At 46.4% G+C, this 144,179-nt stretch overlaps 1 protein-coding gene across 1 annotated transcript; it reads left to right on the top strand.

Moving 5' to 3' along the window:
• Positions 1-5,058: 5,058 nt before the first annotated feature.
• LOC134997179 (ornithine decarboxylase-like) lies at positions 5,059-113,201 on the top strand. The gene is made up of 8 exons (XM_063951255.1): positions 5,059-5,205; positions 5,500-5,673; positions 22,616-22,788; positions 25,274-25,408; positions 102,166-102,331; positions 103,428-103,575; positions 105,032-105,150; positions 111,742-113,201. The coding sequence occupies exons 1-8, from the start codon at positions 5,107-5,109 to the stop codon at positions 112,003-112,005; spliced, it is 1,278 nt and encodes a 425-aa protein (XP_063807325.1). The 5' UTR covers positions 5,059-5,106; the 3' UTR covers positions 112,006-113,201.
• The last annotated feature ends 30,978 nt before the right edge of the window (positions 113,202-144,179 follow it).

Genomic DNA, 144,179 nt, shown 5'->3' on the forward strand with positions numbered 1-144,179 from the left:
AGGGACAGAGCGCGCCTTAGGCGCGCCCAAAAAATATAGGGGTGTGGCTTCATGGGGAAGGGGTGTGGCTACAAAATAATTCCAATTCATATAACGGTGCACAGTAGTATCCATTATTCAAATTACGCCGCACAGTAGCGCCACTACACCAGGTAAAGCCCCTTTTACACATTACGGCAGACAGCGTCCCCCTTTTACACATTACGGCGGACAGCGTCCCCTTTTTACACATTACGACAGCCAGTCCCCCTTTTTACACATTATGGCAGACAGCGTCCCCTTTTTACACATTACGGTAGACCGCGTCCCCTTTTTACACAGTACGGCAGCCAGCGTCCCCCTTTTTACACAGTACGGCAGACAGTGTCCCCTTTTTACACATTACAGCAGACAGTGTCCTCTTTTTACACATTACGGCAGCCAGCGTCTCCCTTTTTACACATTACGGCAGACAGCGTCCCCTTTTTACACATTACGGCAGACAGCGTCCCCTTTTTACACATTACGGCAGTGTCCCCTTTTTACAGATTACAGCAGACAGTGTCCCCTTTTTACACATTACGGCAGACAGCGTCCCCTTTTTACACAGTACGGCACACAGCGTCCCCCTTTTTACACAGTACGGCAGACAGAATAGATAGCTAGATACACGGGTAAAGTAAGACGGGGAGCATAGGGGTCGGTGTGTGCTGACTGTGTCGGCAATGGAGACACCGTGAGACATACGGGGAAAGAGAAGACGGGAGAGCACAGTGGTCTGCGTACGCTGACAGAGCAGGGGCCAATGCAGGATTTGTAAGAGGGGGTTTCCAGATATATGCTATGTAGTTTTAGAACGTATATATATTCTATAGACAGAGACATATATATGAATAATACAGCCAGGGGCGGATTGGGATGGAAAACCAGCTCGGGAAATTTCAGGGAGCAGCCCTAATGGGGGTGGGGTTTGTGGAGGGGGTGGGGTTAGCAGAGGGGGGCTAAATACACACATACTACTGTTTATGTGACACCTCCGGATCTTTGTCTGCGCCTCTGGGGAGTGGGGGGGGGGGGGAGAGACAGTGCAGCCGCCGGGTGGAAGAGCGGGGGACAGAGTAAGACACAGCTTCCTGGTGGGAGAGTGGAGTGGGGGCACAAGGCAAGACACAGCTGCTAGGTGGGAGAGCGGTGGGGCTCTCGGAGGAAGATAGTGCAAGCCACAGCCGCCGGATAGAAAGGGGATGGGTGCTGCAGGACGCCTGATCACTGCGAGCCAGTGTTCAATTCGGTGGAAGAAAAAAAAATATCAGTGCTTGAAGTGCTAGTGTGACATACCTTTGCATACTTCGATATAGATATATATATATATATATATATACACACAGATGAGGTCCCTGCACTTGCCCTTTGAAATCCACGTGATAATGCTCAGGTGCCATCCGAGGAATGAATCCGATATAACAGACGAAATGGCGGCACTCCGAGACTGCTTAGTGTGAAGAAATGCTGCTTTATTAATAAAGTAGCATTTCTTTACACTCAGCAGTCTCGGAGTGCCGCCATTTCGTTTGTTATATAGCTCTGGTAAAATACACATTGAGAATATACATATGAGCAATTGCTTTGTATCATAACATGGGTTTCATAGAGTTAACTCACCAAGCCCTGAACACAGGAGAACTCCCGTGCTTTAGCCTGTATAGGGGGAGGGAGAAACTTCAGTACAGGGAGAGCGTTTTACTTTCCGTTTCTGCTATCCCTGATAGCAGAAGTCGGTGCATGCAGGGAGAGGAACTTTTCTGCCTGTTGGTATGAGAGCACAGGCGTTTCCAGGACTCCCCTGCATGCTGTGGCTGACAGAGACCCACTATGTGAGTATATGGCAAGGACATCACTGCTGTGGGGGACACAGTCACTACAAAGCAAACTGCCGCCCGGCTCCCTCTCCCTTCTACCTGCTCACTGCTCAGTTCTGACAAGCAGCAGCATGACAGCTCGCCAGGAGGGAGGAGAGAGAGAGATCTCGATCTCTACCTACCAGACGCTGGCTGCTGCAGACGCTGCCGCTCCTTCTTCCCCCGTCCAGCACTGACATTGACAGCCGGATGCAGTCACTGTCAGTGCTCTATCTCATGCCCAATCACAGGGACAGGGGCGCTGCGGCACTTACACAGGTGCCGCTTCCATGACATTTTTCAATGGTCTTTTCGGCCACTTTCCTTGGCCCGCCCCCTGCCCGGCCCCTGCTACCGCCGGATTACAATGCACAGTGGGAGGCACCGTTCTCGGTGCCGCACAAGTGCATTTAAACACCCATTTAACATCTAAAAACATTAACATAATATAAACAATATACTTATGACACAGATTATGTGTCATAAGTATCTTCTTTGTATTATTTTAATCAGGAATGACAGGGCAGGCACTGCCTCCCCTGACTGCACGTCCCTGTGTACTGTAGTATACTGGTCACCACAATGCAGCACAAGACAATGAGCAGTGATACTGAGCACTGATGAGGATACTAGAACTGACACTGGGCAGCGAGATGCAGCACTGGACTATTGTACTGTAGTATACTGGTCACCACAATGCAGCACAAGACAATGAGTAGTGATACTGAGCACTGGTGATGAGGATACTAGAACTGACACTGAGCAGCGAGATGCAGCACTGGACTATTGTACTGTAGTATACTGGTCACCACAATGCAGCACAAGACAATGAGTAGTGATACTGAGCACTGATGAGGATACTAGAACTGACACTGGGCAGCGAGAACAGCACTGGGCTATTGTACTGTAGTATACTGGTCACCACAATGCAGCACAAGACAATGAGTAGTGATACTGAGCACTGATGAGGATACTAGAACTGACACTGGGCAGCGAGATGCAGCACTGGACTATTGTACTGTAGTATACTGGTCACCACAATGCAGCACAAGACAATGAGCAGTGATACTGAGCACTGATGAGGATACTAGAACTGACACTGGGCAGCGAGAACAGCACTGGACTATTGTACTGTAGTATACTGGTCACCACAATGCAGCACAAGACAATGAGTAGTGATACTGAGCACTGATGATGAGGATACTAGAACTGACACTGAGCAGCGAGATGCAGCACTGGACTATTGTACTGTAGTATACTGGTCACCACAATGCAGCACAAGACAATGAGTAGTGATACTGAGCACTGATGAGGATACTAGAACTGACACTGGGCAGCGAGAACAGCACTGGACTATTGTACTGTAGTATACTGGTCACCACAATGCAGCACAAGACAATGAGTAGTGATACTGAGCACTGATGATGAGGATACTAGAACTGACACTGAGCAGCGAGATGCAGCACTGGACTATTGTACTGTAGTATACTGGTCACCACAATGCAGCACAAGACAATGAGTAGTGATACTGAGCACTGATGAGGATACTAGAACTGACACTGGGCAGCGAGAACAACACTGGACTATTGTACTGTAGTATACTGGTCACCACAATGCAGCACAAGACAATGAGTAGTGATGCTGAGCACTGATGATGAGGATACTAGAACTGACACTGGGCAGCGAGAACAGCACTGGACTATTGTACTGTAGTATACTGGTCACCACAATGCAGCACAAGACAATGAGTAGTGATACTGAGCACTGATGAGGATACTAGAACTGACACTGGGCAGCGAGAACAACACTGGACTATTGTACTGTAGTATACTGGTCACCATAATGCAGCACAAGACAATGAGTAGTGATCTGAGCACTGATGAGGATACTAGAACTGACACTGGGCAGCGAGAACAGCACTGGGCTATTGTACTGTAGTATACTGGTCACCACAATGCAGCAGCAAGACAATGAGTAGTGATACTGAGCACTGATGAGGATACTAGAACTGACACTGGGCAGCGAGAACAGCACTGGACTATTGTACTGTAGTATACTGGTCACCACAATGCAGCACAAGACAATGAGAAGTGATACTGAACACTGATGAGGACACTAGAACTGACACTGGGCAGCGAGAACAGCACTGGACTATTGTACTGTAGTATACTGGTCACCACAGTGCAGCACAAGACAATGAGTAGTGATCCTGAGCACTGATGAGGATACTAGAACTGACACTGGGCAGCGAGAACAGCACTGGACTATTGTACTGTAGTATACTGGTCACCACAATGCAGCACAAGACAATGAGCAGTGATACTGAGCACTGATGAGGATACTAGAACTGACACTGAGCAGCGAGAACAGCACTGGACTATTGTACTGTAGTATACTGGTCACCACAATGCAGCACAAGACAATGAGCAGTGATACTGAGCACTGATGAGGATACTAGAACTGACACAGAGCAGGAGAGACACACTACTAGTATTACTGAGCAGCAATAAGTAAGCACTGATATGGAGATTTCCACTGAGAGAACATAGCCACATCCTCTCCGCTCTCTCTACAATGCACGAATGAAAATGGCGGCGACGCGCGGCTCATTATATGGAATCCAAATCTCGCGAGAATCCGACAGCGGGATGATGACGTTTTGCCTCGTTCGGGCTTTCCGAGTCAGGCGGGAAGAACCGAGTCTGCCTCGGACCCGTGAAAACCACGTGGAGTTCAGGGGGGTTCGGTCCTCGGAGAACCGAACCCGCTCATCTCTAATAATTAGCTACCTACTGCAATGTGTATAATGGGCTACCTACTGCAATGTGTATAATTGGCTACCCACTGCAATGTGTATAATGGGCTACCTACTGCAATGTGTATAAGGGGTTACCCACTGCAATGTTTATAACGGGCTCGACCTGGCGCAATGTGTATAACGGACCCGACTTGGCTCAATGTGGATAGGGGGAGGGGGGATTGGATGTTCAGCGGCCGATATAATCGTGTTTGGGGGCGGCCAATATCATTGTGCCTAGGGGCGCCCCTAAATCCGACCCTGTGCACATCTCACTGACGCCACCCACAAACATAAGGTGCATTTGTTTAATAACAGCATACTGTATGTGCTACACTTAGTAAATGTGCTTTTCGGTGTTTGTGTTTTGTGGTTGCAGTGGCAGGCACGGAAACTCCCTCAGTGTTCAGAAATGGAGATCTTGAGCACAGCATGTGGGAGAGAATGAAGGACGGCAGCCTGACCCTAGTGGAAGAGGGGGTGACTGCTCTACAGTTCATGAAGCAGAGAATCAGAAGTCTCTCTCTAAATGTAGGTGTCACATAGTTTTCTGATTTTCCTGTGACCAGTATTAATATTTATGGTGCCCAGTGAGGGGGTTATATCACCATGTACAGTATGCATTACTGGTTATAAGCCCCGCCCCAAAACTGCTGCTTACATTATTTTGTTAAATCCTACCACAAATACTACCAATATTGGTCATTGGTTTGAACATCCCAATGACAATGTTTATGGGACGTAAATGCCTCATTGTTCAAAAGTTGTTATAATTTCTGTTCCTCTTTTCCCATGATGATTAAAATGTGCTTCTTTCTCTGTTAGGGAGATGATGACGCTTTCTATGTTGCTGACCTAAATGACGTGATACAGAAACATTGTCGATTTCTCCAGCAGCTGCCCCGGGTGAGGCCGTTCTATGCTGTGAAGTGTAACAGTAGTATTGAGGTTCTCCAAGTGCTTGCAGCGCTGGGTACAGGATTTGACTGCGCCAGCAAGGTAATCGCAGCCTCCTATACATAATACATTTGCACTTCACAAACACTGCGCAGGTGCAGAATAAAATTCATATGTGGCATTGCGCGGCATCACATGACATCAGGTTAATGTCATCGTCCAACCCCTGCTGTATATGCACTACTGTATGTAGGACCACTTCCGGGCAGTCTGTGTTACTCTGCAGTAGAGATGTGCGCCTAACCATTTTTCGGGTTTTTTTTTTTTTGCGTTTTGGTTTTGGATTGGTTTTGCCAAAACCAGCCTTGTGTGTTTTGGTTCTAAATTATTATTTTTTTAATCATAAAAACAGCTAAAATCACAGAATTTGGTGGTGTTTTGTTCCTACAGTTGTATTAACCTCAATAACATTCATTTCCACTCATTTTCACCACCTCACAGCTCACAATATTGGCCCTCATTCCGAGTTGTTCGCTCGCTAGCTGCTTTTAGCAGCATTGCACACGCTAAGCCGCCGCCCTCTGGGAGTGAATCTTAGCTTAGCAGAATTGCGAACGAAAGATTCGCAAAATAGCGAAGAGAAAATTCTTAGCAGTTTCTGAGTAGCTCGAGACTTACTCCTACACTGCGATCAGTTCAGTCCTTTTCGTTCCTGGTTTGACGTCACAAACACACCCCAGCGTTCGCCCAGCCACTCCCCCGTTTCTCCAGCCACTCCCGCGTTTTTCCCGAAAACGCCAGCGTTTTTTCACACACTCCCATAAAGCGTCCAGTTTCCGCCCAGAAACACCCACTTCCTGTCAATCACACTACAATCAGCAGAACGATGAAAAAACCTCGTAATGCCGTGAGTAAAATACCAAACTTCATAGCAAATTTACTTGGCGCAGCCGCAGTGCGAACATTGCGCATGCGCAGTTTGCGATAAATTGCACCGAAGCGAAGAAAAATAACGAGCGAACAACTCGGAATGAGGGCCATTGTTTGCATCCAGTTTAGGCCAAAAGGTTGCACCAAGGTAGCTGGATGACAGGATGGCAGTTTTAGAAACTATGCCCAAAAAATGCTCCAAAGAGCACATAATGCAAAGAAATAAGGTGCAAGATGGAATTGTCCTCCCACCCACCCTTATGTTGTATATATTAAACAGGACATGCACAGTTTAACAAACCAACCATTTCAGCAACAGGCACCATCACTTGTGGCTGAAATGACTGGTTTGTTTGGGCCCCCATAAAACTATTTTATTAGAAGGATTTCCTCTGTTAAGTACAGTGCATCCGGAAAGTATTCAAGCGCTTCACTTTTCCCACATTTTGTTATGTTACAGCCTTATTCCAAAATGGAATACATTCATTTGTCCCTCAAAATTCTACACACAATACCCCATAATGACAACGTGAAAAAAGTTTTTTTGAGATTTCTGCAAATTTATTAAAAATAAAAAACTAAGAAATTACATGTACATAAGTATTCACAGCCTTTGCTCAATACTTTGTTGATGCACCTTTGGCAGCAATTACAGCCTCAAGTCTTTTTGAATATGATGCCACAAGCTTGGCACACCTATCTTTGGTCAGTTTCTCCCATTCCTCTTTGCAGCACCTCTCAAGCTCCATCAGGCTGGATGGGAAGCGTCGGTGCACAGTCATTTTCAGATCTCTCCAGAGATGTTCAATCAGATTCAAGTCTGGGCTCTGGCTGGGCCATTCAAGGACATTTACAGAGTTGTCCTGAAGCGACTTCTTTGATATCTTGGCTGTGTGCTTAGGGTCCTTGTCCTGCTGAAAGATGAACCGTCCCCCCAGTCTGAGGTCAAGAGCGCTCTGGAGCAGGTTTTCATCCAGGATATCTCTGTACATTGCTGCATTCCTCTTTCCCTCTATCCTGACTAGTCTCCCAGTTCCTGCTGATGAAAACATCCCCACAGCATGATGCTGCCACCACCATGCTTCACTGTAGGGATGGTATTAGCCTGGTGATAAGCGGTGCCTGGTTTCCTCCAAACATTACGCCTGTCACTCACGCCAAAGAGTTCAATCTTTGTCTCATCAGACCAGAGAATTTTGTTTCTCATGGTCTGAGAGTTCTTCAGGTGCATTTTGGCAAACTCCAGGTGGGCTGCCATGTGCTTTTTTATTAAGGAGTGGCGTCCATCTGGCCACTCTACCATACAGGCCTGATTTGTGGATTGCTGCAGAGATGGTTGTCCTTGCTGAAGGTAGTTTTTTCAAAGCCACAAAGTGAGCCATTTTACTAAAACGGTCTACTGTAACCCAGATAGTGGTGTTCTGGGAAGAAGACCAAGGTTTCCGTGGAATGGGTAAAGGGAGCAGTCGACCCATGGGCCGTCTGCGAGGAGTCTTATTTCGTGCACAAGTCTCGCAAGACAGCACAAATTTCTAAACGTCATGAGCCATGGACGGCCACCAGACAGCACATGTTAATTGCTCTACTGTCCTAGTCCATCCAAGATGTCCAAAGGTCTTAGTGATATTGAATTGTAGTAAAACAGCTCTTCTATGGACCTTTGGGATGAATGAGCGACCAGATGGAGTTTCCACAGGAGCTTGATCTTGCATAGATAACACACGAGTAGCTAAATCTTGAGTTAAAGCTGCCAGAATTGCTGAAGAATGCACGATAAAAGAATCAGAACCTTTGGAATTTTGAACTACCAAAAAAACTGCGGAATAAAGCATCCGCCTTGACATCCAGGTCTAAAAGTGATCACAAACCGAAACCTGGTAAAGAACAAAGCCCAAAGTGCCTGCTATGGATTTAGTCTTTTAGAAGCTTCAATATAAGCCAGATTTTTGTGATCAGTAAATACAGTAACTTCATGAAGTGCTCCCTCCAACCAATGATGCCAGTATTCAAAGGCCCACTTGATTGCCAATAGTTCACGATTTCCAACGTCATAATTCTTCTCAGCTGAGGAGTACTTCTGAGAAAGAAAGGCACACGGATTAACTTTCTGGTCCTGAGGATCTTTTTGGGAAAGCACAGCACCGGCTCCAACATCTCAAGCGTCCACCTCCACCAAAAAGGGTAACATCAGATTGGGATGATGAAGGACTGGTGCAGATGTAAATGCCTTCCTAAGCCTTTCAAAGGCCAAAACTGCTTGTGGCGACCAATGCTGAACATCCGCTCCCTTCTTGGTGAGCTCCACAATGGGTGCAACAGTAGTAGAGAATGATCGAATAAAGCGCCTATAGTAATTAAAAAATCCTAGAAAACGCTTGATAGCTTTGAGGTTGGAAGGATGAGAACACTCAAGTATTGCTCGAACTTTCTTAGGGTCAATGGAGAACCCTTTGGATGAAGTTATGTAACCTAAGAAGGATACCTCTCTGACCTTAAAATCTCACTTCTCCAATTATATGTATAACTTGTACTACCGGAGTTTTTAAAGAACCATCCTTACAGAGAAGGCATACAACCTTGCTAAAGAGGTATAAATCTGCACAAGATATGATATGTACTATATTGTATTTTATTAAATCATTGGAAAACCAACATCCAGCTTATAGTCATATAAGTTCAGCAATAAATTGATGGTGCTCCCAGAAGATAGTTTGTTAAACTACAAAGAAGAGATGAGATATTTTGTGAAGGCAAAAGACAAAAGCAACTATGCATATTTTCCAGGGCACACTTATGTAATTGATACTGAAATTAGTTAAAATGTAACTTTTAATGTAATACACTTAAATAAAGGGGAGCAGACGCTAGTATATAATCTCATAGCCGCAAAAATGCTAGGATTATAGGCGAAAAATTAAATACAGGCGAAAATATTAACTAGTGAGTCCCTGTATCGGGAAATAATTCAGGGAAAAGTTGCTCACTTAGGCTCAGTAAATATGGTATTCCAATTCAAACAGTAGTCTATGCTGTGTCCTGGTGTCACAAAATTCAGTTCTGTGTGAAAGAGTAAAATACCTACGGTACTACAGGGGAAGAAATGGGTGCAGATGCACTATGCAATCATTACTGTAAATTAAAATATATAATATATAATAAGAGGTTGTTAGCATATAATTGGCCAATGATATGGACTTACCCACCGGGTCGAGGTCACCTCTATCGAGCAAGTCCCTAACACTTTGGGGTTCACATTGGAGATCTTCCTTCGGAGTTCAGTGTTTCTTATAGGTCTTCAGGCAGTGATCCTTGTACACCTGGGGTTGAGACTCATAGAACGCACACAGCATGTCTTCTTGCCTATAAGAGACGCTTTTCCCATAAGACTCTATGCATCTACCTGTACTGGGATGCCCACCAGGACTTACGCCACTGGCAGTAGTATAAGCTCAACTCCTAGGTGACCTGAATCAAAGATGGCAGGAACTGAAACCCTAAGATAACTATGTGGGCAGCAAGGATGAACAGGGAGAAGAGAAGGCAAACTATGGCAGAGTTACTACAACTAAAGTACTGAGGGGACAAAGGACTTCCGAGCCATGGAGAGGTTAATACCGAGGAGAGTTAACACAAATGATACCCATAGCTGGGGATAACCTCCAGGCTGTGAGGAATAGACTAGCTAGCAGCTAGTACTTAACTAATACTAAAGAAAAGTCTAAAGATTCATAACACTGCCAAGTAATTCTATGGAAGGCTGGTACGGAGCAGAGGCAGGACACCAGAGCTGACACTGTAGATACGTGCAGAGAGGCAGGTGGGAATTCAGCAGATGGAGACTGGGACAGTAAGACGAGGGCTCCCGCAGCAACCAGGAACTTTGACCAGCACCAGGGTAGAGGCAGACCAGGAAGATAAGGTTAACATGAGCCAATCAGCACCTTAGTGAGAACAAGCCCCCCCTTGATTATAACCTAGTGCAGCTGCCCTGCTGCACATCTGCAAGCCTGTTCCCAGCGCCTGTTCCCTAGCAATCCCTACCACCACATTGGCTCGGTGTCAGGTTGCCATGGAGTCGGCAGCTGGGGAGATGCGTAAGTTCGGGGAAGTATCTGGTCGCCCAGCAACGACCAGACACCGGAAGCCGCATGTAACACACTGTGACCTCTGCCTCTGCTTGGACACAGATGTGTCCTGATACATCTTGCCTCAATATGCCATGCAGCAGGAGATTCCTGGCCTGAGTCAGCTGGCAGCTCCCGGCCATCTCTAACATCTTATTCGCATTGCTATGTGACTAGGACACACAAGCAGCTTCTGCTGATTAAAATTATATGCGGCATGCCTATATTCTGTGTGCGACTGTGGCTGTATCTGCATACAGAATGCTACATTACGGTCATTTACAGGAATATACTATAATGTAGCATTTCATATGCAGATACAGCCGCTGTCACACACAGAATATAAGCATGCTGCATATCATTTTAATCAGCAGAAGTTGCTTGTGCCCATTGGAATTTGCCATTCTTGCCTATGCCTAGGACCGGCTCTGGACACCGTGTTGCATATAATGTGTTTGGGTGACATTGTGTGGCATATAATGTGTTTAGGGGACACTGTGTGGCATATAATGTGTTTGAGGACACTGTGTGGCATATAATGTGTTTGGAGGACACCATGTGGCAAATAATGTGTTTGGGGGGCACTGTGTGGCAGATAACGTGTTTGGATGCACTGTGTGGCATATAATGTATTATGGGGACACTGTGTGGCATATAATGTGTTTGGAGGACACTGTGTGGCATATAATGTGTTTGAGGACACTGTGTGGCATATAATGTGTTTGAGGACACTGTGTGGCATATAATGTGTTTGGAGGACACTGTGTGGCATATAATGTGTTTGAGGACACTGTGTGGCATATAATGTGTTTGGGAAACACTGTGTAACATGTAATGTGTTTGGGAGCACTGTGTGGCATATAATGTGTTTGGAGGACACTGTGTGACATATAATGTGTTTGGGAGCACCGTGTGGCATATATTGTGTTAGGGGACACTGTGGCATATAATATGTTAAGGGGACACTGTGTGGCATATAATGTGTTAGGGGGACACTGTGTGGCATATAATGTGTTTGGAGGACACTGTGTGGCATGTAATGTGTTTGGGGGACACCGTGCAGCATATGTGTTTGGGGGGACCCGTGTTGCATATAATGTTTAGATGCACTGTGTGGCATATAATGTGTTAGGGGGACCCTGTGTGGCATATAATCTGTTTGGAGCACACTGTGTTGCATATAATGTGTTTGGAGGACACTGTGTGGCATATAATGTGTTTGGGAAACACAGTGTAACATATAATGTGTTTGGGAGCACTGTGTGGCATATAATGTGTTTGGCAAACACTGTGTAACATATAATGTATTTGGGATCACTATGTTGCATATAATGTGTTAGGGGACACTGTGTGGCATATAATATGTTAAGGGGACACTGTGTGGCATATAATGTGTTTGGGGGACACTGTGTGGCATATAATGTGTTTGGGAAGCACCGTGTGGCATATAATGTGCTTGGGGGCACTGTGTGGCATATAATGTGTTTATGGGGACACTGTGTGGCATATGTGTTTGGAGGACACTGTGTGGCATATAATGTGTTTGAGGACACTGTGTGGCATATAATGTGTTTGGAGGACACTGTGTGGCATATAATGTGTTTGGGAAACACTGTGTAACATATAATGTGTTTGGGAGCACTGTGTGGCATATAATGTATTTGGAGGACACTGTGTGACATATAATGTGTTTGGGAGCACCGTGTGGCATATAATGTGTTAGGGGACACTGTGGCATATAATATGTTAAGGGGACACTCTGTGGCATATAATGTGTTAGGGGACACTGTGTTGCATATAATGTGTTTGGGGGACATTGTGTGGCATATAATGTGTTTAGGGGACACTGTGTGGCATATATTGTATTTGGAGGACACCATGTGGCAAATAATGTGTTTGGAGGGCACTGTGTGGCAGATAACGTGTTTGGATGCACTGTGTGGCATATAATGTTTTATGGGGACACTGTGTGGCATATAATGTGTTTGGAGGACACTGTGTGGCATATAATATGTTTGAGGACACTGTGTGGCATATAATGTGTTTGGAGGACACTGTGTAACATATAATGTGTTTGGGAACACTGTGTGGCATATAATGTGTTTGGAGGACACTGTGTGACATATAATGTGTTTGGGAGCACTGTGTGGCATATAATGTGTTAGGGGGACCCTGTGTGGCATATAATGTGTTAGGGGACACTGTGGCATATAATGTGTTTGGAGGACACTGTGTGGCATATAATGTGTTTGAGGACACTGTGTGGCATATAATGTGTTTGGAGGACACTGTGTGGCATATAATGTGTTTGAGGATACTGTATGGCATATAATGTGTTAGGGAAACACCGTGTAACATGTAATGTGTTTGGGAGCACTGTGTGGCATATAATGTGTTTGGCAAACACTGTGTAACATATAATGTGTTTGGGAGCACTGTGTGGCATATAATGTGTTTGGCAAACACTGTGTAACATATAATGTATTTGGGAGCACTGTGTGGCATATAATGTGTTAGGGGACACTGTGTGGCATATAATATGTTAAGGGGACACTGTGTGGCATATAATTTGTTTGGGGGACACTGTGTGGCATATAATGTGTTCGGGAAGCACCGTGTCGCATATAATGTGCTTGGGGGCACTGTGTGGCATATAATGTGTTTATGGGGACACTGTGGCATATGTGTTTGAAGGACACTGTGTGGCATATAATGTGTTTGGGAAACACTGTATAACATATAATGTGTTTGGTAGCACTGTGTGGCATATAATGTGTTTGGGGACACTGTGTGGCATATAATGTGTTTGGCAAACACCGTGTAACATATAATGTGTTTGGGAGCACTGTGTGGCATATAATGTGTTAGGGGACGCTGTGTGGCATTTAATGTGTTAAGGGGACACTGTGTGGCATATAATGTGTTTGGGGGACACTGTGTGGCATATAATGTGTTTGGGAAACACTGTGTGGCATATAATGTGTTTATAAGGACACTGTGTGGCATATAATGTGTTTGGAGGACACTGTGTGGCATATAATGTGTTTGGGGGTTATAGTGTGGCACCGTGTTTGGGGAGGCACCATGTTGCATATAATGTTTAGATGCACTGTGTGGCATATAATGTGTTTGGAGGACACTGTGTGGCATATAATGTGTTTGGGGGTTATAGTGTGGCACCGTGTTTGGGGAGGCACCATGTTGCATATAATGTTTAGATGCACTGTGTGGCATATAATGTGTTAGGGGGACACTGTGTGGCATATAATGTGTTTGGGGGTTATAGTGTGGCACCGTGTTTGGGGAGGCACCATGTTGCATATAATGTTTAGATGCACTGTGTGGCATATAATGTGTTAGGGGGACACTGTGTGGCATATAATGTGTTATGGGGACACTGTGTGGCATATAATGTGTTTTGGAAGACACTGTATGGCATATAATGTGTTTAGAGGATACTGTGTGGCATATAATATGTTTGGGGACACTGTGTGGCATATAATATGTTTGGGGACACTGTGTGGCATATAATGTGTTTGGGAAACACTGTGTAACATATACAGGTTGAGTATCCCATATCCAAATATTCCGAAATACGGAATATTCCGAAATACGGACTTTTTTGAGTGATAGTGAGATAGTGAAACCTTTGTTTTCTGATGGCTCAATGTACACAAACTTTGTTTAATACAAAAATAATTAAAAATATTGTATTAAATGACCTTCGGGCTGTGTGTATAAGGGGTATATGAAACATAAATGAATTGTGTGAATGTACAGACATTTTGTTTAATGCACAAAGTTATAAAAAATATTGGCTTAAATGACCTTCAGGCTGTGTGTATAAGGTGTATATGTAACATAAATACATTCTGTGCATAGACTTAGGTCCCATCACCATGATATCTCATTATGGTATGCAATTATTCCAAAATACGGAAAAATCCCATATCCAAAATACCTCTGGTCCCAAGCATTTTGGATAAGGGATACTCAACCTGTAATGTGTTTGGGAGCAATGTGTGGCATATAATGTGTTTGGGGACACTGTGTGGCATATAATGTGTTTGGCAAACACCGTGTAACATATAATGTGTTTGGGAGCACTGTGTGGCATATAATGTGTTAGGGGACGCTGTGTGGCATTTAATGTGTTAAGGGGACACTGTGTGGCATATAATGTGTTTGGGGGACACTGTGTGGCATATAATGTGTTTGGGAAACACTGTGTGGCATATAATGTGTTTATGAGGACACTGTGTTGCATAAAATGTGTTTGGAGGACACTGTGTGGCATATAATGTGTTTGGGGGTTATAGTGTGGTATATAATGTGTTTGGGGAGGCACCATGTTGCATATAATGTTTAGATGCACTGTGTGGCATATAATGTGTTATGGGGACACTGTGTGGCATATATGTGTTTTGGAGGACACTGTATGGCATATAATAAGAATTTACTCACCGGTAATTCTGTTTCTCATAGTCCGTAGTGGATGCTGGGTACTCCGTAAGGACCATGGGGAATACACGGGCTCCGCAGGAGACTGGGCACTCTTAAAAGAAAGATTAGGTACTATATCTGGTGTGCACTGGCTCCTCCGTCTATGCCCCTCCTCCAGACCTCAGTTAGGGAAACTGTGCCCGGAAGAGCTGACATTACTAGGAAAGGATTTGGAATCCAGGGTAAGACTCATACCAGCCACACCAATCACACCGTACAACTTGTGATAACTATACCCAGTTAACAGTATGAATAACAACTGAGCCTCATTCAACAGATGGCTCAGAACAATAACCCTTAGTTAAGCAATAACTATATACAAGTATTGCAGAAAATCCGCACTTGGGACGGGCTCCCAGCATCCACTACGGACTACGAGAAATAGAATTACCGGTGAGTAAATTCTTATTTTCTCTGACGTCCTAGTGGATGCTGAGCACTCCGTAAGGACCATGGGGATTATACCAAAGCTCCCAAACGGGCGCGAGAGTGCGGATGACTCTGCAGCACCGAATGAGCAAACTCAAGGTCCTCCTCAGCCAGGGTATCAAACTTGTAGAATTTTGCAAAAAAGTGTTTGATCCCGACCAAGTAGCAGCTCGGCAAAGTTGTAAAGCCGAGACCCCTCGGGCAGCCGCCCAAGAAGAGCCCACCTTCCTCGTGGAATGGGCTTTTACTGATTTAGGATGCGGCAGTCCAACCGCAGAATGTGCAAGTTGAATCGTGCTACAGATCCAGCGAGCAATAGTCTGCTTTGAAGCAGGAGCACCCAGCTTGTTGGGTGCATGCAGGATAAACAGTCAGTTTTTCTGACTCTAGCCGTCCTGGAAACATAGATTTTCAGGGCCCGGACTACGTCCAGCAACTTGGAATCCTCCAAGTCCAGAGTAGCCGCAGGCACCACAATAGGTTGGTTCAAATGAAACGCTGATACCACCTTTGGGAGAAATTGGGGACGAGTCCTCAATTCTGCCCTGTCCATATGGAAAATCAGATATGGGCTTTTACAGGACAAAGCCGCCAATTCTGACAACGCCTAGCTAAGGCCAACAGCATGACAACCTTCCACGTGAGATACTTCAACTCCACGGTCTGAAGTGGCTTAAACCAATGTGATTTTAGGAAATCCAACACAACGTTTAGATCCTAAGGTGCCACTGGAGGCACAAAAGGGGGCTGAATATGCAGCACTCCCTTAACAAACGTCTGAACTTCAGGCAGTGAAGCCAGTTCTTTTTGAAAGAAAATAGACAGGGCCGAAATCTGGACTTTAATGGATCCTAAGTTTAGGCCCATAGTCACTCCTGACTGTAGGAAGTGCAGAAATCGACCCAGCTGAAATTCCTCTGTTGGGGCCTTCCTGGCCTCACACCAAGCAACATATTTTCGCCATATGCGGTGATAATGTTGTGCTGTCACATCCTTCCTAGCTTTTATCAGCGTAGGAATGACTTCATCCGGAATGCCCTTTTCCATTAGGATCCGGCGTTCAACCGCCATGCCGTCAAACGCAGCCGCGGTAAGTCTTGGAACAGACAGGGCCCCTGCTGTAGCAGGTCCTGTCGGAGCGGCAGAGGCCAAGGGTCCTCTGAGATCATTTCTTGTAGCTCCGGGTACCAAGTTCTTCTTGGCCAATCCGGAACGATGAGTATAGTTCTTACTCCTCTCTTTCTTATTATCCTCAGTACCTTTGGTATGAGAGGAGGAGGAGGGAACAGATAAACCGACTGGTACACCCACGGTGTCACTAGAGCGTCCACCGCTATCGCCTGAGGGTCCCTCGACCTGGCGCAATATCTTTTTAGCTTTTTGTTGAGGCGGGACGCCATCATGTCCACCTGTGGCCTTTCCCAACGATTTACAATCAGCTTGAAGACTTCTGGATGAAGTCCCCACTCTCCCGGGTGGAGGTCGTGACTGCTGAGGAAGTCTGCTTCCCAGTTGTCCACTCCCGGAATGAACACCGCTGACAGTGCTAGCACGTGATTCTCCGCCCATCGAAGAATCCTTGTGGCTTCTGCCATCGCCATCCTGCTTCTTGTGCCGCCCTGTCGGTTTACATGGGCGACCGCCGTGATGTTGTCTGACTGAATCAGCACCGGTTGGTCTTGAAGCAGGGGTTCTGCTTGACTTAGGGCATTGTAAATGGCCCTTAGTTCCAGAATATTTATATGTAGGGAAGTCTCCTGACTCGACCACTGTCCTTGGAAGTTTCTTCCCTGAGTGACTGCCCCCCAACCTCGGAGGCTTGCATCCGTGGTCACCAGGACCCAGTCCTGAATGCCGAATCTGCGGCCCTCGAGAAGATGAGCACTCTGCAGCCACCACAGAAGAGACACCCTGGCCCTCGGGGACAGGGTGATCAGCCGATGCATCTGAAGATGCGATCCGGACCACTTGTCTAACAGATCCCACTGAAAGATCCCTGCATGGAACCTGCCGAAGGGAATTGCTTCGTAAGAAGCTACCATCTTTCCCAGGACTCGCGTGCAGTGATGCACCGACAGACACCTGTTTTGGTTTCAGGAGGTCTCTGACCAGAGATGACAACTCCTTGGCCTTCTCCTCCGGGAGAAACACCTTCTTCTGTTCTGTGTCCAGAATCATGCCCAAGAACAGCAGACGCGTCGTAGGAACCAGCTGCGACTTTGGGATATTCAGAATCCAGCCGTGCTGTTGTAGCACTTCCCGAGATAGTGCTACTCCGACTAACAACTGCTCCTTGGACCTTGCCTTTATAAGGAGATCGTCCAAGTACGGGATAATTATAACTCCCTTCTTTCGAAGGAGTATCATCATTTCGGCCATTACCTTGGTAAATACCCTCGGTGCCGTGGACAGACCAAACGGCAACGTCTGGAATTGGTAATGGCAGTCCTGTACCACAAACCTGAGGTACTCCTGGTGAGGTGGGTAAATGGGGACATGTAGGTAAGCATCCTTGATGTCCAGTGACACCATAAAATCCCCCTCTTCCAGGCTTGCAATAACCGCCCTGAGCGATTCCATTTTGAACTTGAACTTCCTTATATAAGTGTTCAAGGATTTCAAATTTAGAATGGGTCTCACCGAACCGTCTGGTTTCGGTACCACAAACATTGTGGAATAGTAACCCCGTCCCTGTTGAAGGAGGGGAACTTTGATTATCACCTGCTGAAGGTACAGCTTGTGAATTGCCGCCAGTACTACCTCCCTTTCCTTGGGAGTAGCTGGCAAGGCTGATTTGAGGTAACGGCGAGGGGGAGACGCCTCGAACTCCAGCTTGTATCCCTGAGATACCACTTGTAGAACCCAGAGATCCACCTGTGAGCGAACCCACTGGTCGCTGAAGTTCCGGAGACGGGCCCCCACCGCACCTGGCTCCACCTGTGGAGCCCCAGCATCATGCGGTGGACTTAGTGGAAGCAGGGGAGGATTTTTGTTCCTGGGAACTGGCTGTCTGGTGCAGCTTTTTCCCTCTACCCCTGCCTCTGGGCAGAAAGGACGCGCCTCTGACCCGCTTGCCTTTCTGAGGCCGAAAGGACTGTACTTGATAATACGGTGCTTTCTTAGGCTGTGAGGGAACCTGAGGTAAAAAAGTCGACTTCCCAGCTGTTACTGTGGATACGAGGTCCGAGAGACCGTCCCCAAACAATTCCTCACCTTTATAAGGCAAAACTTCCATGTGCCTTTTAGAATCAGCATCACCTGTCCACTGCCGAGTCCATAATACTCTCCTGGCAGAAATGGACATTGCATTAATTCTAGATGCCAGCCGGCAAATGTCCCTCTGTGCATCCCTCATATATAAGACTACGTCTTTAATATGCTCTGGGGTTAGCAAAATAGTATCCCTGTCAAGGGAATCAATGTTATCTGACAGGGTATCAGACCATGCTGCTGCAGCACTACACATCCATGCTGAAGCAATAGCAGGTCTCAGTATAGTACCTGAGTGTGTATACACAGACTTCAGGATAGCCTCCTGCTTTCTATCTGCAGGCTCCTTTAAGGCGGCCGTATCCTGAGACGGCAGTGCCACCTTTTTTGATAAGCGTGTGAGCGCCTTGTCCACCCTAGGGGATGTTTCCCAACGCAACCTGTCCGTTGGCGGGAAAGGGTACGCCATTAGTAACCTCTTAGAAATCACTAATTTCTTATCTGGGGAACACCACGCTTCTTCACACAATTCATTTAACTCATCAGATGGGGGAAAAGTCACTGGCTGCTTTTTCTCCCCAAACATAATACCCTTTTTAGTGGTAACCGGGTTAATGTCAGAAATGTGCAACACATTTTTCATTGCCGTTATCATGCATCGGATGGCCCTTGTGGATTGTACATTTGTCTCATCCTCGTCTACACTGGAGTCAGACTCCGTGTCGACATCTGTGTCTGCCATCTGAGGTAGCAGGCGTTTTTGAGCCCCTGATGGCCTCTGAGACGCCTGGGCAGGCGCGGGCTGAGATGCCGGCTGTCCCAAAGCTGTTACGTCATAGAACCTTTTATGCAAGGAGTTGACACTGTCGGTTAATACCTTCCACATATCCATCCACTCTGGTGTCGGCCCCGCAGGGGGCGACATCACACTTATCGGCTCCTGCTCCGCCTCCACGTAAGCGTCCTCATCAAACATGTCGACACAGCCGTACCTACACACCGCACACACACACACAGGGAATGCTCTGACTGAGGACAGGACCCCACAAAGTCCTTTGGGGAGACAGAGAGAGAGAGAGTATGCCAGCACACACCAGAGCGCTATATAACAGAGGGATTTACACTAACACAAAGTGAATTTTCCCCCAATAGCTGCTTATATCACCTTTTGCGCCTAAATTTATGTGCCCCCCCTCTCTTTTTTACCCTTCTCGTAGTGTATACTGCAGTGGAGAGCCTGGGGAGCGTCCTTCCAGCGGAGCTGTGAAGAGAAAATGGCGCTGGCTGTGCTGAGGAAGATAGCCCCGCCCCTTCAGCGGCGGGCTTCTCCCGCTTTTTTAATAATATTTATGGCGGGGGATTAGGCACATATACAGTTTATAACTGTATTATGTGCATTTTGCCAAGAAGGTATACATATTGCAGCCCAGGGCGCCCCCCCCTCCCCCCAGCGCCCTGCACCCACCAGTGACCGGAGCGTGTGGTGTGCTGTGGGAGCAATGGCGCACAGCTGCAGTGCTGTGCGCTACCTTATTGAAGACCGGAGTCTTCAGCCGCCGATTTTCTCCTGGTTCTTCCGTCTTCTGGCTCTGCAAGGGGGATGGCGGCGCGGCTCCGGGAACGGACGATCGAGGTCGGGCCCTGTGTTCGATCCCTCTGGAGCTAATGGTGTCCAGTAGCCTTAGAAGCACAAGCTAGCTGCAAGCAGGTAGGTTTGCGTCTCTCCCCTCAGTCCCTCGTAGCAGTGAGTCTGTTGCCAGCAGATCTCACTGAAAATAATAAACCTAACAAATACTTTCTTTTCTAGTGAGCTCAGGAGAGCCCACTAAGTGCATCCAGCTCTGGCCGGGCACAGATTCTAACTGAGGTCTGGAGGAGGGGCATAGAGGGAGGAGCCAGTGCACACCAGATATAGTACCTAATCTTTCTTTTAAGAGTGCTTAGTCTCCTGCGGAGCCCGTCTATTCACTGTGTGGCATATAATGTGTTTGGAGGTTATTATGTGGCATATAATGTGTTGTGCAGGCACTGTGTGGCATATGTTGACCGAAAAAATGGGAGGGTCAGGACTGCTAGTGGGAGGAGCAATGAGTACAGAGGGGAGGGCTCTGTATTAATTCTAAGTTCCCCATGGTCCTTACGGAGTACCCAGCATCCACTAGGACGTCAGAGAAAATGTGTTTAGAGGACACTGTGTGGCATATAATGTGTTTGGGGACACTGTGTGGCATATAATGTGTTTGGGAAACACTGTGTAACATATAATGTATTTGGGAGCACTGTGTGGCATATAATGTGTTTGGGGACACTGTGTGGCATATAATGTGTTTGGCAAACACTGTGTAACATATAATGTGTTTGGGAGCACTGTGTGACATATAATGTGTTAGGGGACACTGTGTAACATATAATGTGTTTGGGAGCACTGTGTGGCATATAATGTGTTAGGGGATGCTGTGTGGCATATAATGTGTTTGGGGACACTGTGTGGCATATAATGTGTTTGGGGACACTGTGTGGCATATAATGTGTTTGGGGGTTATTGTGTGGCATATAATGTGTTGGGGAGGCACCATGTTGCATATAATGTTTAGATGCACTGTGTGGCATATAATGTGTTAGGGGGACACTGTGTGGCATATAATGTGTTATGGGGACACTGTGTGGCATATAATGTGTTTTGGAGGACACTGTGTGGCATATAATGTGTTATGGGGACACTGTGTGGCATATAAGGTGTTTTGGAGGACACTGTGTGGTATATAATGTGTTAGGGGGACACTGTGTGGTATATAATGTGTTTAGTGGGAAACTGTGTGGCATATAATGTGTTTGGAGGACACTGTGTGGCATATAATGTGTTTGGAGGTTATTATGTGGCATATAATGTGTTGTGCAGGCACTGTGTGGCATATGTTGACCGAGAAAATGGGAGGGTCAGGACTGCTAGTGGGAGGAGCAATGAGTACAGAGGGGAGGGCTCTGTATTAATTCTAAGTCTAGATCTGCCACTGTCTGTCTCCCCCTCCATCTGCACTGCTCTGTCTCCCCCTCATCCATGCTGCTCTGCCACCCCCTATCCAAGCCACTCGGTCTTCTCCTATCCGCACAACTCGGTCTTCCCTCCATGCAAGCCAATCTGTCTTCCCCCTTATCTGCGCCCGGGTCTAGAAGTACTCGGATATGCAAAATTTGGATGGGTTTGGTTTTCAGAAAAACCAACCTGCACTTCTTTAATGACAGCAAAAGTGTACAGTTGCCTAGATACAGGGGGTGGGTCAACTTACCTACTGGCTCATCTTACCCCACTTTCCCATTGTTAATTGCATTTTTTTTAAACAAACCCATCTTATTCCTTGATTTCTTGCATGTTATTTCTCTTTTTGGAAAGATATGCTGCCAATCCTTCCCAATTATAAATAATGAGACACGTTTAACTTAACTTTTATAATCTGCTGTAATACTTATTACCAATTAGCCCCGATGCGGCGCACTCCCTCCCGACTCAGACACCCGAAGCATAATCCATGATAAATGGCCTGCCAGAGCCACAATAACACATGGGATCGGGGACTTATGCAAGATCCCATGTGTTTTAGTGCGATCACGGGTCCAATTTCGGCCAATCAAAACGACCTCTAATTGGATACTGCAATAATGACCATCGGTCATTAATCGTGATAATCGGCTGTTTTGATTGGCCGAAACAGCATCGAGGCAATTGTATACCCCCCTTATCTGTACTGTCAGTCAAATGTTTAAGAAGAAAAAAACATAATATGCAGCACTTGTTCCTCCAGTGGTATAAGCACTTTAGGCACATCACAAAACTTTTATTTTGTCCTCAGACTGAGATACAGATGATACTAGGGATGGGAGTACCTGCCACTGATATCATCTACGCAAATCCCTGCAAACAGCCGTCTCACATCCGATATGCAGCCAAGCATGGAGTCAACAGGATGACCTTTGACTGTGAGAGTGAACTGGAGAAAATCCCAGAGAATCACCCAGACGCAGAGTAAGTGACGGGCAACAGTCTAGAACCAGCTTTTCTGATAAATGCCACATCATTGAGCAATATACTGCCAACACCTCTATAAATGATTGCCTTAATAAGTGTAACCTTATTCTATCCCTAAAGCAAGCATATACCCTTCCGTCTTTCCAATCATCTACATATCATTGGATTCCTTTTGGCTTACTCATGTCACTCCTTTAATACTTCTCCACTTGTATTCTATGTCATCAGTAAATATACTGTGAGACTCAGTATTATAAACACTGCATGCAATTCAAGTACAAAAACTTATACATGAATGTTCTTAAATATGTCTGTCATATCTTCAGTCATCTGAGGGTGATCTGTCACCACACATGATGCTCAGTATCAACAGGCAGTCATTGCAGAAATGAGGTACTAAGCACAGGTACATATATATATATATATATATATATATATGGAAAAGACAGCACTCAGGGAAAGATATAACAAACAAAACAAATGGTGGTGCAAGGTCAAAAGAGGGTTAATATTGACACTCACTTTTTCCAGGAAAACAGAAAAACCAGCACTCACTTTTAGAGATAAAAAAAACTATTATTTATTCATTGGGTACTGAATTGGTCTGATTATTACACACAGATTTGCTATTTAAACTTCCTCTGAGCTATGTGTAATCAGCCCCTGAAAAAAAACACTCTGTGCTGGTTGAAACAGCTGTCGGGCTGCAGCTGTCGATCCATATGGAATCTTATGAAGAAAAAAGAATATTTTCTCTCTCTAAACTTGAGTGCTGGCTTTTCTTTTTTCATTACCTAAGAAAAATGAGTGTCAATATATATATATATATATATATATATATATATATACACACACACACACACACACACACACACGCCTATATTCTGTGTGCGTCTGTGGCTGCATCTGCATACGCAATGCTACACTACAGTGATTTCCTAGAAGTCACTGTAAAATACTATTTCGTATGCAGATACAGCTGCAGGCACACACAGAATATAGGCATGCTGCATATCATTTTAATCAGTCTGCTTGTGCGTCCTATTCACACAGTGAGGTGAATAAGACTCATTTTCGACAAAAGCCACCCGATGCTAATGGAGTTGAACGGGACCTGTCAGCTCACTTATTGCTTTCTGAGCTTTTCCCTTTATTCTGGTTCTAACTACTATTTTAACTATAATGCTGAGTGTCCCCACTTTCTGTTACAGACAGCACAATGATTCATTGTCTTAGCTTCATGGTCTGTTTGCATTCTGTTACAAAAACAAAGATCTGCATAGACTCTTCAAATTACAAATGTCACGCTCATCATGGCTACATCTGCGTCAAACGGGCACTCTCGGCATGGCTAGGCATGCCTGTGTCAAATGGGCACTCTTGGCATTGCTAGAGTGCTATTTGAACTTCCAACGGGCACTCTCTGCATGGCACATGGGCAGCCTGCATCTAACTGTGATGAGCTGTATATTTAGCCATTCCCATTCATGTGAATAGGGCACATGCGCCTTAGACATGGACGTGGTCGCGCTAACAAGGCGCGATCGATCCGTGATGTAGCCAAGATGAGCCTGGCTACATCTGTATGTGTAAACCTATATTATAAGTGGGGTGGGGAACACCGCAAATGTTAAACAACAGCTTAAATGTTTGTGCCTTTGACAGTGCTGAAACTATGATTTTTGTCACTGGGAGCAAGGCAGTAATTCGACCCCCTTCCCCCGTTTCGCATTATCTGTGAAGCAGCCTGTGCCCCCCCTCCTCTGACCTCTGACCTGGATCTTCCCCTTGCTCCTACTTAAGGCAGCAGTGGTGGCAGGCCCCTCACGCTCTGTTCTTCAGTGCGTGTGATGTCATGATGACATATGCGCTTCTTAGATAAGGAAAAATCCTAAATTGTCTGATGACCACAATCTGCCATCTAAGGCACAATTAATTAGTTATCTCCATTGTGCTGCTGTTACTCCTTTCTACAATTGAATTTCCCAGTTGGGTCAGCCAATAATGAAGAGGTGTACCTAAAGTGGCCTGAAGATGGCATGACATGGACGTCAGGGCTGAAAGCAGTGAGACCTACAAGGAGTAGAAAGAGATGGAAAATGTAGTGTGATCTGAATTGAATTATTTGGGATAACACATAAGAAAAGTGTCGCGTTGTGATGGGCAGCACATTCTTAGGTAGCCTTTATTTCATTTAACATTCCCTTACGCTGTGTCTTGCTTTTCATCCCAGATGTCTTTTTCCCTACAGATGGAGCCTCACTTATCTAGCCTTCTCTGCTGTGCCTAGGTGCACCAAGGCTTATTAACATAAACCCTTCATCTATTGTTCTCAGCTGCAATACAATACAGAGAGAACAATACAGCAGGGGATTAAGTCATTACAGCAGGGGATTAAGTCCGACTGCCCTGGCTCAATTAATCCTATGAAAGGGATAGATGAGCAGGGCTCCATCTGTATGTTTACGTCTCTCTTGTGCAGGTTGATCCTCCGCATCCACACTGATGATGAGGGATCCATCTGCTGCCTCAGCAAGAAGTTTGGAGCTTCGATACAGACATGTGAGCACCTCCTGAAGAGGGCAAAGAGTCTAAATGTGCTGGTAACTGGAGTCAGGTAATTGGTTTCTTTTGTGTTATTGTTGTGACGTTGTAGGGGGTGGTGACAACTGCTTTCAGTGACACAGCCATGAAACATAGCATGCACATATGACCATATTTCACCATCTATGGACGATGACAGTGGGCGTATCAGTCCTTGCACATTCGAAAACATAAATATTAGAGATGTGTGCTTCAATTTTGTATCTGGATTAATAAATTAAAGTTTTGGTTCTGGTTTTGCAAAGTCACCCTCACGTGTTTTGGTTTTGGATATGCATTTTTTTTTTAAATGCTAAAAACTGTTGAAATCATGTAAATTGGGCCTGTTGTTCCATCAGCATTATTAACCTCAATAACATTTATTTCCAGTCATTTTTGACCACCCCACAGGTCACAATATTGTTTTCACTAATATTGGACAAAGACTGGCTGGCTAAATTTAGCAACAGAGCACGGACACACGGCAGTTTATAACACATCTATGAAACTTTGCCACATGGCAGTGGTAGACAGGAGGATGGCAATTTAATGAACTATACAACCCTATAGAAAGTAACTATTATAGAGATGTGCAGCAGGCATTTTTTGTGTTTTGTGTTTTGGTTTTGGATTCGGGTCCGCGGTTGTGTTTTGGATTCGGACGCGTTTTGGCAAAACCACCCTTTCGGGTGTTTTGGATTCGGGTGATTTTTTCCAAAAAACACAAAAACAGCTAAAATCATAGCATTTGGGGGTAATTTTGATCCTATAGTAATATTAACCTCAATAACAACAATTTCCACTCATTTCCAGTCTATTCTGAACACCTCACACCTCACAATATTATTTTTAGTCCTAAAATTTGCACCGAGGTCGCTGGATGACTAAGCTAAACGACCCAAGTGGCTGACACAAACACCTGGCCCATCTAGGAGTGGCACTGCAGTGTCAGGCAGGATGGCACTTAAAAAAATAGTCCCCAAACAGCACATGATGCAAAGAAAAAAAGAGGTGCACCAAGGTCGCTGGATGGCTAAGCTAAGAGACACAAACACCTGGCCCATCTAGAATTAGATGCCAGTATCATGTGAATTATAAGGCAATATCACTGGAATTATTCATTATAATCAATGGAATTATTGGTCCAAATCACTGGAAGAAAATGACAAAATCACTAGAATTAAAAGCCAGTATCACAGGAATTATTAGTTCTAATCAATGGTATTATTGGTCCAAATCACTGGAAGAAAATGACAAAATCACTGGAATTAAATGGCTGTAATGTCGGGAATTATATCAAATGGCAGTACCACTGGACATATACGGAAGTGTCAGAAGGATGGCACTTTTAAAAAAATAGTCCCCAAACAGCACATAATGCAAAGAAAAGAGAAAAAGAGGTGGACTGACACTGAGCACTGACCAGTGATTCTGAACACTGATGATACTACTGAGCAGTGATACTGAGCACTGATGATACTACTGAGCAGTGATACTGAGAACTGACACTGAGCAGCACAAGACACTGAGCACTGATCAGTGATAATGAGCACTGATGATACTACTGAGCAGTGATACTGAGCACTAATGATACTACTGAGCAGTGATACTGAGAACTGACACTGAGCAGCACGATGCAACACAAGACACTGAGCACTGACCAGTGATACTGAGCACTTATGATACTACTGAGCAGTGATACTGAGCACTGATGATACTACTGAGAACTGACACTGAGCAGCACAAGACACTGAGCACTGAGCAGTGATACTGAGCACTGATACTACTGAGCAGTGATACTGAGCACTGATGATACTATTGAGAACTGACACTGAGCAGCACAAGACACTGAGCACTGACCAGTGATACTGAGCACTGATACTACTGAGCAGTGATACTGAGCACTGATGATACTACTGAGAACTGACACTGAGCAGCATGATGCAGCACAAGACACTGAGCACTGACCAGTGATACTGAGCACTGATACTACTGAGCAGTGATACTGAGCACTGATGATACTACTGAGAACTGACACTGAGCAGCACGATGCAGCACAAGACACTGTACTAGTATTAGTATTAGTGAGCAGCACAAAAGCACTCTGGAATTGTCACCCCCCAGATACCACTGTGACTGGAATGCTGATGACCGATGCACAGGACACTACTACCACAGCAACCTACAGCAGCAAGATGCAGCACAAGACACTGTACTAGTATTACTGAGCAGCACAAGACAATGAGCACTGATACTGAGCACCGATACTGAGAACTGACACTGTGAGAACGTAGCCACGTCCTCTCTGTACTCTCTACAATGCCCAAGTGAAAATGGCGGCGACACGCGGCTCTTTATATGGAATCCTAATCCCGCGAGAATCCGACAGCGGGATGATGACGTTTTGCCTCGTTCGGGTTTTCCGAGTAAGGCGGGAATAACCGAGCCGGGCTCGGAACCGTGTTTGACACGTGGAGTTTGGTAGGGTTCGGTTCTCGGCGAACCGAACCCGCTCATCTCTAGTAACTAAGAATGTTTTCATTAATCAAGAACTAGCTAAGAGACCTGAGGACAGTACAAGGAAATGGAGGTGGAATATGAAGTGGAAGGCATGTAAAAGAATAAATTAATCGAATAGATTATTAAAAAAGAAATGAATTGGGGCATGGACTATATCAACATCTATTTTGCAGCAAATTAGAAGATAAAAGGCAATAAAATAATACATAAATTATCAATTGATTGCTTGATTAATTAAATTAACATATGGAGGCCTAAATCAAGAGCTGTAGCCTGACCTGCAGCAAAGTAGAAGAGAAAAGCCAAGAAAGAATACAAGAATGGTTCATTGATTGATTAAAATGAACATGTATGAGTCCTAGATCAAGAGCTGTAGCCTTTTTTGCAGAGTACAAAAAGGCCATAAACCTCAAGAATGATAAATTGATTAATTAATTCATTAAAATTAACATTTGTAGGCCTAGATCAAGAGCTGTAGGCTGTTCTGCAGCAAAGTAAAAGACTAAAGGTCATAAAAGAATATAAGAATCATTGATTGATTTAGTAATTAAAATGAACATCTATGAGGCCTAGATCGAGAGCTGTTGCCTGTTTTGCAGAGAACAAAAAGGCCATAAAATACAAGAACGATCGATTGATTGATTGATTGATTTATTAATTAAAATTAACATGTGTGAGGCGTAGATCAAGAGCTGTAGACTGTTCTGCAGCAAAGTAGAAGAGAAAAGGCCATAAAATAAAATAAAAATCATTGATTGATTGATTGATTGATTGATTGAGTAATAAAAAAATAACATATTTGAGGCCTAGATCAAGAGCTGTAGCCTGTTCTGCAGAGAAAAGGCCAATAAAATACAAGAATGATCCACTGATTAATTAAAATTAACGTGTCAAACCTATGTCATTTCTATAGCAAATTAGAAGAGAAAAGGCCATAAAATAATACAAGAATGATCAATTGATTGATTAAAATTAACATGTGTGAGGCACCACATAATTAGTAAAGATTTTAGAACAATAAACAAACCAATAAAAATGTTTCTCTCTGCAAAATAGGTGTTCACAAATTCAAACAAACATACATAATTAAAAGAAAATGTTGTGCTGACTTATCTTCATCACCAGTGGGCCTCTTGGGAAAACTATGTTTTTTCCTGGCAACCACAGTTGCCGTAGAAACTGAAGGAGAATACGTCGTCATGTGCCACTTTAACTGACAATTTGCTCACTGGGAGCTCTATCCATCTAACTTAAACCCAGGATCAAGTACGGTTGCCAAAATGAAGTGAGCCAATTTCAAGATGTTGCTAATGCTTGGATCCTGGCAAAACAAATAAAGGACTTGAGCTACAAGGCCGGCATACTTAGCGGCACACTTAGTTTTCTTATTAGGGGAAATCACATGACTTTGGCAGTGTCTGAAGTTGAACTCACTTCACATGTGACTACTTTGAATGGTTTCAACACCTTGCATAAAACGGAAAGAATTCTTCACTGCTCTGGACTAAGGTACGTCCCCCCTTCTCTCCCTGTGTCATGGCTTGTTGTGTAGGATTGGATGGCTTTTTCTTGTTCCTCCATCTGCTGAAGCATATAAAGGTTGGAATGCCACCTTATTCTGCCCTTTATACCTGTTGTTTCAGTTGGTGGCATGGCAAATGAAACTGTTCTTATAGATGCTGCAGTCTTCTACATGCAGCTGCTGAATGCCGAAAATATCCCAACATTTTTCTGTACGCACCGGTCATTTCTATAGAAATTCTATATCCGCCAAGTTGATTGTGTTGCAAAACATGGGATGTGTTCGAATGCACTGAGCCGTAATGCTCTAACAATATATTTTGCATTGTCAAATTACAATTCCTTAGGAGAGTCCAAGCAGGGTAAGCCATTTTGCTGTGACATCCCTTCATTTTCCTAAGAGGTTGGCACCAGTACTCTATGCCTCTTATTTATTTGTATTTATTTATTTACAGTTTATTTTATAGCGCAGCAAATTCCATTGCGCTTTACAATTGGGGACAACAATGATAAAACAAAACCGGGTAATAACAAACAGTCATGGAGGTAGGAAGGGCCCTGCTCTTAGTGAAGCCAGTGACACAGAGAGTAGCCTGCCTGTGTGAATAAGCGGAGTATTGTGCTATATACTGCTGCAATATACCCACCCAGTGGGCTGTCACAACCACATAATCTTTAGTTTGACCAGTTCCGTTTGTCCACATATCTGTTGTTAAGAGAACAGTGGGAACAATGGAATTTTGTAGACCAATAATTAGGTTTTTTTTTATGGTTACAGCAATAATTAGTTTTTTTTATGGTTACAGATCAATAGATATACAGTAAGGAGGTCTACAATCATTAGGTCGACATAATATGGTCGACAGTGACAAAAATACAAATGTAGACAAAAAAAGTCGACATGGGAAATAGTCGACACAACATTTTTGCATTCTTTTAGTGTTGTTTTCACTGTCACATCACAGGGAACCCCAATTAGTGCTCTGTGTCCCCTCATATGGTTCACTTTGCGAACCCTGTTTCGGGAAAGGTGTCTCACTCTGCTCAGCATAGATTACTATTCCCAATCGAAGTCAACGTGGATGGTAAAGTATGAAAATGTTGAAAAAAGTTATTTAAGAAAAAAAAAAAAAACACGTCGACCACATATGCGTCGACCATTGGCATGTCAACCATTAGAACCTGTTGACCGTAAACACTGTTGACCTTTCATATGTCCAGCTAATGACCATGTTGACCTTTTGACCATGTCAACCTAATGCTGGTTGAACATATGGTGTCGACCTGTTGACTGTCTAAGTAGACACTGTAGATCTATTGACCACATACCTTTTTATGTCCTGACACAGGCGATGAATAGCTTTTTCTAGTAAAATGGAATCAAGATGGTATTTGGTAGTGGGGTCCCCGGACCTCCATTCATATCCCTTTCACACCGCAAATGCCGGATCCCACCCGAGAATTGGAAACAGGTCCTTCCCGGGTGGGATCTGGCATTGGACGCTACAGCAGGCTTCCCTAACCCGGCAACATGCCGGGCGGTTTGCCGTAGCGGCGGGGGCGGGGTCGGCAGCGGTGGTGGCGCTGGGAGATAAGCTCATCTCCCTATTGTAGTGAATGGGTCCCGGTTCGCATCGACCCGGGAACCTGTTTACGTTGCCACTGACCCGGTATTCAACCCGGGAATAACACTGCTTTATTCCCAGGTTGAATTACCAGATCAGGTGACCCGGGAATTTCACCGTGACACTTTCACACCGCACGCCAACCCCAGTCAACGGCAATATGCCGGGTCGATACAGTGTTGTTTGTGCGGTGTGAAAGGGTTATAACTGTCTAAAACCTGATGCATTAATGGAGGATATTGAATGCAGATCTAATACTAGCATAACTGTCATGGCATCAGTGATCTGCTGTGCAACTGGGTGACAGCTGTCATGCTTTTGTAAAGGATTAACAGTCAATTTTCTTTTTTTGTAACTAATACTAGTAGTCTTCTCGGACTCCTTCTGGAATACAGCTTCACTCCCAGCAGCAGCAGTCCTAGTGCTTAAGGATTCTTCTGAGGAATCCTGATAGAGGAGGAGTTAGTTAGCCTTAGCAAATTGTATGCAGGACTACCTCCGATCATTAGTGAGAATATTAATCATAAAGGTGTTGGCGGTGGACATTGCAGGTGCGTGAATCTAGCTGAGAAAAGGGAACTAGCTGATGCTGGACTGCTTGATGTTTTTTTTTGTATAAGTTACTGATTTTGAATGATCCCGCTGCAAATGACATATCAGGGAGGAGTTACCTAGATGGTTAAGGTCCTACCTCTACTTACAGATGCTACAGATGGCTTGACAATTGTTGTCAGGATTTGAGTAAAAATAAATCCACACATAAGAGGATTTTGTGGTCTTATGCCCTGGGTAGACAATGTCCTTCTTATCACGGACAAGAACTGCTTCCACTGGTCTCTTACTTACAAAAGCAACTTCCTAATCATCAACATACTCATTATCAACCTCCTCATTAGTGCCAGCGATAACTACAGAAATATCCTCCTCACCCTGTTGCACTTTCACAGAAGCATCCTCAACTTCTATGTTAACATGTTTTCTTTTGCTGCTCATCCCTACACTTGCAGAGGGTGCAGAAATGGTGGAAGGAGGCTTCTCTATGAGTATAGTATCAGAAAGGTCAGGCTTACACATACAGTAGCAATCGTGGACAGACTTAGACTTTTCTCAGGGATTTGTGACATATCTGAACACACAGGGCGTTATTCAGAGGTGGATGCTAGGGCTGCAAAAATGCAAATCGTCCCCTTTTGAGTCCATCTGAGCATGCGCAGCATTCACAGTGCACGTGCATTCACATTGCGATCGCATCCTGGAAGGGATCCTTTTGATCCTTAGCAGTTTTTTCTTAATTAGCAAAAACTGCTAATAACCCCCACAGTTTGTTCTTTTGCCTTAGTGGGTTATCAGCACTGATTATCTGGTTTTCATTTTTTTTACACATTTTCTGCACTCTAGGTGAGACCTATATGAGGTGGAAGAAGGTGCTTGACTGAGGTAGAAGCAGTTGCAGAACAACCACTCAGTAATAAAAGTCAAGGCCTGAACCTTTCCTTGCCACTGGGTGTGGTGTATGGCATGTTGCCAAATTTATGTTTTTCTGCAGTAAACTGTCACTTTACTAGTGGTGATGTTTATTTCTTTAGCAATGTAAAATATTGTTTTGTATTCAGAGGCCCTGACATAAACCCAATATGCCCTTGATCACTGGCATTAGTTGATGTTGAAGGACTAGTATTATATTGACTGATGGTGGCAGCCTCTGCAGCACTATTACTTGGTTGCTGCTCCTTTTTATTAATTTATTGTGATCCATATCAACTCACTGCGCAGTTATTAAGGAGGTGGCCTTGGACCTACTGACCGTTAGTGTTCTTATTAAAAACTGTATTACTGCCTAACTGAAATTCACTGAACACACACCATTTTTTTTAACTGCAACTCACTGTGCATATATTAAGGTGGTGGCCCAGGACCTACTGACTATTACTGTTGTTATTACTGCAGCTGTATGCTGCACTCTGCTCTACAGCAGTGACGTGCAGTGGGGTGAGCTCTACAGTGTCCAAATGCTGTCACTGTGTCCATAAGGTACTGTGCTGCTGCCACTGTGTCCATCTAAGGGGCTGTGCTGCTGCACTGTGTCTATCTAAGGGGCTGTGCTGCATTCACCATACCTCCCAACTGTCCCGATTTTCGCGGGACAGTCCCGTTTTTTGGGGACTGTCCCGCTGTCCCACCAGCGGGCCGCAGTGTCCCGCGGTGGGAGGGGGCAGTTGGGAGGCTCTGTCTGTCGCTGCCCTGCTTAGCAGAGCAGCGGTGAATAGACGCTGTGCGCATGCGCACAGCGTCTATTCATTGGAGACAGAGGGAGAGGGGGCATGCCAGCGGCTCACAGAGCGATGGGCATGCCCCTTCAGTGACGAAAACAGGGGCGTGGCTCGCAATTGCGGGTCCTCCGCGAAGCCACCCCCCCATTTTCGTAGGCCACTCCCCTTTTCGGGAGCGAGCGTGTGTCCCTTTTTACAGTAGGGGAAAGTTGGGAGGTATGCATTCACTGTGCTCATCTAAGTGGCTGTGCTGCCAATGTATCCATCTAAGGGGCTGTGCTGTTGTCACTGTGTCATTGAAGCCGCTCTGCTGTCACTGTGTCCAATTAAGTGGCTGTGCTGAGCTGTGTCCATCCACAAGCTGTGTTCAGTCCCCTTAGTCTGATACCATAACAACAGTACTGCCCTGCAAGCCCCACCCATGGCTTTCACAGTGTGCCTTTACATTTGTCAGCAAAACAAGGAAAAAAAATAAAAAGGAAAAAAAAAAAATATTGTTGTATAATTTGTTTGTTCTATGCACTGCACCCCAGTACGTTGTAGTATTCCAGTGCATGTGCATAAAAGCACTGCAGTCTGACTACACACAGTGTGAACTGAGCTGCCAGTCAAAAATAAAATAAAAAATATATTGTTGTGTGCACTGTTTTGCACACTGCACCCCAGTACGCTGTACCTCAGTGCACATACATAAAAGCTGTCTAACTCCACAAAGTGTGAGCTGAACTGCCAGTTAAAATGGATAATGATCAGTTTAGAGAAGAGCAGGATCAGCCCCCAAATACTGTCGCTGAAGCACCCAAATACCGTCGCTGCAGCTGCTGCAACCAGTCAAGATGACGATACTAGTCATTCAATGTCATCTAAAGCTGATGCTCAAGGGCATAGAGTTTAGGTCAGGGCAACTAAAATAAAAAAAACAATGGGCCTAATTCAGATCTGATCGCAGTAGCAAATTTGTTAGCTAATGGGCAAAACCATGTGCACTGCAGGTGGGGCAGATGTAAAATGTGCAGAGAGAGTTAGATTTGGGTGGGTTATTTTGTTTGTCTGTGCAGGGTAAATACTGGCTGCTTTATTATTACACTGCAATTTTAGATTTCAGATTGAACACACCACACCCAAATCTAACTCTCTCTGCACATGTTATATCTGCCCCACTTGCACTGCACATGGTTTTGCCCAACTGCTAACAAATTTAACAGTGTTCCTCAAATGTGCCCAATAATTACATAGGCATACGTGAGAAGCATCGGGGTGCACACTTTTGAATTGACAATAGATACAGCCTCTTTAACAGAGGACTCTAGTGTTGCATAAACCTTGAAGGTTAAATTCATTTAGCAGCTCCTATCAGACAATCTGGGTGTCAATTATACAAAAAAGAGTACACTGATACTGAATGAACCAATAATAATGAGCGCTTAAACAGTTTAACAAAAAACATTTTAATTACATACATAATTAATATCACAATTCTATTTTATTTTTATTTGTTAACTTACCTATACTTGAGATCTCTTGAATAGAATTGTGATATTAATTATGTATGTAATTAAAATGTTTTTTTAACTGCTTAAGCGCTCCTTATTATTGGTTCATTCAGTATCAGGGTACTCTTTTAGCTAACAAATTTGCTGCTGCGATCAGATCTGAATTAGGCCCAATATACAGTAGCAAAGAAAACAACACCTCTAATAAAGGGAAAGTTTGGTGCAGTAAAAAAAATAAAAATTAAAATTACCAACATGCCATTCAGACTCAGACCTTGGCCTTTATTCATGTGAAATGGTTCTGCAACTGTCAGTGATGCATTTTCTTCTGCATCGCATGATGATGCAAGAAGAGTCTTGAAAAATTGTAAAAAAATTAAAATCACTACGACACACTGTGTCAAACATTTCTCGCACTATTCTCATAGTGAAGCCTCTATTTCACCTCCTTCCACCATTTCTCCACCATTTGCAGAAGTGGATACATGCAGTACAAGTATAGATGAGGACCTAATAGAAATTGAGGATGCTTGTGTGGAAGTGGAACATGATGAGGGGGATATGTGTGTACTACTACTATATGACACTTAGGATAAGGATGTTCATGATGTTTTTTTGTATAAGTCAGCCTCCAGAAAGCCAAAAGAAAGCCATTGTGATGCTTGGGTATAAGACCAAAAAAGCCACCTCTAGGCAGTGTTGGACTGGGGCATGTAGGGCCCACCGGGGTAATACAGTGGTAGGGGCCCATGTTTAGGGGTGTGGCCAGTCTCTAGAGGGGGTGTGCCCAGCCGCCATATTGGTTTGCCTAACCATTTTGCAAGTGTTGGTCCCCTAGATAAATATATACAGTAAATACTGTAGTGCATAAATGATAATGTACTAGATTAGTAACAGTACAGTCCGGAACCTGATCCCTAGAGGAGGGGGTGGGCCCCCAGGCAGTAGGGCCCACCGGTGGTTTCCCTTGTACCCCTGTGGGCCAGTCCAACCCTGCCTCTAGGGTGTGGAATTTTTTTTACCCAAATCCTGTCAACATTTGTGAAAGCATCTGTTCCATTTGTGAGGCCAAAGTTAGTAGAAGTGGGGACGTTAGCCATCTAGACACCTACTCCATGTTATGTCATTTGCAGTGAGTTCATGACATTTATTTTACAAGATTTTAATGTAATTAACAACCGCATCATCAACCTCCCCATTAGTGATCGGAGGTAGCCTATCTGGTCTGCGAGAATTTGTGTTCCAGGCTGTGACCCCAGTGGGCCAGTAGTGGACACTAAGAAGTGGAAGCTTAGAGATTGGCTACTAGCAAGTACTGATGGTTGGTGATGAGGTCACAGACGGGTACTTGAGAACTGACTAATACCCATGACAGAGACTCGGTGTCCAACCCACCGGTGGTCTTCTCCAGGGAACCCCGTAAGGTGATTTGGGTTTTGCTGTGCTGGATGGGCAGGTTGCAGCCCTCTGCTTGGGTTCCCAAGTACAGTTGTCTGTGGACCTCAATAGACTACTAGACTGAAGGTACTTCACCAATGGCACAAATACCAACTCGGAAATTCGGTTGGTTTGGTTTTCTGAAAACCAATCTCTGAGTATACTCCGGAAAGGCATTTGTAGCGGCATTTGCATAAATCACAGACAGATGCCTAGTACAAGACAAAGATATGGCCATGGCTTTGTCCACTTCAGATTACCCCCATTGATCACAAACTCAAAGAACTTGCAGTGAGTCGGAAGCTGCCGCACTCCTTCTCATCCCATCATTCTGACACTATACATTGCACAGTAGCTGACCATGTGCACCCATAACTGTTGGCGTCCTACCCTCCTATATAAGGGTGGTAATGTGTCACTCTCATTTCTTTATCCTTGTGATCATGTGATCAGTGTCATCAGAGTTTCTAATGAGCCAGCCTACATAAGCCTCTCTCTGGGTAGCTACCAGGGGCGGATTGGGGCGAAGTGGTCCTGGAAAAATTTCTAGAAGTGGCCTCACATGGGAAGCACCAAATCAACTGTAGGCGGAGCCAAAACCAAAGTAGGCGGGATTAGTATATTACTCTTCCTGGAGACATCGGTGATAGGCAAAGGGAACCAACATGTAATGACAGACGGAGTTAAACCAACAAAAGGCAGAGCAGTAGCCAGATACTAATACCCAAACAACCCTAATCCCCTAACAATCTAAACACCCGATTCTAAATCAAACCCCTAATCTAATCCCCTAACCTGACCCTAAAAATTTAGCCCATGCATGAAACTTTTATTTTAGTAATGTGGAAGCAGCCCTTAGTGTTGGATCCAGCTCATTAACCAGTTCAGAGTCCGATAAGCCTGCATCCAGACTAAGGCAGTTTCTCATAAAAAAGGTTGACATTCTCCTTAAAAAACCCAAAAAACTACTATATACACAGTATCCAATTTAGAGATGAGCGCCGGAAATTTTTCGGGTTTTGTGTTTTGGTTTTGGGTTCGGTTCCGCGGCCGTGTTTTGGGTTCGACCGCGTTTTGGCAAAACCTCACCGAATTTTTTTTGTCGGATTCGGGTGTGTTTTGGATTCGGGTGTTTTTTTCCAAAAAACCTAAAAAACAGCTTAAATCATAGAATTTGGCGGTCATTTTGATCCCAAAGTATTATTAACCTCAAAAACCATAATTTCCACTCATTTTCAGTCTATTCTGAATACCTCACACCTCACAATATTATTTTTAGTCCTAAAATTTGCACCGAGGTCGCTGTGTGAGTAAGATAAGCGACCCTAGTGGCCGACACAAACACCGGGCCCATCTAGGAGTGGCACTGCAGTGTCACGCAGGATGGCCCTTCCAAAAAACCCTCCCCAAACAGCACATGACGCAAAGAAAAAAAGAGGCGCAATGAGGTAGCTGTGTGAGTAAGATTAGCGACCCTAGTGGCCGACACAAACACCGGGCCCATCTAGGAGTGGCACTGCAGTGTCACGCAGGATGTCCCTTCCAAAAAACCCTCCCCAAACAGCACATGACGCAAAGAAAAAAAGAGGCGCAATGAGGTAGCTGTGTGAGTAAGATAAGCGACCCTAGTGGCCGACACAAACACCGGGCCCATCTAGGAGTGGCACTGCAGTGTCACGCAGGATGTCCCTTCCAAAAAACCCTCCCCAAACAGCACATGACGCAAAGAAAAAAAGGAGGCGCAATGAGGTAGCTGACTGTGTGAGTAAGATAAGCGACCCTAGTGGCCGACACAAACACCGGGCCCATCTAGGAGTGGCACTGCAGTGTCACGCAGGATGTCCCTTCCAAAAAACCCTCCCCAAACAGCACATGACGCAAAGAAAAAAAGAGGCGCAATGAGGTAGCTGACTGTGTGAGTAAGATAAGCAACCCTAGTGGCCGACACAAACACCGGGCCCATCTAGGAGTGGCACTGCAGTGTCACGCAGGATGTCCCTTCCAAAAAACCCTCCCCAAACAGCACATGACGCAAAGAAAAAGAAAAGAAAAAAGAGGTGCAAGATGGAATTGTCCCCCACCCACCCTTATGTTGTATAAACAGGACATGCACACTTTAACCAACCCATCATTTCAGTGACAGGGTCTGCCACACGACTGTGACTGATATGACGGGTTGGTTTGGACCCCCACCAAAAAAGAAGCAATTAATCTCTCCTTGCACAAACTGGCTCTACAGAGGCAAGATGTCCACCTCATCATCATCCTCCGATATATCACCGTGTACATCCCCCTCCTCACAGATTATCAATTCGTCCCCACTGGAATCCACCATCTCAGCTCCCTGTGTACTTTGTGGAGGCAATTGCTGCTGGTCAATGTCTCCACGGAGGAATTGATTATAATTCATTTTAATGAACATCATCTTCTCCACATTTTCTGGATGTAACCTCGTACGCCGATTGCTGACAAGGTGAGCGGCGGCACTAAACACTCTTTCGGAGTACACACTTGTGGGAGGGCAACTTAGGTAGAATAAAGCCAGTTTGTGCAAGGGCCTCCAAATTGCCTCTTTTTCCTGCCAGTATAAGTACGGACTGTGTGACGTGCCTACTTGGATGCGGTCACTCATATAATCCTCCACCATTCTTTCAATGGTGAGAGAATCATATGCAGTGACAGTAGACGACATGTCCGTAATCGTTGTCAGGTCCTTCAGTCCGGACCAGATGTCAGCATCAGCAGTCGCTCCTGACTGCCCTGCATCACCGCCAGCGGGTGGGCTCAGAATTCTGAGCCTTTTCCTCGCACCCCCAGTTGCGGGAGAATGTGAAGGAGGAGATGTTGTTGACAGGTCGCGTTCCGCTTGACTTGACAATTTACTCACCAGCAGGTGTTTGAACCCCAGCAGACTTGTGTCTGCCGGAAAGAGAGATCCAAGGTAGGCTTTAAATCTAGGATCGAGCACGGTGGCCAAAATGTAGTGCTCTGATTTCAACAGATTGACCACCCGTGAATCCTTGTTAAGCGAATTAAGGGCTCCATCCACAAGTCCCACATGCCTAGCGGAATCGCTCCGTGTTAGCTCCTCCTTCAATGTCTCCAGCTTCTTCTGCAAAAGCCTGATGAGGGGAATGACCTGACTCAGGCTGGCAGTGTCTGAACTGACTTCACGTGTGGCAAGTTCAAAGGGCATCAGAACCTTGCACAACGTTGAAATCATTCTCCACTGCGCTTGAGACAGGTGCATCCCACCTCCTATATCGTGCTCAATTGTATAGGCTTGAATGGCCTTTTGCTGCTCCTCCAACCTCTGAAGCATATACAGGGTTAAATTCCACCTCGTTACCACTTCTTGCTTCAGATGATGGCAGGGCAGGTTCAGTAGTTTTTGGTGGTGCTCCAGTTTTCTGTACGTGGTGCCTGTACGCCGAAAGTGTCCCGCAATTCTTCTGGCCACCGACAGCATCTCTTGCACGCCCCTGTCGTTTTTTAAAAAATTCTGCACCACCAAATTCAAGGTATGTGCAAAACATGGGACGTGCTGGAATTTGCCCATATTTAATGCACACACAATATTGCTGGCGTTGTCCGATGCCACAAATCCACAGGAGAGTCCAATTGGGGTAAGCCATTCCGCGATGATCTTCCTCAGTTGCCGTAAGAGGTTTTCAGCTGTGTGCGTATTCTGGAAAGCGGTGATACAAAGCGTAGCCTGCCTAGGAAAGAGTTGGCGTTTGCGAGATGCTGCTACTGGTGCCGCCGCTGCTGTTCTTGCGGCGGGAGTCCATACATCTACCCAGTGGGCTGTCACAGTCATATAGTCCTGACCCTGCCCTGCTCCACTTGTCCACATGTCCGTGGTTAAGTGGACATTGGGTACAGCTGCATTTTTTAGGACACTGGTGACTCTTTTTCTGAGGTCTGTGTACATTTTCGGTATCGCCTGCCTAGAGAAATGGAACCTAGATGGTATTTGGTACCGGGGACACAGTACCTCCAACAAGTCTCTAGTTGGCTCTGCAGTAATGATGGATACCGGAACCACGTTTCTCACCACCAAGGATGTCAAGGCCTCAGTTATCCGCTTTGCAGTAGGATGACTGCTGTGATATTTCATCTTCCTCGCAAAGGACTGTTGGACAGTCAATTGCTTGGTGGAAGTAGTAAAAGTGGTCTTACGACTTCCCCTCTGGGATGACCATCGACTCCCAGCAGCAACAACAGCAGCGCCAGCAGCAGTAGGCGTTACACGCAAGGATGCATCGGAGGAATCCCAGGCAGGAGAGGACTCGTCAGAATTGCCAGTGACATGGCCTGCAGGACTATTGGCATTCCTGGGGAAGGAGGAAATTGACACTGAGGGAGTTGGTGGGGTGGTTTGCGTGAGCTTGGTTACAAGAGGAAGGGATTCACTGGTCAGTGGACTGCTTCCGCTGTCGGCCCAAGTTTTTGAACTTGTCACTGACTTATTATGAATGCGCTGCAGGTGACGTATAAGGGAGGATGTTCCGAGGTGGTTAACGTCCTTACCCCTACTTATTACAGCTTGACAAAGGGAACACACGGCTTGACACCTGTTGTCCGCATTTCTGGTGAAATACTTCCACACCGAAGAGCTGATTTTTTTGGTATTTTCACCAGGCATGTCAACGGCCATATTCCTACCACGGACAACAGGTGTCTCCCCGGGTGCCTGACTTAAACAAACCACCTCACCATCAGAATCCTCCTGGTCAATTTCCTCCCCAGCGCCAGCAACACCCATATCCTCCTCATCCTGGTGTACTTCAACACTGACATCTTCAATCTGACTATCAGGAACTGGACTGCGGGTGCTCCTTCCATCACTTGCAGGGGGCGTGCAAATGGTGGAAGGCGCATGCTCTTCACGTCCAGTGTTGGGAAGGTCAGGCATCGCAACCGACACAATTGGAGTCGGACTCTCCTTGTGGATTTGGGATTTCGAAGAACGCACAGTTCTTTGCGGTGCTACTGCTTTTGCCAGCTTTAGTCTTTTCATTTTTCTAGCGAGAGGCTGAGTGCTTCCATCCTCATGTGAAGCTAAACCACTAGCCATGAACATAGGCCAGGGCCTCAGCCGTTCCTTGCACTCCGTGTGGTAAATGGCATATTTGCAAGTTTACGCTTCTCCTCCGACAATTTTATTTTAGGTTTTGGAGTCCTTTTTTTACTGATATTTGGTGTTTTGGATTTGACATGCTCTGTACTATGACATTGGGCATCGGCCTTGGCAGACGACGTTGCTGGCATTTCATCGTCTCGGCCATGACTAGTGGCAGCAGCTTCAGCACGAGCTGGAAGTGGATCTTGATCTTTCACTAATTTTGGAACCTCAACATTTTTGTTCTCCATATTTTAATAGGCACAACTAAAAGGCACCTCAGGTAAACAATGGAGATGGATGGATTGGATACTAGTATACAATTATGGACGGACTGCCGAGTGCCGACACAGAGGTAGCCACAGCCGTGAACTACCGCACTGTACTGTGTCTGCTGCTAATATAGACTGGTTGATAAAGAGATAGTATACTCGTAACTAGTATGTATGTATAAAGAAAGAAAAAAAACCCACGGTTAGGTGGTATATACAATTATGGACGGGCTGCCGAGTGCCGACACAGAGGTAGCCACAGCCGTGAACTACCGCACTGTACTGTGTCTGCTGCTAATATAGACTGGTTGATAAAGAGATAGTATACTCGTAACTAGTATGTATGTATAAAGAAAGAAAAAAAAACCACGGTTAGGTGGTATATACAATTATGGACGGGCTGCCGAGTGCCGACACAGAGGTAGCCACAGCCGTGAACTACCGCACTGTACTGTGTCTGCTGCTAATATATAGACTGGTTGATAAAGAGATAGTATACTCGTACCTAGTATGTATGTATAAAGAAAGAAAAAAAAACCACGGTTAGGTGGTATATACAATTATGGACGGGCTGCCGAGTGCCGACACAGAGGTAGCCACAGCCGTGAACTACCGCACTGTACTGTGTCTGCTGCTAATATATAGACTGGTTGATAAAGAGATAGTATACTCGTAACTAGTATGTATGTATAAAGAAAGAAAAAAAAAACACGGTTAGGTGGTATATACAATTATGGACGGGCTGCCGAGTGCCGACACAGAGGTAGCCACAGCCGTGAACTACCGCACTGTACTGTGTCTGCTGCTAATATAGACTGGTTGATAAAGAGATAGTATACTCGTAACTAGTATGTATGTATAAAGAAAGAAAAAAAAACCACGGTTAGGTGGTATATACAATTATGGACGGGCTGCCGAGTGCCGACACAGAGGTAGCCACAGCCGTGAACTACCGCACTGTACTGTGTCTGCTGCTAATATAGACTGGTTGATAAAGAGATAGTATACTCGTAACTAGTATGTATGTATAAAGAAAGAAAAAAAAACCACGGTTAGGTGGTATATACAATTATGGACGGGCTGCCGAGTGCCGACACAGAGGTAGCCACAGCCGTGAACTACCGCACTGTACTGTGTCTGCTGCTAATATAGACTGGTTGATAAAGAGATAGTATACTCGTAACTAGTATGTATGTATAAAGAAAGAAAAAAAAAAAAACACGGTTAGGTGGTATATACAATTATGGACGGGCTGCCGAGTGCCGACACAGAGGTAGCCACAGCCGTGAACTACCGCACTGTACTGTGTCTGCTGCTAATATAGACTGGTTGATAAAGAGATAGTATACTCGTAACTAGTATGTATGTATAAAGAAAGAAAAAAAAACCACGGTTAGGTGGTATATACAATTATGGACGGGCTGCCGAGTGCCGACACAGAGGTAGCCACAGCCGTGAACTACCGCACTGTACTGTGTCTGCTGCTAATATAGACTGGTTGATAAAGAGATAGTATACTCGTAACTAGTATGTATGTATAAAGAAAGAAAAAAAAAACACGGTTAGGTGGTATATACAATTATGGACGGGCTGCCGAGTGCCGACACAGAGGTAGCCACAGCCGTGAACTACCGCACTGTACTGTGTCTGCTGCTAATATATAGACTGGTTGATAAAGAGATAGTATACTCGTAACTAGTATGTATGTATAAAGAAAGAAAAAAAAACCACGGTTAGGTGGTATATACAATTATAGACGGGCTGCCGAGTGCCGACACAGAGGTAGCCACAGCCGTGAACTACCGCACTGTACTGTGTCTGCTGCTAATATATAGACTGGTTGATAAAGAGATAGTATACTCGTAACTAGTATGTATGTATAAAGAAAGAAAAAAAAACCACGGTTAGGTGGTATATACAATTATGGACGGGCTGCCGAGTGCCGACACAGAGGTAGCCACAGCCGTGAACTACCGCACTGTACTGTGTCTGCTGCTAATATAGACTGGTTGATAAAGAGATAGTATACTCGTAACTAGTATGTATGTATAAAGAAAGAAAAAAAAACCACGGTTAGGTGGTATATACAATTATGGACGGGCTGCCGAGTGCCGACACAGAGGTAGCCACAGCCGTGAACTACCGCACTGTACTGTGTCTGCTGCTAATATAGACTGGTTGATAAAGAGATAGTATACTCGTAACTAGTATGTATGTATAAAGAAAGAAAAAAAAACCACGGTTAGGTGGTATATACAATTATGGACGGGCTGCCGAGTGCCGACACAGAGGTAGCCACAGCCGTGAACTACCGCACTGTACTGTGTCTGCTGCTAATATAGACTGGTTGATAAAGAGATAGTATACTCGTAACTAGTATGACTATAAAGAAAGAAAAAAAAACCACGGTTAGGTGGTATATACAATTATGGACGGGCTGCCGAGTGCCGACACAGAGGTAGCCACAGCCGTGAACTACCGCACTGTACTGTGTCTGCTGCTAATATAGACTGGTTGATAAAGAGATAGTATACTACTAATATTATATATACTGGTGGTCAGGTCACTGGTCACTAGTCACACTGGCAGTGGCACTCCTGCAGCAAAAGTGTGCACTGTTTAATTTTAATATAATATTATGTACTCCTGGCTCCTGCTATAACCTATAACTGGCACTGCAGTGCTCCCCAGTCTCCCCCACAATTATAAGCTGTGTGAGCTGAGCACAGTCAGATATATATATACATTGATGCAGCACACTGGGCTGAGCAGTGCACACAGATATGGTATGTGACTGAGTCACTGTGTGTATCGTTTTTTTCAGGCTGAGAACGGATATACAGGTTGAGTATCCCATATCCAAATATTCCGAAATACGGAATATTCCGAAATACGGACTTTGTTGAGTGAGAGTGAGATAGTGAAATCTTTGTTTTTTGATGGCTCAATGTACACAAACTTTGTTTAATACACAAAGTTATTAAAAATATTGTATTAAATGACCTTCAGGCTGTGTGTATAAGGTGTATATGAAACATAAATGAATTGTGTGAATGTACGCACACTTTGTTTAATGCACAAAGTTATAAAAAATATTGGCTAAAATGACCTTCAGGCTGTGTGTATAAGGTGTATATGAACCATAAATGCATTATGTGCTTAGATTTAGGTCCCATCACCATGATATCTCATTATGGTATCTAATTATTCCAAAATACGGAAAAATCCCATATCCAAAATACCTCTGGTCCCAAGCATTTTGGATAAGGGAGACTCAACCTGTATTAAATAAAACAAACAACTGCACTGTCTGGTGGTCACTGTGGTCGTCAGTCACTAAACTCTGCACTCTCTTCTACAGTATCACAGCCTCAGGTCAATCTCTCTCTCTCTCTCTCAACCCTAATCTAAATGGAGAGGACGCCAGCCACGTCCTCTCCCTATCAATCTCAATGCACGTGTGAAAATGGCGGCGACGCGCGGCTCCTTATATAGAATCCGAGTCTCGCGAGAATCCGACAGCGTCATGATGACGTTCGGGCGCGCTCGGGTTAACCGAGCAAGGCGGGAGGATCCGAGTCTGCTCGGACCCATGAAAAAAACATGAAGTTCGTGCGGGTTCGGATTCAGAGAAACCGAACCCGCTCATCTCTAGTATCCATAGATATATACAGTAGGCACACACAATAATGCATAGTTGTATACAGGGGGTAATTCAGAGTTGATTGCAGCAGCAAATTTGTTAGCAGTTGGGCAAAACCATGTGCACTGCAGGGGGGGGGGGGCAGATTTAACATGTGCAGAAAGAGTTAGATTTGGGTGGGGTGTGTTCAAACTGAAATATAAACTGCAGTGTAAAAATAAAGCAGCCAGTATTTACCCTGCACAGAAACAATATAACCAACCCAAATCTAACTCTCTCTGCACATGTTATACCTGCCACACCAGCAGTGTACATGGGGGGTAATTCAGAGTTGATCGCAGCAGCAAATTTGTTAGCAGTTGGGCAAAACCATGTGCACTGCAGGTGGGGCAGATATAACATGTGCAGAGAGAGTTAGATGTGGGTGGGTTATTTTGTTTCTGTGCAGGGTAAATACTGGCTGCTTTATTTTAACTGTGCAATATAGATTTCACTTTGAACACACCCCACCCAAATCTAACTCTCTCTGCACATGTTACATCTGCCACACCTGCAGTGCACATGGGTGGTCATTCCGAGTTGATCGCTAGCTGCTTTTGTTCGCTGTGCAGCGATTAGGCAAAAAAACAGCACTTCTGCGCATGCGTATGCGGCGCAATGCGCACGCCCGAAGTAATATAACAACGATTGATGTAGTTTCACACAAGGTCTAGCAACGCTTTTCAGTCGCACTGCTGGCTGCAGAGTGATTGACATGAAGTGGGCGTTTCTGGGTGTCAACTGACCGTTTTCAGGGAGTGTTTGAAAAATCGCAGGCGTGCCAGGAATAAGGCAGGCGTGGCTGGGCGAACGCTGGCCGGGTTTGTGACGTCAAAACAGGAACTGAACAGTCTGAAGTGATCGCAAACTAGGAGTAGGTTTGGAGCTACTCTAAAACTGCACTAAAAAAATTTGTCCCCGCTCTGCGATCCTTTCGTTCGCACTTCTGCTAAGCAAACATACACTCCCAGTGGGAGGCGGCATAGCGTTTGCACAGCTGCTAAAAAATGCTAGCGAGCGATCAACTCGGAATGACCACCATGGTTATGCCCAATTGCTAACAAATTTGCTGCTGCGATCAACTCTGAATTACCCCCACAGTACATAATGCTGTAACAGTGACCTGTGACAAGCGCCTCTAGGATAAACACTAGAGATGTGCACTTGAAATTTTTCGGGTTTTGTGTTTTGGTTTTGGGTTCGGTTCCGCGGCCGTGTTTTGGGTTCGACCGCGTTTTGGCAAAACCTCACCGAATTTTTTTTGTCGGATTCGGGTGTGTTTTGGATTCGGGTGTTTTTTTCAAAAAAACCTAAAAAACAGCTTAAATCATAGAATTTGGGGGTCATTTTGATCCCAAAGTATTATTAACCTCAATAACCATTATTTCCACTCATTTTCAGTCTATTCTGAATACCTCACACCTCACAATATTATTTTTAGTCCTAAAATTTGCACCGAGGTCGCTGGATGACTAAGCTAAGCGACCCTAGTGGCCGACACAAACACCGGGCCCATCTAGGAGAGGCACTGCAGTGTCACGCAGGATGGCCCTTCCAAAAAAAACTCCCCAAACAGCACATGACGCAAAGAAAAAAAGAGGCGCAATGAGGTAGCTGTGTGAGTAAGATAAGCGACCCTAGTGGCCGACACAAACACCGGGCCCATCTAGGAGTGGCACTGCAGTGTCACGCAGGATGGCCCTTCCAAAAAACACTCCCCAAACAGCACATGACGCAAAGAAAAAAAGAGGCGCAATGAGGTAGCTGTGTGAGTAAGATAAGCGACCCTAGTGGCCGACACAAACACCGGGCCCATCTAGGAGTGGCACTGCAGTGTCACGCAGGATGGCCCTTCCAAAAAACACTCCCCAAACAGCACATGACGCAAAGAAAAAAAGAGGCGCAATGAGGTAGCTGTGTGAGTAAGATAAGCGACCCTAGTGGCCGACACAAACACCGGGCCCATCTAGGAGTGGCACTGCAGTGTCACGCAGGATGGCCCTTCCAAAAAACACTCCCCAAACAGCACATGACGCAAAGAAAAAAAGAGGCGCAATGAGGTAGCTGTGTGAGTAAGATAAGCGACCCTAGTGGCCGACACAAACACCGGGCCCATCTAGGAGTGGCACTGCAGTGTCACGCAGGATGGCCCTTCCAAAAAACACTCCCCAAACAGCACATGACGCAAAGAAAAAAGGAGGCGCAATGAGGTAGCTGTGTGAGTAAGATAAGCGACCCTAGTGGCCGACACAAACACCGGGCCCATCTAGGAGTGGCACTGCAGTGTCACGCAGGATGGCCCTTCCAAAAAACACTCCCCAAACAGCACATGACGCAAAGAAAAATTAAAGAAAAAAGAGGTGCAAGATGGAATTGTCCTTGGGCCCTCCCACCCACCCTTATGTTGTATAAATAGGACATGCACACTTTAACCAACCCATCATTTCAGTGACAGGGTCTGCCACACGACTGTGACTGAAATGACGGGTTGGTTTGGACCCCCACCAAAAAAGAAGCAATTAATCTCTCCTTGCACAAACTGGCTCTACAGAGGCAAGATGTCCACCTCATCATCATCCTCCGATATATCACCGTGTACATCCCCCTCCTCACAGATTATCAATTCGTCCCCACTGGAATCCACCATCTCAGCTCCCTGTGTACTTTGTGGAGGCAATTGCTGCTGGTCAATGTCTCCACGGAGGAATTGATTATAATTCATTTTAATGAACATCATCTTCTCCACATTTTCTGGAAGTAACCTCGTACGCCGATTGCTGACAAGGTGAGCGGCGGCACTAAACACTCTTTCGGAGTACACACTTGTGGGAGGGCAACTTAGGTAGAATAAAGCCAGTTTGTGCAAGGGCCTCCAAATTGCCTCTTTTTCCTGCCAGTATAAGTACGGACTGTGTGACGTGCCTACTTGGATGCGGTCACTCATATAATCCTCCACCATTCTTTCAATGGGGAGAGAATCATATGCAGTGACAGTAGACGACATGTCCGTAATCGTTGACAGGTCCTTCAGTCCGGACCAGATGTCAGCATCAGCAGTCGCTCCAGACTGCCCTGCATCACCGCCAGCGGGTGGGCTCGGAATTCTGAGCCTTTTCCTCGCACCCCCAGTTGCGGGAGAATGTGAAGGAGGAGATGTTGACAGGTCGCGTTCCGCTTGACTTGACAATTTTCTCACCAGCAGGTCTTTGAACCCCAGCAGACTTGTGTCTGCCGGAAAGAGAGATCCAAGGTAGGTTTTAAATCTAGGATCGAGCACGGTGGCCAAAATGTAGTGCTCTGATTTCAACAGATTGACCACCCGTGAATCCTTGTTAAGCGAATTAAGGGCTCCATCCACAAGTCCCACATGCCTAGCGGAATCGCTCCGTGTTAGCTCCTCCTTCAATGTCTCCAGCTTCTTCTGCAAAAGCCTGATGAGGGGAATGACCTGACTCAGGCTGGCAGTGTCTGAACTGACTTCACGTGTGGCAAGTTCAAAGGGCAGCAGAACCTTGCACAACGTTGAAATCATTCTCCACTGCGCTTGAGACAGGTGCATTCCACCTCCTATATTGTGCTGAATTGTATAGGCTTGAATGGCCTTTTGCTGCTCCTCCAACCTCTGAAGCATATATAGGGTTGAATTCGACCTCGTTACCACTTCTTGCTTCAGATGATGGCAGGGCAGGTTCAGGCGTTTTTGGTGTTGCTCCAGTCTTCTGTACGTGGTGCCTGTACGCCGAAAGTGTCCCGCAATTCTTCTGGCCACCGACAGCATCTCTTGCACGCCCCTGTCGTTTTTAAAAAAATTCTGCACCACCAAATTCAAGGTATGTGCAAAACATGGGACGTGCTGGAATTTGCCCAGATTTAATGCGCACACAATATTGCTGGCGTTGTCCGATGCCACAAATCCACAGGAGAGTCCAATTGGGGTAAGCCATTCCGCGATGATCTTCCTCAGTTGCCGTAAGAGGTTTTCAGCTGTGTGCGTATTCTGGAAACCGGTGATACAAAGCGTAGCCTGCCTAGGAAAGAGTTGGCGTTTGCGAGATGCTGCTACTGGTGCCGCCGCTGCTGTTCTTGCGGCGGGAGTCCATACATCTACCCAGTGGGCTGTCACAGTCATATAGTCCTGACCCTGCCCTGCTCCACTTGTCCACATGTCCGTGGTTAAGTGGACATTGGGTACAGCTGCATTTTTTAGGACACTGGTGACTCTTTTTCTGAGGTCTGTGTACATTTTCGGTATCGCCTGCCTAGAGAAATGGAACCTAGATGGTATTTGGTACCGGGGACACAGTACCTCCAACAAGTCTCTAGTTGGCTCTGCAGTAATGATGGATACCGGAACCACGTTTCTCACCACCCAGGATGCCAAGGCCTCAGTTATCCGCTTTGCAGCAGGATGACTGCTGTGATATTTCATCTTCCTCGCAAAGGACTGTTGGACAGTCAATTGCTTGGTGGAAGTAGTAAAAGTGGGCTTACGAGTACGACTTCCCCTCTGGGATGACCATCGACTCCCAGCAGCAACAACAGCAGCGCCAGCAGCAGTAGGCGTTACACGCAAGGATGCATCAGAGGAATCCCAGGCAGGAGAGGACTCGTCAGAATTGCCAGTGACATGGCCTGCAGGACTATTGGCATTCCTGGGGAAGGAGGAAATTGACACTGAGGGAGTTGGTGGGGTGGTTTGCGTGAGCTTGGTTACAAGAGGAAGGGATTTACTGGTCAGTGGACTGCTTCCGCTGTCGCCCAAAGTTTTTGAACTTGTCACTGACTTATTATGAATGCGCTGCAGGTGACGTATAAGGGAGGATGTTCCGAGGTGGTTAACGTCCTTACCCCTACTTATTACAGCTTGACAAAGGCAACACACGGCTTGACAAATGTTGTCCGCATTTCTGTTGAAATACTTCCACACCGAAGAGCTGATTTTTTTGGTATTTTCACCAGGCATCGCAACCGACACAATTGGACTCTCCTTGTGGATTTGGGATTTCGAAGAACGCACAGTTCTTTGCGGTGCTTTTGCCAGCTTGAGTCTTTTCATTTTTCTAGCAAGAGGCTGAGTGCTTCCATCCTCATGTGAAGCTGAACCACTAGCCATGAACATAGGCCAGGGCCTCAGCCGTTCCTTGCCACTCCGTGTGGTAAATGGCATATTGGCAAGTTTACGCTTCTCCTCCGACAATTTTATTTTAGATTTTGGAGTCCTTTTTTTACTGATATTTGGTGTTTTGGATTTTACATGCTCTGTACTATGACATTGGGCATCGGCCTTGGCAGACGACGTTGCTGGCATTTCATCGTCTCGGCCATGACTAGTGGCAGCAGCTTCAGCATGAGGTGGAAGTGGATCTTGATCTTTCCCTAATTTTGGAACCTCAACATTTTTGTTCTCCATATTTTAATAGGCACAACTAAAAGGCACCTCAGGTAAACAATGGAGATGGATGTATACTAGTATACTTATGGATGGACGAGCGACTGCCGACACAGAGGTAGCTACAGCCGTGGACTACCGTACTGTGTCTGCTGCTAATATAGACTGGATGATAATGAGATGAAATCAATATATATATAATATCACTAGTACTGCAGCCGGACAGGTATATAATATATATTTATTATGTAATGACTGATGACGGACCTGCTGGACACTGTCAGCTCAGCAGCACCGCAGACTGCTACAGTAAGCTACTATAGTAGTATGTATAAAGAAGAAAGAAAAAAAAAAACCACGGGTAGGTGGTATACAATTATGGATGGACCAGCGACTGCCGACACAGAGGTAGCTACAGCCGTGGACTACCGTACTGTGTCTGCTGCTAATATAGACTGGATGATAATGAGATGAAATCAATATATATATATATATATATAATATCACACTAGTACTGCAGCCGGACAGGTAGATATATTTATTATGTAATGACTGATGACGGACCTGCTGGACACTGTCAGCTCAGCAGCACCGCAGACTGCTACAGTAAGCTACTATAGTAGTATGTATAAAGAAGAAAGAAAAAAAAAAACCCCCACGGGTAGGTGGTATACAATTATGGATGGACCAGCGACTGCCGACACAGAGGTAGCTACAGCCGTGGACTACCGTACTGTGTCTGCTGCTAATATAGACTGGATGATAATGAGATGAAATCAATATATATATATATATATATATAATATCACTAGTACTGCAGCCGGACAGGTATATAATATATATTTATTATGTAATGACTGATGACGGACCTGCTGGACACTGTCAGCTCAGCAGCACCGCAGACTGCTACAGTAAGCTACTATAGTAGTATGTATAAAGAAGAAAGAAAAAAAAAAAACCACGGGTAGGTGGTATACAATTATGGATGGACCAGCGACTGCCGACACAGAGGTAGCTACAGCCGTGGACTACCGTACTGTGTCTGCTGCTAATATAGACTGGATGATAATGAGATGAAATCAATATATATATATAATATCACTAGTACTGCAGCCGGACAGGTATATAATATATATTTATTATGTAATGACTGATGACGGACCTGCTGGACACTGTCAGCTCAGCAGCACCGCAGACTGCTACAGTAAGCAACTATAGTAGTATGTATAAAGAAGAAAGAAAGAAAAAAAACCACGGGTAGGTGGTATACAATTATGGATGGACCAGCGACTGCCGACACAGAGGTAGCTACAGCCGTGGACTACCGTACTGTGTCTGCTGCTAATATAGACTGGATGATAATGAGATGAAATCAATATATATATATATAATATCACACTAGTACTGCAGCCGGACAGGTAGATATATTTATTATGTAATGACTGATGACGGACCTGCTGGACACTGTCAGCTCAGCAGCACCGCAGACTGCTACAGTAAGCTACTATAGTAGTATGTATAAAGAAGAAAGAAAAAAAAAACCACGGGTAGGTGGTATACAATTATGGATGGACCAGCGACTGCCGACACAGAGGTAGCTACAGCCGTGGACTACCGTACTGTGTCTGCTGCTAATATAGACTGGATGATAATGAGATGAAATCAATATATATATATATAATATCACTAGTACTGCAGCCGGACAGGTATATAATATATATTTATTATGTAATGACTGATGACGGACCTGCTGGACACTGTCAGCTCAGCAGCACCGCAGACTGCTACAGTAAGCTACTATAGTAGTATGTATAAAGAAGAAAGAAAAAAAAAACCACGGGTAGGTGGTATACAATTATGGATGGACCAGCGACTGCCGACACAGAGGTAGCTACAGCCGTGGACTACCGTACTGTGTCTGCTGCTAATATAGACTGGATGATAATGAGATGAAATCAATATATATATATATATATAATATCACACTAGTACTGCAGCCGGACAGGTAGATATATTTATTATGTAATGACTGATGACGGACCTGCTGGACACTGTCAGCTCAGCAGCACCACAGACTGCTACAGTAAGCTACTATAGTAGTATGTATAAAGAAGAAAGAAAAAAAAAAAACCCACGGGTAGGTGGTATACAATTATGGATGGACCAGCGACTGCCGACACAGAGGTAGCTACAGCCGTGGACTACCGTACTGTGTCTGCTGCTAATATAGACTGGATGATAATGAGATGAAATCAATATATATATATATATATAATATCACACTAGTACTGCAGCCGGACAGGTAGATATATTTATTATGTAATGACTGATGACGGACCTGCTGGACACTGTCAGCTCAGCAGCACCGCAGACTGCTACAGTAAGCTACTATAGTAGTATGTATAAAGAAGAAAGAAAAAAAAAAACCCCCACGGGTAGGTGGTATACAATTATGGATGGACCAGCGACTGCCGACACAGAGGTAGCTACAGCCGTGGACTACCGTACTGTGTCTGCTGCTAATATAGACTGGATGATAATGAGATGAAATCAATATATATATATATATATATATAATATCACTAGTACTGCAGCCGGACAGGTATATAATATATATTTATTATGTAATGACTGATGACGGACCTGCTGGACACTGTCAGCTCAGCAGCACCGCAGACTGCTACAGTAAGCTACTATAGTAGTATGTATAAAGAAGAAAGAAAAAAAAAAAACCACGGGTAGGTGGTATACAATTATGGATGGACCAGCGACTGCCGACACAGAGGTAGCTACAGCCGTGGACTACCGTACTGTGTCTGCTGCTAATATAGACTGGATGATAATGAGATGAAATCAATATATATATATAATATCACTAGTACTGCAGCCGGACAGGTATATAATATATATTTATTATGTAATGACTGATGACGGACCTGCTGGACACTGTCAGCTCAGCAGCACCGCAGACTGCTACAGTAAGCAACTATAGTAGTATGTATAAAGAAGAAAGAAAGAAAAAAAACCACGGGTAGGTGGTATACAATTATGGATGGACCAGCGACTGCCGACACAGAGGTAGCTACAGCCGTGGACTACCGTACTGTGTCTGCTGCTAATATAGACTGGATGATAATGAGATGAAATCAATATATATATATATAATATCACACTAGTACTGCAGCCGGACAGGTAGATATATTTATTATGTAATGACTGATGACGGACCTGCTGGACACTGTCAGCTCAGCAGCACCGCAGACTGCTACAGTAAGCTACTATAGTAGTATGTATAAAGAAGAAAGAAAAAAAAAACCACGGGTAGGTGGTATACAATTATGGATGGACCAGCGACTGCCGACACAGAGGTAGCTACAGCCGTGGACTACCGTACTGTGTCTGCTGCTAATATAGACTGGATGATAATGAGATGAAATCAATATATATATATATAATATCACTAGTACTGCAGCCGGACAGGTATATAATATATATTTATTATGTAATGACTGATGACGGACCTGCTGGACACTGTCAGCTCAGCAGCACCGCAGACTGCTACAGTAAGCTACTATAGTAGTATGTATAAAGAAGAAAGAAAAAAAAAAACCACGGGTAGGTGGTATACAATTATGGATGGACCAGCGACTGCCGACACAGAGGTAGCTACAGCCGTGGACTACCGTACTGTGTCTGCTGCTAATATAGACTGGATGATAATGAGATGAAATCAATATATATATATATATATAATATCACACTAGTACTGCAGCCGGACAGGTAGATATATTTATTATGTAATGACTGATGACGGACCTGCTGGACACTGTCAGCTCAGCAGCACCACAGACTGCTACAGTAAGCTACTATAGTAGTATGTATAAAGAAGAAAGAAAAAAAAAAACCCCACGGGTAGGTGGTATACAATTATGGATGGACCAGCGACTGCCGACACAGAGGTAGCTACAGCCGTGGACTACCGTACTGTGTCTGCTGCTAATATAGACTGGATGATAATGAGATGAAATCAATATATATATATATATATATATATATATAATATCACTAGTACTGCAGCCGGACAGGTATATAATATATATTTATTATGTAATGACTGATGACGGACCTGCTGGACACTGTCAGCTCAGCAGCACCGCAGACTGCTACAGTAAGCTACTATAGTAGTATGTATAAAGAAGAAAGAAAAAAAAAAAACACGGGTAGGTGGTATACAATTATGGATGGACCAGCGACTGCCGACACAGAGGTAGCTACAGCCGTGGACTACCGTACTGTGTCTGCTGCTAATATAGACTGGATGATAATGAGATGAAATCAATATATATATAATATCACTAGTACTGCAGCCGGACAGGTATATAATATATATTTATTATGTAATGACTGATGACGGACCTGCTGGACACTGTCAGCTCAGCAGCACCGCAGACTGCTACAGTAAGCAACTATAGTAGTATGTATAAAGAAGAAAGAAAGAAAAAAAACCACGGGTAGGTGGTATACAATTATGGATGGACCAGCGACTGCCGACACAGAGGTAGCTACAGCCGTGGACTACCGTACTGTGTCTGCTGCTAATATAGACTGGATGATAATGAGATGAAATCAATATATATATATATAATATCACACTAGTACTGCAGCCGGACAGGTAGATATATTTATTATGTAATGACTGATGACGGACCTGCTGGACACTGTCAGCTCAGCAGCACCGCAGACTGCTACAGTAAGCTACTATAGTAGTATGTATAAAGAAGAAAGAAAAAAAAAAACCACGGGTAGGTGGTATACAATTATGGATGGACCAGCGACTGCCGACACAGAGGTAGCTACAGCCGTGGACTACCGTACTGTGTCTGCTGCTAATATAGACTGGATGATAATGAGATGAAATCAATATATATATATATATAATATCACTAGTACTGCAGCCGGACAGGTATATAATATATATTTATTATGTAATGACTGATGACGGACCTGCTGGACACTGTCAGCTCAGCAGCACCGCAGACTGCTACAGTAAGCTACTATAGTAGTATGTATAAAGAAGAAAGAAAGAAAAAAAAACCACGGGTAGGTGGTATACAATTATGGATGGACCAGCGACTGCCGACACAGAGGTAGCTACAGCCGTGGACTACCGTACTGTGTCTGCTGCTAATATAGACTGGATGATAATGAGATGAAATCAATATATATATATAATATCACTAGTACTGCAGCCGGACAGGTATATAATATATATTTATTATGTAATGACTGATGACGGACCTGCTGGACACTGTCAGCTCAGCAGCACCGCAGACTGCTACAGTAAGCTACTATAGTAGTATGTATAAAGAAGAAAGAAAAAAAAAAACCACGGGTAGGTGGTATACAATTATGGATGGACCAGCGACTGCCGACACAGAGGTAGCTACAGCCGTGGAGTACCGTACTGTGTCTGCTGCTAATATAGACTGGATGATAATGAGATGAAATCAATATATATATATATATAATATCACTAGTACTGCAGCCGGACAGGTATATAATATATATTTATTATGTAATGACTGATGACGGACCTGCTGGACACTGTCAGCTCAGCAGCACCGCAGACTGCTACAGTAAGCTACTATAGTAGTATGTATAAAGAAGAAAGAAAAAAAAAAAAACACGGGTAGGTGGTATACAATTATAGATGGACCAGCGACTGCCGACACAGAGGTAGCTACAGCCGTGGACTACCGTACTGTGTCTGCTGCTAATATAGACTGGATGATAATGAGATGAAATCTATATATATATATATAATATCACTAGTACTGCAGCCGGACAGGTATATAATATATATTTATTATGTAATGACTGATGACGGACCTGCTGGACACTGTCAGCTCAGCAGCACCGCAGACTGCTACAGTAAGCTACTATAGTAGTATGTATAAAGAAGAAGAAAGAAAAAAAAAAAAACGGGTAGGTGGTATACAATATTATATATATATTATATACAATTATATATATATATTATATATATTAAACTGGTGGTGATTATTGAACTGGTGGTCAGGTCACTGGTCACACTATCAGCAACTTGCAAGTAGTACTCCTAAGCAGACAATCACAATATATATTATACTGGTGGTCAGTGTGGTCACAATGGCAGTGTGGCACTCTGGCAGCAAGTCCTGCTCTCAGACTCTAACTGCTCCCCACTGTCAGTGTCTCCTCCACAAGTCAGATATACATTATACAGTCACACTATCTATCTATCACTTCAGCAAGTAGTAGTACTCCTCCTAAAGTACTCCTCCTAATGCTCCCCAAAATTACTACTGTGTCTCTCTCTACTCTAGTCTCACTCTCTTCTCTATAAACGGAGAGGACGCCAGCCACGTCCTCTCCCTATGAATCTCAATGCACGTGTGAAAATGGCGGCGACGCGCGGCTCCTTATATAGAATCCGAGTCTCGCGATAGAATCCGAGCCTCGCGAGAATCCGACAGCGGGATGATGACGTTCGGGCGCGCTCGGGTTAACCGAGCAAGGCGGGAAGATCCAAGTCGCTCGGCACCATGTGTAAAAAAAACTGAAGTTCGGGCGGGTTCAGATTCCGAGGAACCGAACCCGCTCATCTCTAATAAACACCTCTGCCTGAGGCTACATCTGTGCTCAGTGCGGCCGCCATGTTCTACAACCCAGACTTCCCTGGCTTCGGGCACCACCTGACACAGAGCCCCACCATGCGTGTGGCCACTGAGGTCCAGAGGGGCCTCAAGCTCTCCTTCAACATGATTCCATACTCTCAAACAAAAAATAACCTGTGGCACTGGAAGGAGCCTATAGTAATACTACAAAATTGGAATTATATTTGATATAAACTGTAAATCACTAAGCTGCTGTTTATATGATTGCAAGCCAGACATAAAGGCCCATTTATCAAAGAGTTTTAGCTATTTAAAACTCATTGCGTATGATAGATGGTGCTCCAGCCAATCAGCTCCTAACTTTCATTTTTCAAAAACATGACAGTTAGAAGCTGATTGGCTGGAGCACCATTATCATACGTAACAAGTTTTAAAACTCGTGTATGATAAAACTGGTTGATAAATGGGCCCCATAGAATGAAAGTAACAAGAAAAATCAGTGCTACAAACATACAGATAAATATGATAAATATCAAAAAAGATAAAAGCTGCATGTACACTAAAGGAACAAAATGTATTCACCAAATTTACATGTTGTACACACACACACACACACACACACACACACACACACACACACACACACACACAATATAAAAAAATATATATTCTACTCTTGAATATACAAACGCATACAAATAACATAAAATGTGTTATTGCTTGGAATCAAATGTATACAACCCTCTGTATTAACCAGAAATGTGGCAGTCCGCAAGCAAGTTCTACATTATGTATCAAATTGATAAAAAGTCTCAAATTGTAGCCAGGCAATATATGTGAGAGAAACCATGTGCAGTATGTAAACTAAAGCTGGGTACAAACTGTAAGATTTTGGCTAAGTTAAGATATCCTAAACTATTTCCTTGAGCTCCTGAACAAACTAAATAGTGCATACATACGCAGGGCCGGTTCTAGCCCTTCTGGCGCCCGGGCGGAAAATAGGGGCGTGGCTTCGTACAGGGGGTGTGGTCAGTTATGCCTCCTGTAGAGTTGTGCCCCCCTTTTGTGCCCCCCCATTTGTGCTCCGTGTAGGAGTAGCGCCGCTTACACAAAAAAATAATAATTAATACTTACTATCCCCACTCCTGATTCCCGACCACTGCAGACCTCCGCCGGCGCCGCTCCTCTCCTCGGATCTATGGGACAGATAGACACTAGAGGTCAATTATGACCCCTAGCGTCTGTGTCAGTACCACAATGCTGTGAGGTGCGCGATGACGTCATCGCGCACCGCACAGCAAAGGTCCTCTCCACGAAGGGAAATTAGACGGGTAGCGTCTAGTTCCCTTCACAGCGGGGGACACAGCGGACACAGCGGGGGGCACAGTAGCACAGTAGCGGATCTTGCCATGGTGCCGCGCCCTCCGGATGTCGCCAGCGCCCTCTGGAAGGCGGCGCCCCGGGCAAAAGTCCTGCTTGCCCGTGGCCAGATCCGCTACTGTACATACGGTAATATAGCATATGATTTAGCACAAGATATAGTATAGATATGGCTTCTCACTACTGTGATGACACAAATTGGATACAATATCATACGTTAACATACACACGGTACACTATGCACTAGATAGTAGACATGAGAGCGTAATATATAAAGTACCATGAAATCTTGCTGGCTGTGAGTTATATAACAGGACAGCAGCGTTCGGTCTCTGAGTGAATGGGTAAGCACAATTATGTAGCCAGCTTAATACACATGTTCTCATTTCCATTAAATCCACTCATTAATAGGCGACCCCACTGCTAGTCAGTGATCTCTATTTATTACCAACCAAGAGATTGGTCCTAGGGTAGTGACTGTGTAGAAGGTGGCCCAGATGGGGGATGTGGACCCGATGTGGGTCGGGTGTCTGTCACACTTAATGAGGGTGGTCCCTCTGCTCCCCTTTGGACGCTCCTGGTTCACCCCGAGGGTGGCTCCAGCTCGCTAGATGAGAATGGGTTGCAGGGCCTCCGTGGTTCCTGTAAGGGGACACTACATACATATGCACAACAGGGAGGAAAAGAAGGAGAACCCCCCTGGGCGGGCTCAATCATTGGCACTTGTGGCCTCACCCGGTGCGACCCTGGATGGAAACGCCAACAAAGAGGGGGGATGGGGTGACGAACTTACGTAGACACACACAGAACACAGGATTGCTCACCAGACACTATCTTGTCAGCTTGCGTGATGAGCGGTCTCACTTCCGGTACCTAGGGCAGAAATACACGAGAGGCCCCACAGGGTGGCGACACCCGACAACGGGCAGGAGCGAGCGGCTCCTGGCCACTGACTGGACTTTGCGTGGCTAACAGCCTACTTTAATGGGGGCCTGACTGTGACACACCACGCGGTGGGGGGTCTGGGCAGGGTATCTGCGGCGTGGCGCCTAAGCGATGCCTGTGACTTAGTGCCTAAGCGATGCCTGCAGCCTGGCGCCTAAGCAATGCCTGCAGCCTAAACAATCTAAACCCAATAACCATCTATGAAGCAAAATACAGCAGAACAATATGCGCACAGCAAATGCGGTACAGGAAAATACAGCGAAGTACAATACCCACAGTATAGAGAAATACAGGGAAACTCAATACCCACAGTATAGAGAAATACAATGAAACACAATACCCCCTGTATACAGTGAAACTCAATACCCACAGTATAGAGAAATACAGTAAACACAATACCCACAGTATAGAGAAAGAGTCTCACTGAGGGCCTACCTTGTTCGCCGATCCCGTAGTGCTCGCGGTCCGTTCATCGCAGGCTCTTCTTCCCTCTCTATTCTTCTGCAGGGGTCGTAGTAGATGCAGCAGCAGCAGCAAAAGTCTGGACAGCAGGAACAGCAGCAGCAGCAGAAAATCCCTCTCCTCTTTCTGTCCTCTCCACGTGCAGCCTCCTCTCTCTTCTCCCACGCCGTGCCTTTAAAACCCCGCCATGGGGGCTTCTGGGCCGGGTGATATGGTAGCCTCTGATTCGCTGCCCGCGTCGCCCGGTGATGACGCACCGACCACAGCCAGCTTTCGGCCCAGCAGCAGCTGACGGCCCGGGGGAGGGGATGCCCGGCAGCAGCTTCCAGCCTGATTGACTGGGAGAGGGGGTGCCGGCATCGGCTTATCGCCCGTGGCATCCCACAACTGTGAAACACAAAAGAAGTTATGACTGAAGGCAGCCGGGATCCGCAGCAGAGGCAGGGTGTATATGCTGTGAGTGCAGATTATTTTACAGGACAAAAAGCAAAACCTTATTTCACCTAAGTTCAAGCCGCTGCGGCCGCTGTATATAATTCTTAACCTCTGTGCTGTTTACACACCTTGCGTACACAAGATCGTACCGTGTGCGTACTCTGCGTACCTACGCCAACCGGGCGTAGTAAGTACTCAATTTGCGCACACAGGCCTACATGCTGTTAGCACAATGCAGCAGCCCGAGTGGCTGTAAATACACTTTAAACCTTAGCAGGAAAACTAAATACTAATTGTATTTAAAAATATGTTGGGGTCCAACCCACCAACGGTTATTTACTAGCAGGGGGTTACAACAATAATACAATACAATAAGAGAAGAGGCTACAGTCAATGGTACATACGTTTGTTCACCAGCGCTACTCGGTCCGGTCCTCAGTCAATCAAGGTAAATGACCTACAGAGAATGTGTATGACCGGGCATGCAGCTGGCCTTTTATACATTTGTCCAAAACCCAATACAATGGAAACTGTAATCCCTTCACCTATAGGTCACTGGGATGGTCATTTACAGTACAGGAGAGGTCATAGGTCAGTTTGAATAGGTGGGCGATGTCTGGTCCAGGAGCACTTGCAGTTGGTCTCCACTGGGTTCCCGCCGAATATCAGGAGTACAGTAAATACAGTTGATATTAATATTCTGCTCCTGCGCATATCTATTCGCAGGAGCATGCTATCTTCCGCAAACTGATACCGGAATATTGCTCTTAAAACACCTTACAGCTGGATACTGAACACCACCTCCTAACCTCATTCTGTCCCCTCATATCCTGTAAAGGTGAATCCCTTTGTCATTATTCCATTTAAGCAAGTGTAACTCGCTGGTGTGGTGCATGTAGACTATGTGTAAATTGTGCACATTGGCCCTCATTCCGAGTTGTTCGCTCATTAGCTGCTTTAAGCAGCATTGCACACGCTAAGCCGCCGCCCTCTGGGAGTGAATCTTAGCTTAGCAGAATAGCGAACGAAAGATTCGCAGAATAGCTAATAGAAATTTCTTAGCAGTTTCTGAGTAGCTCCAGACCTACTCACAAATAGCGATCAGCTCAGGCCGTTTCATTCCTGGTTTGACGTCTCACACATGCCCAGCGTTCGGCCAACCACTCCCCCGTTTCTCCAGACACTCCCACATTTTTGCCTGACACGCCTGCGTTTTTCCGCACACTCACAGAAAACGGCCAGTTTCCGCCCAGAAACACCCACTTCCTGTCAATCACACTACGATCACTTCAACGATGAAAAATCTTCATTCGGGCGTGAGTAAATATACTAAGTTTTGAGCAAAAGTACTTAGCACATGCGCACTGCGTACCATGCGCATGCGCATTTTTGCCTTAATCGCTCCGTAGCAAAAATCGGCAACAAGCGAACAACTCGGAATGACCCCCTATGTGTATTAAATATGAAATGTGTCTTAGTGGCTTTTCCATGCGATTACAAATGCTACCGTAATTACTCATACCACGTGCTAATACGCACTACCACGTGAGCGGCTATACGCAGCTTGCGAGTATGCGCACGCACGGCAGAACAAGTACGCGCACGGAGGCCATCTGTGTGGAGTTTGTCCATGATGTGTATGGCTGTAATATTTTCGACTTCGACAGTCCACCCTTTGGCAGTCATCAATAACTGCCACACTTGACTACTAAACAGAAAATATTATCTATACAATATATACAAGTTTGGATGATCGGGGGAGAGTTGTAGGTGGGAAATGTATAGCCTAGTGGGATAGTAAAAGTATGTATGAATCAATGTCTGAGGGGCATGTATCATCGTGCCATATACATTCTAAGTAAGCTTCGAGATATTGCGTAGTATACATTATATCCTTCTTATCCCGTATTAAGGGTCTGTACTTGGGCAAACAAACACTACTGATCTCCTTTTGGGTGAGGGCTTTTGACCCTCACTTTTTTGGCTTCTTATACCAACAAATGGGGAGCACATTTAGTTGATGATACATGGAGGGGGAACATATGTGAGTGCTAGTATATGTGGATAACACCTGTCGACTATGTGTGCCATTAACTGAGGGTTGCAGTGATGAAGGAAAGACACATATATAAAAATACATTCACATAAACATTGGGTTGGGCTGACGTCTTTTCCGGTTGGATGTTTCTGGGTAAAAGGGGGAAACAGAGAAAAATGGTGAAAGAAAAAGGCAATGAAATTCATTTGCAATCCTTATCATAACACTGTCTCTATGGATGGATCATAAACCAAATCTGCTGCTGTAACAACGCCCTCGCTCCTTAGACTCATCAAATTTGTGCTGTGCTTGCGCCACGTCAGAATTCGAACACACCTGAATATCAAACCAATAATTATGACGACACCCAGGATACACAGGAGAAACTTTCCTACACTTGCAATTACATTCTGCACCCATTCTCCTAATCCAGAAAACCATTTGAGTGGGTTTAACCATGAGACCCAGAAGGTCAATTCATTACCCACAGCCGTCAAGGTAAGGTGGTGTTTCCTCCGGAACTCCCACTTCAACTGTAAAATCTCATCCATCTTTTGATTGATGATCTCCGTGGGGTCGTCAGTGCTATTCGTAATATACGTACAGCACTTCACGCCATATTGAGTTGCCAAAGTAACACAGTACCCACCCGTCACAGCCGTGACATAATTTAGGACCATCCTGTGCTGGACCAGCTCCGTCTTGTAGGCTTGTAACTCCCTGCCCGTATACCTAAAGGTGTCATCATACATCTCAGTGATATTATCTATCAAGTTCTCAAGCGCATGGATGTACCTAAAATTTATAATTCCTCTGGCAGTACGGGTGATGTCTAATGCGAGAAGAATTTGAATCCCGGTGGATTCATGGATCAAATCAGAGGCTGCGTGCTCTGCCCTATCTATGATGTGTCTCTTGATGATGTGTTCATATGGGTATGAGTATAAGGAGTCTGAGCGTTGCGGTGAATATCTTTAATTTTATCGTGCTCTATGGTCATGACCTCTGGTAGTACCCTTTCAATGTAACACAATCCCTCAGAGCTCGGAGTGAGCCACTTGTACGCTTTCCTCCCACATATGAAATAGGCATCATCTGGGAGAACATAGGGGACAAAATGTAACAACACCATATTGCAAATCTTCCAGGTAAAGAAACCAATCCCCTGTTCTCTCATTTGCTCAGTACAAGTATTGGGCTGGATGATGTGGGCACAATATCCCTGTAATACCGTTCCAACCCACATGGTCTTGCTCCCACGTGTATACCTGTACCGAAAATACCTCCCACTGTTGGCTATCTTGCGTACAAGTTCAGAGTCAATAGGTATCCTATCAACTCTGTGTGAGAAGGTCATTGTCTCGTTATTCCAGGTTACTTCCCAATTTCCGGGTTTTCGGAAATTGGAGACATTAAAACATATTAGTGATCTATCTACATGGTACTGGTGGAGCTTCAAGCTAAGGGGCCTAGATATATTGAATTTCTTGTCCACCGGTCTCCCTCCCCGTAATTCGAGTACCTCATCTAACGTTAAAGGATATGGCACTAATCCTGACTTACTCTGTCCTTGAGGTACTTGGGAGCACACCCAACATTCTGTCTGGTTTAAGACCTTACCCACTAATGAGTGGTAATCACTCAACAGATGTCGGTCCATGTCGATATTAATGTTGGACTGACATCTTTGGATGCACCCATCTTCGACTATGTTCTCGCAATATCTACAAATACAATATTCATCAGACAATAACCCCTCACATTGCGTCCGAGCTCCGTGATTACCAGAGCGCTTACTGATACCAGCCTTTACTAGAGCGATGTGCTGCTCCTGAGATCCTACAAATCCGTACTCGCCATCAGAACCCATTTCAGATTCTTGCTCGACCTCTCTGGGACCTTCACCAAAACAGATTGTCCTGATCAAAAACAAAATTACCAGCAGAACCCGAAACGCAGTCTCTTGTGATAGATCCATTTTGTTAGGGAAAAAGAAGGAGAATAAGGAGGAGAAAAGAAAGGAAAATGCAGTGGTGGGTGAAAAAAGAAAATGGTACGACAACCGTCCTTGATCTTGTTGCTCTCCGCGCTCAGGTGCCGTTAAACAGTCCTGCCTCTCAGCTTTCCCGGAATAGACTCTCTAGTGATTCGAGGTTCTTTTCACCTTGCTCTTTGTCATGAGTTTTCTCCAGGTTAGCGACCTTCTTGCAGTGGGACGAGTGGACCCAAGTCTCTCTTTCGGCGACCTTTAGTGCTGTTGTGCTGGTTAACAAGACTTGATACGGTCCTTCCCACCTGTCTATGAGGCAACCTGAGGGTAGAAAATGTTGAATCATCACATAATCCCCAGGCTCAATGTAATGACAATTACTGTTCGGTAGGTCAGGAATCACCAGCTTTAGATTTCTTTGTTGATTTCTCAGCTGCTGGCTCATCCTAACCAAATATTTCACAGTTATTTCATTATTGCACTTCAAATCATCCTGGGGGTCTATCATTACATGTGGTTGTCGACCAAAAAGAACTTCAAAGGGTGATAAGTTAAGTGGTGACCTGGGAGTGGTTCTGATGCTGTACAACACTAGTGGCAAAGCTTCTGGCCACAACAATCCAGTTTCAGCCATCACTTTGCTCAGCTTGTTCTTAATAGTGCTGTTCATTCTCTCCACCTTCGCACTCGCCTGTGGCCGGTACGGAGTATGCAGCTTGCTATTAATTCCCATCAGTTTGCACATGACCTGAAAGACTTCACCTGTAAAATGGGTACCCCTATCACTTTCAATCATTCTAGGGATACCATATCTGCACACAAATTCCTGCACGATTTTCTTTGCAGTGAACATAGCAGTATTTGTGGCAGCAGGGAACGCTTCTACCCAGTTGGAAAACACATCAGTACATACTAACACAGATTTTAAATTCCTACAGGGTGGTAACTGTATGAAGTCGATTTGTATTACCTGAAAAGGTCCGTCTGTAGGAGGGATATGGGATGGCTCCGTTGGTATTGCCTTACCAATATTCTTCCTCAAGCAAGTAAGACATGTCATTGCTTTCTTACCTGCATGAGAAGAGAATCCTGGCGCACTCCAGTAGGCTCTTACCAGCTTGCACATACCTTCTTTACCCAGATGAGTCAGACCGTGTGCTGCCTCAGCTAGGCTTGGAAGATATGCTCTGGGGGCCACTGGCTTACCGTGTCCATCTGTCCAAAGTTCTGAGGACTCCTGACCATATCACTTCGCCTTCCAGACCGCCTTTTCCTGTAGGGAACACAAATTTTGCATTTCAATTAACTGTTGTGTGTTAACCGTGTTAAATGTCATCAGTGGTGTGATGTTCGTTTGTATGGTGATGCTTGCTGCTGATTTTGCAGCTTCGTCTACCCGGCTGTTACCAAGTGAGATTGGGTCTTGGTTGTAAGTGTGTGCTTTACACTTGATAACAGCCACTCTGTCTGGTTCCTGTATCGCTGTCAGAAGCCTTTTGATGTGGGACGCATGCGCTACAGGTGTGCCAGCTGCCATCATGAAATTTCTGAGGTGCCACAGGGCCCCATAATCATGCACTACTCCAAAGGCGTACCTAGAGTCCGTGTTTATATTAGCTGACTTACCCTTGGCCAACTCATATGCTCTGGTCAGTGCGACCAGCTCAGCGACTTGTGCTGAGTGCGGTGGGCCAAGGGGTTCAGCTTCTATGATACCTTTGTCATCTACAACTGCATATCCGGTGCACAGGTCTCCCGATTCTGTCTGTCTGTGGCAACTACCATCAGTGTAGAAGGTAAAGTCTACTCCTTCCAGTGGGTTGTCACTGATGTCAGGTCTCGCAGTGAAAGTTTGGTTCAGGTATTCCATACAATCATGCGTATCAGTAGCTGCACTAAATCCTCCTTCACCATCGTTCTCATCCTCCACCCTTTGTGCATGACCAGGCACACTTGGCAAGTAAGTTGCAGGATTTAGTGAGCTGCATCTCTTAATGGTGATGTTTATAGGGGCCATCAGTGATAATTCTCACTTTGTAAACCGAGCAGATGAGACATGTCTGGTTCGGCCGGAGTTTAGTAAGGCTGACACTGCATGAGGTGTATGAATGGTCAGGTCATGTCCTAACACTACGTCCTCGCTTTTACTTACCAGCAAAGCTATCGCTGCAACACTTCGCAAGCAAGTGGGGAGAGACCGCGCTACGGTATCCAATTGTGGACTGTAGTAGGCTACCGGTCTGCTGGCTTCACCATGTCTCTATGTTAAGACTCCTGCTGCACACCCAGCACTTTCAGTACCGTACAATTCAAAGGGCTTCTCATAATCTGGCATATCCAACGCAGGTGCTTGTGATAAACATTGTTTTAGTCTCTCAAACGCCAGTTCGGACTCATCTGTGTGAGAGATCTGTTCCGGTTTGTTCGAAGAGACCATTTCTTGCAAAGGTAATGCCAGTATGGAGAATCCTGGAATCCAGTTCCGACAGTACCCACACATTCCGAGGAAGGTGCAGATCTGTTGCTCAGTTTGTGACAGAGTCATGTCGTGAATCGCTTGTATTCTATCAGCGGTGAGTCGCCTAAGTCCTTGCGTCAAGCAGTGTCCCAAGTATTTAACCCTGGTCCGGTATAACTGCAGCTTATCCTTTGAAACCTTGTGTCCTGTCTGGGAGAGGTGAAACAGAAGTTGTTTAGTATCTGCCAGGGACGACTTGAGTGAGTCAGAACACAACAACAAGTCATCAACATATTGTATTAGCACTGACCCACTCTCAGGTTGAAAAGACTGCAAACAGTCATGTAAGGCCTGGGAGAAAATACTTGGGCTGTCAATGAAACCTTGGGGGAGATGAGTCCAGGTGTACTGTACTCCCCTGTACGTGAAGGCAAAAAGGTATTGGCTGTCAGGGTGAAGAGGGACAGAACAGAAAGCAGAACAGAGATCAATGACAGTGAAGAATTTTGCGGTAGGGGGAAGGATGACCGCTGGATTGGGCACTACGGGGAATTGGCTCTCAACTATCTTGTTTATCCTGCACTAACCTGTAACCCCTCCCCCCACTCTTTTTCACAGGGAAGATGGGGCTATTGGCTGTGCTGGACGCCCTGACTAGGATGCCCTGCTGTAGCAGCCGCCCTATGACAGGGTACACTCCTAATTCTACCTCTGGCTTCAGAGGATACTGGGGAATTTTTGGAGCTATCCTGCCATCTTTTACTTGTACTGCTACTGGGGCTACATTTGCCATCAATCCAGTGTCCTGTCCATCTTTGGTCCAAAGGGAACCCGGTATTTGCGAGATCATTTCCTCTACCTTTGATGGACACGTCTCTATAACAGTAGAGTGCAACATTAGCCTTTGAGGGGTGTCTAATATATCTTGCACTTCTTGTGCATGGTTCTCAGGTATATCCAAGAACACACCCTCAGGAGTACAGTATATGACACACCTCATTTTACACAACAAATCCCTGCCAAGTAGATTAGTCGGAGCCGATGCAGCCAACAGGAAAGAATGTTTGGTTTGCAAGGGCCCTATCGTAATCTTCTCAGGTCTACTCAAAGGGTATTGTTGCACCGTTCCTGTTACTCCCATTGCCGAAATCGTTTTTCCACCTGATGTGGAATTCAACACTGACCTGGCCGCCCCTGTATCTACAAGAAAAGGTAATGGTACACCAGCTACATCAACCATGACCTCAGGTTCATTTCCAAGGCTAGCAATCAACTTCACTGGCTGTAGACTAAAGGTGTGGCCTGACCTCTATTGTGTAGTGGGACCTTCCCGCAGCGCATTGGCAGCTACGATATGTGAGGGGGATAACTGAGCGTTTTCGGAGGTCTGCCAGTCCCTCCTAGGTGGGTACCTCCGTGTTTCCCCTCTATGTGGTCCCTGTTCCCAACTATGTGTATTATAGCATGGTTCGTATTCAGGTCTAGGGGGTCTGTATACATTGTGTCCCTTTACTCCTACATTCCCTTGCATAATGCCCTTCCTTCTGGAAATTGTAGCATACTATTGCCCATGACTTACCATCAGGGGTCTGGGGTTTTGGCTGATGGGACTTTCCTGTAAGTGCCTGTATACTTACCATGATCAGCTTATCCCCTTGCGACTCCCTGTGCTGACTGATGTTATGATCATGTTCGATAGCGGACTCTCTCAACGCAGCCACCGAGATACCTCTCCAGTTAGGTAGAGAGAGTTTGCACCCTTGTCCTCAGTGCTTCCTTTAAACCGTCCATTAACACAGAGACAGCTACCTCCCTGTGATGTGCATTATCCTTAATATCCTCGATCCCAGTGTATCTAGCTATTTCCTGCAGTGCTCTATGGGAATATTCGGATGCCGTTTCACCTTCCTTTTGTCTTATGGAGAAAGTTTTATTCCATTTAACAACAGTAGGGAAATACACTCCTAATTGCAGATTGATTTGCTTTACGTTCTCCTGATTGTACTCATCAGTGAGAGGTACCTCTGCATCTAACTTACAATTCGTTATGAATTTCGTGATATCAATATTTGAGGGCAAACACACCCGTAGCACTGTTCGCCAATCTTTGTTGGTGGGTTCATGGGCGTTACCTAATTCTTTAATGAATTTCTGGCATTCGACTAGATCTTTTCTGGGATCGGGGAATTCTGACATAATTGACCTCAACTCTGCTCGGGACCAAGGACAATGCATGGCAATGTTCCTGATGGGAGTTACTCCCTGACTATCAGTTCTCCCATTGGGAACTGCAATCACACTGACAGGATTTAGTTCAACTATATCATTTTGGCTTGACTCTATAATGCGGGGAGTTATTGTCTCTGCATAGTGTATGGTGCCGTACTTACCGGTGGCCACAACCTCACTCACCCCTCCGCTGGGGGGTATCGCTACAACTCTTGGTGGTTGGGCCGTGCCCACCTGAGTATTCTGTATAGTGGCTGCTAGAGAGAGTGCCGATATCGTGCTGGGCTCATCTTCCTGCTCACAGTCCTGGGGAAAATTTAAAATGGGATACAGCTGGCAAGGGTTAGGGTTAACACATTGATCAATCACTTTCCTATCCTTTACCAATGCACCATTGCTTGTAGCCAGTTTCTCCCCATCAACATATGGTGGTGGTGGTGCACTCGCCATTGCTTTCCCGCTAGGTTTGGAACCTGCTGTGCGAGCCAATTCACTCCAGTAGTGACCACCGCGTACCCAGTAAGGACCCTAACTGGCTTCTATTCACTGGAAGTTTTAGGAGTAACTTACCTTTTCCAGTGAATATCTACCGTTGGAGATTTTCCTGAGAGAGACCAGTGAAAACTCCCTTTACACAATACACAAATCATGCTTGCGTATGCTCTACATGGCGCTAATGATACCGTGGTTTTGCGCAAAAAAAGTTTGCACAAGGGTATCAAGTTGCGCCACATATCGCACGTACAAACGCGCGGTCCAATCGCACAGCGCATAGGTACTTGTTACCTATCCGCCCTACGACTAACAAAAAAACCTTTACTTCAGTCCACAATTCTTATATTTCACAATTCACAATTCCCTATTACGCTCCTCTACAAATCTCCTCACGATTTGCGTATTTCACTATCTATATTAACGTAAGTCAGCCGCCTCATGCCACCAAGCCTCCACTTACTTGGTGTCACCTACGGGATCCCGAATTCTTCGGGGTTCAATCCACTCACTCCTACTTTCAGCTCATGCAAATACACAGTGTTTTTCTGTACAGAAATATTTCCACTCCTTCTGATTGGCAACTTTACCCCAGAGGTAGTACAGTTTAGACAAAAGTCTTACACTAATCTGCTTTCGAAATCGGATAGTTATGTGCCATTTGTATTAAAGGTATACTATCCCACCTTAAATTGAGCAACTATCGTGTGATTCTATTGTGCGCACGTAACTCTATGCAAGCTTGCGTAATCACGGAACCGTGCGTACCTCTATGCCACGTGTGCGACCCTGCGCCACGTGCACGTTTTTGTACGCTGTCCTCACGTTCCGTACCACATATACCAACGTGCGCACGCAATAAAAACCACGCAACTTCGATAAATGTGAGCAATAAAAACTACTATCGCTCACTTAACACAACCCACACTGTGTAAACCGTAATGACTAGGCCAGAACTGCGTTTTGTGTTTTACAATTACGCCCTTGATACACTATATCAAATATCTCTGTATAGCAAACAAATGTATCCGATTTCACACAGATCTAAAATGACTTAATCTATACCTGTGGCAACAATATGTGAGAGGGTATGCAAAGTATCGGTATGCCCTGTGTACGCTTTTCACGCCAAAAAAATTACACTGAGATAATAAACGGCTTTTTTCCTGTGTCCGGGTTTCACACCAGCACCTCTTAAGACTGCAGTACAGACGTGATCTAACAACAAAAAATAATAGGGTTTAAGAACACCCAGGCAACCAAAAAAGGTTTCACTTAAGATGCGTCTCCACCCTTTGTTGATAGATCAAAGTCTGTTTTATGGGCTACAATCTGTGAGTATGTAGTGAACCGGAGGAGCCCCCAATTGTGAGTGCAGATTATTTTACAGGACAAAAAGCAATACCTTATTTCACCTAAGTTCAAGCCGCTGCGGCCGCTGTATATAATCCTTAACCTCTGTGCTGTTTACACACCTTGCGTACACAAGATCGTACCGTGTGCGTACTCTGCGTACATACGCCAACCGGGCGTAGTAAGTACTCAATTTGCGCACACAGGCCTACATGCTGTTAGCACAATGCAGCAGCCCGAGTGGCTGTAAATACACTTTAAACCTTAGCAGGAAAAGGGACACGACACCAATTGTATTTAAAAATATGTTGGGGTCCAACCCACCAACGGTTATTTACTAGCAGGGGGTTACAACAATAATACAATACAATAAGAGAAGAGGCTAAAGTCAATGGTACATATGTTTGTTCGCCAGCGCTACCCGGTCCGGTCCTCAGTCAATCAAGGTAGATGACCTTCAGAGAATGTGTATGACCGGGCATGCAGCTGGCCTTTTATACATTTGTCCAAAACCCAATACAATGGAAACTGTAATCCCTTCACCTATAGGTCACTGGGATGGTCATTTACAGTACAGGAGAGATCATAGGTCGGTTTGAATAGGTGGGCGATGTCTGGTCCAGGAGCACTTGCAGTTGGTCTCCACTGGGTTCCCGTCGAATATCAGGAGTACAGTAAATACAGTTGATATTAATATTCTGCTCCTGCGCATATCTATTCGCAGGAGCATGCTATCTTCCGCAAACTGATACCGGAATATTGCTCTTAAAACACCTTACAGCTGGATACCAAACACCACCTCCTAACCTCATTCTGTCCCCTCATATCCTGTAAAGGTGAATCCCTTTGTCATTATACCCTTTAAGAAAGTGTAACTCGCTGGTGTGGTGCATGTAGACTATGTGTAAATTGTGCACTATGTGTATTAAATATGAAATGTGTCTTAGTGGCTTTTCCATGCGATTACATATGCTACCGTTATTACTCATACCACGCGCTAATATGCACTACCGCGTGAGCGGCTATACGCAGCTTGCGAGTATGCGCACGCACGGCAGAACAAGTACGCGCACGGAGGCCATCTGTGTGGAGTTTGTCCGTGATGTGTATGTCTGTAATATTTTCGACTTCGACAATGCCTGTGCAGGTCAACTCAGCAGCAACAGGCGACGGGGGTGTCAGACACAGGCAGAGACCAGTGGCTGTTGGGATACACACCGCGCAACCTCTCACACTCTCTTGTCCTGCTCTGGAGTCTGTACAGAAGTGCCAGTACTGGCTGGATGTGCCATAGCTTAAGTCTAGACAGAGCTTTAATTAAAGACCCCAATGGCTGGCAGACACAACAGCATGTAAAAAAGTTTTTGTTTTTTCAAACTCACTTTCCCCTACAAAAAAACTCACATGAACACATTGGCCCTGACGGGAAAAAAATAAAACACATATAGCAGAGGGCTGGCTGTGACAGGCAGGTGGCAGAGGGAGGGGTGTGACAAGTAGGAGACAGAGGGGCGGGCTGTGACAGGTAGGGGACAAAGGGTGGGCTGTCACAGGTGGGAGGCAGGGGGCAGGCTGTGACAGCTAAGGGGCAGAGAGCAGGCTGCGACAGCTCAGGGACAGAGGGCGGGCTGTGACAGCTCAGGGACAGAGGGTGGGCTGTGACAGCTCAGGGACAGAGGGCGGGCTGTGACAGCTCAGGGACAGAGGGCGGGCTGTGACAGCTCAGGGACAGAGGGCGGGCTGTGACAGTTTAGGGACAGAGGGTGGGTTGTGACAGTTTAGGGACAGAGGGTGGGTTGTGACAACTTAGGGACAGAGGGTGGGTTGTGACAGCTTAGGGATAGAGGGCGGGCTGTGACAGCTAGGGCACAGGGTGGGCTGTGACAGCTAGGGGCCAAGGGTGGGCTGTGATAGGGGACAGAGCATGGGCTGTGATAGATAGGGAGCAGAGGGAAGGCTGTGAAAGGTTGGGGGCAGAGGGCAAGCTGTGATGGCTAAATGACTGAGGGCGGGATGTGACACCTAACGGACTGAGGGCAGGCTGTGACACCTAAAGGACTGAGGGCAGGCTGTGACACCTAACGGACTGAGGGCGGTCTTTGACACCTAAAGGACTGAGGGCAGGCTGTGACATCTAAAGGACTGAGGGCGGTCTGTGACACCTAAAGGACTGAGGGCAGGCTGGGACACCTAAAGGACTGAGGGCAGGCTGTGACATCTTAAGGACTGAGGGCGGGCTGTGACACCTAAAGGACTGAGGGCAGGCTGTGACACCTAAAGGACTGAGGGCAGGCTGTGACACCTAAAGGACTGAGGGTGGTCTGTGACACCTAACGGACTGAGGGCGGTCTGTGACACCTAAAGGATTGAGGGCAGGCTGTGACACTTAAAGGACTGAGGGCAGGCTGTGACACCTAAAGGACTGAGGGCGGGCTGTGACACCTTTGGGTGGCAGAGAGCAGGCTGTAATAGGTAGAATCCAGACTACTCCGAGTCTCCCAGTGCCTGGACGACAGCACATCAGGCTGTATGTCAAGGGGGCACTGGGGTTGTCAAGGTGCCACGCAAGGAGGAGGAAACCATGTGGGGGTACCACAAGGTAGGGGGCATTGGGTACAAGGGGGTGAGAGAGAAGGACAAAGGGCTGGGGACGCAGTGTGCCTGGTTGCAAGGCGGTGTGCTTTGTCGCAGGGTGGGCATAGAACTTAACATGGTGTATGGCGTTACCGGTGAGTGTAGTACCAGTGATCATCCACCAGATGTCGCTTTTGAAAAATCACCATTGCGCATGCGTGAGGTGTCCAGTAAAATACTGTACTGCAAGAATCACCATTGCGCATGCGTGAGGTCTCCATTGAAATACACTATAGTGCAAGAACGACTTTAATGCATCCAGTACAGTACTGTACAGTATGTTAAATAGACATGTTCATTTGTAAGGCATGCCGTGAGATTCCTCACATGAGTTAGCTGTCAGCAGGGCTGATTCTAGGCAATTGGGCTCCCAGTGTGAGATTTAAAAGTGCGCCCCCCCCTCCCCCATTGCCATAAAAAATGTGCAGCCTTGTTAAAATGGGCGTGGTCTCATTAAAATGGGCGTGGTCTCGTCTGGAAAGACTACCTTTCATCCCAGTTTTTGACCCTGCACCAACAGATCACGGCCACCACAGGGGGAAAAAAAATTCTACCATATTAAGCCCCACACAGAAAATGCCCCCCTGTACCATATTATGCCACACACTGCAATGCCCTTGATACTGTACATTAAATCCCCATTTTACACATTACGGCAGGCAAGAGTCCTCGTTTTACACATTACGACAGTCAAGAGTCCCTATTTTACACATTACGGTAGGCAAGAGTCCTCGTTTTACACATTACGGCAGGCAAGAGTCCCTATTTTACACATTACGGCAGGCAAGAGTCCTCGTTTTACACATTACGGCAAGCAAGAGTGCCCAATTTACACATTACGGCAGGCGAGATTCCTCGTTTTACACATTACGGCAGGCAAGAGACCCTATTTTACACATTACGGTAGGCAAGTGTCCCAATTTTACACATTACGGCAGGCAAGAGTCCCCATTTTCCACATTAAGGCAGGCAAGAGTCCCCATTTTACAGATTACGGAAGGCAAGTATCCCCATTTTACACATTAAGGCAGGCAAGTATCCCCATTTTACACATTAAGGCAGGCAAGAGTCCCCATTTTACACATTACGGCAGTCAGAATCCCCTTCTACAAAGAAAGAGAATGAAAGAGTGAAAGAGAGAGAGAAAGAGAGAAAGTTATACTTACGTTTGCAGCGGTCCTCCCGCTTCCCGCTCTTCGGCCTGCGCCAGCCCGCCTCTCCCTCTTCCTAGCTTGCTGGCAGGCTTCCCGGGCGGCTCCTCCCCGTCATCAGTACTCCGCTCGGGGGTGGAGGTTCGTGTATTGACGGGAGGAGTGGAGTAGTAATGACGGGGAGGAGGGGGAGCAGCAAACTGAGCCACCTAGAGCCGCTGCGGGCACCCCGTGCAAATGCATGCCTCGCCCGCCACAAGAAACGGCTCTGGCTGTCAGTTCCCTGGTAGCTCTGCTAATGTCTGGTGTCTTTTTTTTTGCCGTAAATGCGTCTTATATGCACCTATGTGAATAGGATGCACAAGCTGCTTCTGCTGATTAAAGTTGTACGTGACATGCCTATATTGAGTGTGACAATGTGGCTGTATCTGCTTAAAAATCTATATTACAGTATTTTCCTAGCTCGGCCAGTTCGTAATGAAAACTGACCTTTTCCTGTGTTCATAATTCTATTGAATTTAAGGTTCTTAAATGTATGAATGTTAAAAAAAAAAAAAAAAAATTAATAAAGTGAAATGAAAAAAAAACTTGCCAATAATTGGCATTCGCTCTTCCCGGGACTCGAACTCGGGACCATGAGCCCAAACACCTCAGCGCTAGCCCACAATGCCTGGTGATACAGATCCCTTTCAATTAGTTTTGCTTATGCTGTATTGTCTATGGGACTTGGACGCTCACATAACCCTAATGCCAATGGACCATTGCTTTAACACGTAAGTTTGCGTCTGTATACACTATTGTTATTTATTGATTTATTGATTTATTTGTGGGTCCCGACAGAGAATGAGTATTTCCTACAGCGTCCCTGAAACCCAGCGTTCATTAGTAAATCATGGCATCAATGCTTACAGTACGCTGTACTGTACATTGCAAGTTCATGATTGGTTCTCTCGTCTGATCATTGGTTTGTGTGTATAACATTACAGTTGCACTGGCCATTTGCCAGGGCTTGCTAAGAGTACACTATAACAGTATGATTTCTGTACTGTACTGTATATCCATCCACCGCTATTCAGTCTAGAGTACTGGATTAGTGGAGCATTAGCCACCCAGTGGTGAAGATGTGTATTGCATACTTTGTATGTTACATGCAACAAGTCAACAACCTGAGATACTGTATAGCTAAGGCGTGACAAATACTCCATTTAGGCAGAGAAACTGCAACAATGAGGGAGTCTCCATCTGTATACTTGATTTTGCTGTGGCTTACTCCCTTGGCTAACCCTTGATAACAAGTTCACCAATCTTGGCTTGCTGATCGCTGTTTACAGCTTTGCTATATGTATATTTGCTATACAGTATGTACCAGTCTGTAAATTAGTATGTGTCATGGTCCGGGGTCTTACCATCGGCGCTGGGTGCTGGGGGTCTCCCTGTCCTGGTCATGACAGTGCTGCAGTGTACTCCTGTGGGCATCCTGGTTGCTCAGTGCTTTGAGTCCCTGGAAGCCTCCTGCCTTGCTCATCTGCACGTTACTCCGCTTCTCTCCATGCTCTGATCCAGAGTCCGGCACCGCCGCCGCTTCCTGCGGCTGCCAACTCGCCAGGAGGATCTGCGGGTAATCTGGAGCTGTTGGTGGTTCTCTGGCCAGTTGTCAAAAGTCCAGTTGACCCGCAGCAACTAAGTACCTAGTCTTCACAGTTATTGTCTCCAAGTCCCAGTCATCAAGTACTCAGTCTTCGCAGTTATTGTCTACTAGTCCGAGCCATCAAGTAACATGTCTTTACAGTTCCAGTCTCCAAGTCGCAGTTATTCAGTATCCAGTCTTTACAGTTGTTTCCAAGTCATAGTCATCAAGCGTACAGTCTTCACAGTTATAGTCCTCAAGTTACAGGTATCCAACTCTCAGTCTGCACAGATATTATCTCCAAGCCGCAGTATTCAAATACCAGTCTTTGCACTTATTATCTTCTTGCTACAGTACCACGCTCCCTAACTTCACAGCAACAGACCAGTTATTTCTTATCCAGTTGTCATAGTGTGCTTATTCTTCTACCTTGGGAGTCCATGAGAAAGAACTATGGGGGTCATTCAGACTGCATCGCTGAAGTGGCAGTGATCACAGTTTGAATTACTGTGTGGGGTGCGCATGTGCAGCGGCGGCACTGTGTGTGCGCACCCCGGGAGCCCAGTGAGATGCTATCAGCATCTCACCGGCTGTGATCGCCTCTACCTGATTGACAGGCAGAGGCGGTCGCGGGGCGGGAGGGGGTCTGCCAACGGCATTAGAATGCCGTTAAGGGGACGTGATCTGGACAATGGAGGCGTGTCTGGACCGTTGGGGGGCGGGGCCGCAGTGGCTGCGTGATGTCACACGCAGCCGCTGTGACCCGTAACACGGCGGGTAACTCCCTGCCAGCACGCAGGAGCTGCACAGGTAGGGAGCTATTCGCCAGGTACAAAAGCATCGTCGCCATGTGATGCTTTTGAACCTGTGCGAGAGGGAGGGGCAGGGCCTGACATGTGTTGCGGACTAGCTCTGTGCTGGGCGTCCCCCCGCTTGTCTGAGAAAATGATCGTAGATGTGCTAAATTTAGCACATCTATGATCAACTCTGAATTACCCCCTATATCCAGCCTCCATGTCTTTTCCGTCAGTGGCCTCTGCCACCTCCGCTCAAACCCATTCGTCGGATACCACGTTCCAGCCTAACCTGACAGTCTGCTTGTAAATGTCCTGCAGTGACATACATGCATAATAGAAAACATTGCAAATCCAAGGGGGATCTGAGCCCAGCTCAAGTTTTCCCACCTGACTCGGATCCCAAAATGAGGCAAAACGTCATCCTCCCGCTGTCGGAGTCTTGCGGGTTTTGAATTGCATAAAGGTCCCTGGTGATCGATGCGCAACTTCTCTCCGGTGTGGAGCTTCAACATTGCAGTATGTCCAGGGGTGCTGTGTACGTCCAGGGATGCTGTGTCTATCCAGGGGTGCTGTGTGTGTCTATCCAGGGGTGCTGCATTGTCCATCCAGGGGCTGTTTTGTCCATCCAGGAGTGCTGTGTCCGTCCAGGGGTGCTGTGTCCATCCAGGGGTGCTGTGTCCATCCAGTGCCGTTTCTAGCGGCGGGCGAGCCGTGCAATCGCACGGGGCGCCCGCCGCGGCACTTTGTGACTCCTTATCTCCTCTCCCGAGCGCTCCTGCTCGGGGGGCGGAGTTTTCGCGGAATGACGCGTTTGCGTCGTGACGTCACGACGCATACGCGTCATTCCGCGAAACTCCGCCCCCCGAGCAGGAGCGCTCGGGGAGAGGAGATAAGGAGATACGCATGGAAGGAGGAGGCGGCCGGCGCGAGGGACGTGAGGCGGCGGGACCGAGGAGCGGGAAGATGTAAGTATCCTCTCTCTCTTTCTCCCTCTTCCTTCCCCCCCCCACTTGAAACCTGACTGCCGCACTGTGTAAAATGGGGACACCTGCCTATGGGGATACATGCCTGCCGCACTGTATAAAATGGGGACACCTGCATATGGGGTTGCCTGCTGCACTGTATAAAATGGGGACACCTGCCTATGGGGATACATGCCTGCCGCACTGTATAAAATGGGGACACCTGCATATGGGGTTGCCTGCTGCACTGTATAAAATGGGGACACGTGCATATGGGGTTGCCTGCTGCACTGTATAAAATGGGGACACCTGCCTATGGGGTTGCCTGCCGCACTGTGTAAAATGGGGACACCTGCCTGCCGGACTGTGTAAAATGGGGATACCTGCCTGCCGCACTGTGTAAAATGGGGATATCTGCCTGCCGCACTGTGTAAAATGGGGATATCTGCCTGCCGCACTGTGTAAAATGGGGATACCTGCCTACCGTACTGTGTAAAATGGGGATACTTGCCTACCGTACTGTGTAAAATGGGGATACCTGCCTACCGCACTTTGTAAAATGGGGACACCTGCCTGCCGCGCTGTGTAAAATGGGGACACCTGCCTGTCGCGCTATGTAATATGGGGACACTTGCCTGCTGTAATGTGTAAAAAGGGGACTTTTTTTATTTTTATTTTTTTTCCCCTGTGGTGGGTGTGATGATATCAGACGAGGCTGCGTGCACTTTAATGAGACCACACCCATTTTAATCAGGCCACACACCCTCGTCAGGAGCGCGCGCGCCTCCGGCGCGCGCATGCTTTTTCTTTTTACGGCTATATGGGGGGGGGGGGCGCATTTTTAAATCTCGCACTGGGAGCCAAATTGTCTAGAAACGGCCCTGTGTCCATCCAGGGGTGCTGTGTCTGTCCAGGGGCTGCTGTGTTCATCCAGAGGTGCTGTGTCCATCTAGGGACTGCTGTGTCCATCCAGGGGCTTCTGTGTCCATCAAAGGGCTGCTGGTTGTGTCCGTCCAGGAGCTCTGCTATGTACATCCAAAGACTTTGCCATGTCCGTCATGGGGCTCTGCTGTGTCCATCCAGGGGTTCTGCTCCAGGGTAAAAATAAAATTGTGCTTTACCCCAGTGTAATATTCATACACGTATTGTGATGCTGTAGGTCATACCGCAATTTCATACAAATTGTAATGTTGTAGGTACCACAGTGTAATATTCACACAAGTATTGTGATGCTGCAAGTCAGACCACAGTTTAATATTCATACAAATATTATGACGCTGCAGGCTGAACCGCAGTGTAATATTCATACAAGTATTGTGATGCTGTAAGTCAAACTGCAGTTTAATATACATACAAATATTGTGACTCTGCAGGCCGTATCGCAGTCAAATATTTATTAGAGATGAGCGCCGGAAATTTTTCGGGTTTTGTGTTTTGGTTTTGGGTTCGGTTCCGCGGCCGTGTTTTGGGTTCGACCGCGTTTTGGCAAAACCTCACCGAATTTTTTTTGTCGGATTCGGGTGTGTTTTGGATTCGGGTGTTTTTTTCCAAAAAACCTAAAAAACAGCTTAAATCATAGAATTTGGCGGTCATTTTGATCCCAAAGTATTATTAACCTCAAAAACCATAATTTCCACTCATTTTCAGTCTATTCTGAATACCTCACACCTCACAATATTATTTTTAGTCCTAAAATTTGCACCGAGGTCGCTGTGTGAGTAAGATAAGCGACCCTAGTGGCCGACACAAACACCGGGCCCATCTAGGAGTGGCACTGCAGTGTCACGCAGGATGGCCCTTCCAAAAAACCCTCCCCAAACAGCACATGACGCAAAGAAAAAAAGAGGCGCAATGAGGTAGCTGTGTGAGTAAGATTAGCGACCCTAGTGGCCGACACAAACACCGGGCCCATCTAGGAGTGGCACTGCAGTGTCACGCAGGATGTCCCTTCCAAAAAACCCTCCCCAAACAGCACATGACGCAAAGAAAAAAAGAGGCGCAATGAGGTAGCTGTGTGAGTAAGATAAGCGACCCTAGTGGCCGACACAAACACCGGGCCAATCTAGGAGTGTCACTGCAGTGTCACGCAGGATGTCCCTTCCAAAAAACCCTCCCCAAACAGCACATGATGCAAAGAAAAAAAGAGGCGCAATGAGGTAGCTGTGTGAGTAAGATAAGCGACCCTAGTGGCCGACACAAACACCGGGCCCATCTAGGAGTGGCACTGCAGTGTCACGCAGGATGTCCCTTCCAAAAAACCCTCCCCAAACAGCACATGACGCAAAGAAAAAGAAAAGAAAAAAGAGGTGCAAGATGGAATTGTCCTTGGGCCCTCCCACCCACCCTTATGTTGTATAAACAAAACAGGACATGCACACTTTAACCAACCCATCATTTCAGTGACAGGGTCTGCCACACGACTGTGACTGATATGACGGGTTGGTTTGGACCCCCCCCAAAAAAGAAGCAATTAATCTCTCCTTGCACAAACTGGCTCTACAGAGGCAAGATGTCCACCTCATCATCACCCTCCGATATATCACCGTGTACATCCCCCTCCTCACAGATTATCAATTCGTCCCCACTGGAATCCACCATCTCAGCTCCCTGTGTACTTTGTGGAGGCAATTGCTGCTGGTCAATGTCTCCGCGGAGGAATTGATTATAATTCATTTTAATGAACATCATCTTCTCCACATTTTCTGGATGTAACCTCGTACGCCGATTGCTGACAAGGTGAGCGGCGGCACTAAACACTCTTTCGGAGTACACACTTGTGGGAGGGCAACTTAGGTAGAATAAAGCCAGTTTGTGCAAGGGCCTCCAAATTGCCTCTTTTTCCTGCCAGTATAAGTACGGACTGTGTGACGTGCCTACTTGGATGCGGTCACTCATATAATCCTCCACCATTCTATCAATGTTGAGAGAATCATATGCAGTGACAGTAGACGACATGTCCGTAATCGTTGTCAGGTCCTTCAGTCCGGACCAGATGTCAGCATCAGCAGTCGCTCCAGACTGCCCTGCATCACCGCCAGCGGGTGGGCTCGGAATTCTGAGCCTTTTCCTCGCACCCCCAGTTGCGGGAGAATGTGAAGGAGGAGATGTTGACAGGTCGCGTTCCGCTTGACTTGACAATTTTGTCACCAGCAGGTCTTTCAACCCCAGCAGACTTGTGTCTGCCGGAAAGAGAGATCCAAGGTAGGCTTTAAATCTAGGATCGAGCACGGTGGCCAAAATGTAGTGCTCTGATTTCAACAGATTGACCACCCGTGAATCCTTGTTAAGCGAATTAAGGGCTCCATCCACAAGTCCCACATGCCTAGCGGAATCGCTCCGTGTTAGCTCCTCCTTCAATGTCTCCAGCTTCTTCTGCAAAAGCCTGATGAGGGGAATGACCTGACTCAGGCTGGCAGTGTCTGAACTGACTTCACGTGTGGCAAGTTCAAAGGGCATCAGAACCTTGCACAACGTTGAAATCATTCTCCACTGCGCTTGAGACAGGTGCATTCCACCTACTATATCGTGCTCAATTGTATAGGCTTGAATGGCCTTTTGCTGCTCCTCCAACCTCTGAAGCATATAGAGGGTTGAATTCCACCTCGTTACCACTTCTTGCTTCAGATGATGGCAGGGCAGGTTCAGTAGTTTTTGGTGGTGCTCCAGTCTTCTGTACGTGGTGCCTGTACGCCGAAAGTGTCCCGCAATTCTTCTGGCCACCGACAGCATCTCTTGCACGCCCCTGTCGTTTTTTAAAAAATTCTGCACCACCAAATTCAAGGTATGTGCAAAACATGGGACGTGCTGGAATTTGCCCATATTTAATGCACACACAATATTGCTGGCGTTGTCCGATGCCACAAATCCACAGGAGAGTCCAATTGGGGTAAGCCATTCCGCGATGATCTTCCTCAGTTGCCGTAAGAGGTTTTCAGCTGTGTGCGTATTCTGGAAAGCGGTGATACAAAGCGTAGCCTGCCTAGGAAAGAGTTGGCGTTTGCGAGATGCTGCTACTGGTGCCACCGCTGCTGTTCTTGCGGCGGGAGTCCATACATCTACCCAGTGGGCTGTCACAGTCATATAGTCCTGACCCTGCCCTGCTCCACTTGTCCACATGTCCGTGGTTAAGTGGACATTGGGTACAACTGCATTTTTTAGGACACTGGTGAGTCTTTTTCTGACGTCCGTGTACATTCTCGGTATCGCCTGCCTAGAGAAGTGGAACCTAGATGGTATTTGGTAACGGGGGCACACTGCCTCAATAAATTGTCTAGTTCCCTGTGAACTAACGGCGGATACCGGACGCACGTCTAACACCAACATAGTTGTCAAGGCCTCAGTTATCCGCTTTGCAGCAGGATGACTGCTGTGATATTTCATCTTCCTCGCAAAGGACTGTTGAACAGTCAATTACTTACTGGAAGTAGTACAAGTGGGCTTACGACTTCCCCTCTGGGATGACCATCGACTCCCAGCAGCAACAACAGCAGCGCCAGCAGCAGTAGGCGTTACACGCAAGGATGCATCGGAGGAATCCCAGGCAGGAGAGGACTCGTCAGAATTGCCAGTGACATTGCCTGCAGGACTATTGGCATTCCTGGGGAAGGAGGAAATTGACACTGAGGGAGTTGGTGGGGTGGTTTGCGTGAGCTTGGTTACAAGAGGAAGGGATTTACTGGTCAGTGGACTGCTTCCGCTGTCACCCAAAGTTTTTGAACTTGTCACTGACTTATTATGAATGCGCTGCAGGTGACGTATAAGGGAGGATGTTCCGAGGTGGTTAACGTCCTTACCCCTACTTATTACAGCTTGACAAAGGGAACACACGGCTTGACACCTGTTGTCCGCATTTCTGGTGAAATACTTCCACACCGAAGAGCTGATTTTTTTGGTATTTTCACCAGGCATGTCAACGGCCATATTCCTACCACGGACAACAGGTGTCTCCCCGGGTGCCTGACTTAAACAAACCACCTCACCATCAGAATCCTCCTGGTCAATTTCCTCCCCAGCGCCAGCAACACCCATATCCTCCTCATCCTGGTGTACTTCAACACTGACATCTTCAATCTGACTATCAGGAACTGGACTGCGGGTGCTCCTTCCATCACTTGCAGGGGGCGTGCAAATGGTGGAAGGCGCATGCTCTTCACGTCCAGTGTTGGGAAGGTCAGGCATCGCAACCGACACAATTGGAGTCGGACTCTCCTTGTGGATTTGGGATTTCGAAGAACGCACAGTTCTTTGCGGTGCTACTGCTTTTGCCAGCTTTAGTCTTTTCATTTTTCTAGCGAGAGGCTGAGTGCTTCCATCCTCATGTGAAGCTGAACCACTAGCCATGAACATAGGCCAGGGCCTCAGCCGTTCCTTGCCACTCCGTGTGGTATATGGCATATTGGCAAGTTTACGCTTCTCCTCCGACAATTTTATTTTAGGTTTTGGAGTCCTTTTTTTACTGATATTTGGTGTTTTGGATTTGACATGCTCTGTACTATGACATTGGGCATCGGCCTTGGCAGACGACGTTGCTGGCATTTCATCGTCTCGGCCATGACTAGTGGCAGCAGCTTCAGCACGAGGTGGAAGTGGATCTTGATCTTTCCCTAATTTTGGAACCTCAACATTTTTGTTCTCCATATTTTAATAGGCACAACTAAAAGGCACCTCAGGTAAACAATGGAGATGGATGGATTGGATACTAGTATACAATTATGGACGGGCTGCCGAGTGCCGACACAGAGGTAGCCACAGCCGTGAACTACCGCACTGTACTGTGTCTGCTGCTAATATATAGACTGGTTGATAAAGAGATAGTATACTCGTAACTAGTATGTATGTATAAAGAAAGAAAAAAAACCACGGTTAGGTGGTATATACAATTATGGACGGGCTGCCGAGTGCCGACACAGAGGTAGCCACAGCCGTGAACTACCGCACTGTACTGTGTCTGCTGCTAATATATAGACTGGTTGATAAAGAGATAGTATACTCGTAACTAGTATGTATGTATAAAGAAAGAAAAAAAAACCACGGTTAGGTGGTATATACAATTATGGACGGGCTGCCGAGTGCCGACACAGAGGTAGCCACAGCCGTGAACTACCGCACTGTACTGTGTCTGCTGCTAATATATAGACTGGTTGATAAAGAGATAGTATACTCGTAACTAGTATGTATGTATAAAGAAAGAAAAAAAACCACGGTTAGGTGGTATATACAATTATGGACGGGCTGCCGAGTGCCGACACAGAGGTAGCCACAGCCGTGAACTACCGCACTGTACTGTGTCTGCTGCTAATATATAGACTGGTTGATAAAGAGATAGTATACTCGTAACTAGTATGTATGTATAAAGAAAGAAAAAAAAACCACGGTTAGGTGGTATATACAATTATGGACGGGCTGCCGAGTGCCGACACAGAGGTAGCCACAGCCGTGAACTACCGCACTGTACTGTGTCTGCTGCTAATATATAGACTGGTTGATAAAGAGATAGTATACTCGTAACTAGTATGTATGTATAAAGAAAGAAAAAAAAACCACGGTTAGGTGGTATATACAATTATGGACGGGCTGCCGAGTGCCGACACAGAGGTAGCCACAGCCGTGAACTACCGCACTGTACTGTGTCTGCTGCTAATATAGACTGGTTGATAAAGAGATAGTATACTCGTAACTAGTATGTATGTATAAAGAAAGAAAAAAAAACCACGGTTAGGTGGTATATACAATTATGGACGGGCTGCCGAGTGCCGACACAGAGGTAGCCACAGCCGTGAACTACCGCACTGTACTGTGTCTGCTGCTAATATAGACTGGTTGATAAAGAGATAGTATACTCGTAACTAGTATGACTATAAAGAAAGAAAAAAAAACCACGGTTAGGTGGTATATACAATTATGGACGGGCTGCCGAGTGCCGACACAGAGGTAGCCACAGCCGTGAACTACCGCACTGTACTGTGTCTGCTGCTAATATATAGACTGGTTGATAAAGAGATAGTATACTCCAAACTAGTATGTATGTATAAAGAAAGAAAAAAAAACCACGGTTAGGTGGTATATACAATTATGGACGGGCTGCCGAGTGCCGACACAGAGGTAGCCACAGCCGTGAACTACTGCACTGTACTGTGTCTGCTGCTAATATAGACTGGTTGATAAAGAGATAGTATACTCGTAACTAGTATGTATGTATAAAGAAAGAAAAAAAAACCACGGTTAGGTGGTATATACAATTATGGACGGGCTGCCGAGTGCCGACACAGAGGTAGCCACAGCCGTGAACTACCGCACTGTACTGTGTCTGCTGCTAATATAGACTGGTTGATAAAGAGATAGTATACTCGTAACTAGTATGTATGTATAAAGAAAGAAAAAAAAACCACGGTTAGGTGGTATATACAATTATGGACGGGCTGCCGAGTGCCGACATAGAGGTAGCCACAGCCGTGAACTACCGCACTGTACTGTGTCTGCTGCTAATATTGACTGGTTGATAAAGAGATAGTATACTCGTAACTAGTATGACTATAAAGAAAGAAAAAAAAACCACGGTTAGGTGGTATATTCAATTATGGACGGGCTGCCGAGTGCCGACACAGAGGTAGCTAGCCACAGCCGTGAACTACCGCACTGTACTGTGTCTGCTGCTAATATAGACTGGTTGATAAAGAGATAGTATACTACTAATATTATATATACTGGTGGTCAGGTCACTGGTCACTAGTCACACTGGCAGTGGCACTCCTGCAGCAAAAGTGTGCACTGTTTAATTTTAATATAATATTATGTACTCCTGGCTCCTGCTATAACCTATAACTGGCACTGCAGTGCTCCCCAGTCTCCCCCACAATTATAAGCTGTGTGAGCTGAGCACAGTCAGATATATATATACATTGATGCAGCACACTGGGCTGAGCAGTGCACACAGATATGGTATGTGACTGAGTCACTGTGTGTATCGTTTTTTTCAGGCAGAGAACGGATATATTAAATAAAACAAACAACTGCACTGTCTGGTGGTCACTGTGGTCGTCAGTCACTAAACTCTGCACTCTCTTCTACAGTATCACAGCCTCAGGTCAATCTCTCTCTCTCTCTCTCAACCCTAATCTAAATGGAGAGGACGCCAGCCACGTCCTCTCCCTATCAATCTCAATGCACGTGTGAAAATGGCGGCGACGCGCGGCTCCTTATATAGAATCCGAGTCTCGCGAGAATCCGACAGCGTCATGATGACGTTCGGGCGCGCTCGGGTTAACCGAGCAAGGCGGGAGGATCCGAGTCTGCTCGGACCCGTGAAAAAAACATGAAGTTCGTGCGGGTTCGGATTCAGAGAAACCGAACCCGCTCATCTCTAATATTTATACATGTATTTCGACGCTGCAGGTCAAACCGCACTGTAATATTAAGTTGCCCACCCTCCAGTGTGTACTCAGAAAAAGTTTTCAGTGCAGCTGGGAACCTTGTCAGCGATCGGTGTAGAAAGTTACTTGGCCAAAATGTGGAAAAGTTGATGTTCATCAAAATGAATGACAAATTCCACAAGGCCTTTGTGAGGATACGGATTCTCAGATCACTCAGGTAAACAGTTTAGTAAAGTGGCAAATGCCCTTTATTGTAAATATACACACTGTACACAATAACATTAACAATTGCAAGCCAGGATGGTATCTTATTTACTAAGTCCCCACGGTAGTATAGAGTTACAGTCTCCTGATGTCACATGCCAGCAGTAGTTCTGTGTCCATAATGCATCCAGACACAATCCTTACTCAGCACACTGGAAGAGCTATCCTACCAGTAGCTTTCAGAAGCAATCCACCTCATTCCTCTCAGGTCAAAAACTCCACTCTCTCTGTCCCAATAGCCCCTGTTTGTTATCCTCAAACCTTTGTCTGTCCTACCATAAGGCGACACCTTCTGGCTCTGTATTGGGTGGGTTACATTAAAGGGGCTGACTACAGAACAGTTTCAGATCAGACCTACTTTCACATGTCCAGGCATGTCTCCTAGGCCACAATAGATGTTAGCCAAATTAACCTTACTTAATTAATCTGATTGTGTGGCCTGGAACCCATTGCGTGGGGAAGAATAAGGGGGGTGTATGGACTGACATCTGAGACTGGCTGTATCTCCAACAGCAAACACACAGGTTATCTGAGCAGTCACATGGGGGGAACATTATTTTACAAACTATAACACAATAACCAATACTTTCATATATATATATATATATATATATATATATATATATATACACATCGTCTTATGCATTCTGTACAAAACATCAGGCTAGAGATATTATTCCCTGATAAACACAAACACATATAACAGAGGGATAATGTTTCACAGTAATATGTGATGTCCAATTATACAGTTCTATTGGGAATCCAGGCAGCATGCTGTATAGGTTATAACTAGAGATGAGCGGGTTCGGTTTCTCTGAATCCGAACCCGCCAGAACTTCATGTTTTTTTTCACGGGTCCGAGCGACTCGGATCTTCCCGCCTTGCTCGGTTAACCCGAGCGCGCCCGAACGTCATCATGACGCTGTCGGATTCTCGCGAGGCTCGGATTCTATCGCGAGACTCGGATTCTATATAAGGAGCCGCGCGTCGCCGCCATTTTCACACGTGCATTGAGATTGATAGGGAGAGGACGTGGCTGGCGTCCTCTCCGTTTAGAATAGATTAGAGAGACACTTGATTTACTAATTTTGGGGAGCATTAGGAGTACTCAGTAGTGTACAGTGCAGAGTTTTGCTGATAGTGACCAGTGACCACCAGTTTTATTTATAATCCGTTCTCTGCCTGAAAAAAGCGATACACAGCACACAGTGACTCAGTCACATACCATATCTGTGTGCACTGCTCAGGCTCAGGCCAGTGTGCTGCATCATCTATTATCTATATATAATATTATATATATCTGTCTGACTGCTCAGCTCACACAGCTTATAATTGTGGGGGAGACTGGGGAGCACTACTGCAGTGCCAGTTATAGGTTATAGCAGGAGCCAGGAGTACATAATATATTATATAGTGAGTGACCACCAGACACACAGTGCAGTTTATTTAATATATCCGTTCTCTGCAAGAAAAAAGCGATACACACAGTGACTCAGTCAGTCACATACCATATCTGTGTGCACTGCTCAGGCTCAGGCCAGTGTGCTGCATCATCTATATATATTATATATCTGTCTGACTGCTCAGCTCACACAGCTTATAATTGTGGGGGAGACTGGGGAGCACTACTGCAGTGCCAGTTATAGGTTATAGCAGGAGCCAGGAGTACATAATATTATATTAAAATTAAACAGTGCACACTTTTGCTGCAGGAGTGCCACTGCCAGTGTGACTAGTGACCAGTGACCTGACCACCAGTATATATAATATTAGTAGTATACTATCTCTTTATCAACCAGTCTATATTAGCAGCAGACACAGTACAGTGCGGTAGTTCACGGCTGTGGCTACCTCTGTGTCGGCACTCGGCAGCCCGTCCATAATTGTATATACCACCTAACCGTGGTTTTTTTTTCTTTCTTTATACATACATACTAGTTACGAGTATACTATCTCTTTATCAACCAGTCTATATATTAGCAGCAGACACAGTACAGTGCGGTAGTTCACGGCTGTGGCTACCTCTGTGTCGGCACTCGGCAGCCCGTCCATAATTGTATATACCACCTAACCGTGGTTTTTTTTTCTTTCTTTATACATACATACTAGTTACGAGTATACTATCTCTTTATCAACCAGTCTATATATTAGCAGCAGACACAGTACAGTGCGGTAGTTCACGGCTGTGGCTACCTCTGTGTCGGCACTCAGCAGCCCGTCCATAATTGTATATACCACCTAACCGTGGTTTTTTTTTCTTTCTTTATACATACATACTAGTTACGAGTATACTATCTCTTTATCAACCAGTCTATATATTAGCAGCAGACACAGTACAGTGCGGTAGTTCACGGCTGTGGCTACCTCTGTGTCGGCACTCGGCAGCCCGTCCATAATTGTATATACCACCTAACCGTGGTTTTTTTTTCTTTCTTTATACATACATACTAGTTACGAGTATACTATCTCTTTATCAACCAGTCTATATATTAGCAGCAGACACAGTACAGTGCGGTAGTTCACGGCTGTGGCTACCTCTGTGTCGGCACTCGGCAGCCCGTCCATAATTGTATATACCACCTAACCGTGGTTTTTTTTTCTTTCTTTATACATACATACTAGTTACGAGTATACTATCTCTTTATCAACCAGTCTATATATTAGCAGCAGACACAGTACAGTGCGGTAGTTCACGGCTGTGGCTACCTCTGTGTCGGCACTCGGCAGCCCGTCCATAATTGTATACTAGTATCCAATCCATCCATCTCCATTGTTCCTGAGGTGCCTTTTAGTTGTGCCTATTAAAATATGGAGAACAAAAATGTTGAGGTTCCAAAATTAGGGAAAGATCAAGATCCACTTCCACCTCGTGCTGAAGCTGCTGCCACTAGTCATGGCCGAGACGATGAAATGCCAGCAACGTCGTCTGCCAAGGCCGATGCCCAATGGCATAGTACAGAGCATGTCAAAACCAAAACACCAAATATCAGTAAAAAAAGGACTCCAAAACCTAAAATAAAATTGTCGGAGGAGAAGCGTAAACTTGCCAATATGCCATTTACCACACGGAGTGGCAAGGAACGGCTGAGGCCCTGGCCTATGTTCATGGCTAGTGGTTCAGCTTCACATGAGGATGGAAGCACTCAGCCTCTCGCTAGAAAACTGAAAAGACTCAAGCTGGCAAAAGCACCGCAAAGAACTGTGCGTTCTTTGAAATCCCAAATCCACAAGGAGAGTCCAATTGTGTCGGTTGCGATGCCTGACCTTCCCAACACTGGACGTGAAGAGCATGCGCCTTCCACCATTTGCACGCCCCCTGCAAGTGCTGGAAGGAGCACCCGCAGTCCAGTTTCTGATAGTCAGATTGAAGATGTCAGTGTTGAAGTACACCAGGATGAGGAGGATATGGGTGTTGCTGGCGCTGGGGAGGAAATTGACCAGGAGGATTCTGATGGTGAGGTGGTTTGTTTAAGTCAGGCACCCGGGGAGACACCTGTTGTCCGTGGGAGGAATATGGCCGTTGACATGCCAGGTGAAAATACCAAAAAAAATCAGCTCTTCGGTGTGGAGGTATTTCACCAGAAATGCGGACAACAGGTGTCAAGCCGTGTGTTCCCTTTGTCAAGCTGTAATAAGTAGGGGTAAGGACGTTAACCACCTCGGAACATCCTCCCTTATACGTCACCTGCAGCGCATTCATAATAAGTCAGTGACAAGTTCAAAAACTTTGGGTGACAGCGGAAGCAGTCCACTGACCAGTAAATCCCTTCCTCTTGTAACCAAGCTCACGCAAACCACCCCACCAACTCCCTCAGTGTCAATTTCCTCCTTCCCCAGGAATGCCAATAGTCCTGCAGGCCATGTCACTGGCAATTCTGACGAGTCCTCTCCTGCCTGGGATTCCTCCGATGCATCCTTGCGTGTAACGCCTACTGCTGCTGGCGCTGCTGTTGTTGCCGCTGGGAGTCGATGGTCATCCCAGAGGGGAAGTCGTAAGCCCACTTGTACTACTTCCAGTAAGCAATTGACTGTTCAACAGTCCTTTGCGAGGAAGATGAAATATCACAGCAGTCATCCTACTGCAAAGCGGATAACTGAGTCCTTGACAACTATGTTGGTGTTAGACGTGCGTCCGGTATCCGCCGTTAGTTCACAGGGAACTAGACAATTTATTGAGGCAGTGTGCCCCGTTACCAAATACCATCTAGGTTCCACTTCTCTAGGCAGGCGATACCGAGAATGTACACGGACGTCAGAAAAAGACTCACCAGTGTCCTAAAAAATGCAGTTGTACCCAATGTCCACTTAACCACGGACATGTGGACAAGTGGAGCAGGGCAGGGTCAGGACTATATGACTGTGACAGCCCACTGGGTAGATGTATGGACTCCCGCCGCAAGAACAGCAGCAGCGGCACCAGTAGCAGCATCTCGCAAACGCCAACTCTTTCCTAGGCAGGCTACGCTTTGTATCACCGCTTTCCAGAATACGCACACAGCTGAAAACCTCTTACGGCAACTGAGGAAGATCATCGCGGAATGGCTTACCCCAATTGGACTCTCCTGTGGATTTGTGGCATCGGACAACGCCAGCAATATTGTGTGTGCATTAAATATGGGCAAATTCCAGCACGTCCCATGTTTTGCACATACCTTGAATTTGGTGGTGCAGAATTTTTTAAAAAACGACAGGGGCGTGCAAGAGATGCTGTCGGTGGCCAGAAAAATTGCGGGACACTTTCGGCGTACAGGCACCACGTACAGAAGACTGGAGCACCACCAAAAACTACTGAACCTGCCCTGCCATCATCTGAAGCAAGAAGTGGTAACGAGGTGGAATTCAACCCTCTATATGCTTCAGAGGTTGGAGGAGCAGCAAAAGGCCATTCAAGCCTATACAATTGAGCACGATATAGTAGGTGGAATGCACCTGTCTCAAGTGCAGTGGAGAATGATTTCAACGTTGTGCAAGGTTCTGATGCCCTTTGAACTTGCCACACGTGAAGTCAGTTCAGACACTGCCAGCCTGAGTCAGGTCATTCCCCTCATCAGGCTTTTGCAGAAGAAGCTGGAGGCATTGAAGAAGGAGCTAAAAGGGAGCGATTCCGCTAGGCATGTGGGACTTGTGGATGCAGCCCTTAATTCGCTTAACAAGGATTCACGGGTGGTCAATCTGTTGAAATCAGAGCACTACATTTTGGCCACCGTGCTCGATCCTAGATTTAAAGCCTACCTTGGATCTCTCTTTCCGGCAGACACAGGTCTGCTGGGGTTGAAAGACCTGCTGGTGACAAAATTGTCAAGTCAAGCGGAACGCGACCTGTCAACATCTCCTCCTTCACATTCTCCCGCAACTGGAGGTGCGAGGAAAAGGCTCAGAATTCCGAGCCCACCCGCTGGCGGTGATGCAGGGCAGTCTGGAGCGACTGCTGATGCTGACATCTGGTCCGGACTGAAGGACCTGACAACGATTACGGACATGTCGTCTACTGTCACTGCATATGATTCTCTCAACATTGATAGAATGGTGGAGGATTATATGAGTGACCGCATCCAAGTAGGCACGTCACACAGTCCGTACTTATACTGGCAGGAAAAAGAGGCAATTTGGAGGCCCTTGCACAAACTGGCTTTATTCTACCTAAGTTGCCCTCCCACAAGTGTGTACTCCGAAAGAGTGTTTAGTGCCGCCGCTCACCTTGTCAGCAATCGGCGTACGAGGTTACATCCAGAAAATGTGGAGAAGATGATGTTCATTAAAATGAATTATAATCAATTCCTCCGCGGAGACATTGACCAGCAGCAATTGCCTCCACAAAGTACACAGGGAGCTGAGATGGTGGATTCCAGTGGGGACGAATTGATAATCTGTGAGGAGGGGGATGTACACGGTGATATATCGGAGGGTGAAGATGAGGTGGACATCTTGCCTCTGTAGAGCCAGTTTGTGCAAGGAGAGATTAATTGCTTCTTTTTTGGGGGGGGTCCAAACCAACCCGTCATATCAGTCACAGTCGTGTGGCAGACCCTGTCACTGAAATGATGGGTTGGTTAAAGTGTGCATGTCCTGTTTTGTTTACACAACATAAGGGTGGGTGGGAGGGCCCAAGGACAATTCCATCTTGCACCTCTTTTTTCTTTTCTTTTTCTTTGCATCATGTGCTGATTGGGGAGGGTTTTTTGGAAGGGACATCCTGCGTGACACTGCAGTGCCACTCCTAGATGGGCCCGGTGTTTGTGTCGGCCACTAGGGTCGCTAATCTTACTCACACAGTCAGCTACCTCATTGCGCCTCTTTTTTTCTTTGCGTCATGTGCTGTTTGGGGAGGGTTTTTTGGAAGGGACATCCTGCGTGACACTGCAGTGCCACTCCTAGATTGGCCCGGTGTTTGTGTCGGCCACTAGGGTCGCTAATCTTACTCACACAGTCAGCTACCTCATTGCGCCTCTTTTTTTCTTTGCGTCATGTGCTGTTTGGGGAGGGTTTTTTGGAAGGGACATCCTGCGTGACACTGCAGTGCCACTCCTAGATGGGCCCGGTGTTTGTGTCGGCCACTAGGGTCGCTAATCTTACTCACACAGCTACCTCATTGCGCCTCTTTTTTTCTTTGCGTCATGTGCTGTTTGGGGAGGGTTTTTTGGAAGGGACATCCTGCGTGACACTGCAGTGCCACTCCTAGATGGGCCCGGTGTTTGTGTCGGCCACTAGGGTCGCTAATCTTACTCACACAGCTACCTCATTGCGCCTCTTTTTTTCTTTGCGTCATGTGCTGTTTGGGGAGGGTTTTTTGGAAGGGCCATCCTGCGTGACACTGCAGTGCCACTCCTAGATGGGCCCGGTGTTTGTGTCGGCCACTAGGGTCGCTAATCTTACTCACACAGCTACCTCATTGCGCCTCTTTTTTTCTTTGCGTCATGTGCTGTTTGGGGAGGGTTTTTTGGAAGGGCCATCCTGCGTGACACTGCAGTGCCACTCCTAGATGGGCCCGGTGTTTGTGTCGGCCACTAGGGTCGCTAATCTTACTCACACAGCTACCTCATTGCGCCTCTTTTTTTCTTTGCGTCATGTGCTGTTTGGGGAGGGTTTTTTGGAAGGGACATCCTGCGTGACACTGCAGTGCCACTCCTAGATGGGCCCGGTGTTTGTGTCGGCCACTAGGGTCGCTTATCTTACTCACACAGCAACCTCGGTGCAAATTTTAGGACTAAAAATAATATTGTGAGGTGTGAGGTATTCAGAATAGACTGAAAATGAGTGTAAATTATGGTTTTTGAGGTTAATAATACTTTGGGATCAAAATGACCCCCAAATTCTATGATTTAAGCTGTTTTTTAGTGTTTTTTGAAAAAAACACCCGAATCCAAAACACACCCGAATCCGACAAAAAAAATTCGGTGAGGTTTTGCCAAAACGCGGTCGAACCCAAAACACGGCCGCGGAACCGAACCCAAAACCAAAACACAAAACCCGAAAAATTTCAGGCGCTCATCTCTAGTTATAACACAGTTCTGTCCTGTCTTTTTACACTTACGCACTGAATCCAGAAACAGGCTGGCAAAAAGTACTCCTCATGAGCCAGCTGGGGCTGCGTCCGTTACAGCCTTCCACAAGACTTTTACCGACAAATACGTAAAAAAAATATATAAAAAAATACAGAGGCACTTGTAATGGTGGATTCCATAAGGGACAAATTAATATTGTGTAAAGAAGCTGATGGGGATGAGGAATTGGATGATGGTGATGATGACGTCCGCTTGCTGATGTAGAACCAGTCTGTGTACGTAAATATAATTCCAAGCAATGTCAACTGCCCATTGCCAGCTTGTTTTAAGAGGGGCAAAACAAACCAATCATTTCAGCCACAAGTGGCAGTCCCTGTCATTGAAGTGATTGGTTTGTTAAACTGTTCAAGTCCTGTTTAATATATACAACATAAGGGTGGGTGTGGAGTAGTGATGAGCGGGTTCGGTTTCACGGAAACCGAACCCCCCCGAACTTCACCTTGTTTACACGGGTCCGAGGCAGGTTCGAACCTTCCCGCCTTGCTCGGCTAACCCGAGCGCGCCCGAACGTCATCATCCCGCTGTCGGATTCTCGCGAGATTCGGATTCTATATAAGCAGCCGCGCGTCGCCGCCATTTTCACACGTGCATTGGAGATGATAGGGAGAGGACGTGGCTGGCGTCCTCTCCATTTATTTATTGTAGAAGAGACAGTTGATTGCTTGTTTATTACTAATTGTGGGGAGGATTGGGGAGCAGCTGTTAGGAGTTCAGTGCAGAGTTTTGCTGATTAGTGACCACCAGTTTTTATCCGTTCTCTGCCTGAAAAAAACGCTCCATATCATATCTGTGCTCAGTGTGCTGCATGATATATCTGTGCTGAGTGCTCACACTGCTTAATTGTGGGGACTGGGGAGCAGCTATAGCAGGAGTACAGTGCAGAGTTTTGCTGACAGTGACCACAAGTATACGTTTGTCTGCCTGAAAAACACTCCATATCTGTGCTCACAGTGTGCTGCTTTATTGTGGGGACTGGGGACCACCAGTATAATTAATATTATATAGGAGGAGTACAGTGCAGAGTGCACTGCTGTACCTACCTCTGTGTCGTCATCCATTAAGTATACTATGCATCTACATTCCTATACCTGTGGTGCATTTTAGTTTAGCAGTTTGCTGACAGTGTCCACCAGGTCCAGTATACTATATATAGCAGTACGGTAGGCCACTGCTGTACCTACCTCTGTGTCGTCACTCGTCATCCATTAAGTATACTATCCATCCATCTACATTGTATACCTGTGGTGCCTTTTTTTTTGGACTAGTTTAGCAGTTTGCTGACAGTGTCCACCAGGTCCAGTATACTATATATAGCAGTACGGTAGGCCACTGCTGTACCTACCTCTGTGTCGTCACTCGTCATCCATTAAGTATACTATCCATCCATCTACAATGTATACCTGTGGTGCCTTTTTTTTAGACTAGTTTAGCAGTTTGCTGACAGTGTCCACCAGGTCCATTATACTGTATATAGCAGTACGGTAGGCCACTGCTGTACCTACCTCTGTGTCGTCACTCGTCATCCATTAAGTATACTATCCATCCATCTACATTGTATACCTGTGGTGCCTTTGTTTTAGACTAGTTTAGCAGTTTGCTGACAGTGTCCACCAGTCCAGTATACTATATATAGCAGACCGGTAGGCCACTGCTGTACCTACCTCTGTGTCGTCACTCGTCATCCATTAAGTATACTATCCATCCATCTACATTGTATACCTGTGGTGCCTTTTTTTTAGACTAGTTTAGCAGTTTGCTGACAGTGTCCACCAGGTCCAGTATACTGTATATAGCAGTACGGTAGGCCACTGCTGTACCTACCTCTGTGTCGTCACTCATCATCCATTAAGTATACTATCCATCCATCTACATTGTATACCTGTGGTGCTTTTTTTTAGACTAGTTTAGCAGTTTGCTGACAGTGTCCACCAGGTCCAGTATACTATATATAGCAGTACGGTAGGCCACTGCTGTACCTACCTCTGTGTCGTCACTCGTCATCCATTAAGTATACTATCCATCCATCTACATTGTATACCTGTGGTGCCTTTTTTTTAGACTAGTTTAGCAGTTTGCTGACAGTGTCCACCAGGTCCAGTATACTGTATATAGCAGTACGGTAGGCCACTGCTGTACCTACCTCTGTGTCGTCACTCGTCATCCATTAAGTATACTATCCATCCATCTACATTGTATACCTGTGGTGCCTTTTTTTTAGACTAGTTTAGCAGTTTGCTGACAGTGTCCACCAGGTCCAGTATACTATATATAGCAGTACGGTAGGCCACTGCTGTACCTACCTCTGTGTCGTCACTCGTCGTCCATTAAGTATACTATCCATCCATCTACATTGTATACCTGTGGTGCCTTTTTTTTAAACTTGTTTAGCAGTTTGCTGACAGTGTCCACCAGGTCCAGTATACTGTATATAGCAGTACGGTAGGCCACTGCTGTACCTACCTCTGTGTCGTCACTCGTCATCCATTAAGTGTACTATCAATCCATCTACATTGTATACCTGTGGTGCCTTTTTTTTAGACTAGTTTAGCAGTTTGCTGACAGTGTCCACCAGGTCCAGTATACTATATATAGCAGTACGGTAGGCCACTGCTGTACCTACCTCTGTGTCGTCACTCGTCATCCATTAAGTATACTATCCATCCATCTACATTGTATACCTGTGGTGCATTTTAGTTGTGCGCAGTATATATAGTAGTAGGCCATTGCTATTGATACTGGCATATAATTCCACACATTAAAATATGGAGAACAAAAATGTGGAGGTTAAAAAAATAGGGAAAGATCAAGATCCACTTCCACCTTGTGCTGAAGCTGCTGCCACTAGTCATGGCCGAGATGATGAAATGCCATCAACGTCGTCTGCCAAGGCCGATGTCCAATGTCATAGTAGAGAGCATGTAAAATCCAAAACACAAAAGTTCAGTAAAATGACCCAAAAATCAAAATTAAAAGCGTCTGAGGAGAAGCGTAAACTTGCCAATATGCCATTTACGACATGGAGGGGCAAGGAACGGCTGAGGCCCTGGCCTATGTTCATGGCTAGTGGTTCAGCTTCACATGAGGATGGAAGCACTCATCCTCTCGCTAGAAAAAAGAAAAGACTTAAGCTGGCAAAAGCACAGCAAAGAACTGTGCGTTCTTCGAAATCACAAATCCCCAAGGAGAGTCCAATTGTGTCGGTTGCGATGCCTGACCTTCCCAACACTGGACGGGAAGAGCTTGCGCCTTCCACCATTTGCATGCCCCCTGCAAGTGCTGGAAGGAGCACCCGCAGTCCAGTTCCTGATAGTCAAATTGAAGATGTCAGTGTTGAAGTACACCAGGATGAGGATATGGGTGTTGCTGGCGCTGGGGAGGAAATTGACAAGGAGGATTCTGATGGTGAGGTGGTTTGTTTAAGTCAGGCACCCGGGGAGACACCTGTTGTCCGTGGGAGGAATATGGCCATTGACATGCCTGGTCAAAATACAAAAAAAATCAGCTCTTCGGTGTGGAATTATTTCAACAGAAATGCGGACAACAGGTGTCAAGCTGTGTGTTGCCTTTGTCAAGCTGTAATAAGTAGGGGTAAGGACGTTAACCACCTCGGAACATCTTCCCTTATACGTCACCTGCAGCACATTCATCATAAGTCAGTGAAAAGTTCAAAAACTTTGGGTGACAGCGGAAGCAGTCCACTGACCACTAAATCCCTTCCTCTTGTAACCAAGCTCCTGCAAACCACACCACCAACTCCCTCAGTGTCAATTTCCTCCTTACCCAGGAAAGCCAATAGTCCTGCAGGCCATGTCACTGGCAAGTCTGACGAGTCCTCTCCTGCCTGGGATTCCTCCGATGCATCCTTGAGTGTAACGCCTACTGCTGCTGGCGCTGCTGTTGTTGCTGCTGGGAGTCGATCGTCATCCCAGAGGGGAAGTCGGAAGACCACTTGTACTACTTCCAGTAAGCAATTGACTGTACAACAGTCCTTTGCGAGGAAGATGAAATATCACAGCAGTCATCCTGCTGCAAAGCGGATAACTGAGGCCTTGGCAGCCTGGGCGGTGAGAAATGTGGTTCCGGTATCCATCGTTAATTCAGAGCCAACTATAGACTTGATTGAGGTACTGTGTCCCCGGTACCAAATACCATCTAGGTTCCATTTCTCTAGGCAGGCGATACCGAAAATGTACACAGATGTCAGAAAAAGAGTCACCAGTGTCCTAAAAAATGCAGTTGTACCCAATGTCCACTTAACCACGGACATGTGGACAAGTGGAGCAGGGCAGACTCAGGACTATATGACTGTGACAGCCCACTGGGTAGATGTATTGCCTCCCGCTGCAAGAACAGCAGCGGCGGCACCAGTAGCAGCATCTCGCAAATGCCAACTCGTTCCTAGGCAGGCTACGCTTTGTATCACCGCTTTCCAGAATAGGCACACAGCTGAAAACCTCTTACGGCAACTGAGGAAGATCATCGCTGAATGGCTTACCCCAATTGGACTCTCCTGGGGATTTGTGACATCGGACAACGCCAGCAATATTGTGCGTGCATTACATCTGGGCAAATTCCAGCACGTCCCATGTTTTGCACATACCTTGAATTTGGTGGTGCAGAATTATTTAAAAAACGACAGGGGCGTGCAAGAGATGCTGTTGGTGGCCCGAAGAATTGCGGCCCACTTTCGGCGTTCAGGCACCGCGTACAGAAGACTGGAGCACCACCAAAAATACCTGAACCTGGCCTGCCATCATCTGAAGCAAGAGGTGGTAACGAGGTGGAATTCAACCCTCTATATGCTTCAGAGGATGGAGGAGCAGCAAAAGGCCATTCAAGCCTATACATCTGGCCACGATATAGGCAAAGGAGGTGGAATGCACCTGTCTCAAGCGCAGAGAGAGGAGAATGATTTCAACGTTGTGCAAGGTTCTGTAACCCTTTGAACTTGCCACACGTGAAGTCAGTTCAGACACTGCCAGCCTGAGTCAGGTCATTCCCCTCATCAGGCTTTTGCAGAAGAAGCTGGAGACATTGAAGGAGGAGCTAAAACAGAGCGATTCCGCTAGGCATGTGGGACTTGTGGATGGAGCCCTTAATTCGCTTAACCAGGATTCACGGGTGGTCAATCTGTTGAAATCAGAGCACTACATTTTGGCCACCGTGCTCGATCCTAGATTTAAAACCTACGTTGTATCTCTCTTTCCGGCAGACACAAGTCTGCAGAGGTTCAAAGACCTGCTGGTGAGAAAATTGTCAAGTCAAGCGGAACGTGACCCGTCAACAGCTCCTCCTTCACATTCTCCCACAACTGGGGGTGCGAGGAAAAGGCTAAGAATTCCGAGTCCACCCGCTGGCGGTGATGCAGGGCAGTCTGGAGCGAGTGCTGACATCTGGTCCGGACTGAAGGACCTGCCAGCGATTACTGACATGTCGTCTACTGTCACTGCATATGATTCTCTCACCATTGAAAGAATGGTGGAGGATTATATGAGTGACCGCATCCAAGTAGGCACGTCAGACAGTCCGTACGTATACTGGCAGGAAAAAGAGGCAATTTGGAGGCCCTTGCACAAACTGGCTTTATTCTACCTAAGTTGCCCTCCCTCCAGTGTGTACTCCGAAAGAGTGTTTAGTGCAGCCGCTCACCTTGTCAGCAATCGGCGTACGAGGTTACTTCCAGAAAATGTGGAGAAGATGATGTTCATTAAAATGAATTATAATCAATTCCTCCGTGGAGACATTCACCAGCAGCAATTGCCTCCAGAAAGTACACAGGGACCTGAGATGGTGGATTCCAGTGGGGATGAATTAATAATCTGTGAGGGGGATGTACACAGTGAAAGGGGTGAGGAATCGGACGATGAGGAGGAGGTGGACATCTTGCCTCTGTAGAGCCAGTTTGTGCAAGGAGAGATTGATTGCTTCTTTTTTGGTGGGGGCCCAAACCAACCAGTCATTTCAGTCACAGTCGTGTGGCAGACCCTGTCACTGAAATGATGGGTTCGTTAAAGTGTGCATGTCCTGTTTATACAACATAAGGGTGGGTGGGAGGGCCCAAGGACAATTCCATCTTGCACCTCTTTTTTCTTTCATTTTTCTTTGCATCATGTGCTGTTTGGGGACTATTTTTTTCAAGTGCCATCCTGTCTGACACTGCAGTGCCACTCCTAGATGGGCCAGGTGTTTGTGTCGGCCACTTGGGTCGCTTAGCTTAGTCACACAGCTACCTCATTGCGCCTCTTTTTTTCTTTGCATCATGTTCTGTTTGGGGACTATTTTTTTGAAGTGCCATCTTGTCTGACACTGCAGTGCCACTCCTAGATGGGCCAGGTGTTTGTGTCAGCCACTTGGGTCACTTAGCTTAGTCACACAGCTACCTCATTGCGCCTCTTTTTTTCTTTGCATCATGTGCTGTTTGGGGACTATTTTTTTGAAGTGCCATCCTATCTGACACTGCAGTGCCACTCCTAGATGGGCCAAGTGTTTGTGTCAGCCACTTGGGTCGCTTAGCTTAGTCACACAGCTACCTCATTGCGCTTCTTTTTTTCTTTGCATCATGTGCTGTTTGGGGACTATTTTTTTGAAGTGCCATCCTGTCTGACACTGCAGTGCCACTCCTAGATGGGCCAGGTGTTTGTGTCGGCCACTTGGGTCACTTAGCTTAGTCACACAGCTACCTCATTGCGCCTCTTTTTTCTTTGCATCATGTGCTGTTTGGGGACTATTTTTTTGAAGTGCTATCCTGTCTGACACTGCAGTGCCACTCCTAGATGGGCCAGGTGTTTGTGTCGGCCACTTGTGTCGCTTAGCTTAGCCATCCAGCGACCTCGGTGCAAATTTTAGGACTAAAAATAATATTGTGAGGTGTTCAGAATAGACTGAAAATGAGTGGAAATTATGGTTATTGAGGTTAATAATACTTTGGGATCAAAATGACCCCCAAATTCTATGATTTAAGCTGTTTTTTAGGGTTTTTTGAAAAAAAAACACCTGAATCCAAAACACACCCGAATCCGACAAAAATTTTTCGGTGAGGTTTTGCCAAAAACGCGTCCGAATCCATAACACGGCCGCGGAACCGAATCCAAAACCAAAACACAAAACCCGAAAAATGTCCGGTGCACATCACTAGTGTGGAGGGCCCAAGGACAATTCCATCTTGCACCACTTTTGTATCATTTGCGGTTTGCAGCATTACTGACTGTCTTCTTGTGTACAGTTGACAACAAACATTTGTATAGTTTATTAAACTGCCACCCTGTCTGCCACTGCAGTGCCATTCTGTTTCCTGGATGTGCCATGTTCGAAGTTTAAGTGCCACATATTTGTGCCGCCCATTGCTGTCACTTAGCTTAGTCATCCAGCTACCTCGGTGCAACCTTTAGGCCTAAGCTAGATGAAAACAATATTGTGATATGTGAGGTAGTCAAACTACAGATCCAAAACACGAAGGAGATAAAAATCCAAAACCAATACCAAAACCAAAAACACAGGGGTCGGAGCACATCTCTAATGCACAAATGAAGTCGAAATATTATAGCTGTATTATAGCCACACAAAGTGCAACATGAAAGCCAGTCAGCCTTTATCAGATTAGTTCAATGTGACATGTCCTGCCTCACTTTACCTCATCATTCAATCTTTCTGCAGCTTCCATGTTGGTTCTGGCTCCAGAAACCCCCAGACTTTTCACCAGTGTATTGCGGATGCCAGACTTCTTTTTGACGTTGGAAACAAACTGGGACACAAGATGAGAGTGTTGGATATTGGAGGAGGGTTTCCTGGTAACCCTGATTTCCAGCCAACATTCAAAGAGGTGAGATGAGGGAGACTTGTGACTATGATGATCTGACAGAAATAACGTTTATTAAACACGTATGATAACTTCTTTTTTATGGTGGCTTTAAAACAAAAAAATTTAAATTTTTAAAGTTTGCATTGATTTATACTTAACAGGTGCTGTTTTTGTTCATGTAAATCCTACAGTTTCCTTGTAAAGTGAGGTATTTCCCTAGTGTTTGGTGGTGGATGTGGGGGGTGGTGGTGGTGGTGGCGGGGCGGGGGGAGGTCAGGGCCAGATAAAGGATTAATAAACATATCAGTATAAAGCAGAGGTTCTGAAGGCCCTCAAGGCACCTCAAGGCACCCCAATGGTCCAGATTTTAAGTCTATCCATGCTTCGTCACAGGTGACTTAGCCACGGCATGCACCCTGGCAGAGAATTTTTCTTAAAATATGCATCTTATTGGGGGCATATTAAGAGGGGAGGGGGCTCATGTCCAGTCTCCATCAGGACTCCCTCTTCTCTAACTCGTGGTGCAAGGGAGAAGACTCTCGTGTTGTGCCAGAGTCTACTGTGCATGCCCAAATGGCCGGGAAAGTGACCATTACACCATTTTCCCCATGATTTGCACAGCACCGTCCAATGCAGAATTCCAGAGAGGTACAATTTGAACATGGATATGGCACATCATCTTAGGAGTTACTGTGAAGTACACACAGGGCTGCCAAGAGAAATCCTGGGCCCCTTTATAACAACTTCTTGGGCCCCCCTGCCCCCACTGGAGGGGGTGTAATCACAGCATGCTGAGGGCATGGCCACACCTCTTTGGGGGCGTGTCTAGAACATCAGAAACACCCACTCACAGGAGCATGGCATGCCTCCCAGCCAGGGCAGTAGAGAGCTTGGATGGGCCCAGGTACCTTTCAAGGGGCATGGCCTAATCAAAGGAGACCTGGGCCCAGGTAATTTGTACCCCCCCACACACACACTCTCGGCACCACTGGGTACACACAAGATGATGCTGTTACAACGTACGACAAATATCTGTAATCTGTATTGGGGACAATATACTGTATGTTGGCTGCTCAGAAGCTCATGAATAAAATCACACTTCCCTTTCTGTTCCTAGTTTGCTGCTGTGATCGCTGAATCACTGGTTCAGTACTTTCCCAGTACGGAGGATGTAGAAGTGATAGCAGAGCCTGGGACATATTACGTGTGCTCTGCTGTTACCGGTGCCCTCAATATAGTAACAAAGAAGGTGGATAATGTGAAAGGTCAGTAAGTAGAATTTCTATAAGTGTACACTGGGCTGTACTCCCCATTTATACTTTTTATCTTGGATGCAAAGGGATGCAGTTAAAAAATGCCTTTCGGGAACCCGGTGCCCAGGAGACCAATGCCACTCAGTTGGTGGTTCCACGCCACCAACCGAGTGGGAATATAACCTGTGACGAGCAAAGCCAGCCACCGTGCCCGAGGCTTGGCGAGCGGATTTGCCGCCTCACTGCCGGGATTCCGGCAGACAAGATGCCGCTTTAGGTATACTGACAGCCGGCATCCCGTCTGCAGGTTTCACAAACGTATGCATGTGTCTGGAGTCATACAGTACCTCTTCCAGCTAATTATGGAATAATACAACAGCCACTATGACATACTGTATGGACAGTTAGCACCAGCCGTGTAAAAGGGCGGCAGCACCTCCTGTGCCGGACCTGCCTCCTGAGCGCATCATATCACACACAGTGGGTGGGGCCACTAACACCAGGAAGTGCAACACTGGCCAGAGCGTCCCTGAGGACACTCAAAGCGTCATTGCAGACTGCAGGGTGGTTGCCTGTGTTAGCAGAAGTGTTTATTCACAGATAGGATTTCCTCTTGTTTGCATACTCAGTAGGCACACACTGGGAAGCTTCTTGTGGTATAACTTATTTACTGTATATAATGAAACTGAATAGGTCATAAAACAAATATACTGAACAAGGCAGGTATGTATGAACAACACTGCATCATTACTGCATGCTTCTTTCTACTAGGGATGGCCATCAACCATCAATGATTCATAATCATCAATGGTTTTTGGCCAATGTAGAATACTTTTGCCTTTGATGGGGGAGAACCAGGTGGTTTCCCTCCATCGATGGCATGGCAAAACCAATTTAGTAATTTTTTTTTAACTAGGTGCTGGGACACAGATCATAGCTCCGCCCATGACACCTGCAAAGCCACGCCCCCAAGCCCTGATTTGCCGTGGCTGGCTTAATACTAAAGTAGGGGGTGACCATCGATGGGTGGAACAATCGATGGTTTCCTTACATATGGTTTCCCACCATCAAAGTAATCCATCAATGGTAACCATCGATGGATTTCCCTCTGATGGCCATCCCTACTCTCTCCCACTGCTCCTTCTGGAAGTACATAGATATACAGTATCACAGGCTATTAACACATTAACACATAAACAATAGCTCCACCTGCTGTCCCTTCAGTGTAATAACTTAGCATTAATAAAGGCTCTGTCTGTTGTAATATCTCAACAGCCTGGAATGTCCAGAAGATGCTCCTGACTGCAGGGTGTATTCCCAGGAACCCTCCTAGCCAGTGTAGGGGACATGGGACAGCCGTGTTGCACTCATGTAACTACTCGAGACTTTGAATATCCTTATATAACACAGTCAGTTATCTCATTTATTATGAAAATAGAGCAGTAAACCCATTGTCTTCATCTTCTAGGAGCAGATGAAAAGGACAGAAGACAATTATCCTATTTTCTTAATGATGGTCTGTACGGGTCATTTTTGAAATTTAAAATATGCAAAGAGTATAATTTCCCAAAACCAATAGTGGAAAAGGTAAGTGACCATGGGCAGATGGATCTCTTTGCACAGGTCTATATAATTTAGGCATCTAAGCATATTTCTGTCCAATTCTGAGTCTGATGGATCCTGGCTGGATCTGTTAATAGGCAATCGGTGAGAATGGGGAAGAGGGGTCTGGAATGTGACAATGCAATCACACAGAACTGTTCTGTCTTGGATCCTAGCATTGGTATAAGTTAGTAAATCAGCCTTCCTCAGCATCACACACAAACACAGACACTTTGCGCCAAACTCATAGGCAAATTTACTAAGCCCCGTGTTTGCCCGAGTTGGCGAACATGGGAGAGTTAGGGCATTTTTTAAAACATGGAAATTTACCAAATAACAAACATGGGAGTGTTTCTTCAAATAAAAGTACAATACACGGGAGGATATGGACATACGATCAAATACACCATCGGCCAAACTTGGATGTATTTTCCGTAGACAACACTGAAACACGGGCATTTACCTAGAATTATTTCTGCAAACACACCCGTGAATTGAGCAAACTCAGATCAGAAACACTTTTCAAATAGACGTTCGCCTCAGCAGCGTTTTTAGAGAAGCCTGCACATATCAGTGAGATCCGTACAGTGCTTCTATGTTATAATGTGTTAAAATGGTTAATAAATATGAAGAAAAAAAATGCATGGGGTCCCGCCTATAACAATAACCTGCCCCGGGCTGTTTGAGCCTGTCCTGGTTGTAATTTTGTAACAATACAGGGAGAAAAATGTGTAGGGTTCTCCTGTTTTTAAAAAACCAGCACCAGGCTCTTGGGCTGGTCCTGGTTTCAAAAATACGAGGGGAAAATAACGTAGGGGTCCCCCGTATTTTATGGAAACAGCAATGAGTTATTTTCTCATCACTGCCCCAATGTTTCCTGAACAGAAGAAAGCCAGATCTATATCTGTTTCTGTATCACTGCTCCCACTGTCTCATAATGAAGCAAAATGCATCATGCGTCGCAGCCATAGCCAGATTAAGGGAGGGATGCAGGGCATACTGAACCCCGGGCCCCCCTTTGTCAGGAGGGCACCCCGGCCAGAGCACACTGACATCACTAGCTTTACCTGTTAAGCAGCAGCAGAGCCCGCAGCTAGAATGCAAGCATAACAGTATGCAGTGCAGGAAAAAACACAGGAATATCATGTTACCGACAGAGCTTTCTGACCAGAGGAGAAATAGGAGGGTGGAGAGAGCTGTAAGTGACACAGGGATCCCAGCTTCTCCTCCTCCCTGCCTGGGTGTCTGAGTCCTCTGTAAACTGTTATGCAACTAAACCATTTGGGTCTACAGATAGAGACACACACAGAGAGTCCTCCTGAGTCCTATCCCAGTGTGTAAGTAGTACAGAGGCTGCTGCTATTCCTGCATGTGACAAGAAAAATTATTATAATGTTATATGTGTATTTTAAGGTTAAGTTGTCTTTGTTCCACTACAAGAAAAGTTTATAAAATAGTTGTCTTTCAATTAGGTGAAGCTATAAACAGTACTCAGGCATTATTACACTATTAGTTAAAACTAGAGATGAGCGGGTTTGGATTTACTCAGTTCTTAAAGCCAGAATGATCGTAAGTTCAGTTTTATCCTAATTTTTCTCATTGGCTATCCAAAACTCGTAACATCCGTGAGCAAATAAGATGCCGTTTTGAGATCCGGGTAAATCCGCATAAAACCGAACCTGCTCATCTCTAGTTAAAACTAATATACTCCATTGGTTTAAATTTAATATACACAATCTAGACCTCCCAACATGACCCATTCCAGCAGGGACACAATGCTCTCTATACGGGACTTCCTTCTTAATTTATGATTGCAATCACCAGTGTTGGAGTATCTTTCTTATCAATTAAATAGTTCAACACAGGTGACGCCAATCACCTGGGGAAGTCCAGGTATAGAGCATTTTGTCCCTCCTGGAATGGGACATGTTGGGAGATATGCACAATCTAATATACATCTCCCACCTTTCATCGGGGCCCCCCAGTTTTAAGTTCAATGGGCACCCCCAAGGCTTAATCCGACCCTGGTCACAGCACTGAAAGCCAGCATATCCCACACATCACTGGTCGATGAGCCAATTCGTGACACCATCACTTGGCTGGGAGTGGTGGGCTTTAGTATGCCGGCTGTTGGGATCCCGGCGCTCAGTATACCGGCGCTGGAATCCCCCAGCATACCGACAACTATTCTCCCTCTTGGGGGTCCACGACCGCTCTGGAGGGAGAATAAATAGCGTAGCAAGCCACCGGGCCCACAAGGGGCTCATTTGCGCTCGCCCCGCTGTCGGCATGCCGGCGGTCGGGATCCCGGCACCGGTATGCTGAGCGCTGGGAGCCCAACCGCCAGCAAAACACACTACACTGGCTGGGAGTGAAGGCGTAACTCTAGTCTCCCTGACTTTGTAAATATTTCCTCTCTATCCTCCGCGGGCCAGTTCTAGAAATTGTAGTATGATATATTGTGACTGATGGGGCTTCTTGGTAAAATGATGCTTCCATACGACATGATCTCTGTAATTTAATATCAGAATTTTACCCCTCAATGCACCTGGTAAATAAAATAACATCATCTACTGCCTATAGAAAAGTTCCCAGTTATGCTAATAAGCCAATGCAATGGGATCCGGTCGGGGTCTCGGCAATCAGAATCCCATCTTCGGAATCCCAACACTTCTTGGAATGCTGACACCGGCATCCTGAATAGGGTCACCAGCCCCTGGAGTCCCGAACGAGCATCCCCTGATCCGTCTGCGGGGGAGGGTTAAAGGTTAGTCTGCAGGCCAGGGGGTTTAGGATTAGGCTGTGGGGAGGTGGTAGCAGCATCGAGGCCCAGCGATGTGAAGGGGCCCACAGCCGGCAGCATTATAATTAGTCAGACTGACTCATTACACGCTGCCGCCACTGCGCTGAGGGGGATCCGGTCTCTAAGTCGACAGTAACTAGGTCGACAATGTCTAGGTCGACCACTATTGGTCGACAGTAACTAGGTCGACAGGGTGTCTAGGTCGACAGGGTCTTTAGGTCGACATGTTCTAGGTCGACAGGTCAAAAGGTAGACATGAGTTTTTCACAATTTTTTTCTTTTTTTGAACCTTTTCATACTTAACGATCCACATGGACTACGATTGGAACGGTAATCTGTGCCGAGCGAAGCGGAGCGAAGGCACAGATTACGCGGTGCACTAATTGGGGTTCCCAGTCACTCTACGAAGAAAACTACACCAAAATAACATTAAAAACTCATGTCGACCTTTTGACCTGTCGACCTAGAACATGTCGACCTAAAGACCCTGTCGACCTAGACACCCTGTCGACCTAGTTACTGTCGACCAATAGTGGTCGACCTAGACATTGTTGACCTAGTTACTGTCGATTTTCAATAACACAACCACGCTGCGGGACCCAACTGAGGAAGCCTGTACGCGGTCCCCGGTGCCAGTGATGTAAGGAGGGTGATCGCATCACCCTTCATCTCGGCACCACACGCTGCTGCAGCTCTCAGCTTTCTGGACTGAGTCACTGCATGCTGGGAGACGGGAGAGGGAGGAGGGGGAGTTGCGGCAGCAGTGTGTGTGTACAGAAGAGTGAGGAGATGTCATGTCAGTGCACTCAGTTCCTGCAGTGAGGAGCCTTGCCGGAGCCAGACCCAGGAGGTGCAGAGTGTGGAACTTGTGGAAAAAGAAAACATATGTAAAGTAGATTGTGTGTTTTGCTGGCTGTGTGTCTGTGTGTTTAGCTATGGGTGTGTGTGTGTGTTTAGCTGTGGGTGTGTGTGTGTTTCTTTATATACTGTATATGTATTTTGCTATGTGTGTTTTGCTGTATTTATGTGCGACTAGTGTGCCCATGTCTATGAAGTGCGCATGTGTATGCACGCGCGCCATACCCTCCAGCTGGACCTTTTTGGCAGGTACAGTACCTTTTTTTAATGGTCTGTACCAATTTTTGGGTCTCCAAACTTCCATTGAAAGTATAGGAAAACGGGCATGGCCACGCCCCCTTTACCAGTGGCCACAACCCCTTTCATAATTTGTACTGCCTTTTATGTGTAAAATTTTGGAGGGTATGGCACGCCATAGACGTCTATGGAGTGAACAGAGGCTGCGACTAGCCACAGCACGGCGTTCACTGCAGCTTGCTGTGATGCGTATGCCAGTTCCAACACATCGCAGCAACGATGAGGCTGGCTACATCTGTATCTATCTCACATTCCTGGTAGTAAATGTTGACATGTGCTTCGCTCTACTGTGTGGCGTACCGTGTATGAGGCTCTCTACTGTGTGGCGTACCGTGTATGAGGCTCTCTACTGTGTGGTGTACCGTGTATGAGGCTCTCTACTGTGTGGTGTACCGTGTATGAGGCTCTCTACTGTGTGGTGTACCGTGTATGAGGCTCTCTACTGTGGGGCGTACCATGTATAAGGATCTCTACTGTGGGGCGTACCATGTATAAGCCTCTCTACTGTGTGGTGTACCGTGTATGAGGCTCTCTACTGTGTGGTGTACCGTGTATGAGGCTCTCTACTGTGTGGTGTACCGTGTATGAGGCTCTCTACTGTGTGGTGTACCGTGTATGAGGCTCTCTACTGTGGGGCGTACCATGTATAAGGATCTCTACTGTGGGGCGTACCATGTATAAGCCTCTCTACTGTGTGGTGTACCGTGTATGAGGCTCTCTACTGTGTGGCGTACCATGTATAAGGATCTCTACTGTGGGGCGTACCATGTATAAGGATCTCTACTGTGTGGCGTACCATGTATAAGGCTCTCTACTGTGTGGCATACCCTGTATAAGGCTCTCTACTGTGTGGTGTACCATGTATGAAGCTCTCTACTGTGGGGCGTACCATGTATAAGGTTCTCTACTGTATGGCGTACCATGTATGAGGCTCTTTATTGTGTGACGTACCGTGTATAAGGCTCTCTATTGTGTGGCGTACCCTGTATAAGGATCTCTGCTGTGTGGCGTACCCTGTCTAAGGATCTCTACTGTGTGGTGTACCATGTATAAGGCTCTCTACTGTGTGGTGTACCATGTATAAGGCTCTCTGCTGTGTGACATACCCTGTATAAGGCTCTCTACTGTGTGGCATACTATGTATGAGGCTCTCTACTGTGTGGCATACCCTGTATAAGACTCTCTACTGTGTGGCATACCCTGTATGAGGCTCTCTACTGTGTGGCGTAATGTGTATAAGGGTCTTTACTGTGTGGCATACCGTGTATAAGGCTCTCTACTGTGTGGCATACCCTGTATAAGGCTCTCTACTGTGTGTCTTAATGTGTATAAGGATCTCTACTGTGTGGCGTACCCTGTATAAGGCTCTCTACTGTGTGGCATACCATGTATAAGGCTCTCTACTGTGTGACATACCCTGTATAAAGCTCTCTACTGTGTGGCATACCCTGTATAAGGCTCTCTACTGTGTGGCATACCTTGTATAAGGCTCTCTACTGAGTGGCGCACCCTGTATAAGGCTCTCTACTGTGTGGCATACCCTGTATAAGGCTCTCTACTGTGTGGCGTACTGTGTATAAGGCTCTCTCTGTGTGGTGTACCGTGTATAAGGCTCTCTACTGTGTGGCGTACTGTGTATAAGGCTCTCTACTGTGTGGCATACCTTGTATAAGGCTCTCTACTGTGTGGCGTACCGTGTATGAGGCTCTCTACTGTGTGGTGTACCGTGTATGAGGCTCTCTACTGTGGGGCGTACCATGTATAAGGCTCTCTACTGAGTGGCGCACCCTGTATAAGGCTCTCTACTGTGTGGCATACCCTGTATAAGGCTCTCTACTGTGTGGCGTACTGTGTATAAGGCTCTCTCTGTGTGGTGTACCGTGTATAAGGCTCTCTACTGTGTGGCGTACTGTGTATAAGGCTCTCTACTGTGTGGCATACCTTGTATAAGGCTCTCTACTGTGTGGCGCACCCTGTATAAGGCTCTCTACTGTGTGGCGTACTGTGTATAAGGCTTTCTACTGAGTGGCGCACCCTGTATAAGGCTCTCTACTGTGTGGCACAACGTGTATAAGGCTCTCTTCTGTGTGGTGTACTGTGTATAAGCTTCTCTACTGTGTGGCGTACTGTGTATAAGGCTCTCTACTGTGTGGCGTACTGTGAATTGGGAGTACTATTGTGTTGCGACACCCCTTGTTAGTGAGACAAAACACTGTATTTCGGGTGACACCATTTCCCTGTTTTTAATATGGGAGGGAGCCCAATGCATATTATTGCACCTGGGCCCACCATTCTCTAGTTCCGCCACTGGAGGGGGGGTTAGGTTTAGGTACTGCTGGGGAGAGTTAGGCTGTGGAGGGGGAGAGTTAGGTTAGGCTGTGGGGAGGGGAGATTAGGTTTAGGCACCACCAGGGAGGGTTAGGGTAAGGCTGCAGAGGTAGGAGGGTTAACTTTATAATTTAGGGTTAGGGGGTCATTGGGGGAAGGTAAGTATACTTCCCCTGTTGGGATTCTGCTCATCGGGATGCCATGGTCCATAGCAGCAACCCAACTGCCAGCATTTCAATCCCAACCCAGTGTAATACATATAGCCATAATTTATCATTGTTTCCATACAGGACATTCTCCCGTCGGCAGAACGCTTCCCCAGTAAACTGTGGGGTCCGTGCTGTACAGAGAAGGATGTGATCCTGGAAGAGGTTGATCTACCAGAGCTGGAAGTGGGGGACTGGATCATATTCCAGAATATGGGAGCTTACTGCATGGCTCAAAGATCCACCTTTAATGGTTTCCTACCCCCACCTGTGCACCACATTCTCGGCAAAGACAAATGGACGTTGTTTGAGAAGCAGATGCACAGGCTGAGCCATAAATCTGTATAGACTTGTTTCTCATTTTAAGTTTTCAAATAGTGGGCCTAATTCAGATGTACCGTAGCTGTTGTTGCTGCTGCCGTCGTTGCTATCTTCTGCCGCACACAATTGCGCTTATATGCTAATGGGGACAGAAGCTAACCTGAGCATAGGGACTCACACTGCTGTCGCATCATGGGGGTCATTCCGAGATGATCGTAGCTGTGCTAAATTTAGCACAGCTATGATCATTCACACTGACATGTGGGGGGACGCCCAGCACAGAGCTATCCCACCCCGCATGTCAGTGCCGCCGCCCCCCCCCAGCAGAAGTGCAAAGACATCACACAGCGCCGATGCCTTCGCATTTCAAGAGTAGCTCTGACCAGCGCAGCTTTAGCGTGTTGGCCGAGAGCTACTCATCGCTCCCCGGCCCGCAGCGGCTGCGTGTGATATCATGCAGCTGCTGCGGCCCGCCCCCCATTCGGTACGGCCACGCCTGCGTTGGCCGGACCGTGCCCACGAAACGGTGGCCAAACGCCGCCGTTCCGTCCTCCCAGAGACCGCCTCTGCCTGTCAATCAGGCAGAGGTGATCGTAGCAGCCCAACGGCCTTCGGCTGTCAGGCATGCGCCGCCACACTGCGGTGTCGGCGCATGCGCAGTTCTGACCCGATTGCACTGCTGCGATAAACTGCAGCGTTCGATCGGGTCAGAATGACCCCCCATGTCCGTCCAACAGTGTACAACTGCGGATACATCGGTACAATCGTCGCAAATCGGGTCATGTCACAGAGTGCCGCTGAAGGTGCGGAGGCTGAGCTCTCCAGTAGCATGTAAGATCGTAACTGCTAATGTATGCACGCCCAGAAAACGCCACCTGAATGACACGCCTGCATTCACCTGACCCCTCCCCGTTACCACCCCCAAATGCTGTCTTCCTGTCACTCACTTTGCGATTTATTCCTCGGTGTGACCGCAATTCACTGGTTGCGCGTGTGTGCACTGCGCCTCAGACGCATGTGCAGTCAGAGAACATCGCCCGATTGCATACAATAGACGCTTTGCGACCGCATCTGAATTAGGCCCAGTATGCAATTTCCCAATACAGAGTTATATTATTAATTGCAATTTGCTATGTATATTTTATATCATGCGATAGCTACTGTGTCACATGCTGCCAGTCTGATTTATATTAATTTTATATTATTAAATGCACTCATTTTAACAAGCAATGTGACAATATATATTCCAAAATAAATGTCATTATTCCAGAAAGTGTCATGTGTTATGGAAGTATATAATTATGACCCCTTTGGTTGCCACTGCTGCCCAGAGATGGACTGGGGTCCAGATTCAGCACTGGCAAGCCCGAAAAAGGGGGCGCACGTGCACTTCCGAGGGGGCGTGCCGCGAGTCAAGGAGCTTGGACTCGCGGCATGCCTCCATTCCCATGAAGAAGGGGGGCGGGGGGAGCATCTACAACAGAGAGCAGGAGGCTCTGAATGACAGGACTGGCCCAGCTCTGCTGCTGCTGCTGACGTGGGACTCTGGAAGGGTAAGTGCTCACAGCACTGGGGTCTGAAGGCCCGTACACACTGGCCGATATATCACGGGTCCGTTGGCCAGTGTGTACGGCCGATACGTCTGTGAACTCCGTCGTTCACAGACGTATCGCGTTGGCCCCACAGCACAGCCGATGGCCAATATATCTACCGATATATTGGCAAATCGCTGTGTGTGTATAGCGGTCGGCCGACCGCCCGTACACATGCTGCAGCGGCTGGCGGTGATTGACAGCTGAACTGGGCGGGCGTGTGTACACGCCCGCCCAGTTCATGACGTCAGTCCCTGACGGATCGGGCAGTGTGTATGCACAGCACACTGCCCGATCCGTCCATAGATATATCTGCAGATCAATTGATCTGCAGATATATCTTTCCAGTGTGTACCCACCTTTAGATCTTGAGTCGCACACACTGTTGATGTCAGACGCAGTAGTGCAATGTTTTGCAATTGCATGTACTTCCAGTTTCTCTGCGCAGTACTGATTCAGACACACATAGGGAAATTTACTAAGCTCCCGATTTCATTCGAGTTTGCATTTTCATCCGAATTTGAAAACTAAACACCATTCATGGCAGACAATCACTCTGCGGCAGCCAGTGCGACTGAAATGCATCGCTAGACCCTGTGTGAAACTACATCGGTCGTTGTAATAGTACACAGCGCGTGTGCATTGCGCTGCATACGCATGCGCAGAAGTGACATTTTTTAGCCTCATCGCAGCGCAGCAAACAAATTCAGCTAGCGATCAACTCGGAATGACCCCCAATAGCCAAACACTGCTGGAAAAGCATCGAATTCGAACACAAATAGAACTTTCAAATAGACCTGATTCTGGTTGGCATGTTTGGAGAATCATGCATGGATCAGTGAGATCCGTGCATGCTTCTCTGGGTAAAAGTGTAGTAAAGAGTTAAAAATAAAAAAAACAAATTTACGTAGGGTCCCCCCTCCTGAATATAACCAGCCCTGGACTGTTCCAGCTGGTCCTGGTTGTTAAAATACCGGGGGGGAAATGTGTAGGTGTTCCCACTATTTAAAAACTAGCACCAGGCTCTTGGACCAGTCCTGGTTCCAAAAATATGGGGGAAAAAGGACGTAGGAGTCACCTGTATTTTTTAAACCAGCACCGAGCTCCACTAGTCAAGGAGATAATGCGACAGCTGGGGGACACATTTATACAGGTCCCTGTGTGGCATACTGGAATGTTAACAGATATTGGAAAGTTCCAAAAGCCATTTGATTCTTATCAGTGAGGGGGGGAGTTTATGGCCCCAAAACCAGTTAAACCAGTTCTGGCAGACCCTGCCACATGTAGGGGGTTAGGACAGGAAGCGTAGGGGGTTTTTAGGGCAAGGAACAAAGCACAGGCTAGAGTTCAGTGTGAGCTGAGAACTGAGGATAGAAGACACAGGCTAAGTGACCAGGGATGAGACCCCATGCTAGGGCTGTGGAACAGGCATGGTACTCCACAGCCCCTGGCATTATGGAGAGAAAAGCAGCGTGTGGGTGTTGCTATGAAGAGAGGGAGAGCCCATATCTGCAGTGTAACAGGAGAGCCAGCAGCTTCAGTGAGAGATGGAGAGTGCAGTGTGAGAACCACAGTATGCAGAGTACAGTGGAAGGAACCAGGAACAAAGGGGATCCCCACCTTCAGGGGTACCCAAGAAGCAGTGCACATATATTGGTAAGCTGCTCAATCAGATTGTGATGTCACTCAGGTGCTAAAAGGGAGGGGTAATTCTGGGTAAGAAAAAACAATTTGTGTTCCCTAATGCACACTGAGTGAAAAGTAATACAGGTTGAGTATCCCTTATCCAAAATGCTTGGGACCAGAGGTATTTTGGATATCGGATTTTTCCGTATTTTGGAATAATTGCATATCACAATGAGATATCATGGTAATGGGACCTAAATCTAAGCACAGAATTCATTTATGTTTCATATGCACCTTATACACACAGCCTGAAGGTCATTTAATACAATATTTTTAATAACTTTGTGTATTAAACAAAGTTTGTGTACATTGAGCCATCAAAAAACAAAGGTTTCACTATCTCACTCTCACTCAAAAAAGTCTGTATTTCGGAATATTCCGTATTTCGGAATATTTGGATATGGGATACTCAACCTGTACTACATAATAATCAGATAATACGGAGATCTTAGTTGCGTATATCTGCAGATATAGGGTTAAGCCCCCAGGCCGATAGGCAAGGCGTCTCCGTCACTGGGGGTCCCTAATAATAGGTATGGGTCTGGGGTGCAGGACCCCATCACGTCGGCACAGTTCGGCTACCCCAGGTCAGCACACAGGTGAAAATTAATAAGGGTTAATAAGAAGCACATAAGTGCTATGTAATTGAAGTGTGATTAAAATAATACAAAAATATATACAAAGTGATAGGGAAAATCATGAGTGTTAATAAAGTGTTAGGGTGTACCGACCTGAAGCTGCCCAGCCATACCGACATAGAGGCTACCGCACCCCACACCCACCCCATAAATAATTACACATATATTTGGGTCTGAATGCCCAGTGTAAGGCCACATGATAATGGCTCCTACAGCATCTGAGAGCCAGCTTACCTGGAGACACCCCTAACTTCTCCAATGGCACTCTGGAGTCAGCAATCCCTCCTAATGCTGACCCATCCATGCCTCTCTAAATACAATGCACATATATTGGTAAGCTGCTCAATCAGATTGTGATGTCACTCAGGTGCTAAAAGGGAGGGGTAATTCTGGGTAAGAAAAAACTATTTGTGTTCCCTAATGCACACTGAGTGAGAAATAAATAATACTACATAATAATCAGATAATACGGATATCTTAGTTGGGTATATCTGCAGATATAGGGTTAAGCCCCCAGGCCGATCGGCAAGGCGTCTCCGTCACTGGGGGTCCCTAATACTAGGTATGGGTCCGGGGTGCAGGACCCCATCACGTCGGCACAGGTCGGCTACCCCAGGTCAGCACACAGGTGAAAATTAATAAGGGTTAATAAGAAGCACAGAAGTGCTATGTCAGTGATGTGTGATTAAAATAATACAAAAATATATACAAAGTGATAGGGAAAATCATGAGTGTTAATAAAGTGTTAGGGTGTGCCGACCTGAAGCTGTTTTTGTAGAGCTCATCAGCACAAGCGTTCGCACTTCTGCAAAGCTAAACTACACTCCCCAGTGGGCGGCGCCAAAGCGTTTGCACGGCTGCTAAAAACTGCTAGCGAGCGAACAACTCGGAATGACCTCCCATGTCTCCTCCCCCCTCTAAAAATGTAGTGCACAAGTATAAAATGCCTCCATGGTTGGAATATACAATTATTAAACAGTTAAGCACAATCACAGTTACTGCCCTCCTTACCACCCACCACACTCCATTATATTTTTTACTAACCTGGAGTTATTGGCTACAGTGCTGACAAGCCAGCTTCTATTAGTGCTGCAGCGTTGTGGTGTGGTCAGTGTGACGGGAGTCCACTTCCTAAGTCTCCTGACACGGAGGTTGCATTGCACAGTATTCAGGACTGATGAGGCAGCCATATTTTGCTCCCATGACAGGAGGAGGGGCTGCGCACAGTGGGTGCTCTGTGACTCTTCTGACAGGTGGAGTAGAATTATTGGCAGCCAGCTGCGACTGTGCAGGGTCACAACAGAAGAGAAACCAGAGGTGATAGGAAGGGACTCTCAGTGCAGTAGTGGGAACTCAGAAGGCGAGGCGGGTACTTAATTGCAATTGGCCCCAGGGTAGTGCACCTGCTGCACCACCAATAGTTCCGCCTCTGGGGCAGGCAGAATCAGATCAGAGGCGTAACTGGAGTCAGAACCAGGAGATCACTAGGAGCAGTACCAAGGAAAGTCATCATACAGACCAGATTAGAGATGAGCGGTTCTGTCCTACTTCAATCCAAATACACCCAAATTTTGGGGTACCGAGTCGACATTCCTTCCATCAAATTCAAGTTAAAGCATTGTGACAGAACAGTAAGTGTAGTGCTGTTGTGGTGCCGTTGTCGGTCGTACCTGTTTCCTTCCGCAACATCGGTGTTAGCTTCTTCCGAATCTCACCTATAACTTCAGGCAGAAGGACAGAGAACCCCAAGAAACCCCGCAAATCCCCACACATTTGGCCGGTGACTAAATATTTATTTTTGTGGTCACCGCTGTAGATTCAGCTTAGTTAAATCCTTTTGTGAATAAAGTGGGAAAGTGAGTTAACATGTTCAACGGTATATACAATTACATCAGATGACAGTAATAATATTATCACCAGTTTTTACGGGTGGTATTGAGTATGCCAGATGTTGGGATCCCGATCGCCGGCCACTCATACTACACACGTTTTTACTGTACCAACAATCACAATACATGAGAATAAAAAAATAGGATTTTAATTACCTACCGGTAAATCCTTTTCTCATACCCCGTAGAAGATGCTGGGGTCCATATTAGTACAATGGGGTATAGACGGGTCCACCAGGAGCCATTGGCACTTTAAGAGTTTAATAGTGTGGGCTGGCTCCTCCCTCTATGCCCCTCTTACCAGACTCTGTCTAGAAACTGTGCCCGAGGAGATGACACACTTCGAGAGAAGGAAATACACAGATAGTGGCGAGATTCATAACAGCTCACACAAATAAGGCAAACCCGGCAACAGGCCGGAAAACTCAGCAACAGCTGAAACAGTACTGAAACAGGAACGAACACAGAACTTACCTAGGAACAAGGCAGTACTGAACTAAAGAAACACTGCAGGATAAAGAAGCGCTGCATCCTCTATGGACTACGAGAAAAAGATTTCCTGGTAGGTAATTAAAATCCTATTTTCACTTACATCCTAGAAGATGCTGGGGTCCATATTAGTACCATGGGGATGTACCAAAGCTCCCAGAACGGGAGGGAGAGCGCGGAGGCTCCTGTAGAACTGCTTGACCAAACTTGAGGTCCTCAGAGGCCAAAGTATCGAACATGTAAAACTTAGCAAACGTGCTCGCCCCAGACCAAGTAGCCGCTTGGCAAAGCTGCAAAGCCGAGACACCCTGGGCAGCCGTCCAGGAAGAACCTACTTTACGAGTAGAGTGGGCCTTAACAGCTTTTGGACACGGCAATCCTGCCATAGAATATGCATGCTGGATAGTGAACCTGATCCAGCGCGAAATCATCTGCTTAGAAGCAGGACACCCAATTTTCTTGGGATGATACAGGACAAACAGAGAGTCAGACTTTCTGTGACGAGCAGTCCTCTTCACATAAATCTTCAAAGCCCTCACAACATCCAAAGACTTTGAAGCAATTGAGGAGTCAGAAGCCACTGGCACCACAATAGGTTGGTTGATATGAAAAGCCGACACAATCTTTGGAAGGAACTGTTGACGCGTCCTGAGTTCCGCCCTATTTTCATGGAAGACCAAATAGGGACTTTTACAGGACAAAGCCCCCAATTCCGACACACATCGCGCAGAAGCCAAGGCCAACAAGGTGACAGCCTTCCATGTGAAAAACTTGACCTCAGCCTCCTGTAAAGGCTCAAACCAATCCGATTGCAGGAAATGCAACACCACGTCAAGATCTCAGGGTGCCGTCGGCGCCACAAAGGGAGGCTGGATGTGCAGAACCCCTTTCAAAAAGGTCTGAACCTCAGGGAGGGTAGCCAGTTGTTTCTGAAAGAAAATGGATAAAGCGGAAATCTGGACCTTGAGGGATCCCAATCTCAGGCCCATATCCACACCTGCTTGCAGGAATAGGAGAAACCGTCCAAGTTGAAACTCCACCGCAGGAATCTTCTTGGACTCGCACCAAGACACATACTTTTTCCAAATTAGATGGTACTATTTAGACGTTACTCCCTTCCTAGCCTGTATCAGGGTAGGAATAACAGCGCTCGGAATACCCTTTTGAGCTAAAATCTGGCGTTCAACCGCCATGCCGCCAAACGTAGCCGTGGTAAGTCTTGATAAGCGAACAGCCCCTGCTGTAGAAAATCCTCCCGAAGAGGTAGAGGCCTTGGATCTTCCAATAGTAGATCCAGCAGATCCGCATACCAAGCCCTCCTTGGCCAGTCCGGAGCAATGAGGATTGCCTGAACCCTTGTCCTTTTTACAAGCTTTAGAATTTTTGGACTGAGAAGAAGTGGAGGGAGCACATACACTGACTTGAACACCCACAGTGTCACCAGTGCGTCCACCGCCACTGCCTGTGGGTCTCTCGACCTGGAACAGTACCTTCGAAGCTTCCTGTTGAGGCGGGAGGCCATCATGTCTATTTGAGGTACACCCCATTGACTGGTTACCTCCTCGAACACCTCCGGGTGGAGGCCCCACTCTCCTGGATGGAGATCGTGTCTGCTGAGGAAGTCCGCTTCCCAGTTGTCCACTCCCGGAATGAAGATTGCTGACATCGCCACGGCGTGCCTTTCTGCCCAGAGGAGGATTTTTGTCACCTCTGACAGTGCAGCTCTGCTCTTTGTTCCGCCCTGTCGGTTTATGTAGGCCACTGTCGTCACGTTGTCCGACTGCACCTGAACAGCCTGATCCTGCAGAAGGTGTGCTGCTTGAAGAAGACCGTTGTACACGGCTCTTAGCTCCAGGATGTTTATTGAAAGAAGGGATTCCTGACTTGACCACCATCATTGGAAGGTTTCTCCTTGGGTGACCAACCTCTGAGACTTGCATCCATGGTTAGAAGGATCCAGTCCTGAACTCCGAACCTGCGGCCCTCCAGAAGGTGCTGCAGTTGCAGCCACCAGAGGAGTGAAATCCTTGCTTTCGGTGACAGACGGATTCTCTGGTGCATGTGTAGGTGGGATCCCGACCACTGGTCCAGGAGATCCAGCCGAAAGGACCGAGCATGAAACCTTTCGTACTGCAGAGCCTCGTAGGAGGCAACCATCTTCCCCAGAAGGCAACAAGAATTGATAATATGATATACTATCAGAGAGCGCATATAAATGTGTAAATGACAAATTTATTAATATACAATAAAATAAACACATGCACAAAAAAAAATAAAAATATATATATATATATATATATATATATATCAATTAATTAAATAATTAAAAAATCCCCCATGCTGCAGCGATGTGGTTTGGAAAAAACACTTGTATATCCAGATTAAAAGTTCAAGATGAAAAATATGGTCCTGAGAGAAAGTCCTGTGCAAAAGAACAAGGCTGATATCTATCGTTAGTGTCCAGCTGTGAGCATATGTGCGTGCTCAGAATAGACTCCAATGAGTCACCGGCTTTTGACTCCCGGTAATTGCTGCCAGCAGGCAGCCAAATTGTTTGAAGTTTTATAACTTTAAAGTCCGTAATTTGTGGATTTATAGGACCATACTCGCTGTGCTAATAGGGCCACTTTGCAATATTGTCCACTATACTCACGACCAGAAGCGTGCCTGTTGATAGTCCGTGGACGGCCCCCGTTTTGCAGTGTCAGTCACAGCCGAGTAGTAACACTTCTCCTTATTACAGGATGCACCTGAGATTCTCTCAATGGTCTGTTTCCAAACAACCAAGATGATATTGGTAGGTATAAATCGCTGGCAGGATAAGAGGACATCAGAAAGGAATATAGCCCCAGTCCAGAAGGCGGATGCACTGATGAACCGGTACCCGGGCAGGCTACAAGACATCCCGGACCATTGTCTGTATCACCAACGCTTTCTCCACTTGTAGAAACACCCTCTGCACCTCCGTGTCGAGGATCATCCCCAGGAAAGCCAGCCTCCTTGTCGGCTCCAGATGAGACTATGCTATGCATGAATGATACATGAATGATAACGCCCAAATGGACAGTCGTATCAAAATTTGAGTGCACCTCCAGTGTGTAGAATTTAATAAACTACAAAAATGGTCCTGTCACTTTTTACCGTATCTGCTACGGGTGCTCCTCGGGTAACGCCAAGAACCATTTCTATATGAACAAAGTCACACTGGGGTACAGCGCACAGGACATTACAAACAATAGAACAATATAAATATATATATATTTACTTTTTTAAATTTGCAGCTCAGCTCACACTGCGGTGATTCGAAGGGCTTTTCTATATACGTGAACAAAGTCTCACTGGGGTACAGTGCACACAGGGGGTGATTCAGACCTGATCGCTGGGCTGCTAAATTTGTTGTGCTGCGTTCAGACAGTCGCTGCCCAAGGGGAGTGTATATTCACCGTGCAAGTGTGCGATCGCATGTGTACGCTGAGCTGCAAAAAATCCCTCAGTCAGCGGACAGCTGCAAATCCGTTCGCATCACACTCACCATCTAATGTTTATCCCACTTTGTGCAGTCTGTGCGCAGCCCAGGACTTACTCCTACAGTTTGATGAGAACAGGCTGATCGGGGCAGTGGGGAATTGCCTGCAGAGTCAGTACAGAATTAGGCTAAGGGGACTGGACACAGCATAGTCACTTGATGGACACAGCACAGCCACTTGATGGATACAGGGCCCGATTCAGCATGGAACGGATCTGTGATATGTTTGCATGCTGAAGCCCTTTTACAGTGTGCACACATGCAGAAGTCACCCTGCGCATGCACACACATTGAGATGCGACGGCATCTCAAATATGCGAACGCCTTTGCCTGATTGGGAGGCAGAGGTGTTTGCGGGGTAGGAGGGGGCATTTAGATGGCGTTGTAAGAGTCAGATTATTTTCTTAATAAATATTTATAATGCCAGCGCTAATATATGTTGTTGACGCAAGGCGCATCTTATTACCATATACAATAAAAGTGAGCTATACATCCCAAACACTACATCCCTTAAGAGAAAACAAGTACAAGCACACATTTATGAGCTCCAAAGCTCATTGATGTATATATTTGATATTAAAAGGATATGTATACAATATATCACATGTACAGTATATATAATTCAGTTATAATGTTACAATTACACAGGAAGCAGATAGATACAAACGAATCCATTACAGCCAGCAATACAATTACCCTGTCCCATGCTCACTACGCTCCTTCTCACAGCAAACAGAACTTCTTGTCTCTGGGATCAGCTATACACTGTGTATGTTGGAGGAGTATAGGTCTGGGACTGGGTCTTATGTTATTGGTCCAGGGGATGGAACTTTCTCATTCATAATGAGTCATTGGTCAGTTCATATGCAAGCAATGAAGATGACATCAAAGGGGCTGGCCTCTGGTTTCCTGGCCACACATGCTGTCTTTTGTTCTCAGTTGAATTGTGGCTTCATATTCATACATTCAATCATAACTAATTGTTGCAATGAGCTACAACTTAACCACATGCATCAAATTAACATACACATTAATCTAATTACTTTGACACCAAGCACGACATGTCCATCTTGCTCCGTTCCATTAATACATATACATGACGTTATTGTTAGGGTCTCCTGCTCTGTGCTGCCACGTCGTCATGGCAACCGGGAGACAAGTGCTAGCGGAGTAACCTGAGCGTAGCTGATACTCCGGTTCGGGTCTTTTGCTGTGCGGTGGTTACAGGCTCTGTGCACGGCAGGGGATCCGGTGCTGGTTTTTGTGCTCACAGTCTGTGAGGTCTGAGTGGGGCGTGGACAGCACCTGCTATATAAACCCTCTTCTCAGGTTAGGCAGATGCTGCTGAATCTTTGTTGGTTAGTCAGTTCCTGAAAGCTAGCTAGTACTGTGTAAACTTTGTATTTGTTTGTTGCTTACTGCAAATAGGCCTTGGGATTTGGTATTACACTCTGCCAATCCAGACCTAGCAGTAAGACTGGAGTCAGTCATTTAACCTGCTGGGGTTCTTTTGCTACTCTGTGATCCTAGCAGGTTTGCGGCTGTATTCTCAGACTTGCCTGCCAAAATCCTTTCTCACTGTGCAAGGTGTTCAGGTGTCAGTTTAGTGGCAGTAAGCTGAACCAGTGCACTGCAAGTGAGGACTAGGATTGTGGAGACTCTCCTTGTGTCTATTATTCCATCTCTGACCAAGGAGTTTACTGCCACACCCGTTGGTAACCCTTTAGGGTTTTGCTGTTGCCCTAAGCAACAGCATTTCGGGTTCTCTACGTATTAAATCACTACATCTCGCTTCTTTCCATCTGAGCATTCCTAATACTAGGGAGACACCCAATTTCTTAGCCTTTGGGCTTCTCTGTTCACTTTGTGTTTATTTTGTTACCCTATCACCTTCTGTGTATGTAATGTCATATTCCCCAGTCTGTCTGTGAGTTCATTTGTTTTGCATCCCTCACCGTTCAGACACCAGTACATTCCTGCTGGCACTGGTGTGCATAACATATTCAGCAGCCTAATACTCCTGTTGAAATTTTGTGGGAATATGGAGCATACCCCTCAAAATACTTTGCAACAGGTGGTCGATCAGGTGCAGGTCCTGACTCGACAATTTAATGATTTGTCCATTAAAATGCACACCTCGCAGGCCGCTGGCGGAGCTCCCGCAGCAGCAGTACCTTCAGGGGTTAAGGAGCCGAAAGTAAATCTCCCGGATCGTTTTTCTGGAGATCGCTCGCAGTTCTTTTGTTTCAAGAAGAGCTGCAAGCTATATTTCCAGCTTAGGCCTCAGTCTTCTGGGTCGGAGATTCAGCGGGTGGGCATAGTGATTTCCTTGCTACAAGGAGACCCACAGGTCTGGGCATATGGGTTGCAGCCTGACTGTCCGTCGCTTAAAAGTGTTGATGCTTTTTTTACGGCACTGGGCATGTTGTATGATGACCCTGACAAGACGGCCTCAGCCGAGGCTCAGATTTCGATCCTTAAGCAAGGGCGAAGGCCAGTTGAGGTTTATTGTACGGAGTTTCGGAGGTTGGCCCATGATACCCAGTGGAATGACCCAGCCCTGAGACACCAGTACCGAAGAGGTCTTTCTAACCAGTTAAAAGACCAACTGGTCTGGTACAATATCCCTTGCCTGATAGCTTGGATCAGCTCATGCAGTTATCCATTCGGGTGGATAGACGGCTGAGAGAGCGCAGGCTTGAAAGGGAGACCGAGGTTTCCTTCTTTCCCAAGGGAACCTCAGACTCTGAGGAATTTTCCGAGGAGCCTATGCAGATTGGGGCTACCCGCCTCTCCTCGCGTGAGAAGACGCGGAGGAGACAGCAGGGGTTATGTTTGTACTGTGGGAATAAAGGTCATGTGGTAGTATCATGCCCAGAAAAGCCGGAAAACTTCAGGGCCTGAGGGTGATGGGTAATATCCTGTCAGGCCAGAAGTCAGAATTTCCCAAGAAGACTTTTATCATTCCGGTGACCTTGAAGATCCTCGGTCAAACTGTCAAGACTGAGGCCTTTGTGGACAGTGGGGCTGACGGGGTTTTTATGGACCGCCAATTCGCCCTGAAGCACTCTGTTCCTTAGTACCCTTGGCATCGGAAATTGAGATTTGTGGGTTAAACGGGGAACCATTATCCCAGGGTAAAATTACCTCTTGCACTAGCCAGATTTCTTTGTTTATTGGAGCCACACACTCTGAAAAATTGTCCTTTTATGTGACTGTCTGTACTTTTGCCCCATTGGTGTTGGGGTTACCCTGGTTAAGGGCCCACAATCCTCAATTTGACTGGGTCTCTGGGGAGATTCTTAGTTGGGGTACTGATTGTTTCAGGAGTTGTTTGAGCCTTCCAGTCAGGCTTTCGCAGCTAAGTTTGCCAGGATTGCCAGGATGTTATGCAGATTTTGCGGACGTGTTCTCCAAAAGAGTTGCAGAGGTACTACCTCCCCATCGCCCCTATGACTGTGCCATTGATTTGTTGCCGAATGCTAAGCTTCCCAAGAGCAGGTTGTACTCCCTGTCACGTCCTGAGACTCAGGCTATGGCAGAGTACATTCAGGAGAACTTGGCTAAGGGATTTATCAGACCTTCACAGTCTCCAGTTGGGTCGGGGTTCTTCTTCGTGGGTAAAAAGGATGGTTCGTTGCGACCCTGCATCGACTTCAGGGAATTGAACCGTATCACGATTAAAAACTCATACCCACTGCCTCTCATTTCGGTCTTGTTTGACCAGCTTCGTACTGCCACCATTTTTTCTAAGATTGACCTACGCGGTGCGTACAATCTAATCCGAATAAGAGAGGGGGATGAATGGAAGACTGCGTTAAATACCCACTCAGGGCATTATGAATATTTGGTGATGCCTTTTGGGCTCTGTAATGCCCCGGCAGTCTTCCAGGACTTCATGAACGATGTGCTCAGGGAATATTTGGATAGATTCTTAGTTGTATACTTAGATGACATCCTAATCTTCTCCCATTCCCTGGAGGAGCATGTACGCTTAGTCCTCCAGAAACTCAGAGACCACCGGCTTGGGGCGAAGCTGGAGAAGTGCGAATTTGAAGTCAGCAAATCGCATTTCTAGGATATATTATCTCCCCAGAAGGTTTCCAAATGGAGGGTTCCAAGGTACAGGCAGTCCTGGATTGGGTGCAGCCCACTAGTTTGAAGGCGCTTCAGCGTTTTCTGGGCTTTGCGAATTTTTATAGACGATTTATCGCTGGATTTTCGTCTATAGTGGCGCCCTTGGTGGCACTCACTAAGAAAGGGGCGGATGTTGCTCACTGGTCTTGTGAGGCCAAAGCGGCTTTTGCCTGTCTCAAAAGGGCATTTGTCTCGGCCAAGGTGCTGCGACACCCAGATCCAGAGCGTCCTTTTGTGGTGGAGGTGGATGCCTCTGAGATGGGTATTGGGGCAGTGCTCTCTATGATGGGGGTGTCTGATAATCGCCTTCATCCCTGTGCTTACTTTTCCCGTAAATTTTCGCCTGCCAAGATGAATTATGATGTGGGTAACCGGGAATTGTTGGCTATTAAGGATGCACTCGAGGAGTGGAGACACTGGCTTGAGGGGGCTAAGTTTGTGGTCTCAATTCTCACCGACCATAAGAATTTGGCATATTTAGAGTCAGCGAAGCGCCTCAATGCCAGGCAGGCATGATGGGCTTTGTTTTTTGCTCGCTTTAATTTTTTGATAACATATCGCCCTGGGTCAAAAAACATCAAGGCTGATGCGCTCTCGCGGAGTTTTGCTCCAATCCAGGAGACCACCGAGGAGCCATTGCCCATTGTGTCCCCATCATGTATTAAAGTGGGCATTACCCAGGACCTCTTGTCATTAGTCCTTAGAGCACAGGAGCAGGCTCCTCCAGACCTTCCGGTAGGTCTTTTGTTTGTGCCTCCTAGGTTAAGACAGCGAGTGTTCCTGGAATTCCATGCCAAGAAGTCGGCAGGTCACCCGGATATTGCCAGAACTCGGGAGTTGCTATCTAGGGCGGTGTGGTGGCCCTCGGTGGCTAGGGATGTGGATCAGTGGGTTCGGGCACGTGACATCTGTGCCCGAAATAAGACTCCTAGAGGGGTTCCTGTTGGCCCATTACATCCACTCTCTATTCCATCTAAGCCATGGACCCACATTTCAATGGATTTTGTGGAGGACTTGCCCAAATCCTCGGTGATGACAGCCATCTGGGTTGTCGTTGACAGGTTTTCGAAGATGGCGCACTTTGTTCCATTAGTTGGGCTGCCATCGGCCAGACGCCTGTCTGAATTATTTATGCTGCATGTTGTGCGCCTCCACGGGTTGCCACTTGATGTGATCTCTGACCGCGGATCCCAGTTTGTGGCCAAATTCTGGAGGGCATTTTGTTCCGATCTCCAGATTTCTGTCAGCTTGTCATCAGGCTACCATCCGCAGTCTAATGGGCAGACTGAAAGGGTGAACCAGTCCTTGGAACAGTTCCTCAGGTGTTATGTCTCCAAGTGTCAGACTGACTGGGTTGCTCATCTGTCCATGGCGGAGTTTGCCTATAACAACGCGGCTCACTCTGCTACAGAGATCTCTTCCTTCCTTTGTGTGTATGGGCATCATCCTAAGGCCAATACTTTTGACCCCCTGGACTCCACGCCTGGTGGTTCCTCTGTGGTTTTGGTCCTTAGAGGTATTTGGAGGAAAGTGAAGAAAGCCCTTGTGTCTGTGTCATTAGTGACCAAAAGGGTTTTTGATAAGCGGAAAAGACCCTGCAGCTTCAAATTAGGAGACTTCGTCTGGTTGTCTACCAAGAATTTGAAGTTGAGACAGCCATCTCATAAGTTAGGCCCCCGGTTCATCGGTCCTTATAAGATCACTAGGGTTATCAATCCGGTGGCATTTCAGTTTAGATCTACCCCGTTCTTTGGGTATCAATAAAACATTTCATTGTTCCCTTTTAAAACGGGCGATTAGTAATCCTTCTTCCAGTGGAAGACCTTCCCCTCTTCTGATACGTGGCCAGAGGGAGTTTGTTGTTGAAAGGATTCTTGACTCCAAGATGGTTCGGGGTCGGCTGTCATTTTTGGTGCACTGGAAGGGGTATGGCCCGGAGGAGCGGTCGTGGGTGCGCAGTTGTGATCTTCATGCCCCCAGACTGTTACGCTCTTTCTTCTCGCAGTTCCCCGATAAACCCGGTGGTAGGGGTTCTTTGACCCCTCGTCAGAGGGGGGGTACTGTTAGGGTCTCCTGCTCTGTGCTGCCATGTCGTCATGGCAACCGGGAGACAAGTGCTAGCGGAGTAACCTGAGCGTAGCTGATACTCTGGTTCGGGTCTTTTGCTGTGCGGTGGTTACAGGCTCTGTGCACGGCAGGGGATCCGGTGCTGGTTTTTGTGCTCACAGTCTGTGAGGTCTGAGTGGGGCGTGGACAGCACCTGCTATATAAACCCTCTTCTCAGGTTAGGCAGATGCTGCTGAATCTTTGTTGGTTAGTCAGTTCCTGAAAGCTAGCTAGTACTGTGTAAACTTTGTATTTGTTTGTTGCTTACTGCAAATAGGCCTTGGGATTTGGTATTACACTCTGCCAATCCAGACCTAGCAGTAAGACTGGAGTCAGTCGTTTAACCTGCTGGGGTTCTTTTGCTACTCTGTGAACCTAGCAGGTTTGCGGCTGTATTCTCAGACTTGCCTGCCAAAATCCTTTCTCACTGTGCAAGGTGTTCAGGTGTCAGTTTAGTGGCAGTAAGCTGAACCAGTGCACTGCAAGTGAGGACTAGGATTGTGGAGACTCTCCTTGTGTCTATTATTCCATCTCTGACCAAGGAGTTTACTGCCACACCCGTTGGTAACCCTTTAGGGTTTTGCTGTTGCCCTTAGCAACAGCATTTCGGGTTCTCTACGTATTAAATCACTACATCTCGCTTCTTTCCATCTGAGCATTCCTAATACTAGGGAGACACCCAGTTTCTTAGCCTTTGGGCTTCTCTGTTCACTTTGTGTTTATTTTGTTACCCTATCACCTTCTGTGTATGTAATGTCATATTCCCCAGTCTGTCTGTGAGTTCATTTGTTTTGCATCCCTCACCGTTCAGACACCAGTACATTCCTGCTGGCACTGGTGTGCATAACAGTTATACTCCATTATATAATTTAAAACCTTATAATGTCTGGTGCTTGACATGTTTAATTTATGTGCTGTATGAAATATGTGTTGAATATATCTTTGTGGCATGTCTGTGTAAATGCGTATGTTACCATATATTGCTGTGCACGCTGTGCGTATTTGCAAGCATTGCAACTCATACTGTGTGGAGTTTGGATGTTATCTCTATTTAATATTTTTGACTTCGGCAGTCCACCCTTTGGCAGTAAACAATAACTGCCATAAATTATTAACAGAAGAAAAATATTTCAAACACATAATGGGTGACCTAGACACACGTATGTATTCATTTCGCAAATCAGACATTTGACTATATTTGGGGAAGACAGGGAGGAGGACGAGACATCCTCTATATGCACTCGGCAGTCACGGGACCACTGGTTGGGTGTGGGACAACATTCAACCTATAGAGTATGCTGGGACAGTGCTATGGTCTATGATGTCTGATTTGAACGAACATTTCATACATACAGTGGGGTTCAAAAGTTTGGGCACCCTAGGCAAAAATTCATTTTAATGTGCAAAAAGAAGCCAAGGAAAGATGGGAAAATCTCCAAAAGGCATCAAATTACAGATTAGACATTCTTATAACATGTCAAAAAAAGTTTGATTTTATGTCCATCATTTACACTTTCAAAAGAACAGAAAACAAAAAATGGCATCTACAAAAGTTTGGCCACCCTGCAGAGTTAATACCTTGTACTGCCCCCTTTGGCAAGTATCACAGCTTGTAAATGCTTTTTGTAGCCAGCCAAGAGTCTTTCAATTCTTCTTTGAGGTATCTTCGCCCATTCTTCCTTTCAAAAGTTTTCCAGTTCTTTGAGATTTATGGGCTGTCTGTGACGCACTGCTCTTTTAAGGTCTATCCATAGATTTTCAATTATGTTGAGGTCAGGAGATTGTGAGGGCCATGGCAAAACCTTCAGTTTACGCCTCTTGATGTAATCCACCGTTGATTTTGAGGTGTGTTTAGGATCATTATCCATTTGTAGAAGCCAGCCTCTCTTTAATTACAGCTTTTTCACAGATGGCATCAAGTTAGCGTCCAAAATTTGCTGGAATCTTATTGAATCCATTTTTCCTTCTACTCGTGAAATGTTCCCTGTGCCACTGGCTGCAATACAACCCCAAAGCATGATTGATCCACCCCCATGCTTAACAGTTGGACAGAGGTTCTTTTCATTAAATTCTGTGCCCTTCCTTCTCCAAACGTACCTTTGCTCATTCTGGCCAAAAAGTTCTTTTTTAACCTCATCGGTCCACAGAACTTTATTCCAAAATGCATCAGGCTTGTCTATATGTTAATTTGCAAACTTTAAACGCTGATTTTTGTGGTGAGGACGTAGAAGAGGTTTTCTTCTGATGACTCTTCCATGAAGACCATATTTGTACAAGTATCTCTTTATAGTGGAATAGTGTACCACAACTCCAGTGTCTGCCAGATCTTCCTGGAGGGATCGTGCAGTCAAACGTGGATTTTGACTTGCTTTTCTCACAATCCTGCGAGCTGTTCTGGTCTTCCAGATCTTGCTTTAACTTCCACTGTTCCTGATGACTGCCATTTCTTAATTACATTCCGAACAGAGGATATGGGCATCTGATAACGCTTTGCTATCTTCTTATAGCCTTCTCCTGCTTTGTGAGCGTCAACTATTCTCAGTTTAGTGTTCTACACAACTGCTTAGAGGAACCCATGGTGCTGATTGTTGGAGCAAGGTCAGATGAATCTGGGCTTTTAAAACCTTTGAGATTGACATCACCTGGTCTTTCCAGACAATGATTGAGAACAATCCATGATACTGCCAGGTCTCAGCTGTCCAAAGGGGGCAGTACAAGGTATTAACTCTGCAGGGTGGCCAAACTTTTGCAGACGCCATTTTTTGTTTTCTGTTCTTTTGAAAGTGTAAATGATGGAAATAAAATCAAACTTTTTTTGACATGTTATAAGAATGTCTAATCTGTAATTTGATGCCTTTTGGAGATTTTTCCATCTTTCCTTGGCTTCTTTTTGCACATTATAATGAATTTTTGCCTAGGGTGCCCAAACTTTCGAACCCCACTGTACATGTACCTACGTCTTTGTACACTGATGTTCGGATTCGATAGAGGTTCTGCTGGGTAGAGGGAGAAAACACAAACAAATCGTGAAAGAGACATATAAAATTTTCATGGTATATATATATATTCCTATAATTTTCTGAACATTGTTTCCATTTCTGGAACGTATGCTAGGTTTGTTTCATCATTGAACAAGGGTTATTAGTAGTGTCCTTCCTAGATAACATAAACCTTCGGAGTTCGGGGAGAGACACTCAAAAACCTTTCTTCCACATATATTAATGAGCTCTTTATCTGCTATGTGTGAATAGCCATTGTCTGATTGTTTCTGATCACCTCCCAATTTCCTGATTTCCTGAAATTGGTGAGATTTAAACATACTTGGGATTTATCTATGGTACTGGTGGATCTTAAGACTAGGGGGTCTAGTTATATTATATTTCTTGTCCACCGGTCCCCCCACCCCCCTCCGTGTAATTCAAGTACCTCAGCTAACTCTAAAAAAAAATATGGCACTAATCCTGCATCATTTCGTCTTAGAGGTACCTGTGAGCACATCCAACATTCCGTTTGGTTTAAGACCTTACCCACCAGTGAGTTGTAATCACTCAATGGATGTCTGTCAAATGCTGCCTTATTGCTAGACTGACATCTCTGGATGCACTCATCTTCAATTATAGGGTCACAATAACTACAAAATACAGTATTTCTCAGACAATAGCCTATCACATTACCTCCGAACTCCGTAACTACTAGACCTTTGATTTTTCTCTGGCTTTAACAAAGTGATAGGCTGAAATGGGATCCTATAAAGAAATCACTCCTTTCTCCAGAACCAGTTTCAGTCCCACACTCGACTCCTCATGAAAAACCTCACAAAAATAGAATGTGCTGAAAAAAATGCTTATCAGCGGGAAAAAAAAAGAAAGAACAAAACAAATCTTGTCCATAGCAAATCAATTACAAAGACTGGTCTTTCTGTAATCTTTTAGTACGCTCAGGTAGTGTTCAACAGTGCCGCCTCTCAGTCTTCACGGAACAGACTCTCTGGTGATACTTCTGCGATCTCACTCCATTTACGAGTTCCTTCCGGACTACCGACTTTCCTGCGATGGGATTCGTGTACCCAAGTCTCTCTCTCGGCTACTTTCACTGGGATAGTGCTGTCAACAAAACTTGGTACGGTCCTTCCCACCTGTCTATTAGGCAACCTGAGTGTAAGAACAATCACACAGTCTCTTGGTTCACAATCAAGACAGTTAGTATTTGGCATACCAGGAATCAACAGTTTCAAGTTCTTTTGTCAAGTTCTCAAATGCTAGCTCATCTCGATAAGGTACTGTACTGTCACCTCATTGGTGTATTTCTGATCATTGTGCGGATCAATCATGACATGAGGTTGTCTTCCAAAAACCAAAATAAAAGACAAAAACCAAAACAAAAATTTCAAAGAGGGTGATTCGTTAAGCGAGGATCTGGGAGTGGTTCCGATGCTACATAACACTAGTGGCAGTGTCTATGACCACAATAGTCCAGTTTCAAGCTATCACTTTGCTCCTACTCCTAGGGGTACCATATCTACACACAAATTTCTGCACAATTTTCTTTGCGGTAAACACAGTAGTATCCGTGACGGCAGGAAATGCCTCTACCCAGTTTGAGAAAACATCAGTGCACACCAATACATAATTAAAATTCCTACAGGGTGTTAACTGTATGAAGTCGATTTGTATTACCTGAAAAAGTCCGTCTGCAGGAGGGATATGGGATGGCTCTGTTAGTACTACATTACCAAGTGTTCTTCCTCATGCAAGTAAGACAGGTCATTGCTTTCCTGCTTGCCTGAGAAGAGAATCCTGGTACACGCCAGTAAGCTCTTACCAATTTGCACATACCTTCTTTACCCTAGGTGAGTCAGACCATGTGCCACCTCAGCTAGGCCTGGGAGATACGTCCTGGGGGCCACTGGCTTACCTTGTCCATCTCTCCAAAGTCCTGAGGACTCCTAACCATACCCCTTTGCCTTCCAGACTTCCTTTTCCTGTAGGGAACACAAATTTTTATCCTAATTTAACTGTTGTGTGTTTGCAATGTAGAGTACCATGAGCATCTCTCAAAAAAAAAAAAACATCTCTAGAGGAGAAACAGAAGAAGAAAATATCAGGTCTGCGTTCATTAACCGGCTGTTACTTATGTCTGGTCTCATAGTAAAGATCTGATTCAGATATTCCATACCATCATGCATATCAGTGTCTATACAAAATTTCCCTTCACAAGTATTCTCATCCTCCACCCTTTGTGCATGACAAGGCACACTGCAGTAATATACTGGTGCCATCGTGCTGATGAGACATACCGGGTTCGGGCAGAACTTTGAAGGACCAATACGGCATGTGGTGTATGAACTGTCAAATCATGTACCAGTACTACGTCCCAGGTATTTGACCTTTGTCCTACACAACTGTAGTTTATCCTTTGAGACCTGGTGTCCTGTTTGGAAGAGACGAAACAGAAACTGCTTCGTATCTGCCAGGGACGACTCAAATGCATCAGCGCACAACAACAAGTCATCAACATATTGTATCAGCACGACCATTTGCCAAATTAGTGTTTACCAGTGATCTTATCCAGATGGAGAATTTTCTAGTACTGCAGAAGAAAAAAAATCAACAAGCTTCTAGGTCATGCGAAGTATTCATTCAATCCTTCTCATCCCGTTTTAAGGGTCTGTACATGGTCCAACAAACATTTCCGAGCTCATCTTGACAAGGGGCATTACTAGAAATGAATACTTCTTATATGGTAACTAAAAGAAATACCCGGGGGTTACCCTATCTCTGTCCGCTTTCCTACTGGCAAATACTAATGTGTGGACAGGATATTCTCCATTTATGACGTTACTTACTTGATTTATATTTTATTTTTGTGTTTTACTATATATGTACTAGAATGACTCCATACTTACCAGTTCCACTGGTCTCAGCCACTTCCCCTGCAGGCTAATGCTCCTCTTTTACCGGTTGGATACTCCTCTGAGTGCATGAGAAATGGCTGAAACCAGTCAGGTCGTCTTCTCCTCCTAAATAAAACTTTGACATTCATTAGTACATATATAGGTTACATTCATATTTTTCATATTTTGTTTTATTTTTTATTATTTTCTACAGTTTGTATTCTGGCCGTAACTGCTTCCACATCTACATATGGCTGTGTACTTGCTTTCTCTTTTTTTTCTACTTATTATTGTTGCTACAAGTTTAAACAGTTCTTATATTTCCGTTCTTGTCTTATATGACTTTGGTTAGACATACTACCTGCAATACCTCAGGATCAAACTCACCAACCCTAGGAAATGATGCCTTATCATCCACTGTCATTCGCACCCATTTGTCACCAAAAAGCCTTTCCGTGTGGACCATACTTCCCACACATTATCAACCTTGCGGACCCTCTTGGCCCTTCCTCTCCAGCCTGAACCCTGGCTGCTGAACGTCTCTCGCTTGTGCACTTGGCTCCCATTGTGGGCCTTTTATACACAATCCCCAAATGCACAAAGAAAAACGGTGAAAGTTCTTACCGAGCGCTTTCACTCGCTCCCGCCTCCGCTGGCCTGTACTACGACCCACTGTCAATAGTGGGATCGCGATGTACCCAACCTTAGGCTCCTATCAGACCCTTCAGCACCGTAATTTCTTTTGGTGGAGGTTCTGTTGGAATATTTTCCTGAGAGAGCCAGCGAAAAATTCCTTTTCGGTATCTTTCCACTGGAATTTTTGTAGGATGAGAAACAACTTATCGATCACCCTTTCCAGTGGACGCCCACTAGGGAGATTTCCTGAGGAACTCAGTGAAAAAAACCCTTGTTTACACAAATCACGTCTGCGTATGCTCAAAATCTCTAATATAAATACCTGTGTACTTCCCCCAAACAATAATAAGTCAGAGTAATCACCATAGGATATTTTCCTTGGAGTTCAGGAAAGTGAAACAATTCCTATTATTTTGTAATGGATAGTAGTTGGGATTCAGTCCTTTTCCATTAACCTTTATGTCTACTTGAACACACTCCTCTCTTCTGATGAAGGACCAATGAGGTCAGAAACGTGTTAAACGTTGCTCTTTTGTTTGGACACCAAGTGGCCTGTTAGCTGTGGTGGTGTGCTCCTGCGGTGGGCTAGGTATCCGGAACCAAGTTCCAACCAGTTCACTGTTCCATCTGGGACTTCAGGGATCACCCATGTTGCTGTTGTTTGTCACTGAGATTTGCCAAACTCTTTTTAACTGCTGTATATTGTAAGAGAAATATGTTATTATGATCACATTCCACATTAGCATTTAAAAGCAGCACTCTAAAGGTGCAACTAAGACTCTTAACTTTAAAAATGCAAATTTTAACATGCTGAAGCATGCACTAAAGCACATAGATTGGGAAACCTTGTTTTTGGGAAAGAACACTGCTGAAAAGTGGGAAGTTTTTAAAATGATGCTGGATAACTATACCCATACAGTAAGTGCATCCCCATGGTCAGTAAAAATAAGAGTATCAAATTCAAACCAATGTGGTTAAACAAAAAGGTAAAGGAAGAAATGGATAAAAAGAGGCGAGCATTAAAACTTTTAAATCAGATAGGAAGGCGGAGTCTTTCCAGTACTACAAGGAATGCAACAAAAACTGCAAAAAAGAAATCAGAGCAGCTAAATTAGAAAACGAAAAGCAAATCACTAAAGAGAGTAAAACGGACCTAAAAAAATCTTTAAGTACATAAATGGCAAAAGGCTAAAAAAAGAGAAAATAGGATCGTTAAAAAACAAACTGGGATTCTTGATAAATGACGACAAAGAAAAAGCTGAATTATTGAACACATTTTTTTCATCAATGTTTACTAGAGAGCACCAGATAGTAGGATTAGTGAGTAACAATAATAATAGTAAGGATAAAGGCCCGTTACTTAATACTTATCTGTCTGAAGTAGTCTGTGAGCGACTAAAAAAAATGAAGACTAACAAATCTCCTGGTCCAGATGGACTTCATCCTAGGGTTCTGATGGAGCTAAACGCTGAAATAGCAAGGCCACTGTATCTGATTTTCACTGATCTACTTACATCAGGCATGGACTGACATATAGCAAAGGTAGTACCATTATTTAAAAAGAGTATTAAACGTCATCCTGGTAACTAAAGACCTGTTAGTCTGACATCAACAGTGGGGAAACTTTTGGAAAGTATACTAAGGGATAGCATACAGGATTATTTGGAGAACTCCTATGCTATTAAAAAGAACCAGCATGGTTTTGTGAGAAACAGGTCATGTCAAACTAATTTAATTAGCTTCTATTAAAAAGTAGATCTTGACTAGAGTAACGCAGTAGATGTGGTTTATTTGGATTTTGCAAAAGCTTTTGACACAGTACCTCACAGGAGGCTGACTTTCAAATTAAGGGAGCTCGGTATTGGAGACACTATTTGTACATGGGTAATTGGCTTGATAACAGGGAACAGCGAGTGGTGGTTAATGGGATGTTTTCCACCTGGGCTAAAGTAATCAGTGGAATTCCACAGGGTTCTGTGTGGGGGCCATTATTGTTTAACATATTTATAATTGATCTAGGTGAAGGACTAGAAAGCACAGTGTCAATTTCTGCAGATGATACTAAAATATGTAGGGTAATAAAGTCAGATGTGGATGCAGAGTCTCTTCAGAGCGATTTAAGTAAACTGGAAGTTTGGGCAATTAAATGGTGTATGAGGTTTAATGTGGAAAAATGTAAAGTTATGCATTTTGGGACTAAGAATAAACATGCAACCTATCAATTAGATGGGGAAAATATAGGGGAAACGGTATTAGAAAAGGATTTGGGGGTGCTTATTGATAGTAGATCAAGCAGCAGTACACAATGTCAAAGTGCAGCAACAAAGGCAAATAAGGTGTTAGCATGCATTAAAAGGGGAATTGAGACAAGGGATGAGAGAGTAATCCTGCCACTGTACAAATCAGTAGTACGGCCGCATCTTGAGTATTGTGTACAGCTCTGGGCACCACACTATAAAAGAGACATGTTAGAACTTGAAAAGGTTCAGAGGCGAGCGACCAAATTGAATAAGTAGTTGGAGACACTGGATTATGAGGCTTTCTTGGTTAGATATGTTTACACTAGAAATGAGAAGACTAAGATGAGATATGATTAATATTTTCAAATATATAAAGGGGCATTATGCGGCGCTATCAGGTGATTTGTTTATTAAGAGACCTCTACACATAATGCGCGGACACTCGCTAAGGCTTGAGGAGAGGAAATTTCGTACTCAGCGCAGGAAGGGATTCTTCACTGTAAGGACAATACGAAATATGGAATTCACTGCCAGAGAAGGTTGTAATAGCGGACTCAGTCAATGCGTTTAAAAATGGGTTAGACAGATTTTTAACTGAAATAGATATACGAGGATATATATACGAGGATGTAGCCTTTAACTAGAATAGGATAGGGAATATGAAATAATTCAGGTTGAACTTTATGGACCTCTGGTCTTTTTTAAACCTGACCAACTATGTAACTATATGTTATTAAATACTCATTATTTTAAAGGATCTCTGCACTATCTTGTTTGTTTTTATGTATTCGTCCCACGGCCATTGTGAATGCACATGGCAGTATTCTATGCAGCCTGGCCGGCCGCATAGAATACTGTGGAAACATCCCTCCCAAAATAGCCGCCACCTGAGAGAGAACATGTTATAAAGATGCTAGAGCAGGTGGCGGCTATTTTGGGAGTGACATCTCATAGACAGAGCCCGGAGGGAGCAGGAGGAGGCAGAAAATGGCACAACAGTGCTGGAGATGCAGCGGTGGCCGCAGAGGGAGCAGGCCTGGCCAGCAGCAGGGGCGTCGGAATAGGGGGGGCAAGGGGGCAGCTCGCACCCCCCCAAACATGAGAGAGGCGCCTCTGCAAAGCAGGGAGGCGCTCTCCCTGCTTTGCTACTCTGCAGCTGCCGATTGCCGCTGTGCCTGTCACACTGCATGACAGGCAGCAGCGCTGGCAGCACAGGGATGGGAGGAGGGGGTTAGCTTGTACTCACTGAGAGGAGAGCAGCAGCAGGGGAAGTCCCTGCAACTCACTGCGGTGCCTCGTCTCCTCCCCTCCCTGGTATCAGCAATAAGGTCAGAAGAACATGTGCCGAGCAGTGATTGGAGGAGCTCGGCACATGCTGATTAGAAGAGCCCCTGATTGGAGGAGCTGTCACATGCTCCTCTGACCCCTGGAACACGGAGGATGTCACACAGCATGGCCCTTGTCTAAATGGTAGATGCTAGAATCAAGTGGGCTAAGGGACCTTTTCCGTAAGGGGAGGAGTTACGACGCAAGCTCCTCCCCTTGGTGACGTAGCTCCTCCCCTCAATACGTCACAAGGTCCCTTCAGCCCCTCCGATATAGAACCAACCTTGTCTAAATGTGAGTAATGTATTCAACCTGACTCCTCTGTCTCCATAGCTCCTGCCTGTCTCTGCCACCCTCTCTATGCAGCTGCTGTCTCTCTCTCTCTCTCTGACTGCTACATGGTTTTCTCTCTGTCAAGCATCTGCCTCCCCTCCTGTCTCTCTGCTCAGCATCTGCCCCCCTCTCCGCAGCATCTGTCCCCCCCTCTCTCTGCCCATCATCTGTCCCCCTCTCTGCAGCATCTGTCCCCCCTTCTCTCTGCCCAGCATCTACTCCCCCTCTTTCTGACCATCATCTGCCCCCCTCTCTGCAGCATCTGTCCCCCCTTCTCTCTGCCCAGCATCTGCTCCCCCTCTTTCTGCCCCCCTCTCCGCAGCATCTGTCCCCCCTCCCCGCAGCATCTGTCCCCCCTCTCTCTGCCAATCATCTGCCCCCTCTCCGCAGCATCTGTCCCCCCTCCCCGCAGCATCTGTCCCCCCTCTCTCTGCCAATCATCTGCCCCCTCTCCGCAGCATCTGTCCCCACTCTCTCTGACCAGCATCTGCCTCCCCTCTCTCTGCCCGTCATCTGTCCCCCTCTCTGCAGCATTTGTCCCCCCTTCTCTCTGCGCAGCATCTGTCCCCTCTCTCTGCCCAGCATCTGCTCCCCCTCTTTCTGCTCATCATCTGTCCCCCCTCTCCACAGCATCTGTCCCCCCCCTCTCTCTGTCCATCATCTGTCCCCCTCTCCACAGCATCTGTCCCCCCTCTCTCTGCCCAGCATCTGCCCCCCTCTTCGCAGCATCTGTCCCCCCCCTCTCTCTGTCCATCATCTGCCCCCCTCTCCGCAGCATCTGCCTCCCCTCTCTCTGCCCGTCATCTGTCCCCCTCTCTGCAGCATTTGTCCCCCCTTCTCTCTGCCCAGCATCTGCTCCCCCTCTTTCTGCCCCCCTCTCCGCAGCATCTGTCCCCCCTCCCCGCAGCATCTGTCCCCCCTCTCTCTGCCAATCATCTGCCCCCTCTCCGCAGCATCTGTCCCCACTCTCTCTGACCAGCATCTGCCTCCCCTCTCTCTGCCCGTCATCTGTCCCCCTCTCTGCAGCATTTGTCCCCCCTTCTCTCTGCGCAGCATATGCTCCCCCTCTTTCTGCCCATCAACTGCCCCCCTCCCCGCAGCATCTGTCCCCCCTCTCTCTGCCCAGCATCTGCCCCCCTCTCCACAGCATCTGTCCCCCCTCTCTCTGCCCATCATCTGTCCCCCTCTCCGCAGCATTTGTCCCCCCTCTCTCTGCCCAGCATCTGCTCCCCCTCTTTCTGCCCATCATCTGCCCCCCCCTCTCCGCAACATCTGTCCCCCCTCTCTCTGCCCATCATCTGCCCCCCTCTCCGCAGCATCTGCCTCCCCTCTCTCTGCCCGTCATCTGTCCCCCTCTCTGCAGCATTTGTCCCCCCTTCTCTCTGCGCAGCATATGCTCCCCCTCTCTCTGCCCAGCATCTGCCCCCCTCTCCGCAGCATCTGTCCCCCCTCTCTCTGCCCATCATCTGCCCCCCTCTCCACAGCATCTGTCCCCCCCCCTCTCTGCCCATTATCTGTCCCCCTCTCTGCCCAGCATCTGCTCCCCCTCTTTCTGCTCATCATCTGTCCCCCCTCTCCACAGCATCTGTCCCCCCCCTCTCTCTGTCCATCATCTGTCCCCCTCTCCACAGCATCTGTCCCCCCTCTCTCTGCCCAGCATCTGCCCCCCTCTTCGCAGCATCTGTCCCCCCCCTCTCTCTGTCCATCATCTGCCCCCCTCTCCGCAGCATCTGCCTCCCCTCTCTCTGCCCGTCATCTGTCCCCCTCTCTGCAGCATTTGTCCCCCCTTCTCTCTGCCCAGCATCTGCTCCCCCTCTTTCTGCCCCCCTCTCCGCAGCATCTGTCCCCCCTCCCCGCAGCATCTGTCCCCCCTCTCTCTGCCAATCATCTGCCCCCTCTCCGCAGCATCTGTCCCCACTCTCTCTGACCAGCATCTGTCTCCCCTCTCTCTGCCCGTCATCTGTCCCCCTCTCTGCAGCATTTGTCCCCCCTTCTCTCTGCGCAGCATATGCTCCCCCTCTTTCTGCCCATCAACTGCCCCCCTCCCCGCAGCATCTGTCCCCCCTCTCTCTGCCCAGCATCTGCCCCCCTCTCCACAGCATCTGTCCCCCCCCCTCTCTGCCCATCATCTGTCCCCCTCTCTGCAGCATTTGTCCCCCCTCTCTCTGCCCAGCATCTGCTCCCCCTCTTTCTGCCCATCATCTGCCCCCCTCTCTGCAGCATCTGTCCCCCCTCCCTCTGACCAGCATCTGCCTCCGCTCTCTCTGCCCATCATCTGCCCCCCTCTCCGCAGCATTTGTCCCCCCTCTCTCTGCCCAGCATCTGCTCCCCCTCTTTCTGCCCATCATCTGCCCCCCCCTCTCCGCAACATCTGTCCCCCCTCTCTCTGCCCATCATCTGCCCCCCTCTCCGCAGCATCTGCCTCCCCTCTCTCTGCCCGTCATCTGTCCCCCTCTCTGCAGCATTTGTCCCCCCTTCTCTCTGCGCAGCATATGCTCCCCCTCTCTCTGCCCAGCATCTGCCCCCCTCTCCGCAGCATCTGTCCCCCCTCTCTCTGCCCATCATCTGCCCCCCTCTCCACAGCATCTGCCCCCCCCCCCTCTCTGCCCATCATCTGTCCCCCTCTCTGCAGCATTTGTCCCCCCTCTCTCTGCCCAGCATCTGCTCCCCCTCTTTCTGCCCATCATCTGCCCCCCTCTCTGCAGCATCTGTCCCCCCTCCCTCTGACCAGCATCTGCCTCCGCTCTCTCTGCCCATCATCTGCCCCCCTCTCCGCAGCATCTGCCCCCCCTCTCTCTGCCCAGCATCTATCCTCCTCTCCGCAGCATCTGTACCCTCCCCCTGTCCATCACCTGTCCCCCTCTCCGCAGCATTTGTCCCCCCTTCTCTCTGCGCAGCATCTGCTCTCCTCTTTCTGCCCATCATTTGCCACCCTCTCCACAGCATCAGTCCCCCCTCTCTCTGCCCAGCATCTGCCATCCTCTCCGCAGCATTTGTCCCCCCTTCTCTCTGCACAGCATCTGCTCCCCCTCTTTCTGCTCATCATCTGCCCCCTTCTCCGCAGCATCTGTCCCCCCTCTCTCTGCCCAGCATCTGTTCCCCCTCTCTCTGCCCATCATCTGTCCTCTCCCCAGCATCTGTCCCCCCCCCCCTCTCCCTGCCCATCATCTGCCCCCCTCTCCGCAGAATCTGTCCCCCCTCTCTCTGCCCAATATCTGCCTCCCATCCTCTCTCTCTGCCTGGCATCTGCCTCCCGCTGATGGTGCTCCTGTATACCAGCGCCTCTGCCCCTGCTCACGCCGGCACTGGGAGCGCTGCGGTTGGATACCTGCCGCGCAGCGGCGGAACTACTGCACCGGGGCCCAAAGCAACACAGGGGCCCACAGCAGTAGTATGAACAGTACTAATAATGAGTCAAACTGACTCATTATAGTGCTCCAAGTACGCAGCCGGCTGCAGGACATGACAAAGAGGAAGGAGGCGGTCCGGGGGCTTCTGTTTCCTTCCATCCCCTCTTCTCTCCTCTGATCTCCTCCGCTGGTGCTGACACACTGCTGCTTCTGGCTGAGGTCTGACTGTGACATCTGATCTCATGACATCCCCAGTGCAGAAATTTAATGAGAGGACACCCACTGCAAGGTACCCACTTTTGCAAGTTTGGCAATATACCAGAAAGCAGCCAGTGCTTACCAAGTAACTTATGTACTGTATGTGGGGCTGAATTGTCAAGCTGACACAGAGACCAGCCAGGGTACAGTATATATTATTCAACTGCCTGCACACTGTCAGAACACCTAACGCTGCATCCCCATGCACAGAATCCGACACCTGGGAGTTATGTGTCCTAACCCTCCCCCTCTACCCCCCTAACCCTCCCTACCTGCAGCCTCACCCTAACCCTCCAATCCCCGCAGCCTAACCCTCCCTCACCGCAGTCGAACCCTAACCCCCCGCCCCTCTTTAGTGCCTAACCCTCCCCCCTTAGTGCCTAACCTTCCCTCCCCTCAGCCTAACCCTAACCCTCCCCCTTAGAGCCTAACCCTCCCCACCCCGCAGACTAACCCTCCCCGGGGGTGCATAACCCTAATCCCCCCCCCCCCCCCTTCCCACGGCCTAAACCTAACCTCCCCCCCTCACCGCAGCCTAACCCCAACACCCACTTCCCGCAGCCTAAACATAACTCCCCCCACTTCCACCCTCCACGCCTTACCTCTCCGGTTGCACATCACACAGACATCTAGGATCTGGCGTCGGGATTGTGATCCTATTCGGGATGCCAACGCCAGCATTCCGAGCAGTGTCAGGATTCCGACGTAGGTATTTCAAATGCCGGGATCCAAACCAGATCCCATGTTTACCATGTTGCTGGTAATGCTAATAATCATAATGATGCACCGACACATATGCCTTTCATGTCACCCACTGTCACACTGTTCTGGGAATCTAGGGGCGCCAAACTCAGATTATATCTTGCCCCCCCCCAACCTAAAAACGTTCTGACGCCCCTGGCCAGCAGCATGACACAACCCCTTGACAATGAGCAGGTACAGTGACAATTTTAAGTGTGGCATAATAAGGTGCAATGGGCATTACTGTGTGGGTCTTAAAATGGTACAAGGGGCATTACTGCATGGATCTTAATATGGTACAAGGGGCATTACTGTGTAAGTCTTAATATGGTGCAAGGGGCAATACAGCACGGATCTTAATTAGAGATGTGCGGCAGACACTTTTCGGGTTTTGTGTTTTGGTTTTGGATCTGGATCTCTGCTCATGTTTTGGATCTGGATTGGTGTTTGCCAAACCACCCTTTCGGGTTTTGGTTTTGGATCTGGATGTTTTTTTAAATAAACATAAAAACAGTTAAAATCACAGAATTTGGGGGTAATTTTGATCCTACGGTATTATTAACCTCAATATCATTCATTTCCACTCAGTTCCAGTCTATTCTTAAACCTCACACCTCACAATATTGTTTTTAGGCCAAAAGGTTGCCCCGAGGTAGCTGGATGACTAAGCTAAGCGACAGAAGTGGGCGGCACAAACACCTGGCCCATCTTGGAGTGGCACTGCAGCGGCAGACAGGATGGCACTTTTAAAAAATAGACCCCAAAGAGCACATAATGCAAAGAAAAAAAAGAGGCGCAAGATGGAATTGTCCGTGGGACCCTTCCACCTACCCTTATGTTGTTTAAACAGGAAATGCACAGTTTAATAAACCCATCATTTCAGCTACAGGTTGTCCCCCTGGAAAAAGCTTGCCAAGTTTTCCGAATCATAGCTAACTACAACTATAACACCTCCTTCTTTGATGACTTTTCACATTATGAGAAGAGGCAAGAGGAAGAGGACAGTGTCAAGAAGGTTATTAAAAATTAGAGAGGCACACGCAATCAGGAACAACACACAGGCTTTCACCTCCACTCCTTTATTGGTGTGGAATGGAAAGATCTTCAACCAAGCAAATATATAATTACCACATTACTGGACAAACTGAAAAACTAGGGGCCAAAGCCTCCGAATTTGCACCCCCTTTGTTAGGTGCCGCGGTCCGCGGCGCCGCTCGGTCTGCTTCCGAGCGACGCTCACGGCCGCCACGCCTCTCTCCCTGCCCGCCCGGCGCCTAGCAACGCCAGGACGCCGTGCGTACTGTAGCCGCCGGGTCCTTGGCAACGCTAGGACGCCGGGCGTCCACAGCCGCTGGGTCCAT

The sequence above is a fragment of the Pseudophryne corroboree genome, chromosome 2 (genome assembly GCF_028390025.1).
Source record: "Pseudophryne corroboree isolate aPseCor3 chromosome 2, aPseCor3.hap2, whole genome shotgun sequence".
Classification (NCBI taxonomy): domain Eukaryota; kingdom Metazoa; phylum Chordata; class Amphibia; order Anura; family Myobatrachidae; genus Pseudophryne; species Pseudophryne corroboree.

Bases quoted from the DNA above. Each gene is read 5' to 3' on its own strand.
- LOC134997179 (XM_063951255.1), top strand. From the start codon at position 5,107: ATGTGGGAGAGAATGAAGGACGGCAGCCTGACCCTAGTGGAAGAGGGG. The intron at 5,674-22,615 runs GTAATCGCAGCC...TTTTGTCCTCAG, and splicing joins GATTTGACTGCGCCAGCAAG to ACTGAGATACAGATGATACT. The intron at 103,576-105,031 runs GTCAGTAAGTAG...TTCATCTTCTAG, and splicing joins GAAGGTGGATAATGTGAAAG to GAGCAGATGAAAAGGACAGA.